This window comes from Balearica regulorum, chromosome W (genome assembly GCF_011004875.1).
Source record: "Balearica regulorum gibbericeps isolate bBalReg1 chromosome W, bBalReg1.pri, whole genome shotgun sequence".
Lineage (NCBI taxonomy): Eukaryota > Metazoa > Chordata > Aves > Gruiformes > Gruidae > Balearica > Balearica regulorum.
Genome location: NC_046219.1, coordinates 24,135,930 through 24,257,825, shown reverse-complemented (window position 1 = coordinate 24,257,825; position 121,896 = coordinate 24,135,930). Strand labels below are relative to the sequence as shown.

Sequence of the window (121,896 nt, the reverse complement as noted above, 5' to 3'; positions counted from 1 at the left end):
AAGAGTAGGGCATACCCTGCAGCCTGAAACCTGGGTGGCAGTGTGTTCCCACTGGCACTCTGTCTGGGAAGCTGCATCAGTCGTGGTGGGTGCAGAGATTAGAGAGGCCATGGCGATCATGCAATACAGCAATTTAATATTTTCTCTATTTGCTTTTTTGTGTCTTAGAATAGTTTGGTATCTGTCTCAAGGAATAGCAGAAGTTGGTGAAGAATGTCTACAATTCCTTGGTACCTTTCATGAGCTTTATCTCCAGTTTTAGTCTTGCCGTGACTTTTTTCCCCCTTTTCTGTCTCTACAAACATGGTATCCATTTGTATCTGTGACCATTCTAGGGGATATTCAAGAGCATAGTGAAGTAGCATTTTTTTAAGCCCCTTCAGCTGAATACAAAATTGTCATATGGTTAAGAACAACCATGTAGAAAATTGAGAGGGTGACTCTGGGCACAAGGTGGTGGGAAACAACTCCCCACCACTGTGTTTGTAACCTGGGGTTGGCAGTCCATATAGCAGGATCACTAGCTTGCACTGGAAGACCCTGTAAGCTGCATATGGGTCAAGGTCTATAGGCTAGCTGCCCCTGCTCTAGATAGTGCAATGTGGTACCTTTGTAGATATTTCTACATAGCTCAGTTTTAATCTGACTTTTCCCTTTTGACTAAATATTTCACTTTTTTTATTGCACATTGGAACAAATTATTTCCACAAACCTTTGCTCTTTAAGTACATAATTCCGACAGCATGTTTTGGTGACAGCAAAAGAAAATAGAGTTTCTAAATATACATAATATACCTATGCAAATAGTACAGGGACAACTTTTAGCCAAGATAAGAAGTGACAAGCACGCCAGCTTCTGGTAAAGTACCTGCCCTTGCAGACAGCCAGTTGTACCATTTGTTCCGGATGTCACGCCCCTCTTTCAGTCACATGGTCTTTTGTGAATGACTGGAAGCATCCATTACTTCATGGGCCGCGAGTGCAGGGGAGTGGGGTTTATTTTCACCTTTAGCCCTAGTGAGCATAGTGGACTGCACCGTGCTCTGAGCCTTGTTTCTCCTCGCTGCGTGTCGGAGTTCTGCTGCTCTGGACTGCTGGTAGGAGGTGGGGGTGGTGTCGGTTCGCTGAGTTGCTGAGGTTGCAGTTTGGTCTCCGCGGCGGACCCTGCCTGTGTTTGCTGGAGCGCGGGCGACGGGTGGTATCGGGGAGGGGAGGGCGGGCGTGGGAAGCTGGGCAGACCTTAGCGCACCGTGCAGCTGGCCAAGGTGCTGTGGGGGCCGGCGAGGGGCTGGCGGCAAAGGTGCTGTGCGGTGGGACCGAAGGCGACGGGCTGGTACTGTGAAGCGCCAGCGGGCGATGTTGTGGAGTAGCGGCAGTGGGGTGCCCAGCATTGTTCGCGAAGGTTGTGCGAAGGCTGCATCCCCCATGGGGCCCGCTGGGGCGGTACGATTAAATCACCCAGATGTGCTGTTTGGGGTGTGGGTGTGTGTTTTCTGGTTGTCGGGCCGCGGGCAGGCGGGTGCGCGTGTACTGGCTGGGCCACGGGCGCAGCATTAACTGCGGATTTCCTGTCGCGTCAGGGTGCAGAGCGCAGGCAGCTGGCGATCCGCTTAGCGCAGTGTTATGCTTCCGTGTGCGACAGTGGTGGGGGTGGGGTGTGCTCGCGCTTGGCGCTTCAGCAGGAGGTGGTAACGCTGCTGCCCCCTCGTAACGCAGCTGAGCTCCACGGCACGGCTGGCAGCTTCAGCCAGCTGCTCCCCGTCTTTAAAGTCGCTTCTCGAATAGACCCAGATAACTCCGGGGCCGCACCGTGAGACCAGGCAGTAGCGGGCAGGAGGTGTCTGAAATACGGTTATGTGGGGCAGGGGGTGCAGGGTAGGTAGCAGACACGTTCTTCATGTGGCTGAGCAGCTATCCTCTCACAGCTGCATGGTGCTTCTCGAGTTCTTGCAGCACCCGGTGCTCTTACGTAGATAGGATATTCCCCTGCAGCACGGAGATCCTGATGCATATATTTTAACTTTCCTGTTCTCTGAGTTCCTATATCTATACTTACTATTGTAGTGTCATCAGCAAGATAGGAATGAATTTGGTGAACTCTTTTCCTGCCACAGTGGAAGGGTCTGCAGGCCTGTTTTGCCCCATGTTCTCTCTCTTTCAGACCCACACTTTCTTCTCCTCCTATAAATGCTTTAAAATACACTGGAAATAAGAATTAGGCAGTGAAGAGCAGGGCAGTGAAGCTGTTCTGGCAAATCTAGGAGGAAAAAAGGTACCTTTTGTGCAGAAGCTTTGGGAATTGTTATGCAAATCCTTAAGCTTGATCAATCTAACTACATGTGTATTTTTTGCATCAGTTATTGTTAACAGTCTAAACTGGTGGGAAAGCCAGAATTAACATATGTTAGCACCTGTATCTGTTCATAACTGCTTAATTCTTTTAAGTTGCAACTTGCAACCAACAGCAGTCCCAATTATACCATTCTTAATACTCTTATACAAGTGCTAAACTTGACTATAACCTTACTATTCAGTCTAATAGTAGCAAGGTATACTAGTGCCCAGCTTTCTATGGGTAATTTTATATTGCACTGTAGTAAAAGATGGTGATTTTTGGTTTGGGGTTTTTTTTGTGTTTTGTGGGTTTAGTTGGTTTTTTTTGTTTTAGTGAAAGGTAAATGGAGGGTCAAAGCTCTATTTAAGCATTGGTTATATCAGCCATGATACTCACAGATTACATTTGTGCACTCGAGTGTAAATTAAAATGTTACTTTACAGAATATGAAGCTTGGCAGGTTTCTTTTTGCATATTAAGATACTGTGGGGGAGAGGTGCTTCTGAACAGTTAAAGTACTGATGTTTCAAGTGTCCTACAGCTATGTAGGAAAATATTCTCAGGTCTTTTTCTTGCCTAGTTATTATTTATATGCAATTTTATGTAGATTTTTAGCTGACATAAGTGAGAGTGTATATGTACCTATTGCACAGAAAATAGCAAATAATGTATATTAGTAGACATTTTCTGTGAACATGTCTTGGCTTGTTATGGTGTTTGTCTAGGGTGGTGCTGTACATCACTATACATACATGCTTGCATAGCTGCATGTAGAAATGAATTAATGTCAGAAAACTGCAGTTAAGCACATATCAGTAGGAATGATGGAGAAGGTCTGTGATAGGAGAATGGCTTGCTGCTTCTACCAGTAGTTGGCTGCCTTCTGACATTGCTCTGAATACAGTAGAATTTCTTGAAACATTCCCATAAAGAAGCACAAGGACAGACGTCATCTACCTGGACTTGTGCAAGGTATTTGACGCTGTCCCACACGACATCCTTGTCTCTAAATTGGGGAGACATGGATTTGATGGATGGACCACTCGGTGGATAAGGAATTGGCTGGATGGTCGCACTCAAAGAGTTGCAGTCGACGGCTCAATGTCCAAGTGGAGATCGGTGACGAGTGGCATTCCTCAGGGGTCGGTACTGGGACTGGCACTGTTCAACATCTTTGTCGGCGACATGGACAGTGGGATCAAGTGCACCCTCAGCAAGTTTGCCGATGACACCACGCTGTGTGGTGTGGTCGACACGCTGGAGGGAAGGGATGCCCTCCAGAGGGACCTTGACAGGCTGGAGAGGTGGGCCCGTGCGAACCGCCTAAAGTTCAACAAGGCCAAGTGCAAGGTCCTGCACGTGGGTCAGCGCAATCCCAAGCACAACTATAGGCTGGGCGAGGAATGGATTGAGAGCAGCCCCGAGGAGAAGGACTTGGGGGTATTGATTGATGAGAAGCTCAACATGAGCTGTCAGTGTGCGCTTGCAGCCCAGAAAGCCAACCATGTCCTGGGCTGCATCAAAAGAGGTGTGACCAGCAGGTCGAGGGAAGTGATCCTGCCCCTCTACTCTGGTGAGACCCCACCTGGAGTACTGCATCCAGCTCTGGGGGCCCCAGTACAAGAAGGACATGGAGCTGTTGGAGAGAGTCCAGAGGAGGGCCACAAAGCTGATCGGAGGGCTGGAGCACCTCTCCTATGAGGACAGGCTGAGAGAGTTGGGATTGTTCAGCCTGGAGAAAAGGCGGCTCCGGGGAGATCTAATTGTGGCCTTCCAGTACCTGAAGGGGGCCTCCAGGATATCTGGAGAGGGACTGTTTATCAGGGAATGTAGTGAGAGGACAAAGGGTAATGGGTTTAAGCTAAAAGAGGGTCGATTTAGATTAGATGTTAGAAAGAAATTCTTTACTGTGAGGGTGGTGATGCACTGGAACAGGTTGCCCAGAGAGGTTGTGGAGGCCCCCTCCCTGGAAGTGTTCAAGGCCAGGTTGGATGGGGCTTTGGGCAATGTGGTCTAGTGGAGGGTGTCCCTGCCCATGGCAGGGTGGGTTGGAACTAGATGATCTTTGAGGTCCCTTCCAACCCAAACCGTTCTATGATTCTATGACTAGCTCAGCTTTGGCAAGCAATGGGTCCATCTTGCAGCTGGCTGGAACTAGAATCATAGAATGGAACTAGATATTAAACAGCACAGGTCCCAGTACCAACCCCTGAGGAACACCTCTCGTCACTCAAGAATGTGCAGATAACTAGTGCCTGATTAAAAGAGAAAACCTGAGAGTAGAAGTACACTTTACAGAGGCCTTGACCACCACTGTTAATATGATTGTGTATGATGTATTTGTATTGGACAACATCTTGAAATAATCCACTGGAGACATCTGCTCTTTGACTCTATGTGAGGATGGACACCAAACAGCTTTCCTGTTTTTTTTTCAGCAGATCTCAATGCCATAAAAATATTTCTAGGCGTGTACCTGAGCGACTGGCTCCATAGGGCCCATGTTTCTCCAAGATCAGCGAGTGTGGTTGTGAATATGGATCTACATAACCGACCTTGAGAGCACTGGCTAGAATTTTCCTGGCCAATCAGAACCTCACAGTTTTTTGACTGTATGGCTATACCCCCCTCAAAAAAGCACTCTCTTTCCTGAAAGCATCATGTCCTTTTTAAAACACAACACTATGGATATTGCTTGCCACAGGAAGCAACTGTGGCATCCCCTCTCCACAGCCTGTGGATACCATTGTGTCTTTTTCCTACACCACTGTAACAACGGACTACCTTTTGAAGAGTTTTTAAAACTGTATTCTAACTATCATCTAGTACAAAATGACCAGATGGTTATGCCTTTTGTAAAATATGAGTATGGAGCTTTCCCTGTCACCAGAGCTACTGAAAAAATGTTTCAGGAGACCCAGGCCTGCATCTCTTGTAATGATTTTCATAAATGTGTTCTGTAAATAGAACTTACAACCCAATTGCAGGGCTTTGTGTTTGTGTGTATATTCTTTAACCATCCGATATGGTTGGGTGGTTAAACCTCCCAATATGTTTTTTTTTTTTTAAATAGACACTACAGGCAACAAAGTTTAAGGATTTTATGAATATTTATTTTCAACAGTAAATTTTACAGGATGAGCCACTGGGCTTGCTTTGGGTATCTTCTTAGGTCATGTGTATGGTGCTTCTTGGTCCTCCTCTGTCACTTTTAGTTGTTCCAAGAGATCCCGGTTTGCTGTATGAACCATGGCAGAAGACTGGGCATTCACTGCAGCCATGTCTTTCGTAAAACATTCCAGCATTTAGGTGTTCTCAGGCTAGAAGGGGCACAAGTCTGAAGGATGCCATGAACTAATTTGAGCAGGCTGGACCTCCTGATGACATCTCCTTTGTATACAAAAGCTTCCTCGGTCGCCCAAAGAAGAAATATGCTTGTGTTGCGCTAGTTTACCTAGGAGCATGTCATGACCTAAAGGGTTACCTGGCCTGCAGATATGTAGAGATTGCAACCATCAGTTCATAGGATTCCGTAATACACAAGGACACAGAGACTTTTATCCTCTAAATGTCACTATTTTATTACAGATTGTCACAAATACCGCACAAATCACCACTAGCAAGTTTACCTATGATTAATTAAGTGAATGTATATAATCAAGCTATTACAAATTACTATCAGCAATCAATAATATAGTATCAATCATTAGTATGGTAACAATCAATAATAGCAACCAATCATACAGCAGCAATCAATAACAGCAACAACCAAGAATATACTATTACAAGTTACTACAAACTTATCATTAGTGAAGCAACTTCTCAACAATATAACAGCAGATATACTTATGATAGATTATTTATATGAATATATAATACTGATATCAAGTGAATTTGATTTCAGAAGGCGCCAAATGATCTCAAAGGTGGAGGAGGACAAACCAAACCAACCCCAAAAGTGGGCCCAAGGAGGGACCAATAAGATAACAGACAGAGTCTCATTTCTGAGATGATCCACGTCACAGAGTCTGGAGTCATCCAGGCATCTGCAGTGAGAGTCCAAGACCTCATAGAATGTTTGTGCGGAATTCAACCTGTTTAGGAAAGGAAAAGTATGTCTGGCATGGGAAGTTCTCAGAGAGAGAAGCTCCATTTTGGATAAAAATTACAGATTCGCGGATTCACCGATTAGTAGACTTTGGAAGGGACCTCTGGAGATCATCTAGTCCAACCGCCCTGTTAAAGCAGGATCACCTAGAGCAGGTTGCACAGAATTGCATCCAGGCAGGTTTGGAATATCTCCAGAGAAGGAGACTCCACAACCTCTCTGGGCAGCCTGTTCCAGTGCTCGGTCACCCTCAAAGTGAAGACGTTTTTCCTCATATGCAGATGGAACTTCCTGTGTTCCAGTTTGTGCCCATTGCCCCTTGTCCTGTCACTGGGCACCAGTGAGAAGAGTCTGGCCCCTTCCTCTGGACATCCACCCTTTAGATATTTATAAGCATTGAGAAGATCCCCTCTCAGTCTTCTCTTCTCCAGGCTAAACAGACCCAGCTCTCTCAGCCTTTCCTCATACGAGAGATGCTCCAGTCCCCTAATCATCCTGGTAGCCCTTTGCTGGACTCTCTCCAGTAGGTCCCTGTCTTTCTTGAACTGGGGAGCCCAGAACCAGACACAATACTCCAGATGTGATCTCACCAGGGCAGAGTAGAGGGGGAGGATAACCTCCCTCGACCTGCTGGCCATACTCTTCTTAATGCACCCCAGGATACCATTGGCCTTCTTGGGAACATTGCTGGCTCATGGATAACTTCTTGTCCACCAGGACTCCCAGGTCCTTCTCTGCAGAGCTGCTTCCCAGCAGGACAACCCCTAAGCTGTACTGGTGTATGGGCTTATTCCTCCCTAGGTGCAGGACCCTACACTTGCCCTTGCTGAACTTCATGAGGTTCCTCTCTGCCCAGCTCTCTAGTGTGTCAAGATCTCACTGAATGGCAGCACAGCCTTCTGGTGTGTCAGCCACTCCTCCCAGTTTAGTATCGTCAGCAAATTTGCTGAGGGTACACTCTGTTCCCTTGTCCAGGTCATTGATGAATATGTTGAAGAAGACCAGACCAAGCACTGACCCCAGGGGCACACCGCTAGCTACAGACCTCCAACTAGACTCTGCGCCGCTTATCACAACCCTCTGGACTCTGCCATTCAGCCAGTTCTCTACCCACCTCACTGTCCACTCATCCAACCCACACTTCCTAAGCTTGCTAACAAGGATGTTATGAGAGACGGTGTCAAAAGCCTTGCTGAAGTCAAGGTAGACAACATCCACTGCTCTCCCTTCATCCACCCAGCTGGTCATGCCATCATAGAAGGCTATCAGATGGGTCAGGCATGATTTCCTCCTGGTGAATCCATGTTGACCACTCCTGATAACCACCTTCTCCTCCACATGCTTATTGATAACCCCCAGAATGAGCTGTTCCATCATCTTTCCAGGGATGGAGGTGAGGCTGGCTGGCCTGTAGTTTCCTGGGTCCTCCTTCTTGCCCTTTTTGAAGACCAGAGTGACATTGGCTTTCCTCCAGTCCTCAGGCACCTCTCCTGTTCTCCATGACCTTTCAAAGATGATGGAGAGTGGCTTAGCAATAACATCTGCCAGCTCCCTGAGCACTCATGGGTGCATCCCATCAGGGCCCATGGATTTCTGAGTGTCGAGTTTGCCTAGATGTTCTCTAACCTGATCCTCCTCGACCAAGGGAAGGTCTTCCTTTCTCCAGTCTTTCTCTCCTACCTCCAGGGTCTGGGTTTCCTGAGGGCTGGCCTTGGCAGTAAAGACTGAAGCAAAGAAGGCATTCAGTAACTCTGCCTTCTCTGTATCCTCCATCACTAAGGCACCCACCTCATTCAGCAGCAGGCCGACATTTTCCCTAGTCTTCCTTTTGCTGATGATGTACTTGAAGAAGCCCTTCTTGTTGTCCTTGACTTCCCCTGCCAGTTTTCATTCCAAGCGGGCCTTAGCCTTCCTTGTTGCATCTCTACATTCTCTGACTACATCCCTATATTCCTCCCAAGTGGCCAGTCCCTTTGTACACATTCTGTAAACTTCTTTCTTCCCTTTGAGTTTTCCCAGAACCTCCTTGTTCATCCATGCAGGTCTCCTTCCTCTTTTGCTTGTCTTCCTATTCTTCGGGATGCACCGATCTTGAGCTCAGAGGAAGTGGTGCTTGAATACTGACCAGCTCTCTTGGGCCCCCTTACCTTCTAGAACCTTAACCCATGGGATTCTCCCAAGCAGGTCTTTGGAAAGGCCTAAGCTAGCTCTCCTGAAGTCCAGGGTTGTAACCCTACTTTCTGCCCTGCTCCTTCTATGTGGAATCCGGAACTCCTCCATCTCATGGTCACTGCAGCCAAGACTGTCCCCAACCTTCACATCTTCAACCAATCATTCTTTGTTCGTTAGTACAAGGTCTAGCAGCACTCCTCTCCTCGTGGGCTCGTCTGCCACCTGTGTCAAAAAGTTATCATTAATGCTCTGCAGGAACCTCCTGGACTGTGTGTGCCTGGCTGTGTTGCCTTTTGTCCTGGGTTCGTCTAGGATGGAGTTAATTTTCACCAGAAGCTGGGATGGGACACAGCCAGGACAGGTGAACCAAACTAGTCAAAGGGGGTATTCCATACCATGTGACATCATGCTCAGCATAAAAGGGGTGCTAGTTGGGGAGGGATAGCGCGGCTCCAGGATGCGTGGTTCGGGGTTGGTCTGGCTTCGGGACGATTCTGAGCGTGCGGTCTGAATTTTACAGTTGTTGGGTGAGAAACTGCATTGTGTATCACCAGTTTTGTATATTCTGTTAAGTACTGGTTTTGGTTTTTTTTCCCCTCTCCCTTTGCTGTCCCAGTAAACTGTCCTTATACCAACCCATGCCTTTCTCTTCCCATTCTCCTCCCCATCCTACTGGGGCGGGGGAGGGGGTGAGCGAGCGGCCTAGTGCTGCTCAGCTGCTGGCTGGGGCCAAACCACGACACCTTGCCAGCAAATATCAGTGTGGTTGAAGTCCCCCATGAGGACCAGGGCCTGTGATCATGAGGCTACTTCCAGCTGTCTGTAGAAGGCCTCATCGACTTCCTCTTCCTGGTCAGGTGGCCTGTAGTAAACACCCACAACAGTGTCACCCATATTAGCCTGCCCCTTAATCCTTACCCATAAGCTCTCGACTCATTATTATTCACCCCTAGGTGGAGCTCATTACATTCCAGTTGCTCTCTCACATAAAGAGCAACTCCACCCCCTCCCATTGCTAGCCTGTCTTTCCTAAAAAGTACGTAGCCATTCATGACAGCATTCCAGTCATGCGAGCTACCCCACCATGTCTCTGTAATTGCAATGAGATCATGGCCCTGCGACCGCACACAGACCTCTAGTTCTTCCTGTTTATTCCCCATGGTGCATGCATTGGTGTACAATCATTTCAGAGAGGTAATCGAGTGTGGATGTTTCCCTGGAGGGGTGCAAGAGGGTCTGCCGTAGCCATACACATCCTTGAGGTGGTTGGCTTTCTGGTTCTCATCTTGGGAGGCAGTTACAGGACATTTGTTGCTGCTCTGGTTAACCTGGCTTATTCCCCAGCTGGATGCAATGGCATGGGCTTTGCCATTTTGGACCCCATCCCCTGAATCCTTCAGTTTAAAGCCCGCTTCACCAAGTTGGCCAGCCTGCTGCCAAAGATTCCCTTGCCTCTTCTAGACAGGTGGATCCCATCCCTTTCTAACAGGTTATAGTCATCAAAGAATGTCCCACTGTCATAAAAGCCAAACCCCTTGTGATGGCACCAGCTATGTAGCCAGGAGTTGATATACATTATATGTCTATTTCTGGCTGCCCCCTTCCCTCCAACTGGTAGAATGGAGGAAAAAATAATGTGGGCACCAATGTTTTTCACTTGCACCCCCAGGGCTTTATAGTCTTCCTCGATTCTACCCAGGTTCCAGCTTGTGGTGTCATTCATGCCCACATGAAAGAATAGCAGTGGATAGTAGTCTGTGCTCTTGACAAATTGTGGCACCCTCTTGGCAACATCTCGGATCTTGGCTCCTGGAAGACAGCATACCTCTCGTGACTCCCTGCCAGGTCAGCAGATGGGCACCTCAGTGCCCCTCTAACAGAGTCACCCACTACAAGCACTCATCGTTTCTTTTTATGGTATCCACTGTGTGCTGCTGATACAGTTTCTCCTTGCGGACCTTGCTTGTGGGTGTCTGTCTGGTTTTGGTTGTGAAGCTGGAGGGTGAAGACTGAAGCGGAGCCCTACTTTTGTGGGTCACCAGGGTCCAAAGTGCCTCATTCTCTGTGGTGTCCACTATAGGTACTTGGTTATGAAACCCCCTATCTATCTCTGTCTCAGCCCCCCTAATACTGTGCAGCCTTTTTACTGTTTCCTGCAACTCAGCCACCTGATGTAACAGATCATCAACTTGTGCACATCTTGTGCAGGTACTTACCTTTTCACCAGGAGAAGGGTCTGGGCACTCACTGAAACCTACCGCCTGTACTGAAGTCTCCTTCCTTACCGCTTCTGACTGGGTGAATGCGTCAGACATCTCAGGGCACATGTTCTCTGTAGGAACACTGTCTTTAGCTCTGAGGCGAGTCCCCACCATTTTGGCGGAGACCTAGAGCACTTCCCTGGGCTGTGGGCCTACAAGCAGATTACAGAGCCCTCCCTGTGCGCCCTTCCCTGCGTACTGCTGTGCCATGCCCTGGCTGACATGCCATACCCTGTTTGCAACGCTATGGGTTGCTAGCGCTCCCTAGGGCCATTTAAATCTCCCGCAGTTGCTCCTGGCAATGCTCAAGCCACGTCAGCCTCGCGCAGGCCACCTTGCTCCATAGAGCTGCCAACCCCTGGCGGGTCTCTCTGCTCTTCCTCGGGTTTTCTTGGCTCCGGGAACCCCCTATCCGCCTTAATCTAGTGCTCGGCCACAGGACTTACAGTTGCCGCTGCTGTGTTCCTCGCCAACTGAGTGCTGCCTTCGGTTACACCGTGTTTAAATCTCCTGTGGTTGCTCCTGGCAAATTAAGTCATTTTTGGATGATGTTTTCTGTTGTTTTGGACCAGTTTATTACTTTTTCCACCTTCTCAGATGATAAGTTGCTGTTATAGTTTCTTGGCTTTGTGCTTATTGATGATATCTCAGGATGTCTCTGGTTTCTAGGTACCGCAGCTATACTTCAAAGAGGCCAGCTGCACTTTGCAAGGATGTTTTTGGTTCCAAGGCTGGGTTCCTAGGCTCACAGCTCCTAGTCTGGCAGGTGTTTTCCTTTGTTCGGCAGTTTTTCCCTTCTGACTTGGGCGCCTTTCTGGCTGCTCACATCAGAGCACTTGTGCTCCTATATCATGGATGCACGTTATCGAACACTTCCTGGACAACAGGGTCAGGGTTCTCAGGAGTCCCAAAGGGCTTTTCTGCTTCTGCCTTGTTTTGTTCTGGAAAAAAGCTTTTCCCCCTCCTTTCCTGATCAGTCTCCTTCATGTATGCCAAGTACTTTTGAAGAGTGACTGTATACACTTTAGCTTTCTCGTACGCTGTCAAGACTGGTTTTTGGAGAATGTAATAGAATCATAGAATACCAGGTTGGAAGGGACCTCAAGGATCATCTGGTCCAGCCTATCTTGGCCAAAGCTTCGTCTAGACAAAAGCACCATCTAGACAAGATGGACCAGCACCCTGTCCAGCCGAATCTTAAAAGTGCCCAATGTTAGGGAATCCACCACTTCCTTGGGGAGATTATTCCAATGGCTGATTGTTCTCATTGTGAAAAATTTTCCTCTTGTGTCCAATCGGAATCTCCCCAGGAGTAACTTGCACCCATTACCCCTTGTTTTTTCCATGTGACTCCTTGTAAAAAGGGAGTCTCCATCTTCTTTGTAGCCACCCTTTAAGTACTGGAACATGGTGATGAGGTCTCCCCTAAGCCTTCTTTTCTCAAGGCTGAACGAACCCAATTCTTTCAGCCTTTCCTCCTATGGCAGACTTCCCAGGTCTTCCTGCAGGTGGCTCTCCCTTCCGAAGTGTCTACTTCCTCACTCAGTTTGGTATCATCCACAAACTTTATCAGGGTGCAATTGATCCCATCATCCAGATGGGATCACTTATGAAGATATTAAACAGCTTTGGGCCCAGTATTGATCCCTGGGGGACCCCACTTGTGACAGGTTGCCAGTTTGAAAAAGAGCTATTTACCACCACCTTCTGGGTGCAACCTGTCAGCCAGTTCCCCACCCACCGCATGGACCACTTGTCTAGACCATAACACATCAGTTTCCCTAGGAGGAGGCTGTAGGGAACCGTATCAAAAGCCTTGGAGAAATCCAGGTAGACAGTGTTCATTGCTTGCCCCATGTCAACTGAGCAGGTTACTTTGTTGTAGAATGTCCCTCATTTCAGCATCCAAAGAGTAGACTGCATGAGCCCTCATGTCTTCCCTGGGTAATAGTGGCATCCTTAGCTGCTCCAAACAGTTTGCAGGCACCAGATACATTTTTTTTTTTTTTGCATATTCTATCACTGCTTTACCAGAAGTCCCCCAATGAGCAGGAGAGCAAAACTTAGAAGATGACTGATAAAGCCACCAGCTTCATTCACAGTAGCTTCTTTCTTTTGAAGGACACACTTTTACTACTCGGGCTTTTAATGACTTTGTGCCCCTTTTTCAGAACGCGTATCTGGTGGGGTGTTAATGGAATGTTCCCTTCAAGGTATTCAGCACAATTTCAGAAATTACCTTTATCAGGTCATCAGAAGCAGAGCAGAGTATTGCTTCCTCTTCCAGGGGGAAAACTGGATCAACAGTTTTTTCCTCTTCACTTATTAAACTGTCTTTATCTCAACTCACAATTTTTTTCTCACTTTTTCTGTTCCGATTCTTTCCCCCATCCTGCTGTGGTGGAGACTGAGCAAGCAATTGGGTGGGGGCTTACCCTCCAGCTGGGGTCAACCCACCACAGGTGCCTTCACAGTATCTTCAAACACTTATAAAAAGAACCAGGCCTTGCCAGGGTAGATCTACCTGGATAGGGATACAACCTAGAGATTATCTTGGGAGTTCTTAAATAACACCATATATTTTGTGTTGAGGGTGATGGCACAGCTCTTTTTACCTTGGCAAAAAAATTCTGGACACTGTACAGTATGCTAAGATTCCCGTGATGCACATAGTTAATAAAAGCTTTCTCAATTTTGTTGCTCACATAAGCAGTTCATCAAATCATATATCACAACGGTATTTACTTCATTAGGGAGAAATAAATGTCTATCTGTAAGGCTTTCAGGGAAGTCCTCCACAAATTAGATAAAAGGATATTTCCTGATACAATGGTTGCCAATATCTGTAACACCACACAATTTTTTAGGCATAACAGAAAGTAAGCAGTCAACATTCTCCAAAATACATTTTACAAAATAACTTTTTGCACAGTTGCTAGGCCCTGATAGAAGAGCAGAAAAGGGATGCTTCCAGCACATGTCCATCATCAAAAATCATAGGGGAGGCTGTTAAAATTTTTAGTCAGTACTCTTGCTGTAGACCACCTTCTGCATGTTCTGGGGGTGCCTGGTTTCTGTTGTCCACTTCTGTTTGTTCCTGACGATAGAACGCTACTCTATCATGATCTTTTTAGGGTCATTACTGTCTGGATTTATCCCGTAATCCAACATGATATCCCTCAGGGCCTCAAAATTGATCTTTGCTCTGTTTGCTGCATTTAGAATGATGCCTTTAACCTTTAAACAACACTTTCCTTCAAACTGCATGTAGCTGTAGGATTCTGGGGCCTGATGACACAAACTCAGTAACGTTCTCATCTGGCAGCAACTTCCTTGTCAGCTTGCCTAAATAGTCCCTGAGCAGGTGGGTTTCAGTCCCATGGACGACTCAAGAATATCACAGTCTGTGTCATGATAAAGGAAATTGTCTTGCAGGGCATTGTGGTGGTTTAACCTTAGCTGGATGCTATGTGTCCACCAAGCTGCTCTATCACTCCCCTCCTCAGCAGGACAGGGAGGGGAGAAAAATAAAATGGAAGAAACCCAACCTCAAACTTGTGGGTCAAGATAAAGGCAGTTTAATACAGCAAAGCAAAACGCCACGCACGGAAACAAAGCAAAAGCAAGAGATTATTCTCTACTTGCTATCAGCAGGCAATGTCCAGCCACTTCCTGGGAAGTAGGGCTTCAGTACGCTGTGACAGCACTGCTCAGTAATAGCCAAAACACTGGTGTGTTATCAATGCCTTGCTGGCTACCAATACACAGCACAGCACTGCGAGGGCTGCTATGGGGAAAATTAACTCCATCTCAGCCAGACCCATTACAATCTCCACCCCTTGTTCCATACCATTTGCGTCATGCTCAAGTCCCACATACTTTAATACATGTGTGTATATATATATCTTATAACCATTCCATTGTATTTAATTCTCATTAACTACTATCCCCAGTCCTTTAACAGATAGATGTTACTCTCTCATTCCATGAGCTTCCTCCGCTCCTCCAGATGTTCATGAACAGGCTATGACTTGGGCCCAATCTGTCAGGATGGGTGTTCAGGACAGGAGTAGCAGTATGTCCGATTGTCGGACACCAGCACCGGCTTGCTTTGGGTTGCACTTGTCTGGCTCCTTGCGAAACTCATTCTTCATCGGTTCAGGTCATTCCTGCTACCTTACTTCCTACAACATTGTCCTGGTTCTGGCAAGGATAGAGTTAATTTCCCAAGGAGCCAGGACAGGTGAGCCAAGCTGGCCGGGGGCTATTCCATACCATGTGACATCATGCTCACCATAAAAGGGGGCTAGTCGGCAGGGGTGGGTTTGGCGTGTAGGCGTGGCTCTGGGACGGGTCGAACATCCGGTTGGTGGTGGCATCGGTAAATCGTTCTCTGTTATCACCCATTGTTACTATCTGTTATCAGCACTGCTGTTGATTGTTTTCCCTCTCCCTTGCTGTCCCAGTAAACTGCCCTTATCCCAACCCTCGAGGCTTTGCCATTGTTTTTCCGTTCTCCTCCACATCCCGCCGGGGGAGGGGTGAGCGAGCGGCGCGTGGCACTTAGCTACCGGCTGGGGCTAAACCACATCAAACATACAACTCACATTACAGATTATTTTTCCCCCAAGGTTAAATCTCCTTGAGGCACACACCAGGTCTCCGCATCCTTCCGCATTACCCACCAAGTACACCCAGGTCCTTGAGCAAAGACAATCCCAGGAATGGGTTTTCCTTTTCCCATGGGAGGGGCAATCCACACCACCTTCCCCAGCCACTTTCCCACGTGCACTACAGGGACCTTCTCTCCTCCCACACTATGTAGGGGTTCTGTTTGGGCAGGACCAGGACAGTTAGCAGATCCTCTGGTGTTAATCAGCCAAGTGGCTTCTGCTAAATTCCTATCCCAGTGCTTCCATGCCCCATTGCCACATAGTCTTTAGCAATTCATTATATCTCTCGAGCTTTCCAGAGGCTTGTGGGTGATAGGGGATGTGATACGCCCACTCAATGCCGTGTTTCTTTGCCCAGGAGCTTATGAGGTTATTTCGGAAATGAGTCCCATTGTCTGATTCAATCCTTTCTGGAGTACCATGTCGCCATAAAATTTCCATCCTGCCATTTTATTTCCAAGAACTGGATCTCCTGTGCAGGTCCCTTGACCTTGCTCTTCTTTATGACAAAACCAGCTTTCAGAAGAATCTGAATTACTCTTTTGCCCTTCTCAAATACTTCTTTCACCTTGCTGCCCCACACAATGTCATCGATGTATTGTAGATGTTCAGGGGCACCACCCTTTTCCAGTGCGGTTTGGATTAGTCCGTGACAAATGGTAGGACTGTGCTTCCACCCCCCGGGGCAGTCGATTCCAGGTGTATTGAACACTCCTCCACGTGAAAGCAAACTGTGGCCTGCATTCTGCTGCCAAAGGAATTGAGAACACCACATTGGCAATATCAGTTGTAGCATACCACTTGGCTGCTTTTGACTACAATTCATATTGGAGCTCTAACATGTCTGGTACAGCGGCACTCAGTGGTGGTGTCACTTCGTTCAGGCCACGATAGTCCACCGTTAACCTCCACTCTCCATCAGACTCTTGCACTGGCCATATGGGACTATTAAAAGGTGAATGAGTCTTGCTGATGACTCCTTGGTTCTCTAGTCAATGAATCAGCTCATGGATGGGAGCCAGGGAGTCTCAATTTGTGTGATATTGCCGCCGGTGCACTGTCCTGGTAGCAATTGGCACCTGTTGTTCTTCAACTTGCAGCAATCCCACAACAAAGGGATCTTCTGAGAGACCAGACAGGGTAGATGGCTGTTCGATCTTCTCTGCGTTCACAGTGGCTACACCAAAAGCCCATTGGTACCCCTTTGGGTCCTTGAAGTATCCTCTCCTGAGGTAATCTATGCCAAGGATACAAGGGGCCTCTGGGCCAGTCACAATGGGGTGCTTCTCCCACTTGTCCCCTGTTAAGCTCACCTCAGCCTCCAATACGGACAGTTCTTGGCATCCCCCTGTCACTCCAGAGATCCAGATGGGTTCTGTGCCCCTATACCCTGACGGTACCAGTGTACACTGTGCCTTATACTACCAAAGGCCTACTATACTACCAAGCCTTATACTTCTCTGGGTCTAACGTGCCAGGCCATCGAATCCACACAGTCCAGTATACCCGGTCATCCCTTTCCTCCTCCTGGCCAAAGGCAGGGACCCTCTATTCCTGTTCCCGGTCAGAGTATTCGCTGTCTGACCCTCGCAGTGCCAGACCAGAAGTCCCCTCACCAGGATCAAGGGAGGTGATTTTAGTTCTATGTCTGGAAGATTGCTGATTGCCGCCTTGTGTCTCCGCAGTAACTACGCTGACAGCCTTCTTGGGTGACGCCCTTCTTAACAGCTGTCTTCCCTCTCAGTTCATGTACACGGGCTTCCAGCTTAAAGGTGGGCTCACCATCCCACTCCCTCATGTCCTCCCCTTGGTCACACAGGAAGAACCAGAGTGCACCATGCAGCATACGCCTGGGGCTCCCTTTCCCTCTGACCGGAGCAGGAGAGGACTGATTTCTTGGGGTGCCCCTGACAGCTAACACGCTGGTCCATAGGGATGAGGAGGTACAGAGATTTTCTTCAAAGTTCTGGAGCCAAGAAGACACCTTCTCCACAGTTGGTGTGTCCATATCCAGGCAATACATCACTGCCAAGCTGTTAGACTTGGACGCTGGGGCACTTTGAATCACCTTCCTCCATGTGGCTCATGTGCATGGGACATCCTCTGGATCTTTGGAGACCTCATGATCATCTAGATCAATTTGGTATCTTAGCGTGCATTAAGAAGAGCGTGCCAGCAGGTTGAGGGAGGTTATTCTCCCCCTCTACTCTGCCCTGGTGAGATCACATCTGGAGTATTGTGTCTGGTTCTGGGCTCCCCAGTTCAAGAAAGACAGGGACCTACTGGAGAGAGTCCAGCAAAGGGCTACCAGGATGATTAGGGGACTGGAGCATCTCTCGTATGAGGAAAGGCTGAGAGAGCTGGGTCTGTTTAGCCTGGAGAAGAGAAGACTGAGAGGGGATCTTCTCAATGCTTATAAATATCTAAAGGGTGGATGTCCAGAGGAAGGGGCCAGACTCTTCTCACTGGTGCCCAGTGACAGGACAAGGGGCAATGGGCAGAAACTGGAACACAGGAAGTTCCATCTGCATATGAGGAAAAACTTCACTTTGAGGGTGACCGAGCACTGGAACAGGCTGCCCAGAGAGGTTGTGGAGTCTCCTTCTCTGGAGATGTTCCAAACCTGCCTGGACGCAATTCTGTGCAACCTGCTCTAGGTGATGCTGCTCTAGCAAGTGAGTTGGACTAGATGATCTCCAGAGGTCCCTTCCAACCCCTACCAATCTGTGAATCTGTGTGATTCTGTGTAATTTTCTCAGGTACTGGATGCCTTCATCTGCAGTGGTCCACTTTCCTGGGGAATTCACAGGATCTTCCTTGAATGGGTATCTTGCCCTCACACTTGAGAGGAGCCGTCTCCACAGACTGCAAATTGCTGCCTCTTTTCCAATTCCCCTCTCAATTCCTCAGTTTCTAGCAAGGGATCCCAGCTGTTGGGCTTCCCTGCCTTCCAGTTGCTGACTGTCAGCCCCATTATCCCAGCATCGAAGCAGCCAGGCAGCAATCCACTCACCTGGCTGGCAGCTGTAATCTTTCTGCATGTCTCGAAGTTCAGATGAGGTCAGGGACCAGGTAGTTTCTGCTTCCTGTCTGATTTCTCTCACTCCTTCCTCCCACTTCTTTGCTGAAGGACCGGCTTCCTGATCAAACCTTTCCTCCTCTTCTTCCTCTTCCCTTACTAATCGATGATATTGACCTCCTTGTCCACTGTTTCTTCTTTACTACTGGGGCAATTACTGTAGTTGTTGTTGTTTGTGTCCCTATCTCAACCAGGATGTCCTCAGATGCAGTTTGGGTCCCTGCCTCAACCACAGTCCTCTGAGAGTACTGCACTGTGGCTCGATAGGCACAGGCCAGGCCCCAGTACAGTGCTAGAAGCTGTTGGTTTTCATTGGGGTAGGCAAGGCACCCTTCTATCAGGTGGCGTGTCAGTTTGCTGGGATTGCTTGCCTGTTCAGATGTAAAGTCCCAGGCTATGGGAGATGATAACTGCCCTAGGAACCTGCCCAAATCCTTCCACACACCCTGCCACCCGGGGATCGACCGCCTCAGGGTGCATTTCAGTATTGCCTCACCCAAAAGTTGTCTTCTCTTAAACCAGGACGAGACCAAATTCCACAACACCCATAATATGCCAGCAGTATTAATTAGTAATATTAAACAGCTCACATAAGGGTGAACAAGGACCTTGGGAGCCTGCATAATAAAACCACCCACATCAATCCCGGGGAGAGAGAGAGAGATGTATTCCCTCATTGTCTCCACAAGATAGCTCCCCCAGCACAGTAAGATCATCAATGCCAGGGCCATGCACATAACCATTGTTTGTACTAGCATGCTCCCAAGTTCCTTCATCCTCCCCACAAAATAGCTCCCCCAGCACAGTAAGATCATCAACACCAGGGCAAAGCACAGAGCCATTGTTTGTATTAGCATGTTCCTAAGCTTAGAAAAATAGAGATAAGCAGTGCAGGTAACACACTCCGTGACCCGCACAGGAGCTTGCAACTTAATAACTACTATAGCTGTAGCACACTTAATACAAAACTGCCATTGTTGAGCCTCACGTTGGGCGCCAAAAAGGACTGTGGTGGTGTGGTGGGTTGACCCTGGCTGAGGGCCAGGTGCCCACCAGAGCCACTCTATCACTCCCCTCCTTCATTAGACAGGGGAGAAAAGGTACAATGAAAAAAAACTTACGGGTCAAGATAAGGACAGGGAGAGATCATTCTCTAATTATCATCACGAGCAAAACAGACCGAACTTAGAGAGGGAATTCATCTTATTTATTACTAAGCAAAACAGAGTAGAGGAATGAGAAATAAAACCAAATCTTAAAACACCTCCCCCCACCCCTCCCATCTTCCCGGGCTCAACTTCACTCCCGGCTTCAACCACCGCCCACCCTCAGCGGCACAGGGGGACGGGGAGTGGGGGTTACGGTCAGTTCATCACGCGGTGTTTCTGCTGCTTCTTCATCCTCAGGGGGAGGACCCATCGTTCCCCCGCTCCAGCGTGGGGTCCCTCTCACGGGAGACAGTCCTTCACGACCTTCTCCAACATGAGTCTCCTCCACGGGGTGCAGACCTTCAGGAGCAAACTGCTCCAGCGTGGGTCCCCCACGGGGTCACAAGTCCTGTCAGCAAACCTGCTCTGGCGTGGGCTCCTCTCTCCACAGATCCACAGGTCCTGCCAGGAGCTTGCTCCAGTGCGGGCTTCCCACAGGGCCACAGCCTCCTTCAGGTGTCTCCACCTGCTCCGGCGTGGGGTCCTCCACGGGCTGCAAGTGGAATCGCTACACCCCCTCATCCTTCCTCCATGGGCTGCTGCAGGGGGACAGCCTGCTTCACCATGGTCTTCACCACGGGCTGCAGGGGAATCTTGCTCCGGTGCCTGGAGCACCTCCTCCCCCTCCTTCTGCACTGACCTTGGTGTCTGCAGATGTTCTTACATCTTCTGACTCCTCTCTCCGGCTGCAAAAGCGCTCTCTAACTGTTTTTTGTCTTTCTTAAATATGTTATCACAGAGGCGCTGATTGGCTTGGCCTTGGCCAGCAGCGGGTCCGTCTTGGAGCTGGCTGGCATTGGCTCTATCAGACACAGGGGTAGCTTCTAGCAGCTTCTCACAGAAGCCACCCCTGTAGCCCCCCCTGCTACCAAAACCTTGCCATGCAAAACCAACACAGGTGGTTTAACCTTGGCTGGATGCCAGGTCTCTACCAAGCGGCTCTGTCACTCCCCTCCTCAGCAGGACAGGGAGGGGAGAAAAATAAGATGGAAAAAACCAACCTTGAACTCGTGGGTCAAGATAAAGCCAGTTTAATACAGCAAAGCAAAAGGCCACACACAGAAGCAAAGCAAAAGCAAAAGATTATTCTCTACTTCCCATCAGCAGGCGATGTCTGAACACTTCCCAGGAAGCAGGGCCTCAGTACGCATAGCGGTTGCTCCGGAAGACAAATGTAAGAAAATGAATGTCCCCACTTCCTCCCTCTGTCTCTCAGTTTCTTATTGCTGATCAGACATCATATGGTATGGAATATCCCTTTGGTCAGTTTGGGTCAGCTGTCCTGTCTTTGTCCCCTCCGAAGGTCTTGCCCACCCCCAGCCTACTGGTGAGAGGGGGAGAAATGTTGGAGAGACAGCCTTCATGCTGTGCCAGCACTGCTCACTAGTAGCCAAAACACTGGTGTGTTATCAACACCTTGCTAGCTACCAATACCCAGCACAGCACCATGAGGGCTGCTGTGGGGAAAATTAACTCCATCTCAGCCAGACCCAATACAGGCATCTAAGAAATTGTAAAGCTCTAAACACACATATGCTGTGATGAAGCAAGATATAAAAATGTTAGTGTTACGCTCCAGGGTCACGTGTCCTTTGGCATTCTTCCACAAGACAATGGCCATATCCTTGTCAGTAAAATTACAAGAAGACACATCATAAGCCAGAGAAAATAGGTAACCATATGTTTCATCTGGTTCTCTTACAATGGTGGTGTTGGGTAGGTTGGATCTCTGTCCAAATTTTCTCCACAGAGAAAAACAGCTTTGCAACTTGGCATTTGGGCAGGGTTTTTCTTAATATGTTCAGGTCACAAAATTACACCGTCTTTCTGCCTGTAATCTTCAACATGTCATCATTATCTGTGCTCCAGGCTGTGCTGCCTGAAGGTTCCTGCTTCTGGCCAAGCTGGAGTTTTATATAATCTGAGAAAAGGCTGCTGCCCCTCTTTTCAAAATGCCAAACTTCATAGATTTTGCAAACCCTGTAGCCCTTCTCCAGAGCCCTGTTCAGTTCTGGGGAACACCAGGTACCCACAAGGGCTCTTTCTTCATCATTGTGGGTGCAGAGGGTCTGACAGGTTTCAGCACAAGTGTGTTACAGGGGAAACAAATAGCTTCCTATTTACCCTCACGGGAAGCACAGGAAAAAAGAGCCTACAAGACGGGCACACCTTTACTTTGACCATCCCGAGGTAGGCTGTCAAGTTGTCAAAATTCTCAAAAATAACTTTGGAGTACCCAAGAGGATATTGTTTTATTTTGCTGATAAAGGGATAGAGACTAGTGAAATCATCGTAATGTATCTTTTCATTGGGGGCTTCTTCATAACACAGAAAAATGGCATTTGTCCTGCTGCCGAAAAGCACATCTCTGCGCAGCGTGGGTAGTTATAAAAGTCAGTTCTTCACCAGCCAAGGAGGGAGACAAGGACGCTTAGCATAAAATTACCAAGGGAAGTTATTCTCTTACTTTAGTTATGCGTATAGCAGTGCCCCAGCCTAGTGCGTGGAGGACCCCAATACAGTGGAAAGTAGGGTTTAAATATGTTACGATATAGTTGTGTAGACCAATCAAATTACTCATGTTAAGGGATGAGCTAATCAGTTATTATTGCTCACATAATCGATATGTACTTGTCCCATGCAGGATCAATAGGTGCTTGTCCTGTGGAGGTGATGCAGACATATGGTCAGTGATGTATTCATCTTCATTGTTCTAAACTGATGTCCCATGCAGGTGTGTGTGGGTTTATCCTGGATTCTGGTCGATTGCGGTTCTGGCCGTGGTTATATGCCTGGTTTTTTTGAAGGGTAAATCTTCTATTGTTTTATTGTCTCTATGGGGTGTTCTCAGATGGTAAGAGCTGGCTTAGGTTGGGTCTTCAGGTCACATCAACCCTGAGGTAAAAGCTCATAGTCTCAAGTAGTGTTCATTCTTCTAAGCAAGTCATATTACAGTTAGCATCTTGCCTTTCACACAGTTTGGTCCTGGCTAAGAACTCTGCAAGCTCCCCATCTGATTTTGTCATAGTGGCCCACTCCTGCTCCCATATAGATGTGATGCTAAAATCTCCTCTCTTTAGGTAGCCGCTCTATCACTCCCCCTTCTCAATTGGACAGGGGAGAGAAAATATAACAAAAAGCTTATGGGTCGAGATAAAGACAGGGAGAGATCACTCACTAATTACCGTCACAGGCAAAACAGACTCAACTTAAGAAAAATTCACCTAATTTATTACCAAGCAAAACAGAGTAGAGGAATGAGAAATAAATTCAAAACTTAAAACACCTCCCCCCACCCTTGCCTTCTTCCCGGGCTTAACTTTAGTGCCGAACTGTCTACCTACTCCCCCCGAGTGGCACAGGGGGACAGGAAATGGGGGTTGCAGTCAGTTCATCACATGTTGTCTCTGCCGCTTCTTCCTCCTCAGGGGGAGGAGTCCTCACACTCTTCCCCTGCTCCAGCGTTGGGGTCCCTCCCACAGGCGACAGTCCTTCACGAACTTCTCCAACGTGAGTCCTTCCCACGGGCTACAGTCCTTCACGAACTGCTCCAATGTGAGTCTCTCCCATGGGGTGCAGACCTTCAGGAGCGAACTGCTCCAATGTGAGTCTCTCCCATGGGGTGCAGACCTTCAGGAGCAAACTGCTCCAGCGTGGGTCCCCCATGGGGTCACAAGTCCTGTCAGCAAACCTGCTCTGGCGTGGGCTCTTCTCTCCACGGGGCCACAGGTCCTGCCAGGAGCTTGCTCCAGCGCGGGCTTCCCACAGGGCCACAGCCTCCTTCAGGTGCCTCCACCTGCTCTGGCATCAGGTCCTCCATGGGTTGCAGATGGAATCTCTGCTCCCCACCATCCTTCATGGGCTGCAGGGGGACAGCCTGCCTCACCATGGTCTTTACCACGGTCTGCAGGGGGATCTCTGCTCCTGCACCTGGAGCACCTCCCCCCCTTCCTTCTTCACTGACCTTGGTGTCTGCAAAGTTTCTCACATCTTCTCACTTCTCTGGCTGCAAAAGTTGCTGCTCCTTTTCCCCCCCCCCTTCTTAAATATGTTATCACAGAGGCGCTACCACTGTTGCCAATTGGCTTGGCCTTGGCCACCGGTGGGTTCGTCTTGGAGCCAGCTGGCATTGGCTGTGTCGGACCTAGAGGAAGCTTCTAACATCTTCTTGCAGAAGCCACCCCTGTAGGCCCCCACTACCAAAACCTTGCCACACAAACCCAAAACAACATTCTACAAGAAAGAGGACAATGAAAAGGTGAAGGTTTATCACCATATAGATCCATTTCAGTATACAACGCTGGCCTCTACTTGCATGTCCACATACCAGTTTATGTTCTTTAAACGTAACACAGTTGCAGTCCTCCCTCCAGATGGCTAGCACTGGAGGAAAAAGAGATATTCATCCCCCTCTATTCAATGGCTTAAGTATGCAACTGAAAATGAAAATATTCAAATCTATCATGCATTACAAGGTGGTGAGTATCAAGTAGGATCCTACTTATTGGGTGGCTATGCAGTGCCAACAGCTTTTGAATTTAATGGGTACTTTTTCCATGGCTCTGTCAAATGCTACCATGAAAATTACTAGAATCCTCTGACGTGAGCCATCTTCAGATATTTGTATTGCACCTGGCCTCCAGCCAGAGTCAACCCACCACAAATGTACAATGGATATTCACCATAATCTCATTCCTGTATGATCTGCAGGCCTCCTTCAGACTTTTTACAACTTGATGGCAATAGTAACTCAGATCTTGCAAGTCAAGTATGTGTCACCTTTAAACTCCCATTCTCCTTCAGTTTTCCTTTCTGCCCCTTCTTCTTCATCCCAAGGGGCATCCAGTGTAATTCCATGGCAAAAATGTAGTTTGGGACATGTGTTCTGGTTTCCTGCATACATTCCATGTCATAGAACACCATACCAAGCTGTGTGGCACGGTTGACACGCTGGAGGGAAGGGATGCCATCCAGAGGGACCTTGACAGGCTGGAGAGGTGGGCCTGTGTGAAATGCATGAAGTTCAACAAGGCCAAGTGCAAGGTCCTGCACGTGGGTCGGGGCAATCCCAAGCACAACTATAGGCTGGGCGCAGAATGGATTGAAAGCAGCCCCGAGGAGAAGGACTTGGGGGTATTGATTGATGAGAAGCTCAACATGAGCTGTCAGTGTGCGCTTGCAGCCCAGAAAGCCAACCGTGTCCTGGGCTGCATCAAGAGAGGTGTGACCAGCAGGTCGAGGGAGGTGATCCTGCCCCTCTGCTCTGGTGATACCCCACCTGGAGTACTGCATCCAGCTCTGGGGGCCCCAGTACAAGAAAGACATTGAGCTGTTGGAGAGAGTCCAGAGGAAGGCTGGAGCACCTCTCCTATGAGGACAGGCTGAGAAAGTTGGGGTTGTTCAGCCTGGAGAAGACGAGGCTCTGGGGAGACCTAATTGTGGCCTTCCAATACCTAAAGGGGGCCTACAGAGAAGATGGTGAGGGACTGTTTATCAGGGAGTGTAGTGATAGGGCATGGGGTAATGGGTTTAAACTAAAAGAGGGTAGATTTAGATTAGATGTTAGAAAGAAATTCTTTACTGTGAGGGTGGTGATGCACTGGAACAGATTGCCCAGAGAGGTTATGGAGGCCCCCTTCCTGGAAATTTTAAGGCCAGGTTGGATGAGGCTTTGGGCAACGTGGTCTAGTGGAAGGTGTCCCTGCCTGCAGCAGGGGGGTTGGAACTAGATGATCTTTGAGGTCCCTTCCAACCCAAACCATTCTATGATTCTATGATAGATAATACAGACCTGCCCTGCTTCTGGAGTTTTGATCACAGGCATGAAACACTGGTACTGGTTTACATTACAGATCTCTTCATAGCACATTCCGCACTTCCAGCCTTTACATACATATTATTTTTCTACGTAGGCCTTAACATTTTTAACAGAAAATAGTAGCCAAACAATCAATTTGTTTTTTAATAGCCAGTTGTCCTGGTTCTGGCAAGGATAGAGTTAATTTCCCAAGGAGCCAGGACAGGTGAGCCAAGCCAAACTCGACTGCATAATTTGTGGTAGTGGGGGACTGCGTTCGCGCTCTCCCCTGGATGGTGCTGTCTACTATCAAGCAGTGTTTGATAGATTGTGGCCAGGGCCCAGCACAGCGCAGTAAGTTGTGTCTCCTTAGAATCCCCACAGCATTTTCCTTTCAAATATTCTACCATTTTATCAGGGTCTTGCAGTTGTTCAGGAGTGAAGCTCCAAACCATTGGGGGTGAAAAGGTCTCTAGATACCCGCCCATACTCTCCCACATGCCATGCCAGCCCTGACCATTCAGCCTTGGGGAAGATCCATGGGTGGTACTCTTGAAAAGATTTTTGCTAACCCTGAACAGGAGTGGGAAAACATTCAGGAGACCTAGCAATAGGAATATACTGGCCTGAACATTCCAAGGGTATTCAAAAATACTCAAAAATTGTTGTAACCAACCAAAAGGGAAAAGAGGAGGTGAAAGAGTGGGAGAAGGTATCCCCCCCTGTCTTCCCCATAGATTGGATCCAATTATTAATCAATTCTGAAAGATACTGACCGAGGTACGGGCCTGACCTAAATGCTACATACACATACCAGCTCAGACTCATGACTGTCAATGATATCTTATCATAAGTCATTATCACACAGTACAACAACATGAGAACACGAACCCCTCTCCCAGAGGTGATAAACAGCACCGCAGGGATTGCATAGAGTAAACACGGGTTTACAAAACAGAGCCATGTGACCAAACAGAACATCATTATGACCAGCGACTGTTTCAGTAACATTATAAATGCTTATAACAACTTTGTTTTAACACACTTGGGTCAGACTTGTCGTTATCACAACCCCTCGGGCCCCACGTTGGGCGCCAAAAAGGACTGACGTGGTTTAGCCCCAGCCGGTAGCTAAGTGCCACGCGCCGCTCGCTCACTCCTCCCCCGGCGGGATGTGGAGGAGAACGGAAAAACAACGGCAAAGCCTCGAGGGTTGGGATAAGGGCAGTTTACTGGGACAGCAAGGGAGAGGGAAAACAATCAACAACAGTGCTGATAACAGATAGTAACAATGGTGATAACAGAGAACGATTTTACTGATCCGACGACCGACCGACCGACCGACCGGACGCTCGACCCGTCCCGGAGCCACGCTGACACGCCGAACTCGCCCCTGCCCGACTAGCCCCCTTTTATGGTGAGCATGATGTCACATGGTATGGAATAGCCCCCGGCCAGCTTGGCTCACCTGTCCTGGCTCCTTGGGAAATTAACTCTATCCTTGCCAGAACCAGGACACCAGTGCCTTGTTCCTTTGTAAACATTTCCCAGACCTGCACAACAGCCTGCAGCTGAGGCACCTTATCCTTGTCCGCAAGTTAACTGCATAGTTGCAAGACAAGCAGGGCTGGCAATAATATTGACAACTTTGGCCATGATTATACAGTGTATGACAAAGCTCACAAAAGTTTCTTGCCCTAAATACATTCCTGACATCCTTAACACCATAATAATGTTCATCATGTTAAAGGAGGAAACAGATCTTGGGATATCTAAGACTGTCATTTGGCTTTAAAATCCCCCAACCCTTTTTCCTGACTGAGGAGTCAGACTAGGATGCAAAGTATAGAATCAGAAGAGTAATTTTATTATTCATGTGCATGAGGTGTCCCATTCAAATGTGGGCACCCTAAATGTGGTTTTACACTTGGTTCTTATATCTTTCAAGCATTCAGGTACAACACAAATTGACTAATCGCTACTTAACACACATATACTACTGTTTAATAATCATAGTAAAACTTCACAAAGCAACTATATTTCTATGATGTCATCATCCACATGCTTCTCTATTGATCTAGACTTTACTGGAGTCAGTCTTGCTACAGTTACTTATCTATGATGCCAGACAAAGGGAGGGTTTCACAGAGGTGTTAGAGGGGCTAGGATGCTGGCATTATCTTGGTTGTCCAGGGGTAACTTTTATCCATCGTGAGCAGCTTTAAGACTCCAAGAATCAAAGTTCTTATCTCCGGGGCAGGGCAGTCCTTCTTCTCCTTGTGATGAGATGGGGTCCTTTAGTTTGCTTGCTTAAGCGTGGCTAGTCAGTATACAACATGAACTATATATATATATCTATCTATCTTAAGAATGTATCATGGTTTAACCCTAGCTGGTAACTAAGCACCACGTAGCTACTCACTCACCCCCTCCCCACCCAAGGGGATGAGGAGGAGAATGGAAAAAAAAAAATCGTGAGTTGAGATAAAGACAGTTGAAGAGGCTGTCAAAGGAAGAGAGTAATAGTAATAATAAAACAAGTGATGAACAAATGCAATTGCTCACAACATCCAAAAGGAAAAAAAACCCAACCCAATGCCCAGTCTGTTACCGAGCAGCTATTCTGCCTCCCAGCTAGATTCCCCAGTTATATTTGGAGCATGACGTTATATGGTAGGGAATATCCCTGTGGCCAGTCTGGGTCAGCTGTCCTGGCTATGCTCTCCAAGCTTCTTGTGCACCTGGCAGGGCGTGAGAAGCTGAAAAGTCCTTGACTCAGTGTAGACACAACAATTACCTAGCAACAACTAAATGCATCAGTGTGTTATCAATATTCTCATACTAAATCCAAAACACAGCACTATACCAACTACTAGAAAGAAAATTAACTCTATCTCAGCCAAAACCAGGACAGTATCCATCCCTTATTCCATACCATCTACGTCATGCCCAGGTCCTATACTTCCCAATACATTCCAATTAATCACCATTACTTTTCCTGTCTTTTGATATGTACACACAGATATCATTCCCTTAGTCTATGGGCTATGCCTCTAAAATGTCAGTTGAGTTCATTTAGTCCATGACTTTTGGGCTCCATCTGTCATAAGTCTCTCACAGCAGGAGAGATGGTGTGTGCTGCTGGATTGTTGCATGCTGCATCCGGAGCTCGTAGCTGATGTATCTGGCATGGTACATGCTCACCGTCTGCAGGTTGAAGATGTCAATCTCGAGGAAGTTGCTGAGCGCTCATTGCTGAATACAGTTCTGGTTTCTTTACCTCTGCACCTTGTACAGTTTCATCAAAGTTCATTCTTCATTAGACTGCGTGATTCTTACTGTAATACCATTGTTATGGCATATAACAAACATAGTAGAGATGACATGCAGTATTGTATAGCAATTAACATCATACAATTTAAATCATTGGCTCTTCTCACCCAAAATCAAATCCCCTTGAGGCACACATAGGACTTCCCCATCCTTAAGCATCACCCACCAAGTGCACCCAGGTCCTTGAGCAAAAGCAGTCCCGCAGATGGATTTGCCTTTGCCTGAGGCAGGAGTAACCCAGTTTCCCCCAAGCATATTCATGTGCACTACAGGAACTTTATCCCCTTCTACAGGCTGTGGAAGTTTTGATTGGGCAGGGCCAGCTTGATTGGTAGATCCCCTAGTGTTGACTAACCAGGTGGCCTTTGCTAAATGTGTCCCAATCTTTGAGGGTCCCACCACCCATTGTTCTCAGTGTAGTCTTTAACAGTCCATTGTATCGTTTGATTTTCCCAGAGGCTGGTGCATGGTAGGGGATGTGATACACCCACTCAATGCCATGCTCTTTGGCCCAGGTGTCTATGAGGCTGTTCCAAAAATGAGTCCCGTTGTCTGACTCAATTCTTTCTGGGGTGCCATGTTGCCACAGAACTTGCTTTTCAAGGCCCAGGAAAGTGTTCCTGGCAGTGGCATGGAGCATGGGATGTTTACCAGCCATCCGGTGGTTATTTCTACCATTGTAAGTACATAGCGCTTGCCTTGGTGGGTTTGTGGGAGCGTGATGTAGTCGATTTGCCATGCTTCCCCATATTTATATTTCAACCATCGGCCTCCATACCACAGAGCCTTTACCCGCTTGGCTTGCTTGATTACAGCGCATGTTTCACATTGATGGATGACCTGTGAGATGGCGTCCATGCTCAAGTCCACCCCTCGATCATGGGCCCATCTATATGTCGCATCTCTTCCTTGATGGCCTGAGGTGTCATGGGCCCACCGAGCTAGAAATAATTCACCCTTACACTGCCAGTCCAAATCCACCTGAGCCACTTCAATCTTGGCAGCCTGATCTACCTGCTGGATGTTCTGATGTTCCTCAGTGGCTCGACTCTTGGGTACGTGGGCATCTACATGACGTACCTTTGCAACCAGCTTCTCTAGCCGGGCAGCAATATCTTGCCGCAGTGGGGCAGCCCAGATGGGTTTGCCTCTGCGTTGCCAGTTGCTCTGCTTCCACTGCTGTAACCACCCCCACAGGGCATTGGCCACCATCCATGAGTCAGTGTAGAGGTACAGCGCTGGCCACTTTTCCCTTTCAGCAATATCTAAAGCCAGCTGGATGGCTTTCACCTCTGCAAACTGGCTCGATTCACCTTCTCCTTCAGCAGCTTCTGCAACTCGCCGTGTAGGACTCCATACAGTGGCCTTCCACCTCCAATGCTTTCCCACAATGTGACAGGACCCATCAGTGAACAGAGCATATTGCTTCTCATCTTCTGTTAGTTTATTATATGGTGCGGCTTCTTCAGCATGTGTCACCTCCTCTTCTCTCCATATTCTGAAATCTTTGCCTTCTTGCTACTCCATGATCAGTTCTCAGCTTCCTGGGTGATTGGGGTTTCCTATTCGAGTCCGCTGTGTGATCATTGCGACTCACTCCACATAGCATCAGTTGCATGATGTGTAGAGGGGACCCTTCATTTGAACATCCAGCTCAGTACTGGCAGTCAGGGTGCTAAGAGGAGCTGTGTTTCAGTACACACCACCTCTGAAGCAGCTTGAACCCCTTCATATGCTGTCAACTTCTCTTTTTCCGTTGAAGTGTAGCAGGCCTTGGATCCTCTGTATCCTTGACTCCAAAACCCCAGGGGTCGACCTCGAGTCTCCCCTGGTGCTTTCTGCCAGAGACTCCAGGTAGGGCCATTCTCCCTGGCTGTGGTGTAGAGCACATTTTTAACATCTAGTCCTGCCTGGACTGGCCCAAGGGCTGCTGCATGGACAATTTCCTGTTTAATTTATTCAAATGCTTGTCATTGCTCAGGGCCGCTTTTGAAATCCTTCTTATGGGTCACCTGAAAAAGAAAGCTTGTGTCTCCTTTTTGTTTGTTGGTGGAGACATAGCTGCTATTTTGCTGTTCACATCCATTGGGATCTGATGACTCCATCTTGCCATTTTATTCCTAAAAACTGCATCTTAAACTTACTTCGGTTTATGGTGAAATAAGCTTTCAGAATGATTTGATCTATTTTCTTCCCTTTCTCAAAAACTTCTGCTACTGTGTTTCCCCATACAATGATGTTGGCAATGTATTGCAGGTGTTCTGGAGCTTCACCTCGTTCAAGTGCAGTCTGGATCAGTCCATGGCAAATGGTGTGGTTGTGTTTCTACCCCTGGGGCAGTCAATTCCAGGTCTACTGGACTCCCCTCCAAGTGAAAGCAAACTGTGGCCTCCACTCTGCCACCAAAGGGATTGAGAAAAACGCATTAGTGATATCAGCTGTGGCATACCACTTGGCTGCCTTTGACTCCAGTTCATATTGAAGTTCTAGCATATCCGGGGTGGCAGCACTCAGTGGTGGCGGCGTGACTTCATTCAGTCCATGATAGTCTACTGTCAGTCTCCACCCTCCATTAGACTTTCACACTGGCCAAATGGGACTGTTAATGCAGGAGCAAGTTCTGCTGATCACTTCTTGGCTCTCCAGATGACGAATCAGCTTATGGATGGGAATCGGGGAGTCTCGGTCTTTGCTGTATTGCAGCCAGTGCACCATTGTGGTTGCGATTGGCACCTGTTGCTCTTCAACCTTCAGCAACCCCACAACAGAAGGGTCCTCCGAGAGACCAGACAAGGTACACAACTGTTCAGTTTCCTCTGTCTCCAAGGCAGCTGTTCCAGAAGCCCACTGGTACCTTTTTGGGTCCTTGAAATACCCTCTCCGGAGGTAGTCTATGCCAAGGATGCATGGAGTCTCTGGGTCAGTCACAATGGGGTGCTTTTTCCAGTTAGAATTACTTCAGCCTCCAATAGAGTCAACTGTTGGGATCCCCCTGTCACTCCAGAAATTTGTATAGATTCTACCCCTTCATGGCTTGATGGCATTAGGGTACACTGTGCACCGGTGTCCACTAGAGCCTTGTACTCTTATGGATCTGACGTGCCAGGCCATCGGATCCACACAGTCCAATAAACCCGGTTGTCCCTTTCCTCCACCTGGCTGGAGGCAGGGCCCCTCTAGTCCTGGTCATAGTATTCATCACCGACGAATGGATTCGTGTGGCGCATGTGAGTCCGAATCTCATCTTTGTTACTTCTTGGAAATACAAAAGCTCCTTCCGTAAGATCAGAAGTAAGATCAATCCTCCTACTCTGTCTGGGGAACTGACAATGTGCACTTACCCACAGATCCAGATGAAGTTCGATGTACACAAGCCATGTGGCGGAGGTTTGTACAGAGCATGCCACGAGCATATGCCAAATCATTGGCTGTACTGGCCTGGAAAGACCAAATGACCTCCAGAGGTCCCTTCCAACCTCAACCATTCTGTGATTCTGTGATTTAAATTTTAATTATTCATGCCATTAGCTCTTATTAAAGAATGTTTTAGTCATTTTGTACCTATACTTTTACTCATTTATATATATTTAATTTCACTATCTTTATAATTGTATATATATACACACACATATGTGGATACACGTATATAGAAAATAGTCTATCTATGTATAAATAAATAAAATATATATTTGATACATCTTTGTACAGTCCTTTATATATATTTATATATGTTTATATTCCATCTATTGTATATAAATGTGCACATTTTTTATATCTGAGCCCTTCCTAGTGCAAAGGAAGCAGGCAGCCAATCAGAGTGAGATCTGAGAATATGTGGGTATGACAGTGTCAAAAATGGCCGTCAGCCAATCAAAAAGCAGTGTGAAAACCCATGGGGAGTGATGTTGTCAAAAGTGAGGGCTTCCTTTTCTGTCATGCTTCTGGGTAAACTGGTAGGAGTGGCTGGTCCTGCCAGCCAATCACAACAGATGACATGACCAGAAGAGGGGAGTGACTTCCAGGGCAAATGGTAAATTTTTCTCCCTGGAGGGGCTTTGTGCCAGAAGCTGGGGGCAGGGTATCTCTCACTTCTTATCTTGGATATCTATTATTGTGTTGGTTTTGCGTGGCAAGGTTTTGGTAGCGGGGGGGCTACAGGGGTGGCTTCTGTGAGAAGCTGCTAGAAGCTTCCCCTGTGTCTGATAGAGCCAATGCCAGCCAGCTCCAAGATGGACCCACCACTGGCCAAGGCCAAGCCAATCAGTGCCTCAGTGATAACATATTTAAGAAGGAAAAAAAACAGTTAGAGAGCGCTTTTGCAGCCGGAGAGAGGAGTGAGAAGATGTAAGGAACTCTGCAGACACCAAGGTCAGTGCAGAAGGAGGGGGAGGAGGTGCTCCAGGCGCCGGAGCAGAGATTCCCCTGCAGCCCGTGGTGAAGACCATGGTGAAGCAGGCTGTCCCCCTGCAGCCCATGGAGGGAGGATGAGGGGGTGTAGAGATTCCACCTGCAGCCCATGGAGGACCCCACGCCGGAGCAGGTGGAGGCACCTGAAGGAGGCTGTGACCCCGTGGGAAGCCCACGCTGGAGCAAGCTCCTGGCAGGACCTGTGGCCCCGTGGAGAGAGGAGCCTACGCCAGGGCAGGTTTGCTGGCAGGACTTGTGACCCCATGGGGGACCCATGCTGGAGCAGTTTGCTCCTGAAGGACTGTAGCCCGTGGGAGAGACTCACGTTGGAGAAGGTCGTGAAGGACTGTCTCCCATGAGAGGGACCCTACGCTGGAGCAGGGGAACGATGAGAGGAGTCCTCCCCCTGAGGATGAAGAAGCGGCAGAAACAACGTGTGATGAACTGACCGTAACCCCCACTCCCCGTCCCCCTGTGCCGCTGAGGGGGGCGGAGGTTGAAGCCGGGAGTGAAGTTGAGCCCGGGAAGATGGGAGGGGTGGGGGGAGGTGTTTCTAAGATTTGGCTTTATTTCTCATTCCTCTACTCTGTTTTGCTTAGTAATAAATAAGATGAATTCCCTCTCTAAGTTCGGTCTGTTTTGCTTGTGATGATAATTAGAGAATGATCTCTCCCTGTCCTTATCTCGACCCACAAGCTTTCCGTTATACCTTTTCTCCCCTGTCTGGTGAACCAGGGGAGTGATAGAGTGGCTCTGGTGGGCACCTGGCCCCCAGCCAGGGTCAACCCACCACAATTATGTAATTTAAAAAAATAATAAAAAATATGTTAGCTTTATTTGTTGCAGTTCTCGTATATTTACATGTGTTGAGTGGGTGACTTTATTTCCTCTCTTCTTTCCTAATGTTTTACAGAGAAATATCATATGTTTTAAGTGACTTGTATATATTTAGAAGTAATAGAAGAACAGAGAAGGGGAAATGTCAATACTGGTCCTGCTTGATTTGCTGTTTCTAGTGAATGTTTTTGACCCTTTTGCAGAGTTGATGTGTGCTGACTATTGCTATCTTTCCATTCAGCCATCAGCTTTTTGCAATTAGACTATTTTATCAGTGAGAGAGATCTTTGTGGTTCTTAACAAGTGGTGCTACCTGCAGGATTGCTATCTAATGGATAAAAGCAGATAAATCTGTAAATAATAATAATAATAAATCAGTAGTTGGATATACAGAAATCTAATGCTCATAAAAACAAAGGCTTCTCAAATTAGTTCATCTAACATAATGTAACATTGTGTAATGCACTTCTGCTTCTCATTCATAACATAGTAATCTTTGAGTGGTATCTGCCACCTTTGTAAAATATTCAAAAATTGGAAAGTTTTTTTATGTGCAAGGTGTGTTTTTTTATTTTTGGTGGTTTTGCCCTCAGTGTTCTATCCCAAACATATTAATGTATTATTTAAGATAATACAATTATTTATCATTAACCTAGTCTTTGTATTCATTGTTCCTTTTCTCTGTGGTTTAGCCAACTTTTTTGATATTTAGCTGGAATGGATCAGATTAATTTATAATTTATATCAAAAGCCTGCTTTATAATTGAAAGAAAATAATGAAAATCTTGTAAAATCTTAATCAAGAGAACTGTATTCTGGAAGCACTTTTAATGTTTGTTGGTCAAATGAATCTTTTTCTTGTTAACTTCTGTTTTCAATTATTTCCTATTCTTTTTAAATGTGTGAAGAAACAGCAAAGAAAAGCATATGCTATCTTGTTCATATTCTTGTTTTGATTCTGTAGTAAGGATTTAATTATAAATTGTGTTAAACTGACACTGCTCTCATTCTCCTTGAGAAGCAAGAAGAAAGGGCAACTGCAATCTGAAGAAATAATGTTTTAAAATGGAAGTACTGGTTGCTGACTTGAAGAATTTTCTCATTATTTTCCTTTGTACTGTTCATCAATGACTTGGACAAGCGGACAGAGCGTACCCTCAGCAAATGTGCTGACAGTACTAAGCTGGGAGGAGTGGCTGATACACCAGAAGACTGTGCTGCCATTCAGTGAGATCTGAACAGGCTAGAGAGCTGGGCAGAGAGGAACCTCATGAAGTTCAACAAGGGCAAGTACAGGTTAGGGGTTGACCTGCTGGGAAGCAGCACTGTGGAGAAGGACCTGGGAGTCCTGGTAGACAACAAGCTCTCCATGAGCCAGCAATGTGCCCTTGTGGCCAAGAAGGCCAATGGTATCCTGGGGTGCATTAAGAAGATTGTGGCCTATAGGTTGAAGGAGGTTATCCCCCCCCTCTACTCTGTCCTGGTGAGACCACATCTGGAGTATTGTGTCTGGTTCTGGGCTCCCCAGTTCAAGAAAGACAGGGACCTACTGGAGAGAGTCCAGCAAAGAGCTACCAGGATGATTAGGGGACTGGAGCATCTCTCATATGAGGAAAGGCTGAGAGAGCTGGGTCTGTTTAGCCTGGAGAAGAGAAGACTGAGAGGGGATCTTCTCAATGCTTATAAATATCTAAAGGGTGGATGTCCAGAGGAAGGGGCCAGACTCTTCTCACTGGTCCCCAGTGACAGGACAAGGGGCAATGGGCACAAACTGGAACACAGGAAGTTCCATCTGCATATGAGGAAAAACGTCTTCACTTTGAGGGTGACCGAGCACTGGAACAGGCTGCCCAGAGAGGTTGTGGAGTCTCCTTCTCTGGAGATAGTCCAAACCTGCCTGGACGCAATTCTGTGCAACCTGCTCTAGGTGATCCTGCTTTAACAGGGCGGTTGGACTAGATGATCTCCAGAGGTCCCTTCCAACCCCTACCATTCGGTGATTCTGTGGTTCTTGACCAGTGAGGCGGTCATTGTTCCACTAAGACTTCTTGCCCCCTTCCCTCTTGCTTGTAGTTATTATCAAAAGTTGACCCACTGCTGTGGGTTGACCTTAGCTGGAAGCCAGGTACCCACCAAGCCACTCTATGACTCTCCTTCCTCAGCTGTACAGGGGGAGAAAAATAGGACAAAAGGCTCGTGAGTCAAAATAAGGACTTGGAGATCACTCGGCAATTACTGTCATGGGTAAAACAGACTTGACTCGAGGAAATTATTACCAATAAAATCAAAGTAGGATTATGAGAAATAAAACCAAATCTTAAAACACCTTCCCCTCACCCCTTTCTTCTTACTGGGCTCAACTTCACTCCTGATTTTCCCTACCTTCTCCTCCTGAGCAGCACAGGGGGATGGGGAATGGAGGTTGCATTCAGTTCATCACACGTTGTCTTTGCAGCTCCTTCCTCCTCACTCTTTTCATGAACTTCTCCAGCGTGGGTACCACCCATGCAGTGCAGTCCTTCAAGAATGGACTGCTCCAGCATGGGTCCCCCATGGGGTCACAGGTCCTGCCAGGAGCCTGCTCCAGCATGGGCTCTCCATGGGGGTCACAGCCTCCTTCGGGCACATTCAACTGCTCCACCATGGGGTCTTCCAAGACTGAAGAGTGGATATCTGCTCCACCATGGACCTCCATGGACTGCAGGGGGACAGCCTGCCTCACCATGATCTTCACCACAGGCTGCAGGGTAATCTCTGCTTGGGTGCCTGGTGCAACTCCTCCCCCTCCTTCTTCATTGACATTGGTGTCTGCAGAGTTGTTTCTCTCAGATATTCTCACTCCTCTTGTTGTCCAAAAAGCCGATTTGTTGCCCGGTGTGCAATAAGTCAATTCTCACACACAGAGGAGAGATATTGCTTTTTATTCAGGCCTGGGTGCTCAGTGGATTTCCACAAATCAAGCACACCTAACGCCAGTTCTCTTGTCATATTTATACACAGAAGTTACAAATTAGTACACTCCCATTTACAATGACTGGTTCATATTTCTTTGCCTAGTATGTAAACTAGAACGCATGCTCGGTTCTTTTCTCCGCCTTTATCTTTTGGGTAGGTGATATAATTTGGGTAGGGGGCTCATGGGTCAGTGGTCGCGGAGACCCTGGCCCAAATTACCTTTCCCCTAGTTTCTCAATACTTCTGGCACTCCCAAATGGTTCTTCAGGGTCTGTTGATCAGACTAATGATTTCTTCTACCTCTTGACAATCACATCTTAATTGATACATTGTTTGGGTGAATATTAACTAACATAATGGTAGACCTGTACAATAGCCATCCTTAGCAGTACCTAGCAACTCTTTGCAAAATTATCTGTGACATTCTTAACTACGGAATTATGAAGAACTGTCTGTAACTTCTTAGCTACAGAATCATGATTAACTCTCAACTTCGATGCCAGATATCACTCTCTTCTGGTTGCTGTTGCACAGCAGTTTTTTTTCCCCCTTCTTAAATATGTTATCACAGAGGCACTACCATCATTGCTGATTGGCTCAGCTTTGGCCAGCGGCAACTCTGTCTTGGAACTGACTGGCACTGGCTCTATCAGACATGAGGGAAGCTTCTGGCATCTTCTCACAGAAGCCACCCCTGTAGCCCTGCCCCCCACTACCAAAACCTTGCCATGCAAACCAAATACACATACCCATGTTTTGAACTAATGTAAATTAATTTTATAAACTGTATTTTGAGAAGAGCCTTTGTTTTTTTTCCCAGCTCTTAAAGCTTTTTTAACTTTGCATGCAGACATCCCTTCGTCCTTCCCTGCCCTTAGAGCATGTATCACTTCAGCAAGTGATATTTGGGGGGGGAGGTTTCCTGGTTTTTAATCCCATATGTCTCTAGGTAATGAGAATAATTTCTAACCTTGCTGTAAAACTCTATTTTATTTATACTTCTTCTAGTTTCGTTTCTGCTTTTTAACAAAAATGTTGAATCCTTCTAGAAGATTACTGGCAATATTTCTAAACTGGATAATAAAAGCTAGGAATTAAAAGAGCAGGAACAGTTAAATATTTGTTTCTTAGCTAAAAGTCCATGGTAGCCAAAAGTTTTAATGCAAATTCTTTTCTGTACTACGTTTCCAGTAACCTTGATTCTTGATGGTGCAGGAACTATAATTTCTATGTAAGGAATTTTCATTAGTATCTTTAACTCTATGTGCTGAAACCTCACTGTATTTATTATCTTGTTGTCTAGATGTGGTGCTAAAATAGGAAATGACATTCATTATATGCTATTTTGAAAGTTTGAATTGACTCCATAAATATATCTCAGAAAGCTAATTAAATATAACAAACAACATTACTGAGGTTTTTCTGTAGTTTTTTTCTTCACAGAAAAATGTCAGTGTTATGTTTAATATAGTATTTTCAATTTTTGTTTCATTTTTGCTACGTTATTGTCCTAGTTCTGGCTAGAATAGAGTTAATTTTCACAAGGAGCCAGGACAGGTGAGCCAAGCTGGCCAGGGGGCTATTCCATACCATGTGACGTCATGCTCACCATAAAAGGGGCTAGTCGGGGAGGGGCGGGATGGTTTGAGCGTGGGCTGAGCATCTGGTTGGTCAGTTGTCTGTCTGTCCATCGGATTGACAAATTGCTTCCTGTTATGTTGTTGTCTACCTCTCCCTTGCTGTCCCAGTAAACTGTCCTTATCCCAACCCATGAGGCTTTGCCTTTGTTTTTCCCATTCTCTTCCCCATCCCGCAGGGGGGAGGTGTGAGTGAGCGGCTGCATGGTGCTCAGCTGCTGGCTGGGGCTAAACCACATCAGTTATCTGTATTTTTTAATTTATTTTTTTTTTAAATGAGCTGGAATAAGTGTATCTACTTATATGTAAAAGCAATGCTGTACAAAACTGGTAATGAAGAATCCTAAGTAGACCACAGTTATAAAGAAAACTGGCAAAGGACATTAAAGACTAAAGAAACTTTAGTAATAATGTCTCCATAATATGTTTTTTGTCATTGACTGGCAAATAAAATCCTGTTTAGTAAAGCTATGAGAATTGTGTTTATTCCTATTTAATTAGAATGGGAGTGAAGCAGCAGGTTGATTTTGACTAAGCAGGGTAGTAGAGGTGGGAGTGTAACTTAAGCCGCTCCTTCACAATCCCTGAAAAGAAACTAAGTAGGCTTAAATTTTGCATTAGGATAGATTTTTTTTTTAATTTTCCTTTTTGCAAGTGAGATTTGCACGAAGCTTCCCCTCTTATTTTAAAACAATTGAATGGTGGTTAACCTTGATGGGGTATCCTGGTTTCAGCAGGGATAAAGTTAATTTTCTTTCTAGCAGTTGGTATAGTGCTGTGTTTTGGATTTAGGATGAAAATAATGTTGATAACACACTGATGTTTTTAGTTGTTGCCAAGCAGTCAAGGACTTTTCAGCTTCTCATACTGGCCTGCCAACGAGAAGGCGGGGGGCGCCCAAGAAGCTGGGAGGGGACACAGCCAGGACAGCTGACCCAAACTGACCAAAGGAATATTCTATACCCTATGACATCATGTTCCATATGTATATAACTAGGGGGTATGCTAGGAGGCAGGGCAGCTCGGAAACTATCTGAGCATGGGCTTTGGGTGGTGAGAAATTGTGCTGTTCATCACTTGTTTTGTATTATTCTTATTATCCTTTTTTGTCTTATTAAATTGTCTTTATCTCAACCCATGAGTTTTTAGGTTTTTTTCCTTTTCCATTTTCAATGCTATCCCCCATGCCACTGGGTGGTGGGGATTGAGCGAATGGCTGTGTGGTTGTTTTAGCTGCCTGCTGGGTTAAACCACTACATGGGGTTTTGTTTGTTTGTTTTAATCCTATTTTATATAGGGGGTGTCTAATTCCAAATGATTGAATAAAGTACTGAAAAGGAGGTGGTACATTTCCTCCCTTCTTGTTGCATCTTTGCTTCTCTGTCTGTGACCTCTCAAGCCTCAGGATGGGAGCAAGTAGCAGCTTTAAAAGTTTGCAAACTAGTAATGGCACCCTATAAAGGTAGTCACATTTTTGAAAGGTTACTAAACCATTAATGTGTCTTACAATTTCCTAAAATGAACTTTTTTTCTGCTGGACACTTATAGACTAACTTTTCTTTCTTCTTTGAGTCTCATTACCTTTAAACATTACAAAGCTATGTAGATTTTTTTTCCTGAAATCTATTTGATAGAGTCACTAGCTACTGTTTAGAGAAAAGGTGAGGCTGACAATGAAGGAAAGGTGAATTGGAAACAGATGTGACCTTTGCATTTTGTGTAATAGCCACACAGAGATACTGTAGATGACATTCAAAGCAGAATTCAAAGTGTTCTGGGATCCACTTGCATATAATTGCTGTGATATCAGCCTTATCTTTCCATGTTAAAGATGGTAATGGCTAGTGGTGAAAAGTTGTATCTGTAAAGGCACTGAACTGAAGATTTTGGAATAGCTGTGAGGGGAGAAAAGTCAGGGCAAAAAATAGTCTGTTTCCAAAAATAATAAATAAATAAAAAATCCATAGAAATATGAATATTGGTTATTCTTAAGATACTTCTAAGAATCTTATGGTATATTTATATTTCACTAGTATACTGTTTACTTTGTTATAAATACATTAACCAAAAATCCCACAGTGTTTTGGTAGCGGGAGGGGCTGCAGGGTTGGCTTCCGTGAGAAGACACCAGAAGCTGCCCCAATGTTGGACAGAGCCAGTTCCAGATGGCTCCAAAATGTACCTGCCGCTGGCCAAAGCTGAGCCAATCAGTGATGCTGGTGCTACATCTGTGATAACATATTGAAAAAAAGGTAAAAAATGCTGCACATACACTTCTGTGAGAGGAGTGAGAAAAATGTGAAACAGTCTGGCAGACACCAAGGTCAGTAAAGCATGAAGAGGAGGAGGTTGTGTTGGGTTTGTGTGGCAAGGTTTTGGTAGCAGGTGGGGCATGGGCTATAGGGGTGGCTCCTGTGAGGAGCTTCTAGAAGCTTCCACAGTGTCTGATAGAGCCAATGCCAGCCAGCCCCAAGATGGGCCCGCCCCTGGCCAAGGCCAAGCCAATCAGCACCTCTGTGATAACATATTTCAGAAGGGGGGAAGTTTTTTTTGGAGCTGGAGGGGGAAGTGTGAAGATGTAACATCAAGGTCAGTGCAGGAGGTGGAGGTGCTCCAGACACCGGAGCAGAGATCCCCCTGCAGCCCGTGGTGAAAACCATGGGGAAGCAGGCTGTTCCCCTGCAGCCCATGGAGGAAGGATGAGGGGGTGTAGAGATTCCACCTGCAGCCCGTGGAGAACCCTATGCTGGAGCAGGTGGAGGCACCCGAGGGAGGCTGTGGCCTGTGGGAAGCCCGGGCTGAAGCAAGTCCCTGGCCAGACCAGTAGACCTGTGGAGAGGGGAGCCCACGCCAGGGCAGGTTTTGGTGGCAGGACTTGTGACCCCGTGGGAGACCCACGCTGCAACAGTTTTCTCCTGAAGGTCTGCACCCCATGGAAGAGACCATGCCGGAGCAGTTTGGGAAGGACTGTAGCCCGTGGGAGAGACTCCATTTTGGAGCAGGGGAGCGATGAGAGGAGTCCTCCCCCCGAGGACAACGAAGCGGCAGAAACAACGTGCGCTGCACTGACCGCAACCCCCATCCCCCTCCCCCCATTCCCCCCCCGCCCCCCCGCCGCTGAGGGGGGAGGAGGTTTGAAGCAGGGAGTGAAGTTGAGCCCGGGAAGGTGGGAGGGGTGGGGGGAGGTGTTTTAAGGCTTGATGTTATTTGGTTTTTTTTTTCATTGCTCTATTCTGTTTAGTAATAAATTAGATGAATCCCTCTTTCTAAGTTCGGTTTGTTTTGCTCGTGATGATAATTAGTGATCTCTCCCTGTCCTTATCTCAACCCGAGCCTTTTGTTAACTTCTCCTCCCCATCATGCTGGGGAAGGAGTGAGTGAGCGGCCGCGTGGCGCTCAGCTGCCGGCTGGGCCTAAACCATGTCAGAGGTGCTCCAGGAGCCAGAGCAGAGATTCTCCTGCAATCTGTGGTGAAGACCATGGTGAGGCAGGTTGTCCCCCTGCAGCCCATGGAGGTCCATGGTGGAACAGATAGATATCCACCCTGCAACACGTGGAGGACCCCATGACAGAGCAGTTGGATGTGTCCTAAAGGAATCTGCAGCCACGCTAGAGCAGGCTCCTGGCAGGAACTGCTGCCCATGGAGAGGAGCCCATGCAGAAGGAGGTTTCTGGTGGTCCCTGTGGGGGACCCACACTGGGGCAGTCTGTTCCTGAACAACTGCACCCTGTGGAAAGGATCCATGCTGGAGTAGTTCTTGAAGAACTGCAGCCCATGGGAAGTACCCACATTGGAGAATGTCGTGAAGGACTATATCCCATGGGTGGGACTCCGAAGAGCGTGAGGAGGAACAAGCAGCAGAGACAATGTGTTATGAACTGACTGCAACCTCCATTCCCCATCCCCCTGAGCCTGGGGGGGAAGGAGGTATATAATTTGGGAGTGAAGTTGAGCCTGGGAAGAAGGGAGGGGTGGGAGGAAGGAGTTTTTAGATTTGATCTGATTTCTCATTATCCTACTCTTATTTTGACTTGCAATAAATTAAATTAATTTCCCTGAGTCGTCTGTTTTGCCCATGATGGTAATTGCTGAGTGATCTCCCTGTCCTTATCTTGACCCACTAGCTTTTTTTGTCCGATTTTTCTCCCCCATCCTTTTTGAGGAAGGGGAGTGATAGAGCAGCTTGGTGGGCACCTGGCAGCCAAGTAAGGTCAGCCCACCACAGGTAAAGATTGCAGTACTTGGTAGATCAGGATAGTCCATGGTTATGCCTGAGGCAGTAACTGTTAGATGCCTTTTTTTTTTTTTAATATATGTTTACTGATATTATTGTGAATGGTAAAAATATGCGGCTGAGTACAGGAGATGTTTCTGTGGATGTGCTAATGGATATAGATGGCCTCAAAGGAAAGAGGTTATAAGGGATCAAATAGACTAAAAGGATTAAAAAACAGAGTGGAAAGATACTTCATTTTTTTGTACAGTACTACTCAAGAATATGTTTTTAACATATTTAAGAATATCAAGAGTATATAATATTTGTTATTAAAAAGGGGACCACAATCATTTTAAAAGGCAGATGTTGGTGATAGTTTTGTTATGAGACACTCTGTAGAGTGTAAGACAAAACTGAATAGAGAAGTGGGTGATAAAATATCTGATTTCTGAGATCCTCTTTCAGCTCCTTTATTGGCTAAAGACTCTATTTGTGATCAATCTCTGTTTTATTTTTAGGAGAATAGCACTGTGCTTAAAATGGACATAAATGGAGAGTCCAGAACTACCATATCTACCCTCCCTGTACCTCTTGCAGAGGTCAGTTCTGCAGGCAAAACAGAAGCAGAGAAACCACGATGTTCCAGTACCCCCTGCTCACCAATGCGACGGACAATTTCAGGCTATCAGATCTTTCATATGGATTCTAACTACCTGGTTGGCTTCACGACTAGAGAGGAGCTGCTAAAATTAGCCCAAAAGTATACAGCAAATGAAGATAATAAAGGGGAATCCAGGCCTAACTTGCACTCTAAACAGCTTGATTCAGGGCTTGCATGTTCCTCTCGTTTGTACAAAACTAGAAGTAGGTACTATCAGCCATATGAGATCCCAGCAGTAAATGGGAGGAGGAGACGAATGCCCAGCTCAGAGGATAAATGCACTAAGGCTTTACCATATGAACCTTACAAGGCACTTCATGGTCCCCTGCCTCTTTGCCTTTTAAAAGGTAAAAGGGCTCCCTCTAAATCCCTGGACTACCTCAATTTAGACAAAATGAGCATTGAGGAACCTGCTGACACAGACATGCTACAATACCAGCTCCAACACCTTACCCTTAGAGGGGACCATATGTTTGCAAGAAATAACACATGAACTCTGAACTATAATCTAGAATTTAGAACCAGTTTCTGGTTATTTCTCTGTTGCTGCAAAAATCCACTGTCATACTGTGTGCATGACTGTCCACATTGTAGGTGGTATCAGCTAAATGTTATCAGAAAGTATTTTATTGGAATAGAATTTTGACAGACCATTGTGTTGCAAATACCTGGAGGGAAAAAATCATTCCAGAGCAAGCAGTTTCTAATGCAAATTTGACTGCAGCTGGTGGATATTTCTTTGGACATCTTTTAACAAAGAAAAGGCTTTTGTTTTTTGGATTTGGGTGGGAGTTTTTGTACAGTTATCTAGTATTTATGGTAATTTAATACTGAAAAAATGATGGTCTGCTTGGTTGTTGCTAATTTTGGCTTGATGTTACAAATTGTTCTTGGATAAGTACTCAAGTTATCTTTTTGTTTCTTACTGTATTCTACAATAAAATTTAAGTATTTTTTTTTATATCATGGGAAGGAATGTGAGCTTGGCTAAATTGGATCACTTGTTATTTTAAACCATCCCATTCGAACATTTTGAAACTGGGTTTGCACTGGTGGTGAGGGGGAAATTCACTCATAAAATAAACCTTTCTTCATTTGCTGCTTTAAACCTATTAAATTATTTTTTAGTTTCTGCATGGAAGTAATTGTTTTGGTTCCTCTGTTTTATAAAACTAGTTTGGAATAAGTATTTGGAATATTAAAAAATATTTTTAGAGTAAAGGGTTTGGGTTTTTTTTGTTAATATGACTTAGTTCATTGTCTTGACATGTAAATAAGGATTCACTTCAGATTCCAGTAAATACACTAGAATGTCTGTATCAGTATGTCAATAAAATTTTTTCATGTTAATTCATGATTTCTATATAGTATAGTAATGGAAGATGTCAAATAACTCTAGCATTGCATTGGAAATTTAGTTTATTTGAAGCACTGAACACTTTTATTACGATCTGGAAGGCAGATTTTTAGATGGAGTGCAAGTGAAGTGTTTCTATATCAGCCCTGAAGAGCTGATTATGGATTATTCAACAGAGTACATTGAACACACTGTCTTAATTTGTTGCTTAAGAATTTTTTGACCAAATATGACATCAAATGCAGTTTAGATAGCTATATTCTTAGATATATTTAAAACATGTTAGTAACTTATGTTTAAAAATTAAAAGAAGCTTTTAGACATTTTTAGGTGCAATATATTACTAAAGCAGTGTGCAACTTCATTTTGGTTTACCTATTTAGAAATTAAAATTAAGATCACGTTGTTTAGAAACATAACTTATTTGATCAGTTGTTTCTGGTACAATTCGGGGGGGGTGTTTCTCCTTCAGAATGAATAGCAAGCACTAGTCAGTGCATATGTTGTGGAAAACGAAGAGTTCTTTTCATTCTGCCACTTATTCCACAATTGTAACTGAAGGCAGTGAAGAGGAGCCCAGCAGACTATGTTTTACTGGTTTGGTTAATGTTTTCTGGCTTATTAGAATATTTACAACTGATGTATATTTTAAAGAGTTAACTGCATCTCTGTAATTTTAATGGATTGAACAATTATCTCTAAAGTAAACATTTCCTATGTAGTCTTTAGTTTGAAAAACAGACTATGGTGAGACGCCAAAGAGATGGAGGTTTTGTCTAGGGAATAAATGCCACTATTTATTGAAACACCCTATGAAAATGTATTTCTGGCTGAAAAATAAAAGGAGTGATACAAATACCTATTTTTGTGGAGTCTTTTGCTGTGTAGAAGAATGAGGACATTTAAAAATACAACTTTAGACCAGGAATCATTAAAACTTGAAAGCAGGAATCTTATACTTCTGTGAAATATTTAGACAGTTAGGATTCTTCTGTTGTTTCAGGAAATCATACATACAATTGTTAGTACATTTTGTGCATATTGTTACAGTAGTCCTGTACAGTAATTGTATAGCTACATCTATAGAGAGGCTGGTGGCTGTCTTGCCAAGTTCAAACATGAAACATTTGTTACTACTTTTTCTGTCTGGTGGCTTGCTTATGAAAGTGATTGCACCTCATAACATTGCTTAACTGTCTATTAGTGAGGGGCCCAAAACTGAACACAGCACTCAAGGTGTGGCCTCACTAGTGCCAAGTACAGGGGGACAATCACTTCCCTAGTCCTGCTGGCCACACTATTTGTGATACAAGCCAGGATGCTGTTGGCCGCCTTGGCCACCTGGGCACACTTTCAGCTCATATTCAGCTGGCTGTCGACCAACACCCCCAGGTCCTTTTCTGCCAGGCAGCTTTCCAGCCACTCTTCCCCAAGCCTATAGGGTTGCATGGGGTTGTTGTGATCCAACTGCAGGACCCGGCACTTAGCCTTGTTGAACCTCATACAATCGGCTTCGGCCCATTGATCCAGCCTGTCCAGATCCCTCTGCAGAGTCTTTCTACCCTCAAGCAGTTCAACACTCCAGCTCAACTTGGTGTCGTCTGCAAACTTACTGAGGGTGCACTCGATCCCCTCATCCAGATCATCGATAAAGATATTAAACAGAACTGGCCCCAATACTGAGCCCTGGGGAACACCACTTGTGACCAGCCTCCAACTGGATTTAACTCCATTCACCACCACTCTTTGAGCCTGGCCATCCAGCCAATTTTTTTTACCTGGTGAAGCATATGTTCGTCCAAGCCATGAGGAGCCAATTTTGCCAGGAGAATGCTATGGGAAATGGTGTCAAAGGCTTTAATAAAGTCTAGGTAGACAACATCCACAGCCTTTCCCTCATCCACTAAGATGGTCACCTTGTCATAGAAGGAGATCAGGTTAGTCAAGCAGGACCTACCTTTCATAAACCCATGCTGACTGAGCCTGATCACCTGGTTGTCCTGCATGTCCTGTGTGATGGATCTGCTCCATAACTTTCCCTGGCACTGAGGTCAGGCTGACAGGCCTGTAGTTCCTAGGATTGTCCTTCTGGCCCTTCTTGTAGATGGGTGTCACATTTGCTAACCTCCAGTTAACTGGGACCTGCCTGGTTAGCCAGGACTGATGATAAATGATGGAGAGTGGCTTGGTGAGCACTTCCACCAGCTCCCTCAGTACCCTTGTGTGGATCCCATCCAGCCCCATAGACATCTGTGTGTCTAAGTGGTGTACCAGGTCAGTATTTCCCCTTGGATTATGAGAGCTTCACTCTGCTTTCCCATCTGGAAAGAGTGTGGCCAGCAGGTCGAGGGAGGTTATCCTCCCCCTCTACTCTGCCCTGGTGAGACCACATCTGGAGTATTGTGTCTGGTTCTGGGCTCCCCAGTTCAAGAAAGACAGGGACCTACTGGAGAGAGTCCAGCAAAGGGCTACCAGGATGATTAGGGGACTGGAGCATCTCTTGTATGAGGAAAGGCTGAGAGAGCTGGGTCTGTTTAGCCTGGAGAAGAGAAGACTGAGAGGGGATCTTCTCAATGCTTATAAATATCTAAAGGGTGGATGTCCAGAGGAAGGGGCCAGACTCTTCTCACTGGTGCCCAGTGACAGGACAAGGGGCAATGGGCACAAACTGGAACACAGGAAGTTCCATCTGCATATGAGGAAAAACGTCTTCACTTTGAGGGTGACCGAGCACTGGAACAGGCTGCCCAGAGAGGTTGTGGAGTCTCCTTCTCTGGAGATAGTCCAAACCTGCCTGGACGCAATTCTGTGCAACCTGCTCTAGGTGATCCTGCTTTAACAGGGCGGTTGGACTAGATGATCTCCAGAGGTCCCTTCCAACCCCTACCAATCTGTGAATCTGTGAATCTCTGTCTTCCAGCTCAGAGGGCTGGGTACCCTGAGAATAACTGGTCTTCCTATTAAAGACTGAGGCAAGAAGGCATTAAGTATCTCAGCCTTTTCCTCAGCCTTTGTCACTATGTTACCCCCTGCATCCAATAAAGGATGGAGATTCCCCTTAGCCCTCCTTTTGTTATTAATGCATTCATAGGAACATTTTTTTATTGTCTTTTACCGCAGTAGCCAGATTAAGTTCTAGTTGGGCTTTGGCCCTTCGAATTGTCTCCCTGCATAACCTATCGACATCTTTGTAGTCCTCCTGAGTTGCCTGCCCCTTCTTCCAAAGATCATAAACTCTCCATTTTTTCATGATTTCCAGCCAAAGCTCTCTGTTCAGCCAGGTCTGTCTTCTTCCCCTTCCGCTCATCTTTTGGCACATGGGGATGCCCTGTTCCTGTGCCTTTAAGATTTCCTTCTTGAAGAATGTCCAGCCTTCCTGGACCCCTTTGCCCTTCAGGACTGCCTCCCAGGAGACTCTGCCAACCAGGTTCCTAAACAGGCCAAAGTCTGCCCTCTGGAAGTCCAAGGTAGCAGTTCTGCTAACCCCCCTCCTTTCTTCTCTGAGAATCGAAAACTCTATCATTTCATGATCACTATGGCCAAGACAGCCTCCAACCATCACATCACCCACAAGTCCTTCTCTGTTCGGAAACAACAGGTCTGGTGGGGCACCTTCCCTAGTTGGCTCACTCACCAGCTGTGTCAGGAAGTTATCTTCCACACACTCCAGGAACCTCCTAGACTGTTTCCTCTCTGCTGTATTGTATTTCCAGCAGACATCTGGTAAGTTGAAATCCCCCATGAGAACAAGGGCTTGTGATCACGAGACTTCTCCCAGCTGCTTATAGAATATTTCATCTGCCTCTTCATCCTGATTGGATGGTCTATAACAGACTCCCACCATGATATCTGCCTTGTTGGCCTTTCCCCTGATTCTTATCCATAAACATTCAACCCTTTCATCACCATCATCAAGCTCTAGACAGTCAAAACACTCCCTAACATACAGGACTACCCCACCACCTCTCCTTCCTTGCCTATCCCTTCTGAAGAGTTTGTAGTCATCCATTGCAGCAGCCCAGTTCTGCGAGTCATCCCACCATATTTCCGTGATGGCAACTATATCATAGTTTTCCTGCTGCACAATGGCTTCCAGCTCCTCCTGTTTGTTGCCCATGCTGCGTGCATTGTTGTAGATGTACTTCAATTGGGCTGTTGATCCTGCCACCTTTTTGCAGGGAGATGCCCTAATTCCTATGTGACTAGTTTCAGGCATTTCTGTGGTTTCTAATGCATTGACAACTTTTGTGTCTTTGCTGTTGCATGGATTTCCATCCCCTACCCCTACTGAGATAGCTAAGGTATTGCACACATTACTATAGGGACATTTCAAATATGCTCTAATGTACTTAGCACATAGTGAAGCAGACCGAAGGACCTTGCTAGAACACCGTCCCTCAAACACTGGCGTGCCACCCCCAGGGTTATCTCTAGCGAGCCTGGTTTTATCCCTTTCCTCCTTCAAATCTAGTTTAAGGCTCTTTCAATAAGCCCTGTTATCTCCCACACAAAGATCCTTTTCCCCCTTTGAAACAGCTGTATCCCATCTATTGCCAGCAGGCCTGGTGTTGTGTAGACTGACCCATGATCAAAAAACCCAAAATTCTGCCAGTGACACCAGTCACAGAACCAGGTATTGATCAGCTGGGTATCCTGGTTTCAGCTAGGATAGAGTTAATTTTCACAAGGAGCTGGGAGGGGACACAGCCAGGACGGGTGACTCAAACTAGCCATATGACATCATGCTCAGCATAAAAGGGGGCGAATCAGGGAGGGGCGACGCAGCTCTGAGTAGCTCCAGATGGTCTGAGTGTGGGTGAGTGTCCGGTTGGTCTCAGTCATTGGGTCAGTACATTGCATTGTGTATTATCTAAGTACTGTTGTTGTTATTTTCCTCTTCCTTTGCTGCCCTAGTAAACTGTCCTTATCCCAAACCATGAGGTTTACCTTTTTCTTCTGATTCTGCTCCCCATCCTGCCGGGGAGTAGGGGGGAGGAGTGAGCAAGCAGCCATGTGGTGCTCAGCTGCTAGCTGGGGCTAAACCACGATAGTCCTTTTTGGCACCCACCGTTGGGCCCGAAGGGTTGAGATAACAACAGATCTGACCAGAGCGTGTTAAAGTTGTGATAAGTATTTATTGTATTATTTAAACAGTCACTGGTCACAATGGTGTTTTGTTTGGTTACGTGGCTGTGGTACGTAAACCCTTACTTGATGTATGTATTCCCTGCGGCACTGTTTATCACCTCTAGGAGAGGGGTCAGGATTCTCATTTTGTTCTACTGTGTGATATCAACTTTTGGTATTATACCATCAATGGTCATGAGCTTAAGCTGGTATTCGTATAGGGCCTTGCTGTCATGTCCGTACCTCAGATGACATCTTTTTGAATTGGTTAATAATCACACCTAATCTATAGAAAAGACAGAGGGGGTTACTTTCTCCCACTCTTTCACCTCCCCTTTTCCCTTTTGGCTGGTTACAACAGCTTTTGAGAAGTTTGAATACCCTTGGAATGTTCAGGCCAGTATGTTCCTATTGCTAGGTCTCCTGAAAGTGTTTCAAGTCCTGTTCAGAGTTACCAGAAAAATTGTTTTAAGAATACCACCCAGAGATCTTCCTCAAGGCTGAATATTCAGGGCTGGCATGGCACGTGGAAGAATATGGGCAGGTATCTAGAGAACTTCTCACCTCCAATGGTTTGGGATTTCACTCCTGAACAACTGCAGGACCCTGGGAAAGTGATAGAATATTTGAAAGGAAAATGCTGTGGCTATTCCAAGGAGACACAACTTACCACATTGTGCTGGGCCCTGGCCAGTATCTACCAAACACTGCTTGATATTAGGCAGCACCCTCAGGGAGAAGGGATGTAAAACAGAGTGAGAGGTGCTATGGCTACCCCAACCCCACCAACAGGCACTGTGGCTACTCAAACCCCAGTGAAAGGCACTGCAGCTGAATTAAAAAAACAACCAGTGGCAGTATCAGTCACCCCTATACAGAAGAAGAAATACACAAAAAACCTCAGTTTGCTTAGTAAGGGATGACGATGAACCAGGACCATCACGAGAACAATAAGAAGAGCCAGAACCAGAGGTAATCACCCAGTCCCTGTCCCTGAGTGAGCTGCGACGTATGTGAAAAGATTTCAGCCGCCTTCCAGGGGAGCACATCATTACCTGGCTGCTCTGATGCTGGGCCAGTAGCCTGGAATTAGAGGGTAGGGAGGCCAAGCAGCTGGGATCCCTGTCCAGGGAAGGGGGCATTGACAAGGTGATTGGGAAAAAGACACAAGCCCTCAGCCTCTGGAGGCGACTTCTTTCAGGTATGAGGGAAAGGTATCCCTTCAGTGAAGATGATGTATGTCATCCAGGCAAGTGGACCACCATGGAGAGAGGTATCCAATATCTGAGGGAATTAGCTGTGCGGGAGATGGTTTATTATGACCCAGACAATGTGCAGCTACCCACAGATCCTGATGAAGTCCAATGAACCCGACCCATGTGGCAGAAGTTTGTGCGAAGCGCACCATCATCGTACGCCCACTCACTGGCAGTAATGGACTGGAAAGTTGAAGAGGCACCAACAATGGATGAAGTGGCTGGCTGACTCTGGCAATATGAAGAAAGTCTCTCTTGCTCTCTCGTCTCAGCTGTGGAGAAACTGTCCCGGAAGGTCTAGCAAATCAAAGAGAATATGTCCTATTCCCCACCTGTATGGACTTGGATCTCAGCTGGAGCAGGTGGAAGCACCTCAAGGAGGCTGTGGCCCCATGGGAAGCCCGCAATGGAGCAAGCTCCTGGCAGGACCTGTGGACCCATGGAGAGAGGAGCCCATGCCAGAGCAGGTTTGCTGGCAGGACTTGTGACCCCGTGGGGGACCCACACTGGAGCAGTCTGCTCCTGAGGGTCTGCACCCCATGGGAGAGACCCATGCTGGAGCAGTTCATGAAGGACTGTAGCCCGTGGGAGGGACCCCACGCTGGAGCAGGGGAGTGATGAGAGGAGTCCTCCCCCTGAGGATGAAGAAGCAGCAGAAACAACGTGTGATGAACTGACCCTAACCCCCATTCCCCGTCCCCCTGTGCCGCTGAGGGGGGCGTGGAGGTTGAAGCTGGGAGTGAAGTTGAGCCCGGAAAGATGGGAGGGGTGGGGGGAGGTGTTTTAAGATTTGGTTTTATTTCTCATTCCTCTACTCTGTTTTGCTTAGTAATAAATTAGATAAATTCCCTCTCTAAGTTCGGTCTGTTTTGCGGGTGACGATAATTAGTGAGTGATCTCTCCCTGTCCTTATCTCGACCCACAAGCTTTTCGTTATACTTCTTTCTCCCCTGTCTAGTGAAGGAGGGGAGTGATAGAGTGGCTCTGGTGGGCACCTGGCCCCTAGGCAGGGTCAACCCTCCACAGGCCCCCAGAGCTGGATGCAGTACTCCAGGTGGGGTCTCACAAGAGTGGAGTAGAGGGGCAGAATCACCTCCCTCGACCTGCTCGTCACACCTCTTTTGATGCACCCCAGGACACGGTTGGCTTTCTGGGCTGCAAGTGCACACTGCCGGCTCATGTTGAGCTTCTCATCAATCAACACCCCCAAGTCCTTCTCCTCAGGGCTGCTTTCAATCCATTCCTCGCCCTGCCTATAGTCGTGCTTGGGAGTGCGCCGACCCACGTGCAGGACCTTGCACTCGGCCTTGTTGAACTTCACGCGGTCCGCATGGGCCCTAATCTAATTGGAAATAAAAAAAAAATTGCATGATTTTTGAAATTAGATCATTCAAAAACTTAGATGTAATTTAAGGGGTGAGAAGGTGAAATACACAAAGAATGTCCTTCTGAACGTAAGAAAAGTATTTCCAGCATGCTACACACCACCTACAGAGCCAAACAAGCAATTCGTCATCTGCATTGCTTTTTGCCCCTTTCCATCCTTCAAAAGTTTAGAAAAGCAAGCCTGAACTATCTGCATATGTCCTTTAGAGATACAAAACCACATTCTACATCTTCCTTCCAACACATTCAGTTTGGTTCTAGTTCTTTGTTTAAGAAAGTGCTAACAATAAATTAACTTTATTGTCATTGGAATGACACTAAAAGAAAGAAGTTAACCACAGTAAAAAACAAACAAAAAAACCCAACCCAAATTCTTTTATTTTTGGACCTGGTTTTTGCTTCTTCATGTTCCTTCTCTTTATCTTAGGTATAGCTCTTACCTCCACTGCAGTACTATTAAAGCCAAAGAAACATAGTGTTGAATTAAGCCAAAGAAACACACTCAGTGAATTCCATGTATGCAACATGAGCACATACAAAGTCTTCAGAAAGACCAAAGGTAAAAGAAAGTGTATGCTAGATATAAAAATGAAATTCATACTGGTAGGAAGGCAAATCTATCTCTTTATTTATTACCAAAAGACAGTTGGTTTGCACTTAGCAAATGTACTATTTGATATAAAGGGCCAAACTTTCAAAATACAGTGAGGCTCAAGTGTATTTGATTCTTGTGATTAGCCTGTAAATGCTGTCAGTCAGATCACACAAATGCTAAAACAGCTATAAAGAGGATCAGATATTTAGAGCACCCAGAATACAGATTAATAGTAACCAGTTTAACGGAATATGAGATAGATAAGATCAAATCCCTCAAATGTTGTGTGGTTTTCTGAAGAAAAGAAGAATAAATGAATGACATAGCTGACCATTTCGGTTCTCAGATACATATCAAATACATGTTAAATCAGCAGTGTTTTAAAATTTCTTTTAAAGTTGCAGAATATGCTGGAAAAGCAATGGTCTTTTGTCGTCCCTTTTTACATACCGTCTTCACAGATTTCAATATGAATACTTGTGTTGGTTTTGTGTGGCAAGGTTTTGGTAGTGGGGGGGGTACAGGGGTGGCTTCTGTGAGAAGCTGCTAGAAGCTTCCCCTGTGTCTGATAGAGCCAATGCCAGCCGGCTCCAAGAGGGACCCGCCGCTGGCCAAGGCCAAGCCAAACAGCGCCTCTGTGATAACATATTTAAGAAAGAGAAAAACAGTCAGAGAGCGCTTTTGCAGCCAGAGAGAGGAGTGAGAAGATGTAAGAACATCTGCAGACACCAAGGTCAGTGAAGAAGGAGGGGGAGGAGGTGCTCCAGGCGCCGGAGCAAGATTCCCCTGCAGCCCGTGGTGAAGACCATGGTGAAGCAGGCTGTCCCCCTGCAGCAGCCCATGGAGGGAGGATGAGGGGGTGTAGCGATTCCACCTGCAGCCTGTGGAGGACCCCACGCCGGAGCAGGTGGAGACACCTGAAGGAGGCTGTGGCCCCGTGGGAAGCCCGCGCTGGAGCAAGCTCCTGGCAGGACCTGTGGACCCGTGGAGAGAGGAGCCCACGCCAGAGCAGGTTTGCTGACAGGACTTGTGACCCCGTGGGGAACCCACGCTGGAGCAGTTTGCTCCTGAAGGTCTGCACCCCGTGGAGGACACTCACGTTGGAGAAGGCCGTGAAGGACTGTCTCCCGTGAGAGGGACCCCACGCTGGAGCGGGGGAACAATGAGTCCTCCCCCTGAGGATGAAGAAGCGGCAGAAACACCGCGTGATGAACTGACCGTAACCCCCACTCCCCGTCCCCCTGTGCCGCTGGGGGGGGCGGAGGTTGAAGCCGGGAGTGAAGTTGGGCCCGGGAAGATGGGAGGGGTGGGGGGAGGTGTTTTTAAGATTTGGTTTTATTTCTCATTCCTCTGCTCTGTTTTGCTTAGTAATAAATAAGATGAATTCCCTCTCTAAGTTCGGTCTGTTTTGCTCGTGATGATAATTAGAGAATGATCTCTCCCTGTCCTTATCTCGACCCGTAAGTTTTCTTTCATTGTACCTTTTCTCCCCTGTTTAATGAATCAGGGGAGTGATAGAGCAGCTCTGGTGGGCACCTGGCCTTCAGCCAGGGTCAACCCACCACAATACTATATGCAGAAATGCAATGCAAGAAAAATGATACCTTAATTATTGATTTGATTCAAAAGATGAGAATAGAAGAATGTTGAGTTAAACTTAGACATCAAATTTTGATCTTACAATTTTCATAAAAGAAAATGATATTTAATCACTTCTTAAAAAACTTCAGGATATCATTATGAAACATATACTTAAGAGCATAGTCAGCTGTCAGCAGAAGAAATCCTAATATGCTACAAAGAAATAAGTTTCTCAGTAGTGCTAAGTGGAATGGGTTATGTTTGCAGGCACAGAAAATCCTTATCAACTTCCCTTGACTTCAGCTAAGCCAATTGCTTCTAAGAAAAATAATATTTGAAAGTGATAATGTCTTCAGCTGTCACATAATGAGATTTAGGAGGTGAAAACACAGAAGGTAGAAAGCACCAGAAGCCACAGAGGACCACAGATCCAGTACAAATATTCCTATTGTAAGAAATAGTAACATTTCAAATCATATTTATGAGGTAAATTTTCATACAAATCCGTGTCTCTAAACTCAGTCCATGAAATACAGGAATATCAAATATTCTGGAACCAAATAGGCTGTGGCAACAAGTCAGTTGGAATGTACTGAAAATAGATAGAAATTAGTACAGGACTGACATGGTTTAGCCCCAGCCCAGAAGCTGAGCACCACGCCGCCACTCGCTCACCCCTCCCCCGGCGGGATGGGGAGGAGAACGGAAAAACAAAGGCAAAGTCTCCTGGGTTGGGATAAGGGCAGTTTGCTGGGACGGCAAGGGAGAGGGAAACAATCAACAACAGTACTGATAACAGATATTCACAATGGGTGATAACAGAAAGCAATTTACCCATCCGAGGACCGACCACACGCTCAGCCTGTCCCAGAACCACACCGCACCCACCCCTTCCCCCACTAGCCCCCTTTTATGGTGAGCATGACGTCACATGGTATGGAATAGCCCCAGCCAGCTTGGCTCACCTGTCCTGGCTCCTTGTGAAATTAACTCTATCCTAGCCAGAAGCAGGATAAGGACTTCATGTACATTTTATATGCTTGTGTGGGGGGTTTGCGTGGCAAGGATTTGGTAGCAGGGGGGCTACAGGGGTGGCTTCTGTGAGAAGCTGCTAGAAGCTTCCCCTGTGTCTGATAGAGCCAATGCCAGCCGGCTCCAAGAGGGACCCGCCGCTGGCCAAGGCCAAGTCAATCAGCGCCTCTGTGATAAGGTATTTAAGAAAGAGGAAAAATAGTTAGAGAGCGCTTTTGCAGCCGGAGAGAGGAGTGAGAAGATGTAAGAAACTCTGCAGACACCAAGGTCAGTGCAGAAGGAGGGGGAAGAGGTGCTCCAGGCACCGGAGCAGAGATCCCCCTGCAGCCTGTGGTGAAGACCATGGTGAAGCAGGCTGTTCCCCTGCAGCTGTCCATGGAGGAAGGATGAGGGGGTGTAGAGATTCCACCTGCAGCCTGTGGAGGACCCCAGGCAGGAGCAGGTGGGGGCACCTGAAGGAGGCTGTGGCCCTGTGGGAAGCCCATGCTGGAGCAAGCTCCTGGCAGGACCTGTGGACCTGTGGAGAGAGGAGCCCACTCCAGAGCAGGTTTGCTGGCAGGACTTGTGACCCCGTGGGGGACCCACGCAGGAGCAGTTTGCTCCTGAAGGTCTGCACCCCATGGAAGAGACCACGCTGGAGCAGTTTGTGAAGGACTGTAGCCTGTGAGAGGGACTCCATGCTGGAGCAGGGGAGTGATGAGAGGAGTCCTCCCCCTGAGGATGAAGAAGCGGCAGAAACACCGTGTGATGAACTGACCGCAACCCCCACTCCCTGCCCCCCCTGTGCTGCTGAGTGGGGAGGAGGTTGAAGCTGGGAGTGAAGTTGAGCCCGGAAAGGTGGGAGGGGTGGGGGGAGGTGTTTTAAGATTTGTTTTTATTTCTCATTCCTCTACTCTGTTTTCCTTGGTAATAAATTAGATTAATTCCCTTTCTAAGTTCAGTCTGTTTTGCTCGTGACAATAATTAGTGAGTGATCTCTCCCTGTCCTTATCTCGACCCATAAGCTTTTCGTTGTACCTTTTCTCCCCTGTCTAGAGAAGGAGGGAGAGTGATAGAGCGGCTCTGGTGGGCACCTGGCCCCCAGCCAGGGTCACCCCACCACAGCTTGCAATTATGCAACCTACTAAATGCAATTGTTAATTTTTAATTTGGAAAATGCAGTGGTATTTGCATGTCCCAGCTTGCTTTGTTGTGTACATTTACTATTCAGAAAGCAAGGAGGGGAAATGAGCGAAGGAGAGAAAGAACAGCTGAACAGCACAATTTAAAGAGGGGATATGTGTGTGTGTTTATATATATATATACACACACCCTCTCAGCTGCTTTCAGTCAATTCTGTTATAGAATCATAGAATGGTTCGGGTTGGAAGGGACCTCAAAGATCATCTAGTTCCAACCCCCCTGCTGCAGGCAGGGACACCCTCCACTAGACCACGTTGCCCAAAGACTCATCCAACCTGGCCTTAAACACTTCCAGGGATATAGAAACACTTATATGTGTTATATAATAACTATAATAACCATGCATTCATTTTTAAGATACTACTCCCCATTCGAATGGAGAATGATGCTAGTAATAAAAAGAGAACAAGCTCTTCCTATAAAATTGAGTCCTGCAGCCTATGCAGAAGGCCAAACTCCAGTCAAGGTCAAAGATGTTATCCCTTATGCCTGCTCATAGCTTTCAGATTTCTTATTAATTATTAGTCTAACATTGAAATCTAATTAAAGTTCTTCTTCAATGTTCTGTAAAGCTTCTTCAAATACAGAACTACCATCTACCTTTACTAAGCCTGCACTCCCTAAGACAAATTAAAAAAAGTTATTTTCATCTGAAATTATATAATGCATTTCCAACATGTGGCATGTAAAAAAAAAAAAAAAAAAGACATGAATCTTAAACTACAAATAAACTTGATGTTTCTAACACCACACAGTATAAATATAAAAATAGATAGCACATCATAGATATTAATGGGTGTTTGTGTATTTACATAACAATTTGTGTTAAATTCATATAACACCAGATTAGAAAAAGAGAAATAAATTCAGAGTAGACAGATTGCACACAATGACAACTTAGATCAGAGACTCCCTGAAGCTACTTAAAAGAAAAGTAGAGAAATTAATTTTGGAAATCATTAGTATATCAAAACAAATTCCTAGCAGGCTATCTGAGGATGTTGGTGAATACAAATTACAAGGAAATTGGTCGGTTTCTTTACAATCCCGGTAGAAGAACAAATGTGAAAACAGTATCACTGCTCTGCTGTAAGGAATAAAAAGGAAGCAATAGCCAATGATAAAGTAGCACCAGCTGTACTCCTTGAGGCATTCCTTGCAGAAGGAGAATCAACTGTACTCACAAAGGCATTGTGGCAACTGTTTAATTTAAAAATCCAAATTTTAAATGGTTAAATACTGGAGTCGCTTTACCCTTATAAAAGAACTGATGGAACTATGACACAGACTAGCAAAATATAGCCTCTGTGGCTGCTGTTCTACCAAATTTTTGACCAAACATTTTTCTATAGTTTCTAGTCCCCAAAATATCACTTATGCAACTAAAAGCAGCATTATAGTCTTCAGAGACGAAGAAGGTATTAAGTACAAATGATTGAAAATCATAAGGTGGTTGGAGATAGACATCTCAAGCCTTTCCCTAACTAGGAGATGAAAAACATCATCTTCCATCATCAGAAGGCATATAATCAAATGGTCTATAAATTATCCAAAGGCCTGTCCTCAGTCTTGGAGAGCCTGTAGGAATTCCTGAGAACTCTACATCCTGGATACAGTGCCACAGAGCAGAGAAGTTAGTAAGCTTAAGTCTTATATAAAGCCATGAGGCATCAAACACCTTCTGCATGCAAAGCACAGAAGGCAAAGAATAATGTTTTTCACAAAACTACATGAAAGCCTTGTTGTCTTATATTTTCCAGAATGTTTCCCACATCCAGAGTTAAGACCAAATTTTCTAGTAGGTCATTAGAAATTGATCCACAAGTTCTTGTGGATATAGCTATCTACATGAATGAAACACTCTTCGTTTGTTCAAATGGGGAAGTTAGACTATTCTATCATTCATACATGTATATGCACATACACACACACCCCTAATTATAAAAATGCCAACTTAAAAGAATGATTGTAAAAGTCTGGTACTTAGTTTCATCATTAAAAAAATATTTTTTTGCATAGTATATTGTGTTGGTTTTGCGTGGCAAGGTTTTGGTAGCGGGGGGGCTACAGGGGTGGCTTCTGTGAGAAGCTGCTAGAAGCTTCCCCTGTGTCTGATAGAGCCAATGTCAGCCGGCTCCAAGACGGACCTGCCGCTGGCCAAGGCCAAGCCAATCAGCACCTCTGTGATAACATATTTAAGAAAGAGAAAAACAGTTAGGGAGCGCTTCTGCAGCCAGAGAGAGGAGTGAGAAGATGTAAGAACATCTGCAGACACCAAGGTCAGTGCAGAAGGAGGAGGGGGAGGAGGTGCTCCAGGCGCCGGAGCAGAGATTCCCCTGCAGCCCGTGGTGAAGACCATGGTGAAGCAGGCTGTCCCCCTGCAGCCCATGGAGGGAGGATGAGGGGGTGTAGAGATTCCACCTGCAGCCCGTGGAGGACCCCACGCCGGAGCAGGTGGAGACACCTGAAGGAGGCTGTGACCCCGTGGGAAGCCCGCGCTGGAGCAAGCTCCTGCCAGGACCTGTGGACCCGTGGAGAGAGGAGCCCATGCCAGAGCAGGTTTGCTGGCAGGACTTGTGACCCCGTGGGGGACCCACGCTGGAGCAGTTTGCTCCTGAAGGTCTGCACCCCGTGGAGGAGACTCACGTTGGAGAAGGTCGTGAAGGACTGTCTCCCGTGAGAGGGACCCCACGCTGGAGCAGGGGAACGATGAGAGGAGTCCTCCCCCTGAGGATGAAGAGGCGGCAGAAACACCGCGTGAGGAACTGACCGTAACCCCCACTCCCCGTCCCCCTGTGCCGCTGAGGGGGGCGGAGGTTGAAGCCGGGAGTGAAGTTGAGCCCGGGAAGATGGGAGGGGTGGGGGGAGGTGTTTTAAGATTTGGTTTTATTTCTCATTCCTCTACTCTGTTTTGCTTAGTAATAAATAAGATGAATTCCCTCTCTAAGTTCGGTCTGTTTTGCTCGTGATGATAATTAGAGAATGATCTCTCCCTGTCCTTATCTCGACCCGTAAGGTTTTTTTTTTTTAGTTATACCTTTTCTCCCCTGTCTAATGAAAGAGGGGAGTGATAGAGCGGCTCTGGTGGGCACCTGGCCCTCAGCCAGGGTCAACCCACCACATATATTTATTTAATTTTGGTATCTCTGTGAAAAATGAGTTTTTTGTGGTTATTGATATCTATGTATGTCAGTGCATGTAAAGAAAATTTCATGTTAATGTGTGCTGGTGGCTAAGTAGGCTCAAAATGCTTCCCTCAAAGACAGCATCTCAGGAAGAGATGTGTAACTGAGGCTCAGACTACTTATGGTCTTTGTGTACCATATTTTCCAATGTGTAGCATCAAAACCTGCACATTAAAATACACCTGAGTAATATACATCATAGTTACTATGACAGGGCACATGCAGGGAGGAACAACCATTTCATTAAACATATATGTGTTACTCAACACACTTATCAGGTTTGTCCATGCCTTTTTTAACCTCTGTCCCTCAGATCATTATAAAAACACTAGCCCAAATACTCTATGAGATAACAAAGAAAGGACACGATCACATAAACTAACATTAGGTTAAATTCTGCTTCCCCATATTTTCCTTCTGTTCTAAATCAGATACTGACGGTATTCTTTTTTTTGCTTTCTCTCTCCAAAGATATTCTGAGGCATTGCTCAATATTTTTAAATGCTACAGGCCAGACTTTCAGCTCTATCATTTGTCTCAAACAAATGGCTTAATCCCTGACAGCCTGTGGTGCCAAGGAGCCATTACAACACTCAGCAATTGCTGGGACATATGGAATTTCTTTTCATGTAGTTCTCCCTGTATGTATGTGCTTCAGGGACCCAAAGAAAGTGAGATGCTCCTAAAACTGCCATATAGGTGATCTGCTATAACTAGTGCACTAATCTTAGCAGTACTGGGATAGAAACATTAATCAGATTCCAGAGTTAGGAATGAATTTAGTTTTGCACTGAAGCAGCAATTCCAAGACTGTGTATGCAGAACATAGCACATCTTCCCACAAAATATCAGTACTTTTATACAGAACTAATTTTAGAATGCATCTTGTAAGAAACCTAGTGCTCTCTGTCATATTTTTCCCCATTTCAAATATCTCAGAAATAAAGTAACTTTAATTCTACAATATTCTTGTGGAAGCAAAATTCACTGAGGAGAACTATCTACATTTCAGTATTTTTATGTTGTTAATTTTAAATGATCGTTTTACAGTTCTTGATTTAGGATTTGGCTTTCTTCATTCATCACAAAAATTAATTTGTTCTACAGATCACTGCATGAAGAACTGCCATCTCTCAACACAGCTGCCATCAGCCACTGTTCCCAATGTGAGAGAAGCCTTAGTCTCTTCAGAGAAGATCAGCTTCATTACTACTGGGAAAACTAGAACCAATTAAAAAAGGATATATTCACTGAAGAAATTGGCAATATTTTTGCAAGGGAATAGGGGAAACAGAAGTTAAAGGAAGAAATACTGAATCTGAAGCTAGATAAAATGAGCTAATTTATTCATTCTGCCAAAGGAGTACACCTGTGACTCTAGACTTAAGAACGTATTTTTAAGGAAAGATAAACCTGATGTCCTGATAAACTTCTAACAGCCTCACTAAAATTTGCTCAGAACAAGGATGTATTTGAATGGACAACGCTAGGTATTGTCAGGCCAACCATTCAGTGACCTGACCATTAGATACAACCTCCTTCTATGTCCTAAGGGAGGCTGTTGGAAACAAGCATCTTCTACATTTATTTTCAATGCAAAAGGACTCAGATCCTTTCAGTCACTGTTCATTAGATGCTTGACCAATGTTAAAGGATTTTCTGTCCTGCCTTCTGTGCCTTATGCATTACAGTGCTGCTTTTCAGAGACAGTGGGCACCTGTAACTTTTCCTGGGTCAACATGTTCTGCAGATATAATCTATTAAAAAATCTACTGAATGGAACTAAAAGAAAATATTTATCAAATAAATACTCCTAAAGTTATAATTTAACAGATATGATGTCTCTAGATTTATTATAATCAGCATGCTTTTCTGTTGTATGGAATGTGTACTAAGCTTCACCGGTACAAGGTAATTTTCAAGCCTATACATGAAGCTACTGTATCCTGGACCAAAACTGACACATGATGAGATTTGTTGTTGCCTGATCCAAGGCCTATTAAAATAAACAGAAAAATTTCAGTAATTTTCAACAGCTTTTAGATCAGAATAAAAATATCACTTGAAGTTTATTTATTGATTTTCACCTGTTATTCAACAGACTTGCTTTCTGTGCTCTTAATCTTCATTTGTTTTTGCAGCATCAGTCTTAGCTGATGATTCAGCACGCTTAAGCAAAGGCAAGCTAGACTTTTGTTTCTTTTGGCATGGAGTCAACAGAAGAAGAAAGACAATGAGATAAACATGTACCACCACAGTGAAGGCAAAAGAATTACATAGATATAAACAATTTTGTCTGCAGAATACCCATTAGTGTTTGTGATGGGAAACTGTAAGGGATTTTAACTTCATATTTCTTAGGGAATGCAGGATTTTTTTCTGAAGAACTTTCCAATAAGATAATTAAAGCCCAATAAGCAGTGTTTATTAGAATCATGTGTTATGGAATTTATTTGCACAATAAATAAGTCAAGAAATGTATTTATTAACATCCAATTATGTTTCCTAGTACTGCCTGTTCCATTTCTTCAAGTTTTCAGGAGACAGGGAAAAGGAGAAAAGACTCTTCAGCAAGATATTTGGGCTTACATGTGTGATAATTTTCCATAATGTTAATGAAGACTGAAAATGTTTCATTCTGAATCCATCAGTATCACATGATTTTCCCACCACTTCAGAACAATCTAGGGACTGAGGGTGCTTTCTCCCTGGAGACCTGGAAAGTGATGGACTGAATTCTAAAAATGAACTCTGCTGTGACAACGACGGCTTAACCTTAACTTTGAAGTTTGCATGACTTTCCATAGGAGTTCTACTTGAGCATGAACTGACAGTCCAATTTATAAGTGTTTAGAAATCTCAATTCACATACAAAAAAATGAAGATTTCTATTGATTTCTGCCAAATATCAAAAATTTTCATTTTTCTGTATGAGTGAGAGCATCTGTATCAAGGGAAGAGGGAGAAGAGGTTTAGATTCAGTCCGGAAGAACACAGGTTGCTATTATTCAAGAAAGGCAATAGAAGGGCAGCGTTTATTTGCAGAAGGGATACCCTAAGTAGTCCAGCACCAAAGCAAAAGTATCCCAGTGGACATAGTCCTCCTACCCTGTGACAGCCATCTTTCAAGAAATACTAGGCTGTGACAGAATAGCCAAGAAAGGGGATTAAAGGCATCTTATTAGCAACCTTAGAGAATTTTGGTTTTAATCCTTTGTTTTGAATAATATAAGGAAGTGCCAGTAAAACTTCAGGAACTGTACATTTCAAAAGCATGTCTATCTCCAGCAGTACAGGAGAGAGACAGAGAGGTCTACTTTCTCAGTAAAAGTAGGAAAAAAATGCAGCTTTACCATGTGAACCATTATCAAAAAGTTTCTTAACTTCCACCTGATTATTAATGTAACAGCAAATTGCGTTAGGGAAATGTGGAATGGAACAATAAGTTGTCTAGAAACAGCAATTTTAATCATGTTGTATGCTGCTATTTTAATTATGTAAAATATCATGAAGTAACAAACTGTTTATGCATGAAGTGGGCAATTTATATGTTGTAAATTATTACGATAATCGGATGATACTATCTTCTTAGCTCTTTCCGCCTCCACCTCTTTGAAAGTGTATTTCTCAACTGGAACAGTAGTCAGAGAAATACCTGTTCTAGGCTGGGATAACAATGAGTTACATTTTTCCTACTGGTCTTCCAAACTGAATCAAGAATCACACAAGCTTAGAGAGTGAGTAATGAATATTTCATAATCTCCCAAGTGTGATGTTTTTAACAACATTGCAAGCATGACAACAATGAACCAAAAGGAGAATGCACAGATTTGGGTTTGTCACCATACTTGGCTCCAGCATCATTACTGTTGTTCATCTGGCTTTTTTCCTGGGAAAGGGAGGGAGGTGAAGGAAGCATTGTTTGTGTTTTTATCCTCTTTTCTGGAAATGATAATGTAGGCTAAGAATTATCATTTAAAACTACCTAGTTTAATTTGATTTTTATTATAGTCTTAACATTAAGTCACATTTAATAAATATAATAGCTTCTGAATAACAGGATAACTGATACACTAACTAATAATAATACATAATAACACTAATAACTAATAATACAGAATAACTAATAGACTGCAATAACTCAAAACCTATTTGAAGAAAGCATTTTAACATTTCCAATATTTCACAAAACTGCACAGCAGCCAAACAGTTACTTTTGTCTAAATACTGCAGTTATGCCGTTCTGGAGACTTTGGTCTGTCAAATGCAGAGCTGTTTCACAGAATATAAAAATGAATCTGTTTTGCTAATAGGTTTAGAATGCAAAGCTAAAAATATGTACAAAATAATGCGTGTGCCGTCAGGCAGCAGAACTCACCTGGCTGTGCTGCGGGAGGGAAGCTGGGGAGGCTGGCAGCCGCCCTCCCCGCAGCACAGGTTGCTCTGAGCCAGGCCCAGCCCAGCCAAGGGCGCCCCGGATAAAGTGCAACATGCGGAGCTGTCTGCGGTGCTGAAAAGGAGGCGGAGGACACACACCCCACCCCACCCCTTATATACTGAAGGTGCTCCTGTTCCTCTACTGCTTATAAACTAAAAACAAAAAAGAAAAGAAAAAAAAGAAGAAAACGAAAAAGGAAAAGATAAAAACCAAAGGCAAACACAAACAAAAAACATTTATCTCACATCCATATAATATTTTTTTTGAAGAATCCCTATAAGTCGTCTTAAATCTCCCTTCCAACTCCCTTAAAATAGGATGTTCAGCAGGTCTGGGACAAGCAAACTCACAGTTTGGTTTAACTGACAAGCTGAATGTTTTCAAAACAGAACACATAGGCAAGGTCATTTAAATGGACAGACTACAGTCACCTGCTATACTGTTAGGCACTACCATAGAGTTGCTTGCAGCATGGCTGTTCAGACTTCCTACCAAGAAATCAAGGGCACAGACTACTGAGAGAGAGAAAAAAAAAAAAAAAAAAGCAGCAGCAGCTGATTTTCATTAGCAGATATTTTATGTCACCAGGTGCTTCTAAATATTAAATCTGCAAGCACTACTAATTGCTAAACTTTCATCTTATTTCCCAACATATTTTAGTTCATGTTTTGCAGGAAAATCTACTTTTCTTTCAGGTAGGTTTGCTTCTATCAGACTACGAAACATACCACACTGCAAGCAAAATACATTGCCATTCTGTTCTGTACAACAAAATTTATTGTCTTGAAGAATTCCTGCAAATTTACATTATTCTTACTGATAAAGTCTAAATACCTTTCAGAGAAGAATAAGAAAAGAATGATCAAATTTGAACAAGATGAGCAAACAGCTGGTGCTCCAGGACACAGTCAACCATCTGTGGGCATGATTCTACAGACCTGATTCAAGAAATAGTCCACTGCATATAGCAGGATATTTGCCTGAATTAAAGGCCAGTATCCCTTCAGAAAACAGTCAGTTTTAAAGATTATTTAAAAATCGTTACATTATCAGGCTTATGCAGTATTTTCTTTCACTTGGAGTAGGTTCTGTACATTTCTAAGTGAAAGTATTTTAAAGATACTTCTTGTTTTCAGAGTTAAGGTGTAACATAATTTTAGCACCATAGATGGATGTAAATATTTTTTAAAAACTCAAGTGTGCGTATATAAACATACTGTGCCTAAATTAAAAATCTGTCACAGCAAAGGGTGGTACAATGGCCTTTCCTTCCAATAGTGTCCTTGAAAACAAAACTTCTTTTTCACTTTCAAGATGAATGACAGAGCCCCTTGGAGCTGCAGCTTACTCCAGGCTCTGACATGAGTACTGCAGCCTACAGTGTCTCTCAGACAAAAGCATAGAGTATTACTGTTTTAGAAACAAGTATGCTTGTATTCTATACTGTCAGGCAGTGTTGAAAACTACATTAACCTTGATTACATCACATGATTGCACAACTCCTTCCATGTAATCTCATACATGAAGGAGTTCTTTAAAATGATCAATTTAAAAAAAAAAAAACAGAAATACAACTGAAGTTTTTCAAAGGATTGATTTTTTTTCTGATCCATAACAAATCTCTGAAAGAATGAAAATGTGTATCTAATTAGCTGGGGAAAAAAATGCAAATGCTGGAGTAACTACCTACTGTAAACTTATGCATACAGAATCCTATGACTATTTGGTTATCTTGTGTATTGTTTTCTATTTAAAGTTTCTTGAAAATACATAGAATAATTCAAATACTTACAGAGCTTGTTTTTTTCAGCTTTGTTCTTAGTGCCTCAAGCGCCACTTATAGCAAGGTACACTGGAGAACAAGGCTCCCACATTGCAGCAGCTACATTTATTTATTTATAGACAAATAAAGAAACCTCTTCATCAGTATTCCAATAGTTTATAGTGTCACCAGACACTTGTTTATTGAGTACAGTAATGTTAAGCAGCTGCCCATCTTTGATATTAATGCAAAGAAACTGGGTTCTGAGCCAGAAATAGTGTTTTTCATATGCAAGGACTGCAGGACAGGATCCCATTTGGCAAAGAGTCTTCAGTAACGCAACACTTCTCTAACAGTAGTCTAAGTAGGAGACTATGGTGCCCTTTCATATTAGAACTACAGCATAGAAGAAGGGTACTATACAATTCTTAATTTCTCTTCTTTGTTAATTGGTACTGCTGAAAAAGACATCTTGGCCCTTGAAAACTGTCATTTCTGTCTGTAGCCCAAGGCATCTCTAATTAGACATAGCAAAAACACCAATGTATCTACAAATAAGGTATTTTTCACTTTAAAACTTTGAAAACTCTCTCTTATATGTTTCAATTTAACTGAAATGTCAAGTTGTAATTTCTTGATCAAAAAAAAAAGTGACAACTGAAATTAGAACTAAGTACCTGGGACAGGACATGTGACAGTATTTTTAGACTTACTCTATAGCTTTGATCATTAAATTCCCCCTACCTTTAGCCCTACCTGTCTTGACAGCTTTCCTCTGTCACATTTCCTAGTGGCTGTAATTTCTATGGCATTAAATAAAACAAATCCAACATAAGGTTTCCCCCTCTTTTTAAATATTCTTCTAGTGTATGCTAGTATCCGAAACAGCACAGTGAAGATTACATACCTAGAAGTTACTGATGCTTCTTTCCTAATAATTAGTCCTGCTATCCAGAGAAAATGCACAGCATGACCTTTAGTCACTGGGAAATAAGAGACTGTTGCCCTACATCTGCTATAGAAGACAGCAGGTATGTCATAGAGAAAATGTGCTATAACCTCAGAACTAAGTGATTCTACTAGCATAATCACAGGTAACAGTCCCTAACAGGCAATGCTTCCTAGCACAAATGTGTCCATGTAGTCTATCTTATTTCTCTCCAGGGATGAAATACATTCACTGAACTTCAGGAAGCACTAAGTGATTTTTTTTTTGTTTTCTGAACCAGCGGGAAGTGCAAAGTGCTTACCACAATAAAACCTTTAGAATAACTGACTCTGCAACCACAGACATGTAAACGCTCAGCAATTCATAAAGTGAAACATTACCTGAATTTCCCTTGCATGGTATACAATAATGAGCCCAAGCAGGATAATCGTGGAGAGGCTAATAAGGCATTTTAGAGTGAGGGAATACAGAGACTCCTGCAACAGAAAGACACCACTGTCTGTCAGAGACCCACATGCACGGGACCGTTCCCGCCCCGCCGGGCTCCCCAGCCCCACTGCGAGCAGCGGAGCCCGGACTGGGAGGGGAGAGAGGGTCGCCTCGCCTTACGGTGTCGGGGCCGGGGGGTGCCTCACGGCGGGGCCGGGGGAGGGGGACACCTCGCCTCATGGTTGCGGAACCGCAGGGAGAGCATCTCGTGTCAGGGCGGAGGACCAGTGGGCCCCATATGGCGGTGCCGGGGGGTCAGGGCACCTCTCCTCAGGGCGAGGGCCGCCTCACGGCAGGGCAGGGCGAGGGCCGAACAGTCCCGACGCACTAGGCTCTAAGAGAAAGTGACGGATGGCAGTCGCCTTTACGCAAGGATGGCGGCGCGGGGCGGCTAGACCGCATGGATTTGAACGACTTGACAGGAGAGTGCAGCTGGCTGCGGAGCCGCCTTCCCGCGAGCCGGACTCTCCTGCGGGCCGGGGCGGACACGAAGCCTGCGGCAGGGGAACGGGACGAGGGGGACAAGGGGCATGGGTCGGGCTGCGCCGACGGCACCGAGAGCAAGAGGAAGGCAGTCCAACGGCGTGGCAGGTACCTTCGTGTAGGCGCCCCAGGACAGCTCTGTCTCGATCACCATGACTACGATGCCGAACATGCCGAAGATGAGCGCGTAGTCGCTGAGACGCTTGCGCTTCTCGAAGAGCGCCCGGCGGTGCCCCAGCTTGTAGCCAATGTTCTGGTTCTTCTTCTTGCTGGACTTGCCCCCTCCGTTGTTCGTGCCGCCGGAGCCATAGAGCGCCAGGCTGTTGGAGTTGTGCTCGGGCTTGGAGACCACGATCTCCGGGGCAGCGGCTATGGGGCTGGCGAGCGGCGGCTGGAGCGGCTGAGACTCGGAGTCAAGCTCGTGCAGGTTCCCGCGGGATGAGCTCAGGTTGCTGAGCGGTCGCATGATGCTGCCGTTGTACCTGCAGCTGCTCATGGCTATTTCGGTGAAGGGATTGCTCTCCCGATGCTGCTGGTAGTGGTGATGGTGGGTGCTGCCGCTGCTGACACTGCTGCTGGGACTGGCTGCCTGCTGTTGCTGCAGGCTATGGCACTGGTGACACTGGGGGTACCGGTGGGGCTGCCTGGACGAGCCGGCGTGGCTGGAGGGGGTGAGCTCGATGACGTTCAACTGGCTGCCCTGCCGGGAGGAGGCGGAGATAGAGAGCGGCGAGGAGTGAGTCCTGAAGGCGCCCGAGAGGGGCGAAGAAGTGCGGAACAGCAAGGGCAGGTTATCCCCCGCTGCTACCGCAGCGGCCCCATAGTAGGTGCAGTTGTTGCACTGGACGCATGGGCTCCGCTGCTGCTGCTGCTGTGGCTGCTGGAGAAGGCTCTGCTTGTCCTGGCTGTGCTGCTGCTGCTGCTGCTCGGAGCAGAAGCCCGGCTGGAACTGCAATGATGTTTCCATGTCAGAGGCGTTAAAGCCGCAGGAGGACCAGGTGGTGGTGGTGATGCACCCTGCGCAATGCGTTATGGTCGGCAGGGGAGAATCCTGCTGCCGCCACGAGGGGCCCGTCCCGGCTTCCGTAGAATCCAGCCCCTGCGTCCGATTGGTCGGACGGACCAAAACAAGGAGCATCTCGTCGGGGGAGGCCGGCTGCGGCGTGAGGCGGTGGAGACATCTCCCATCCGCCCTGCCCCCTCCCGCGCGGGAATCCCGTCTCCCACCATTCCCGCAGGTAAGGGTTACCCTCGCTCCCCGCCCCGCCGCCGAGGTGCCCCACACCACAGAAACACGGAGGGTCCCGAGGTGGGCGGGGAGAGCGCTCGCTGAGCTCGCTTCCGGGATCGCCCTCTGCGAGGAAAGGGCCGCCACGGCGGGGTTTCCCGGCCCCGACGCCGCCGCACACATCTGCGCCGTCTCCAGAACAAGGGCACTGCGCTGCGCTCCGGAGCTGTCCAGCGACGCCCTGCCGCTTCCCGGAGACGTGCAAAACAGCAGCGCCCTCGCTCCGAGGCCCTCGCCGCGGCCCCGGGGAAGAGGTGGCTCTCGGCGCCTGGCGCGGCCGACGCCCAGCACAGAGAGGAGCAGGCCATCAGAGAGGTCACAGGAGATCTCTCCTCTCCTGAAACTCGGGAGAACCCAGGACCCACTGTCTTCCAGGGCCCGCAGGGCCCGGGGTGGCAGTGAGAGCTAATCGCTCAGGGGCTTTGGGATTTGGTTACATATAGTAATTTCTGATATTTTTCAGACCTATAATAAAGGGGAGGATTTCTTTTGGCCACTCTTTTTCTGAACTAAAAAAGGAAGAGACTAGGCACTGGAAGTTTCATAGGGTTTTAGGTCATCACCTGAGGGTGCAATACAAGGTGATTTATAGGTTAGGGACTTATTTTAATGGGTCACCAGAAACTTTAACAGTGAAACAGGATCATTTCCATTAAGCAACTGAGTTTTTATCTGGATCCATTTTCCTGAAACTCTGTTCCACAGCAATCTTTAAGTTTGTCACTTGCTACCATTTTGCCTCTTCACCTTCCTTTCTCTCCCAAACTCTCACTGAATAATTCATTATGGCAACTCCCTTAGAGCAATGTCTGAACCAGATAAAGTCTCTTTTCTGCATTTATTTAAGGAAAGATTCTTTAAGGAAAGAGTTGTGAAAAAAGTAACTGATTTACTTTATAGCTATGTCATTCTTGCTAACTATCTGAGATTATAAGAGAAGTTTCTTTTTTTTTCAATCAGGAGGCACTGTCTATGCAGATATTGCTGTAATATTGCACTTTAATAGCATGGAAGGTCTCATTACAACTTTAACTTCTCTCAGATATTAAAGAAAAAAGTCACTAAGCCTTTCTAGGATAAAAGCCTACATCTGTATAATTTCTAGAACTTGCATAGCATTTAGTTCAGTTTCCTTTGAAACTCTGCATACTTGAATGACTTGCATTTTAAGTAATTTGGATGAGGTACTGTGAATAGCTAAGTTTTTTTTATATGCTCTGCTACAAAATTTCATTTACTTAATTTTTTAACCAAAGCGTACCTTTTAAAGCAAGTGCATATTGCACATATGCAGTCAAACAACCCTCACTAATGTGGTTCTAAACATCATGGTTCTAAACTATAGGTAGATTATTCTGAGTGACCAAAATATTAAAATCTCTGAGTATGTTTATACAGCATAGATTATTTTAGAAAAAGCACCCAGAAATACGAGTGTATATGACATACAGCATCATGATTTTTAAATTATATTAAAGTATATTTGGATGCTCTCAGTTATGTGATAAAAGCTCATCCGCACACTCACAAAGGAGCTCAGAGACGGAATGGCAAGAGGGGGAACCCAAATAATACCCTGCCGGGCTACTCCCAGGCCCATCACAGGGGCCATCAGTCGATCAAAGGCCCATCTGCACAAGCCCAGAGGAGCACAGGGGCACAAAATACCAGATGGGAGCCCAAATCAAGGACTCCTGAGGAATGAACACCTTCTCCAGGCCCCTTCCAGGGCTGTCCCAGCAGAGCCATCAGCCCCATTGTCCAGACATGAAACCCATGGAGATGAGTTGTCATCAGGAGCAGCTCTCCAGATCACCTTTCTGACTAAGGGAGGTTGCTGCCTAGGGGTGGGACTTTTTATGAGATGCAGGGGAAAAGCAGTTCGGGATGGGATCACACAGGACTTACTATGGGATGTTTAGAGGAGGAACCAAAGGCAGGACAAGGGAGTGGTTTAGGTGATTTGGGGAGGAACAAGGTTGGACAAATAGAGGGGTAAGGGGATAAAAAGGGCCAGTTGCATGTAAATAGTTTGCTGGTCAGTACACTTGTCTTGCTATGCCCTGCGCCTGATCAGCGCAGTCTGTCCTATCTTCTTATTAAATTCCTTTCTAAGTCTTTCCTGGCTGAGGGGTCTCTATTCTGTGTGTATGTATGTATGTGTGCAGCAACTGGAGTCAGACCATGAATCGGAGGGCCTGTGTATCCATGGTGCCAGTGACTGGAGCAAGTGCAGGTGTGTGAGTGTGATCACTAGTGAAGATCAAGCTGGACTAGCTGGGGAGTAGGTGAAGTGGATTGAGAGCAAGTGGGTGAGTGAGTCTCTAAGGTCCATGTCTGGGTGTGAGAGTGCCTGTGTATCTCTAAGAGTGAGAGCATTGGGAAGGGTCAGCTATTGAGACCTGGGAAGTGCTGGCCAGCTCTGTGTGTGTGTGCGCGCGCGCGCAATGGTCTGTACCAGCAACTGGGGTGGGGCTGCAGCCTTGGGGGCTCATATATCCAGGTGCCAGCAGCTGGGGAGACTGGGATCTAGGGGCCAGCTATGAGTAGAATGAGGCTGTTGGTGCTGTCTCTGTTCATGTGAGTGCTCTGAGTGTCTGTCAGTGATCTGTGTGGCCGGCCATGTATGTATGTATATATGTGGTGTATATGTGTGCTCTGTGCGTGCCCCTGCCCCCGGGAATGCATTTTCAGCCTTGCTACTGTTTGGACCTAGGGACATGGAGCGGCAGCAGCCTCCTCTCTCTCAGGCTGTTGTGTCCAGCATGATATATTTTCTTCTAATACTCTATTGCAGTCAGTTCTCTTGAGCACCCAAGACCAAAAAGGGAAGCTTTTAGCTTTAAGAATGAACACGCTGTTTATCAGAGCTTCAGTTCTTCCAATGTTTGTTTGAAAAAAACATGGTGTCGTAATTGTTTCTCAGTGGTCCTACTTTGCCTGTGTTTTCAAGCACATCTGAATCGCATGGATCTTATAAAATGAAAATCTTAGGGAACCTATGTTCTTTTCACTGTGTAGATAGTGATAGTCCTGCACAAATGTACTGTGAGAATATATGTTTTGTGAAGTAATTAAAGATTTAGATATGCTTGGCTTTGATCCTTCCTTCTCTGTTCATGCCATGTCTTTAATATTTGCTTAAAGATACTTTTAAGTGTCCTCTTTAACAGAAGATAAAGTTCTCAGTATCTAGTTTACCCTGAAAGATTCTTAAGAAATTTTTAAATCTGCATGTTTTATTTAGAAGTCAACAATTTCATCTACTCTGGTCATGCAAGATTATTGATCTTTTTAAAATCTTGGCAAACTAAAATATGTGATTGTTGTGTTCTGTATGGGGAAATGATTGCATTTGTTTCATATATATATCTATATCAGTCACCAATCCCAATTTTAATACATCTACTGCTGATAGCCTATTTATTTGTAGAACTCGGCAAGGACACTGCTGTTCCTGTCTTTCACATATTTCATCTACTTGCTTAATAGTTTCATTATGCCAATAAACAAATGAATATTCCCATGTTTACCCCAAGAAGTCAGACGAATCATGCAGCATGTTCTAAAACTAATCAGAGGTTTTATTTAAGTGCCATTGAACAGTTGGGATATATTACCACAGTTTCAAGGTCTAAAATAGGAATCGGTAACAGTTTACTTCTTCATAGTGAGAGAGGTAAACCTTCCTCTCTATGACAGTGTGGTGGGTTGACCCTGGCTGGGGGCCAGGTGCCCACCAGAGCCGCTCTATCACTCCCCTCATTCACTAGACAGGGGAGAAAGAAGTACAACGAAAAGCTTGTGGGTTGAGATGAGGACAGGGAGAGATCACTCCTTATCGTCACGGGCAAAACAGACTGAACTTAGAGAGGAAATTCATCTAATTTATTACCAAGGAAATCAGAGTAGAGGAATGAGCAATAAAATCAAATCTTAAAACACCTCCCCCCACCCCTCCCATCTTCCCGGGCTCAACTTCACTCCCAGCTTCAACCTCCTCCCCACTCAGCAGCACAGGGGGGGCAGGGAATGGGGGTTAGGGTCAGTTCATCACACGTTGTTTCTGCTGCTTCTTCATCCTCAGGGGGAGGACTCCTCTCATCACTCCCCTGCTCCAGCATGGAGTCCCTCCCACGGGCTACAGTCCTTCACGAACTGCTCCAGCGTGGGTCTCTCCCACGGGGTGCAGACCTTCAGGAGCAGACTGCTCCAGCGTGGGGTCCCCCACGGGGTCACAAGTCCTGCCAGCAAACCTGCTCTGGCATGGGCTCCTCTCTCCACGGGTCCACAGGTCCTGCCAGGAGCTTGCTCCAGCATGGGCTTCCCACGGGGCCACAGCCTCCTTCAGGTGCCTCCACCTGCTCCTGCCTGGGGTCCTCCACAGGCTGCAGGTGGAATCGCTACACCCCCTCATCCTTCCTCCATGGGCTGCTGCAGGGGGACAGCCTGCCTCACCATGGTCTTCACCACAGGCTGCAGGGGGATCTCTGCTCCGGCACCTGGAGCACCTCCTCCCCCTCCTTCTTCACTGACCTTGGTGTCTGCAGAGTTTCTTACATCTTCTCACTCCTCTCCCCAGCTGCAAAAGCTCTCCCTAACTGGTTTTTTTTTTTTCCCTTCTTAAATATGTTATCACAGAGGCGCTGATTGGCTTGGCCTTGGCCAGCGGCAGGTCTGTCTTGGAGCCGGCTGGCATTGGCTCTATCAGACATAGGGGAAGCTTCTAGCAGCTTCTCGCAGAAGTCACCCCTGTAGCCCCCCCCCGCTACGAAAACCTTGCCATGCAAACCCAACACAGACAGGGATAAACAAACCAGAATGGAAAGATGCAATTTAATTTAACATCTCTCCTTTTTAAATATTTTTAAAGTTTATTTTTTAAAATGAGTCTATTAAATTTCAGAAATAAAATAAATTATTGATGTGAAGTGAATTGTTATATTCCTCCATATCACAAAGAAATTAGCATGGATAGCTCAGAACTGCTAAGACATTAAGACAAACATCTGTTTTGGTTTGGGCTGTGGTTTTTCTCTACCTTTTCATTAGACACTGGGTGGAACTACTCTTACTGATTGCCATAGGTCCTGCTGCTGCTTTGCTAAAGAGGCTGTTTTTACGTGTGTGTGTGTGTGTGTGTGTGTGTGTGTAAAGTGAGTGAGAGAGAATTACTGCAGCTCTCATTTGACAATGATTATTATTGGAATTATTATTATTGGAAAACAGATTTTTTTTTCTAAACCCACTAATTGCAAGAACAAGATAAATACTTAAGCAAACCTATACCAGTAGCGGGACAGGAAGCTCAGCAGACAGGAAAAATTAGATTTCTGAGAGCAAAAGAAACACTATAAAATATCTGAAGTGACAGCTAATGGGTAGTCATTTTAAAAGCTCACATAACAACATCCAATGAAGATACAATACCTACAGGCTACAATAAAAGGTATTAGAAAGCTGTTTTGGCTCTTAGCCTATTACGCCCTATTCATGCCAGACTCCTGTTAAAGTCACTGAGAATTCTGTGCTCATAAAAATGTCCAAAGATATAGATAGTTAGAAAAAGGAAACAAAAGAAATGGGGGAAAAAGCAAGGAAATTCCATTCTATAACAGTATTTTGGACTCAAAGCATATTCTGCACAAGATCTAGGAGTTTTCAGAAAGCACTAAAGGTCTTGACCAAGCAAGTATATATATGTGCTGAGTATGTACACAGAAAGATGCCATTCAGTGAAAGCAGAGTCGCAGTAAGAAAAATACATTTCCAAAATAGATTAAAAGAAAAATATTGTCTGTGAGCAAAAAAAGCAGCAATGGAACCACATTAAAAAGGGAGTAGTATTTAGCGTTTTGAATTATTTAAAAAAGGTGCAATTTGATTTTTGCTAAGAGCAAAGATGGTTAAGACCTTGCAGCAGTAGCTTGGCTGAGTGTTCAAATATGAATTTCCAAATGATGGTGTATGAAATCCTTTCCACAGTGTTGTACCTGCCAAAATCCTCACTTCCTTCAGGAAGTCCAGGATTTTCACTTGGCTTGTTTCCTTCTGTGCTCATCTCCAGGCATTCGGCTAGAAATAAAAAAAAGGAATAATTTCAGATTTTCTTCCTGCTTTCCCACTTGAGAATGGACTCTCATGTTCTGGGTGGCACCTGTGGCAAGCTGCTCATCAATAGTCAGTCTAAAATCTCGTAAACTGATGTCGTCCAGAGATCAAGGGTGAGGCCAGACTTTCCCTTGTGGGAAAGAGAGGATGAAAACCTTCAGTTACTCATCCATTGCTCCTGAATGAATAGAAAAATGCAAGGTGAAGTTATGGAAGTTTACAAACAAACAAACAAAAAAACTTTCTATAACAGAAGTGCTATGGTGTCTGTCATAGTATAGTAGAAGAAAGCAAGTGGAAAGCTCAGATAAAGCTGTTGTGTATCCAAAATGGGAAAATTCATTATCTGTGTTGAAGAATAGCCTCTATACTTCATTTAATAAGAATAAAAGGAATTGTGGGCTTTTCTTTCTAATTAAAGACATGCTCATGATACAGTGGATAAATGACTCAAACATCAAGGAAGGTGATCTTGAAAGTATGGAGGGAGTTAGATGAGAGAAAAAGTAAGTGACATAGTGGCATTCAGTCAGATATCTTCTGGTGGCTCGTCCAAATCCCACTGAAATAGGTGGTTTCTGTAGGTTTTTATATTTACCTTTTTAGTGGGTGAAATATTTTTAACCTAGGAAAAATGACTTTATAGATTATAGAAGCCAGCCCTCCACTGTAGACAGCCCCAGTTTCATAAAATGTAGGTAGTAGCTGCCTCTTGAAATCAGTTAAACTTCTTGTCATCACTGTTCCTATTGAGGGGCTTCTCTAGAAAATTATTCCTATAGTATTGAAGAAAGCAACCCACCCCCTGGGAAAGCTATTTTTATTAAATACAAAAGCAACCAACGTGTCTAGATATGAAGTAACTTGACTCCTCCATTTTTGTAATTAATCCAAACTAAAATCTTCAACTGAAATTTTCACAGACTCAAAAGTTCAATTTGGATGCAAGTTGATCACCTCTATTATTCAAATATAGAACTGATATTTACTGGTAATTTGGTTTAGAAAAGCTAGATGTTTGTTTAACCTGTCATTACGCTTTGCATAGACATATGAGTTATTTGAAGTGTCAAATATACACAGTACCTATCCAAAAAGTCTTTGATTATTTTTTACTTTTTTTCTGTTTTGTTTCCTTTTATGTGTAATGTGGTTGACACATAGGACATCAGGGACTTGCCGGGCTACTTGCATAAACTGCTGATAAGGTTTGAAATAACATTTTGTAATTGGTAGCTCTAACAACTAGCATCTTCTCTGGATAAGACACAGAAAGGAACCCCCTAACTTGCTAACCGGTGGGTTACACATTTCTTTTGGCCAAAGAAACCTCAATGTGTATACATGATGTATACCATAGCTCTTTCAGTTTAGGATTAAAATTAATCTCTTCCAGCTGTTTCATCAGGAATTGAACTGGAGGGTTGTACTAGGTCCGGCTGGGATGGAGTTAACTTTCTTCATAGCAGCCCGTATGGTGCTGTGTTTTGCATTTGTGGCTACAGCAGCGTTGGTAACACACCACTGTTTTGGCTGTTGCTGAACAATGCTTGCACATTGTCAAGGCTTTCACTCTCTTTGCGTGCCCCCCCCCCCCCCGGCAAGTAGGCTGGGGGTGGTCAAGAGGTTGGCAGGGGACATAGCCAAGACAACGGACCCCAACTGACCAATATGATGTCGCACTCAGCAATAAAAGCTCAGGGGAAAGAGGAGGATGGGGAGACGTTCGTGATTATGGCATTTGTCTTCCCAAGCAACCGTTAAGAGTGATGAGGGTCTGCTTTTTGGGAAGTGGCTGGACATCTGCCTGCCAATGTGTATTGGGTCTGGCTGAGATGGAGTTAATTCTCCCCACAGCAGCCCTCATGGTGCTGTGCTGTGTATTGGTAGCTAGCAAACTGTTGATAACACACCAGTGTTTTGGCTACTACTGAGCAGTGCCAGCACACATCAAGGCTTTCCAACATTTCTTTTTCCCCAGCAGCAGGCTGGGGTGGGCAAGATCTTGGGAGGGGACACAGCTAGGACAGCTGACCCAAACTGACCAAAGGGATAGTCCATACCATATGACGTCATGCTCAGCAGTAAGAAACTGAGAATAGGGGGAGGAACAGGGCGGGGGCATTCGTTGTTTTTTTTTTACAATGTTTGTCTTCCGGAGTAAGGGGCACGCTTACTGAAGCCCTACTTCCCAGGAAGTGGCCGGACATCGCCTGCTGATGGGAAGTAGAGAATAATCTTTGCTTTTTGCTTTGCTTCCGCACGCGGCTTTTTGCTTTAGCTACATTAGACTGCCTTTATCTCGACCCACGAGTTTGGGGTTGTTTTTCTCCATCTTCCTTTCTCCCCTCCCTGCCTTGCTGAGGAGGCGAGTGATAGAGCGGCTCTGGTGGGCACCTGGCCCCCAGCCAGGGTCAACCCATCACACAATGGGAAGTAGTGAATTAATTTCTCTTTGATTTGCTTGCATGAACAGTTTTTGCTTTCCTTATTCAACTGTCATTATCTCGATCCATGAGCAGTCTTGCCTTCTTTCTATTTTCCCCCCATCCCGCAGGAGTGAGCGAGAGGCAGGGTGGGTGTTTGGCTGCTGGCCAGGGTCAACCCACCACAGGGCTTCAGTGCTGAAAGTATGGACTACTATAGCTTGGAGTAAGGAGCTAAGGATTTTGTAGGAGGGGATCGGTGCAAATGTTCACTGTCTGCTTTATACCAATTGTGGATCTGGACCGCAGCACATTTCATTAAGATTTTTCCTAGTTGTACAGTTTGGAAATAACATGACTTTAGAGTGGCTGCTTTAATTGGTGAAAAGGCTGCCTCTGTACAATTCACTGTAACGAAGAGCCAAGTGTCAGTTGTGAACTGAACCTGCTCTATTATAAAGGAAAAGGGCTGTTTCCCTCTCTCCCTGCTTTCTTTCTCTCCTCACCCCCCACATCACCCCTTCCCCATCCCATATGATTTCCCTGTAAGACTGGGATCTGACTCTGAGGGATCTTCATTGTATAGTGGCAGGGCTGGGCAGCATGAATTGGGAGCCTGACATGCAGCTGACTCTGCTGGGACCTCCTGGCCCACTTCATCCTTATTCTAGCATGCCCTAATCAAACTGTCTCTCTCTGACAGTGCTTACATTAGAGATGAAAAACGAACCAGCCTGAGGTTCGTATATCATATGGGGATTCTGTTGTCCCTCCTTCTGCAGGTGGCAGGTGTGAGAACTGCTGTCAACTTCAGTGCCTCTGTGAAGCCCACACTGGCTGAGTCTCAATATTGCAAAAATTGAGCTTGATATCTGCTCCTAGGCACAAAACCAGTATGAACCCAGAAGCTGTGGTAGGAAGGCAATTTTGTTACCACTTGCTCCTTAAATTATTAAAAGGATACTCTTTCTGTTGTGTATATATTTCTGAGATAAACCAGTAGGCTGCGAGGGATAATGTGGATGAGAGAAAGGGACATCTTATGTGTCTTGACCTTGCTGTGAATGAGCTGATGTGCTCTGTCAGATGTGCTGTGAGGCACGGAGCATATTTGTGACTGCTACTTGCACAGAAAGTATGTGGCATAGCAGGGCCCTGAAGCTCAACTTCCTGATCACTCTAATTCTTAAACTTCTTTTTAAGAAGATGCCCTCCTCCGGCCTGCCCCGCTCCCTCACTGGAGGCAGTAGGGCAAGCCCTGGTTGGCGAGGCCCATGCCCTGCTGGCCTGGGGATTCCCCCTCTGTGACCCTCAGGGAGCTCTTGGCCCTCGCAGTGCCCTAAAATTACTGATCAGCCTCATCCAGACTTAATTTTGCTGTAGAACACTGGGTTTATGTGACAAGGTTGGGGAGGAGGGTGATGCAGGGGTGGCCTCTGTGAGAAGGCGGCCAGGGGCTGCCCCATGCCAGACACAGATGGTTCCAGCTGGCTTGGCAACGGACCAACCGCTGGCCAAAGCTGAGCCAATCAGCGAAGCTGGTGGTGCCTCTGTGAAAACATATTTAAGAAAGGGCAAAATGCTGCATGGCAATGTGAGGAGTGATGGGAAAAAATGTGAGAAACAGTCCTGCGAACACCAAGGTCAGTGAAGAAAGAGAGGGAGGAGGTGCTCCAGGCACTGGAGCAGAGATTCCCCTGCAGCCCATGGAAGAGACCATGGTGGAACATGTATTCCCTGCAGCCTGTGGAGGACCCCACGCCAGAGCAGGTGGATATTCCCTGAAGGAAACTGCAGCCTGTGGACAGGCCATGCTGGAGCAGGCTCTCGTGACAGGAACTGCGGCCCGTGGAGAGGGACCCACGTAGGAGCAAGTTCTTCTGGCAGGAATTGTGGCCTGTGGAGGACCCATGCTGGAGCAGGCTTATACTGAAGAACTGCAGCCCGTGGAGAGGGGCCCACACTGGAGCAGGGGAAAAGTGTGAGGAGGAAGGCATGGCAGAGAAGAACTGTTACAGGTTATGTTAGTAAGCTGTTCAGCTAATAGAAAGTTTGGACCAATCTCCAGGATTGGACCCTCTCTTGTATTAAAAATGAGTTTTAATTTGTTCAATATCTGTCTTTATTCATTGATTTTGATTGACATAAAAGCAGCAGCTAGTATTAATTAGGGCACATAACTCCACCTTGTGCTGCTAAAATGTAATCTAAGGCCAATCAGTTCTGATTAACTATTTGTGAAATAGATTTTTAAACCTGTCTGCAGGGCAGTAAGGGCATCAGCTGTAGCGTTGAGGGCCATCTTGACTTCGGCAGAGATGTGAACTATGTCTTCTTCTAATTCATTAACTCCTAGCCATGGTATAAAAGCTCAAACAAATTGGTGGAATTTAATACCTCTTTCTATTAAAGGATTTTCAATGGCTCGCCTGTCTCTTATATACCAATAATTATGTGCCACATCTTTATTGTAAAGCTGTGGATAATCCTGTCAGAGAACTTTCTTATTAGCTGAACGGCTTATTAATATAATCTGTAACTTAGAATATCTTTGAGAAAGGTAAACTGTATGCGGCTCAAGGGGTGGAATGTAATGATCGAGGAGTTGGTGATCCACATAACAGTTAACCTGGGTAGGCCCAAGCCTGTGCTGTGCTGTGCTATGCTGCACGTACAGCTTGGCTTTCAGACCTGTATTGTACTCACAGATTCCTTGGCTGCAGGATAAGCTTAGCCAGCTCATTGCAACAGAGGAGCCTGCAGGCAGCTCCCGCTTGATGCCAGTGATTATGCCACTTGTGTGGCATTGCCTTTATCAAAAGATGCAGCAAGAAGTTCTTATGCGAACATCCTTTCTGTTTGGCAGTAGAAATGATGAATAGAATTGTTTTATTGTAAGAAAATCATATAATAGTTTGAATGACGAAAAAGGAAGAACAACTCTCTACAGACAGTATCTGCACAGTGTGCCATGGGAAAATCCATTCAGGGTCTGTCCGATGCTGCACAAAAGCAGGGTTCCCAGCATCTGAAGGGACATAAGATTTACTTGTTATCTATATTCCTCTTTTTATTTTATCTTATAAACCAGCTATTTTATTATGCCATTTATTGTCAGGCCTTTCTTATTGAGATCCAGACAGAACCCTGCACTCTCTCTTTCTCACACACACCCACCCCCCCCTCCAGTGCGGAACATTCCCTTCCCTCAGCTACATACAGCTTGACTTTTGGGGCCTGCTCTCTGAGATGGAGTGTATGTCTGAGTCCCTCCAGGCTGGCAGAATGGAAAAAAAATCACATTTTCTTCCCTACTGTGTTTATGTGGAGAAGAAATATCCACACCTGTCTAGCTTTCTGTCACGCGACACTATGGGGACAGACAGGTTCTTTTGGGGATCCTGGACAGAATGATGGCAGCACTAAGTTGTAGTTATGATTAAAACTTTAAATTTTAACAGAATTTTATGATCAGCATAGCATAGAAATTTATGATCAGAGTAGCACAGGTTTTCTATAAGCAGAATCAGTGTAGCACAATTTTATAAGTAGCGTAGCACAGAATTTTATAGCATGCTTAGTTTATGGCTCCTAATCACCTGGACCCTCTGCAGATCGGGTCAAATCTTAATACTTGGCCTGCAGTATCGATATAACAATCATAATCTAGACTCAAGACACAAAAAAGAATATGAATCACTCAGTCCTCGTGTCGCGTGAAAGGGTACAAGTCTGATGTGTGGCTGAGGGAGGCCCTCCCGTTGAGTCACGAGGTTCAGAAAGGACCCCCTTGCTTTCTAAACTCCTTCTCAGAGAGGAGCCTGGGTGCGGCTAGGTCCAGTCTTAGTCCCAGACTTGGTCAACGGTTTACGTCTAAAGGATTATGTGTGTAGCCACTTATCAGAGTCAACGTTTGCCTGTCAGAGCCCCACCAAGGACTTTCACTGAAACAGTTTCGCAAAGTTGAAAAGAAAAATAGGTAATTTATTGAGGCGACAGATATAAAAGTTCGGAATTGCTGTTGATAAACGCACTAACTGCAACAATTTTGAGCTCAAGTTAATAGTTCAGCGCTTTTGTTAATGATAGTTTTCCCGGGGTAACATCCGACATAATCGGAGGCGCAAGTCTTACCAAAGAGGCGTCCCTGCTTGGGGAGGAGAGAGAAAAGAAAGAAAGAGAGAGAGAGAAAAGATATCACCACCCTTGGATCCAGCGATGTTCTCTGCTTGTAGTTGTAGTTCTCAGGTGGTGGGCGCACGCCAAAAGCTTGCGTTTCCCCTTTTTATAACCCAAAATGCTCCGCATAGGCGGGGGTCTGTCATCACTGAGCAGGCGCAGCATATGCTCAGGAATGTTCCAGAAATGAGTCGGTGGGTTGTGGGGGTCTTGGAGGTCTCACTGTCCCCCCCTCCACTTCGGGGTTGACTGAGTGATGGCCTTTCACGGGCATGCACACACAGGACACAGATGGTCTTTTGTCTACATGTTTCAGGAATAGGGGAAGGGGCTCACAAGACAGTGTCCTGCCTCCGCAGGTTCTGTCCTTGGCCGAGACGGATGTCTGTGCCGTTCCCTCGACATTCCCTCGTTATCAGTTTATCCCTGCTTGGGTCAAGATGGATGTTTGCGACATTCACTTGTTATCAGGGCCTTACACTAAGGGATCACAGGTTTTGCCATCCAGCAGCAGTTCTGGTCCAAGTACTTGTAATGCTAGATAGCGATAAGGGGACCCATTTTACTGGACAAGTAATGCAGAAATATTGTGCAGCCCTACAAATAGAACAAAAGTTCCATTGTGCCTATCATCCCCAATCCAGTGGGGCTGTAAAAAGGAAAAAAATTCTGATTGATTTGAAAATCAAATTGGCAAAGATTTGTGCCGAGACTGGCCTAAAATGGCTGGATGCGTTACCACTCGCCTTAATGTATATCAGGAGTACTGTAAATAAAAAGCATGGGCTGTCACCTCATTAAATCTTAATGTGTAGACCCATGTGACTGCCTCACACAACACCTTTAACTCTGGCACAGACAGATTTACATCTAACAGATGATACTCTCCTAAAATATTGTCAGACACTAATGAAATGCATAAGGACTTTCCACACACAGCTGAAAGAAGCCTTACCTGAACCCACCATTGCGGTTTGTCACTCCTTGAAACCAGGAGGCTGGGTCTACACTAAGGTATATCAGCGAAAACATGCCCTCCAGCCGAGCTGGAATGGACCTTATCAGGTACTGTTAATTACTAATACTGAGGTAAATTGCAAGGGCTTGCTCAACTGGATCCACGCTTCCCAGTGTAAAAGGGTCACACCACCTTCAGGCACAATGCGTGCCGGCTGCCACAGCAGAGCTGAATCATAGAATCATAGAATCATAGAATGGTTTGGGTTGGAAGGGACCTCAAAGATCATCTAGTTCCAACCCCCCTGCTGCGGGCAGGGACACCCTCCACTAGACCAGGTTGCCCAAAGCCTCATCCAACCTGGCCTTGAACACTTCCAGGGATGGGGCATCCACAACCTCTCTGGGCAACCTGTTCCAGTGCCTCACCACTCTCACAGTAAAGACTTTCTTTCTAACATCTAATCTAAATCGACCCTCCTTCAGCTTAAACCCATTACCCCTTGTCCTATCACTACACTCCCTGACAAACAGTCCCTCTCCAGCTTTCCTGTAGGCCCCCTTCAGGTACTGGAAGGCCACAATTAGATCTCCCCAGAGCCTTCTCTTCTCCAGGCTGAACAATCCCAACTCTCTCAGCCTGTCCTCATAGGCGAGGTGCTCCAGCCCTCTGATCAGCTTCGTGGCCCTCCGATCAGCTTCGTGGCCCTCCTCTGGACTCTAATGATCTGAATAAACTTCCTTTCACCAAATGTCAACAAAAAAAAAGTACAATCTACAGCCTCTCAAATAGGCTTTGATAATCTTATAGTTGTCACCTGAACTTGTTATTGTTTTATTCACTTTGGTTTTTGGAAATTGTAGCTTTTTTCACTCTGAGATATTGCATTTGAGTTTTTATTACTGATCGTATACTAACTTATAAGAATTATATAATAAAACCTTAGGGAACAAATGATACTAGCGCACGGGCAATAATAGAGAACTTAGAGGGACTTAGAAGCCCCTCAAGGGATTATCATACTTCTTGTTTGTATTTTCTTTTTGTATTAGTTATTTGGTAGCACCCTAAAATTTAATCATGCAGTGGAAAATATTTTGTTTTCTCCTCGCAATAGTACAAGTTGATAGTTGGAAAAACAATACAGTTATTTGATGGATGCAGGCTATCGCCACTGTTGGTAATGAGTCCAACTGCTGATACTGCATTCATGGTCCCCAGCAGGCAGAAGGCAGCTATAATTGGAAAGCTTTTTCCCTCGATGCTATATGGTTGCAAGAGAATACTACTGGCATTCAAGGCTGATTTAACATACCTGCCTATCAGGCACAAACTATCCTTGTTCACCAGCAAACCACAGTTGGACTGCATATCTATAAAATACCAGGTCCAAATTCAAATTCTGGGTCTCGATTTACAGGGAATCAAGCTAGCTGTAGTGCAACTATATATTACAAGTGTACTATAGGACAATATTTTTTTCCTTGATCAAAACCGCACAGGTCAACATAATGGCACTCAGGCCATTTTCCCACTCATGGGAAAAATTCCACCCAATCTGATGATACTCATTGGGAACTAGACATTGAAAATAAAACAGTAAAAACAGACATCCGAGGACAAGGAACTCCATCCCAGCCAGACCCAGTACAATCTCCATCCTTTATTCCATACCATCATGGTCAGGTCCCACATTGTCTGATACATCTAAGAATCATCTGACTGCCCCATTCAGATATTGTTTCATTCCCATACCCTACTCAAAACTTTCCACTTAACCCACATTGTATTACAATATTTGATCCTTCTATCCTGTACCTTTCTTTTCCCTTCCCATTCTATCTATTTCTGTGGTGGGTTGACCCTGGCTGGGGGCCAGGTGCCCACCAGAGCCACTCTATCACTCTCCCTCCTTAACTAGACAGGGGAGAAAAGGTATAACGAAAGGCTTGTGGGTCGAGATAAGGACAGAGAGAGATCACTCACTAATTATCGTCATGGGCAAACCAGACTCAACTTAGAGAGGAAATTAATCTAATTTATTACCAAGAAAAACAAAGTAGAGGAATGAGAAATAAAACCAAATCTTAAAACACCTCCCCCCACCCCTCCCATCTTCCCGGGCTTAACTTCACTCCCGGCTTCAACCTCCTCCCCCCTCAGCGGCACAGGGGGACGGGGAATGGGGGTTACGGTCAGTTCATCACACGTCGTTTCTGCTGCTTCTTCATCCTCAAGGGGGAGGACTCCTCTCATTGTTCCCCTGCTCCAGCATGGAGTCCCTCCCACAGGAGACAGTCCTTCACGAACTTCTCCAATGTGAGTCCTTCCTACGGGCTCCAGTTCTTCATGAACTGCTCCAACGTGCGCTCACTTGTTTTTTCTCCCTTCTTAAATATGTTATCACAGAGGCGCTGATTGGCTTGGCCTTGGCCAGCGGTGGGTCCATCTTGGAGCTGGCTGGCATTGGCTCTATCAGACACAGGGGAAGCTTCTAGCAGCTTCTCGCAGAAGCCAGCCCTGTAGCTCCCCCACCCCCACCCCCCCGCTACCAAAACCTTGCCACGCAAACCCAATATAACACCACAGAGAATGAGGCACCTTGGACCCTGGTGACTCTCAAAAGCAGGGCTCCGCTTCCATCTTCACCCTCCAGCTTCACAACCAAAACCAGATATGAAGCCTTAACAGCTGTAGACACCCACAGGCAAGGAGCGCAAGGAGAAATTATACCAGCAGCACACAGTGGATATCGCAAAAAGAAACGACGAGTGCTCGTAGTGGGTGACTCTGTTAGAGGGGCACCGAGGTGCCCATCTGCCGACCTGGCAGGGAGTCACGAGAGGTATGCTGCCTTCCGGGAGCCAAGATCCGAGATGTTGCCAAGAGGGTGCCACAATTTGTCAAGAGCACAGACTACTATCCACTGCTATTCTTTCATGTGGGCATGAATGACACCACAAGCTGGAACCTGGGTAGAATCGAGGAAGACTATAAAGCCCTGGGGGTGCAAGTGAAAAACATTGGTGCCCAAGTTATTTTTTCCTCCATTCTACCAGTTGGAGGGAAGGGGGCAGCCAGAAATAGACATATAATGTATATCAACTCCTGGCTACGTAGCTGGTGCCATCACGAGAGTTTTGGCTTTTACGACAACGGGATGTTCTTGGATGACGATAACCTGTTAGAGTGGGACGGGATCCACCTCTCTAGAAGAGGCGAGAGAATCTTTTGCAGCAGGCTGGCCAAGTTGGTGAAGCGGGCTTTAAACGGAAGGACTCAGGGGCTGGTGTCCAAAATGGCAAAGCCCATGCCATTGCATCCAGCTGGGGAATAAGCCAGGTTAACCATGTCCTGGTTCTGGCAAGGATACAGTTAATTTCACAAGGAGCCAGGACAGGTGAGCCGGGCTGGCCGGGGGCTATTCCATACCATGTGACGTCATGCTCACCATAAAAGGGGGCTAGTCGGGCAGGGGCGGGTTTGGCGTGGCTCCGGGATGTGGCTGAGCGTCCGGGCGGTCGGTCGTCGGATCGGTAAATTGCTTTCTGTTATCACCCATTGTGAATATCTGTTATCAGCACTGTTGTTGATTGTTTCCCTCTCCCTTGCTGTCCCAGTAAACTGCCCTTATCCCAACCCTCGAGACTTTGCCCTTGTTTTTCCGTTCTCCTCCCCATCCCGCCGGGGGAGGGGTGAGCGAGCGGCGCGTGGTGCTCAGCTGCCGGCTGGGCCTAAACCACGTCAGTCCTTTTTGGCGCCCAACGTGGGGCCCGAGGGGTTGTGATAACGACAAGTCTGACCCAAGTGTGTTAAAACAAAATTGTTATAAGCATTTATGATGTTATTGAAACAGTCGCTGGTCATAATGATGTTCTGTTTGGTCACATGGCTCTGTTTTGTAAACCCGTGTTTACTCTATGTAATCCCTGTGGTGCTGTTTATCACCTCTGGGAGAGGGGTTCCTGTTCTCATATTGTTGTATTGTGTGATATCGACTTATGATATCATCGACGGTCATGAGTCTGAGCTGGTACGTGTATGTAGCATTTCTGTCAGGCCCGTACCTCGGTCAATATCTTTCAGAATTGATTAATAATTGCACCCAATCTATGGGGGAGACGGGGGGGGGGATACCTTCTCCCACTCTTTCACCTCCTCTTTTCCCTTTTGGTGGGTTACAACAATTTTTGAGATTTTTGAATACCCTTGGAATGTTCAGGCCAGTATATTCCTATTGCTAGGTCTCCTGCATGGTTTCCAAGTCCTGTTCAGGGTTAAGCAAAAATTGTTTCAAGAATACCACCCAGGGATCTTCCCCAAGGCTGAATGGTCAGGGCTGGCATGGCATGTGGGAGAGTATGGGCGGGTATCTAGAGACCTTTTCACCCCCAATGGTTTGGAGCTTCACTCCCAAACAACTGCAAGACCCTGATAAAATGGTAGAATATTTGAAAGGAAAATGCTGTGGGGATTCTAAGGAGACACAACTTACTGCGCTGTGCTGGGCCCTGGCCACAATCTATCAAACACTGCTTGATAGTAGACAGCACCATCCAGAGGGAGAGAGCAGACCCTCAGGCACTGCAGCTACCCAAGCCCCCGCAACAGGCACTGTAGCCGAGCCAGAAGATCAACCCATACCAGTATCAGTCGCCCCTATACACAAGAAGAAATACACAAGGAAATCGGTTCGCTTAGTGAAAGATGATGATGAACGGGGACCATCACGAGAACAGGAAGAAGAGCCAGAACCAGAAGTGATCACCCGATCCCTGTCCCTGAGTGAGCTGCGAGATATGCAGAAAGATTTCAGCCGCCTTCCAGGGGAGCACATTATTACCTGGCTGCTCCACTGCTGGGATAACGGGGCCAGTAGCCTGGAACTGGAGGGCAGGGAGGCCAAGCAGCTAGGATCCTTGTCTAGGGAAGGGGGCATTGACAAGGCAATTGGGAAGAAGGCACAGGCCCTCAGCCTCTGGAGGCGACTCCTGTCAAGTGTGAGGGAAAGGTATCCTTTCAGCGAAGATGTCGTATGTCAGCCAGGCAAGTGGACCACCATGGAGAGAGGTATCCAATATCTGAGGGAATTAGCTGTGCGGGAGATGGTTTATTATGATCCGGACAACGCGCAGTTGCCCACAGACCCCGATGAAGTCCAATGTACCCGACCCATGTGGCGAAAATTTGTGCGAAGCGCACCATCATCGTACGCCAACTCACTGGCAGTACTCGACTGGAAAAGTGAAGAGGCACCCACAGTGGACGAAGTGGCTGGCCGACTCCGGCAATATGAAGAGAGCCTTTCTTCCTCCCTAGTCTCGGCTGTGGAGAAACTGTCTCAGGACGTCCGGCAACTCAAAGAGCATATATCTTCCTCCCCACCTGTACAGACCCGTATTTCAGCTGTTAGGAGTAAGCGTTTTTCTGCTCCAGAGAGGGGATATAGAGCATACACACCACGAGGTATCCTGTGGTTTTTATCTGCATGACCACGGAGAAGACATGAGGAAATGGGATGGGAAGCCCACCTCAACCCTGCGGGCATGAGTACATGAGCTACAAGGCAAGACAGCTGTAAAAAGGGACTCTTCCAGGAAGAATGCTGCTCCATTTTCCACCGGGCAGCCCCCCAGATCAAGTGGAAGGCCTGATCGCACTTCTGATCCTCTTGAAGGGACTTCTAAGTCCTTTTTGCAAGAGGTGAGTAGTGACTATGACGAGCAGGATTAGAGGGGCCCTGCCTCCAGCCAGGTGGAGGAAAGGGACAATAGAGTGTATTGGACTGTGTGGATCCGATGGCCTGGCACATCGAACCCACAGGAGTACAAAGCCCTAGTGGACACAGGTGCACAGTGCACGCTAATGCCATCGAGCTATGAAGGGGTGGAACCGATATCTATTTCTGGTGTGACGGGGGGATCCCAACAGTTGACTCTGTTGGAGGCTGAAGTAAGTCTAACTGGGAATGAGTGGCAAAAGCACCCCATTGTGACTGGGCCAGAGGCACAGTTGTGGTAGTGATTGGCACCTGTTGCTCTTCAACCCTCAGCAACCCTACAACAGAAGGGTCCTCCGAGAGACCGGGCAGAGTAGACAATGGTTCGATTTCCTCCGCTTCTAAGGCAGCTATTCCAAAAGCCCACCGGTAGCCTTTTGGGTCTTTGAAATACCCTTTCCGGAGGTAGTCTATGCCCAGGATGCACGGAGCCTCTGGCCCAGTCACAATTGGGTGCTTTTGCCACTCATTCCCAGTCAGACTTACTTCAGCCTCCAACAGAGTCAACTGTTGGGATCCCCCCGTCACACCAGAAATAGATATCGGTTCCACCCCTTCATAGCTCGATGGCATTAGCGTGCACTGTGCACCTGTGTCCACTAGGGCTTTGTACTCCTGTGGGTTCGATGTGCCAGGCCATCGGATCCACACAGTCCAATACACTCTATTGTCCCTTTCCTCCACCTGGCTGGAGGCAGGGCCCCTCTAATCCTGCTCGTCATAGTCACTACTCACCTCTTGCAAAAAGGACTTAGAAGTCCCTTCAAGAGGATCAGAAGTGCGATCAGGCCTTCCACTTGATCTGGGGGGCTGCCCGGTGGAAAATGGAGCAGCATTCTTCCTGGAAGAGTCCCTTTTTACAGCTGTCTTGCCTTGTAGCTCATGTACTCATGCCCGCAGGGTTGAGGTGGGCTTCCCATCCCATTTCCTCATGTCTTCTCCGTGGTCATGCAGATAAAAACCACAGGATACCTCGTGGTGTGTATGCTCTATATCCCCTCTCTGGAGCAGAAAAACGCTTACTCCTAACAGCTGAAATATGGGTCTGTACAGGTGGGGAGGAAGATATATGCTCTTTGAGTTGCCGGACGTCCTGAGACAGTTTCTCCACAGCCGAGACTAGGGAGGAAGAAAGGCTCTCTTCATATTGCCGGAGTCGGCCAGCCACTTCGTCCACTGTGGGTGCCTCTTCACTTTTCCAGTCGAGTACTGCCAGTGAGTTGGCGTACGATGATGGTGCGCTTCGCACAAATTTTCGCCACATGGGTCGGGTACATTGGACTTCATCGGGGTCTGTGGGCAACTGCGCGTTGTCCGGATCATAATAAACCATCTCCCGCACAGCTAATTCCCTCAGATATTGGATACCTCTCTCCATGGTGGTCCACTTGCCTGGCTGACATACGACATCTTCGCTGAAAGGATACCTTTCCCTCACACTTGACAGGAGTCGCCTCCAGAGGCTGAGGGCCTGTGCCTTCTTCCCAATTGCCTTGTCAATGCCCCCTTCCCTAGACAAGGATCCTAGCTGCTTGGCCTCCCTGCCCTCCAGTTCCAGGCTACTGGCCCCGTTATCCCAGCAGTGGAGCAGCCAGGTAATAATGTGCTCCCCTGGAAGGCGGCTGAAATCTTTCTGCATATCTCGCAGCTCACTCAGGGACAGGGATCGGGTGATCACTTCTGGTTCTGGCTCTTCTTCCTGTTCTCGTGATGGTCCCCGTTCATCATCATCTTTCACTAAGCGAACCGATTTCCTTGTGTATTTCTTCTTGTGTATAGGGGCGACTGATACTGGTATGGGTTGATCTTCTGGCTCGGCTACAGTGCCTGTTGCGGGGGCTTGGGTAGCTGCAGTGCCTGAGGGTCTGCTCTCTCCCTCTGGATGGTGCTGTCTACTATCAAGCAGTGTTTGATAGATTGTGGCCAGGGCCCAGCACAGCGCAGTAAGTTGTGTCTCCTTAGAATCCCCACAGCATTTTCCTTTCAAATATTCTACCATTTTATCAGGGTCTTGCAGTTGTTTGGGAGTGAAGCTCCAAACCATTGGGGGTGAAAAGGTCTCTAGATACCCGCCCATACTCTCCCACATGCCATGCCAGCCCTGACCATTCAGCCTTGGGGAAGATCCCTGGGTGGTATTCTTGAAACAATTTTTGCTTAACCCTGAACAGGACTTGGAAACCATGCAGGAGACCTAGCAATAGGAATATACTGGCCTGAACATTCCAAGGGTATTCAAAAATCTCAAAAATTGTTGTAACCCACCAAAAGGGAAAAGAGGAGGTGAAAGAGTGGGAGAAGGTATCCCCCCCCCCGTCTCCCCCATAGATTGGGTGCAATTATTAATCAATTCTGAAAGATATTGACCGAGGTACGGGCCTGACAGAAATGCTACATACACGTACCAGCTCAGACTCATGACCGTCGATGATATCATAAGTCGATATCACACAATACAACAATATGAGAACAGGAACCCCTCTCCCAGAGGTGATAAACAGCACCACAGGGATTACATAGAGTAAACACGGGTTTACAAAACAGAGCCATGTGACCAAACAGAACATCATTATGACCAGCGACTGTTTCAATAACATCATAAATGCTTATAACAATTTTGTTTTAACACACTTGGGTCAGACTTGTCGTTATCACAACCCCTCGGGCCCCACGTTGGGCGCCAAAAAGGACTGACGTGGTTTAGGCCCAGCCGGCAGCTGAGCACCACGCGCCGCTCGCTCACCCCTCCCCCGGCGGGATGGGGAGGAGAACGGAAAAACAAGGGCAAAGTCTCGAGGGTTGGGATAAGGGCAGTTTACTGGGACAGCAAGGGAGAGGGAAACAATCAACAACAGTGCTGATAACAGATATTCACAATGGGTGATAACAGAAAGCAATTTACCGATCCGACGACCGACCGCCCGGACGCTCAGCCACATCCCGGAGCCACGCCAAACCCGCCCCTGCCCGACTAGCCCCCTTTTATGGTGAGCATGACGTCACATGGTATGGAATAGCCCCCGGCCAGCCCGGCTCACCTGTCCTGGCTCCTTGTGAAATTAACTGTATCCTTGCCAGAACCAGGACATGGTTAACCTGGCTTATTCCCCAGCTGGATGCAATGGCATGGGCTTTGCCATTTTGGACACCAGCCCCTGAGTCCTTCCGTTTAAAGCCCGCTTCACCAACTTGGCCAGCCTGCTGCAAAAGATTCTCTCGCCTCTTCTAGAGAGGTGGATCCCGTCCCACTCTAACAGGTTATCGTCATCCAAGAACATCCCGTTGTCGTAAAAGCCAAAACTCTCGTGATGGCACCAGCTACGTAGCCAGGAGTTGATATACATTATATGTCTATTTCTGGCTGCCCCCTTCCCTCCAACTGGTAGAATGGAGGAAAAAATAACTTGGGCACCAATGTTTTTCACTTGCACCCCCAGGGCTTTATAGTCTTCCTCGATTCTACCCAGGTTCCAGCTTGTGGTGTCATTCATGCCCACATGAAAGAATAGCAGTGGATAGTAGTCTGTGCTCTTGACAAATTGTGGCACCCTCTTGGCAACATCTCGGATCTTGGCTCCCGGAAGGCAGCATACCTCTCGTGACTCCCTGCCAGGTCGGCAGATGGGCACCTCGGTGCCCCTCTAACAGAGTCACCCACTACGAGCACTCGTCGTTTCTTTTTGCGATATCCACTGTGTGCTGCTGGTATAATTTCTCCTTGCGCTCCTTGCCTGTGGGTGTCTACAGCTGTTAAGGCTTCATATCTGGTTTTGGTTGTGAAGCTGGAGGGTGAAGATGGAAGCGGAGCCCTGCTTTTGAGAGTCACCAGGGTCCAAGGTGCCTCATTCTCTGTGGTGTTATATTGGGTTTGCGTGGCAAGGTTTTGGTAGCGGGGGGGTGGGGGTGGGGGAGCTACAGGGCTGGCTTCTGCGAGAAGCTGCTAGAAGCTTCCCCTGTGTCTGATAGAGCCAATGCCAGCCAGCTCCAAGATGGACCCACCGCTGGCCAAGGCCAAGCCAATCAGCGCCTCTGTGATAACATATTTAAGAAGGGAGAAAAAACAAGTGAGCGCACGTTGGAGCAGTTCATGAAGAACTGGAGCCCGTAGGAAGGACTCACATTGGAGAAGTTCGTGAAGGACTGTCTCCTGTGGGAGGGACTCCATGCTGGAGCAGGGGAACAATGAGAGGAGTCCTCCCCCTTGAGGATGAAGAAGCAGCAGAAACGACGTGTGATGAACTGACCGTAACCCCCATTCCCCGTCCCCCTGTGCCGCTGAGGGGGGAGGAGGTTGAAGCCGGGAGTGAAGTTAAGCCCGGGAAGATGGGAGGGGTGGGGGGAGGTGTTTTAAGATTTGGTTTTATTTCTCATTCCTCTACTTTGTTTTTCTTGGTAATAAATTAGATTAATTTCCTCTCTAAGTTGAGTCTGGTTTGCCCATGACGATAATTAGTGAGTGATCTCTCTCTGTCCTTATCTCGACCCACAAGCCTTTCGTTATACCTTTTCTCCCCTGTCTAGTTAAGGAGGGAGAGTGATAGAGTGGCTCTGGTGGGCACCTGGCCCCCAGCCAGGGTCAACCCACCACAGAAATAGATAGAATGGGAAGGGAAAAGAAAGGTACAGGATAGAAGGATCAAATATTGTAATACAATGTGGGTTAAGTGGAAAGTTTTGAGTAGGGTATGGGAATGAAACAATATCTGAATGGGGCAGTCAGATGATTCTTAGATGTATCAGACAATGTGGGACCTGACCATGATGGTATGGAATAAAGGATGGAGATTGTACTGGGTCTGGCTGGGATGGAGTTCCTTGTCCTCGGATGTCTGTTTTTACTGTTTTATTTTCAATGTCTAGTTCCCAATGAGTATCATCAGATTGGGTGGAATTTTTCCCATGAGTGGGAAAATGGCCTGAGTGCCATTATGTTGACCTGTGCGGTTTTGATCAAGGAAAAAAATATTGTCCTATAGTACACTTGTAATATATAGTTGCACTACAGCTAGCTTGATTCCCTGTAAATCGAGACCCAGAATTTGAATTTGGACCTGGTATTTTATAGATATGCAGTCCAACTGTGGTTTGCTGGTGAACAAGGATAGTTTGTGCCTGATAGGCAGGTATGTTAAATCAGCCTTGAATGCCAGTAGTATTCTCTTGCAACCATATAGCATCGAGGGAAAAAGCTTTCCAATTATAGCTGCCTTCTGCCTGCTGGGGACCATGAATGCAGTATCAGCAGTTGGACTCATTACCAACAGTGGCGATAGCCTGCATCCATCAAATAACTGTATTGTTTTTCCAACTATCAACTTGTACTATTGCGAGGAGAAAACAAAATATTTTCCACTGCATGATTAAATTTTAGGGTGCTACCAAATAACTAATACAAAAAGAAAATACAAACAAGAAGTATGATAATCCCTTGAGGGGCTTCTAAGTCCCTCTAAGTTCTCTATTATTGCCCGTGCGCTAGTATCATTTGTTCCCTAAGGTTTTATTATATAATTCTTATAAGTTAGTATACGATCAGTAATAAAAACTCAAATGCAATATCTCAGAGTGAAAAAAGCTACAATTTCCAAAAAACCAAAGTGAATAAAACAATAACAAGTTCAGGTGACAACTATAAGATTATCAAAGCCTATTTGAGAGGCTGTAGATTGTACTTTTTTTTTTGTTGACATTTGGTGAAAGGAAGTTTATTCAGATCATTAGAGTCCAGAGGAGGGCCACGAAGCTGATCGGAGGGCCACGAAGCTGATCAGAGGGCTGGAGCACCTCGCCTATGAGGACAGGCTGAGAGAGTTGGGATTGTTCAGCCTGGAGAAGAGAAGGCTCTGGGGAGATCTAATTGTGGCCTTCCAGTACCTGAAGGGGGCCTACAGGAAAGCTGGAGAGGGACTGTTTGTCAGGGAGTGTAGTGATAGGACAAGGGGTAATGGGTTTAAGCTGAAGGAGGGTCGATTTAGATTAGATGTTAGAAAGAAAGTCTTTACTGTGAGAGTGGTGAGGCACTGGAACAGGTTGCCCAGAGAGGTTGTGGATGCCCCATCCCTGGAAGTGTTCAAGGCCAGGTTGGATGAGGCTTTGGGCAACCTGGTCTAGTGGAGGGTGTCCCTGCCCGCAGCAGGGGGGTTGGAACTAGATGATCTTTGAGGTCCCTTCCAACCCAAACCATTCTATGATTCTATGATTCTATGATTCAGCTCTGCTGTGGCAGCCGGCACGCATTGTGCCTGAAGGTGGTGTGACCCTTTTACACTGGGAAGCGTGGATCCAGTTGAGCAAGCCCTTGCAATTTACCTCAGTATTAGTAATTAACAGTACCTGATAAGGTCCATTCCAGCTCGGCTGGAGGGCATGTTTTCGCTGATATACCTTAGTGTAGACCCAGCCTCCTGGTTTCAAGGAGTGACAAACCGCAATGGTGGGTTCAGGTAAGGCTTCTTTCAGCTGTGTGTGGAAAGTCCTTATGCATTTCATTAGTGTCTGACAATATTTTAGGAGAGTATCATCTGTTAGATGTAAATCTGTCTGTGCCAGAGTTAAAGGTGTTGTGTGAGGCAGTCACATGGGTCTACACATTAAGATTTAATGAGGTGACAGCCCATGCTTTTTATTTACAGTACTCCTGATATACATTAAGGCGAGTGGTAACGCATCCAGCCATTTTAGGCCAGTCTCGGCACAAATCTTTGCCAATTTGATTTTCAAATCAATCAGAATTTTTTTCCTTTTTACAGCCCCACTGGATTGGGGATGATAGGCACAATGGAACTTTTGTTCTATTTGTAGGGCTGCACAATATTTCTGCATTACTTGTCCAGTAAAATGGGTCCCCTTATCGCTATCTAGCATTACAAGTACTTGGACCAGAACTGCTGCTGGATGGCAAAACCTGTGATCCCTTAGTGTAAGGCCCTGATAACAAGTGAATGTCGCAAACATCCATCTTGACCCAAGCAGGGATAAACTGATAACGAGGGAATGTCGAGGGAACGGCACAGACATCCGTCTCGGCCAAGGACAGAACCTGCGGAGGCAGGACACTGTCTTGTGAGCCCCTTCCCCTATTCCTGAAACATGTAGACAAAAGACCATCTGTGTCCTGTGTGTGCATGCCCGTGAAAGGCCATCACTCAGTCAACCCCGAAGTGGAGGGGGGGACAGTGAGACCTCCAAGACCCCCACAACCCACCGACTCATTTCTGGAACATTCCTGAGCATATGCTGCGCCTGCTCAGTGATGACAGACCCCCGCCTATGCGGAGCATTTTGGGTTATAAAAAGGGGAAACGCAAGCTTTTGGCGCGCGCCCACCACCTGAGAACTACAACTACAAGCAGAGAACATCGCTGGATCCAAGGGTGGTGATATCTTTTCTCTCTCTCTCTTTCTTTCTTTTCTCTCTCCTCCCCAAGCAGGGACGCCTCTTTGGTAAGACTTGCGCCTCCGATTATGTCGGATGTTACCCCGGGAAAACTATCATTAACAAAAGCGCTGAACTATTAACTTGAGCTCAAAATTGTTGCAGTTAGTGCGTTTATCAACAGCAATTCCGAACTTTTATATCTGTCGCCTCAATAAATTACCTATTTTTCTTTTCAACTTTGCGAAACTGTTTCAGTGAAAGTCCTTGGTGGGGCTCTGACAGGCAAACGTTGACTCTGATAAGTGGCTACACACATAATCCTTTAGACGTAAACCGTTGACCAAGTCTGGGACTAAGACTGGACCTAGCCGCACCCAGGCTCCTCTCTGAGAAGGAGTTTAGAAAGCAAGGGGGTCCTTTCTGAACCTCGTGACTCAACGGGAGGGCCTCCCTCAGCCACACATCAGACTTGTACCCTTTCACGCGACACGAGGACTGATTCATATTCTTTTTTGTGTCTTGAGTCTAGATTATGATTGTTATATCGATACTGCAGGCCAAGTATTAAGATTTGACCCGATCTGCAGAGGGTCCAGGTGATTAGGAGCCATAAACTAAGCATGCTATAAAATTCTGTGCTACGCTACTTATAAAATTGTGCTACACTGATTCTGCTTATAGAAAACCTGTGCTACTCTGATCATAAATTTCTATGCTATGCTGATCATAAAATTCTGTTAAAATTTAAAGTTTTAATCATAACTACAACTTAGTGCTGCCATCATTCTGTCCAGGATCCCCAAAAGAACCTGTCTGTCCCCATAGTGTCGCGTGACAGAAAGCTAGACAGGTGTGGATATTTCTTCTCCACATAAACACAGTAGGGAAGAAAATGTGATTTTTTTTCCATTCTGCCAGCCTGGAGGGACTCAGACATACACTCCATCTCAGAGAGCAGGCCCCAAAAGTCAAGCTGTATGTAGCTGAGGGAAGGGAATGTTCCGCACTGGAGGGGGGGGTGGGTGTGTGTGAGAAAGAGAGAGTGCAGGGTTCTGTCTGGATCTCAATAAGAAAGGCCTGACAATAAATGGCATAATAAAATAGCTGGTTTATAAGATAAAATAAAAAGAGGAATATAGATAACAAGTAAATCTTATGTCCCTTCAGATGCTGGGAACCCTGCTTTTGTGCAGCATCGGACAGACCCTGAATGGATTTTCCCATGGCACACTGTGCAGATACTGTCTGTAGAGAGTTGTTCTTCCTTTTTCGTCATTCAAACTATTATATGATTTTCTTACAATAAAACAATTCTATTCATCATTTCTACTGCCAAACAGAAAGGATGTTCGCATAAGAACTTCTTGCTGCATCTTTTGATAAAGGCAATGCCACACAAGTGGCATAATCACTGGCATCAAGCGGGAGCTGCCTGCAGGCTCCTCTGTTGCAATGAGCTGGCTAAGCTTATCCTGCAGCCAAGGAATCTGTGAGTACAATACAGGTCTGAAAGCCAAGCTGTACGTGCAGCATAGCACAGCACAGCACAGGCTTGGGCCTACCCAGGTTAACTGTTATGTGGATCACCAACTCCTCGATCATTACATTCCACCCCTTGAGCCGCATACAGTTTACCTTTCTCAAAGATATTCTAAGTTACAGATTATATTAATAAGCCGTTCAGCTAATAAGAAAGTTCTCTGACAGGATTATCCACAGCTTTACAATAAAGATGTGGCACATAATTATTGGTATATAAGAGACAGGCGAGCCATTGAAAATCCTTTAATAGAAAGAGGTATTAAATTCCACCAATTTGTTTGAGCTTTTATACCATGGCTAGGAGTTAATGAATTAGAAGAAGACATAGTTCACATCTCTGCCGAAGTCAAGATGGCCCTCAACGCTACAGCTGATGCCCTTACTGCCCTGCAGACAGGTTTAAAAATCTATTTCACAAATAGTTAATCAGAACTGATTGGCCTTAGATTACATTTTAACAGCACAAGGTGGAGTTATGTGCCCTAATTAATACTAGCTGCTGCTTTTATGTCAATCAAAATCAATGAATAAAGACAGATATTGAACAAATTAAAACTCATTTTTAATACAAGAGAGGGTCCAATCCTGGAGATTGGTCCAAACTTTCTATTAGCTGAACAGCTTACTAACATAACCTGTAACAGTTCTTCTCTGCCATGCCTTCCTCCTCACACTTTTCCCCTGCTCCAGTGTGGGCCCCTCTCCACGGGCTGCAGTTCTTCAGTATAAGCCTGCTCCAGCATGGGTCCTCCACAGGCCACAATTCCTGCCAGAAGAACTTGCTCCTACGTGGGTCCCTCTCCACGGGCCGCAGTTCCTGTCACGAGAGCCTGCTCCAGCATGGCCTGTCCACAGGCTGCAGTTTCCTTCAGGGAATATCCACCTGCTCTGGCGTGGGGTCCTCCACAGGCTGCAGGGAATACATGTTCCACCATGGTCTCTTCCATGGGCTGCAGGGGAATCTCTGCTCCAGTGCCTGGAGCACCTCCTCCCTCTCTTTCTTCACTGACCTTGGTGTTCGCAGGACTGTTTCTCACATTTTTTCCCATCACTCCTCACATTGCCATGCAGCATTTTGCCCTTTCTTAAATATGTTTTCACAGAGGCACCACCAGCTTCGCTGATTGGCTCAGCTTTGGCCAGCGGTTGGTCCGTTGCCAAGCCAGCTGGAACCATCTGTGTCTGGCATGGGGCAGCCCCTGGCCGCCTTCTCACAGAGGCCACCCCTGCATCACCCTCCTCCCCAACCTTGTCACATAAACCCAGTGTTCTACAGCAAAATTAAGTCTGGATGAGGCTGATCAGTAATTTTAGGGCACTGCGAGGGCCAAGAGCTCCCTGAGGGTCACAGAGGGGGAATCCCCAGGCCAGCAGGGCATGGGCCTCGCCAACCAGGGCTTGCCCTACTGCCTCCAGTGAGGGAGCGGGGCAGGCCGGAGGAGGGCATCTTCTTAAAAAGAAGTTTAAGAATTAGAGTGATCAGGAAGTTGAGCTTCAGGGCCCTGCTATGCCACATACTTTCTGTGCAAGTAGCAGTCACAAATATGCTCCGTGCCTCACAGCACATCTGACAGAGCACATCAGCTCATTCACAGCAAGGTCAAGACACATAAGATGTCCCTTTCTCTCATCCACATTATCCCTCGCAGCCTACTGGTTTATCTCAGAAATATATACACAACAGAAAGAGTATCCTTTTAATAATTTAAGGAGCAAGTGGTAACAAAATTGCCTTCCTACCACAGCTTCTGGGTTCATACTGGTTTTGTGCCTAGGAGCAGATATCAAGCTCAATTTTTGCAATATTGAGACTCAGCCAGTGTGGGCTTCACAGAGGCACTGAAGTTGACAGCAGTTCTCACACCTGCCACCTGCAGAAGGAGGGACAACAGAATCCCCATATGATATACGAACCTCAGGCTGGTTCGTTTTTCATCTCTAATGTAAGCACTGTCAGAGAGAGACAGTTTGATTAGGGCATGCTAGAATAAGGATGAAGTGGGCCAGGAGGTCCCAGCAGAGTCAGCTGCATGTCAGGCTCCCAATTCATGCTGCCCAGCCCTGCCACTATACAATGAAGATCCCTCAGAGTCAGATCCCAGTCTTACAGGGAAATCATATGGGATGGGGAAGGGGTGATGTGGGGGGTGAGGAGAGAAAGAAAGCAGGGAGAGAGGGAAACAGCCCTTTTCCTTTATAATAGAGCAGGTTCAGTTCACAACTGACACTTGGCTCTTCGTTACAGTGAATTGTACAGAGGCAGCCTTTTCACCAATTAAAGCAGCCACTCTAAAGTCATGTTATTTCCAAACTGTACAACTAGGAAAAATCTTAATGAAATGTGCTGCGGTCCAGATCCACAATTGGTATAAAGCAGACAGTGAACATTTGCACCGATCCCCTCCTACAAAATCCTTAGCTCCTTACTCCAAGCTATAGTAGTCCATACTTTCAGCACTGAAGCCCTGTGGTGGGTTGACCCTGGCCAGCAGCCAAACACCCACCCTGCCTCTCGCTCACTCCTGCGGGATGGGGGGAAAATAGAAAGAAGGCAAGACTGCTCATGGATCGAGATAATGACAGTTGAATAAGGAAAGCAAAAACTGTTCATGCAAGCAAATCAAAGAGAAATTAATTCACTACTTCCCATTGTGTGATGGGTTGACCCTGGCTGGGGGCCAGGTGCCCACCAGAGCCGCTCTATCACTCGCCTCCTCAGCAAGGCAGGGAGGGGAGAAAGGAAGATGGAGAAAAACAACCCCAAACTCGTGGGTCGAGATAAAGGCAGTCTAATGTAGCTAAAGCAAAAAGCCGCGTGCGGAAGCAAAGCAAAAAGCAAAGATTATTCTCTACTTCCCATCAGCAGGCGATGTCCGGCCACTTCCTGGGAAGTAGGGCTTCAGTAAGCGTGCCCCTTACTCCGGAAGACAAACATTGTAAAAAAAAAACAACGAATGCCCCCGCCCTGTTCCTCCCCCTATTCTCAGTTTCTTACTGCTGAGCATGACGTCATATGGTATGGACTATCCCTTTGGTCAGTTTGGGTCAGCTGTCCTAGCTGTGTCCCCTCCCAAGATCTTGCCCACCCCCAGCCTGCTGCTGGGGAAAAAGAAATGTTGGAAAGCCTTGATGTGTGCTGGCACTGCTCAGTAGTAGCCAAAACACTGGTGTGTTATCAACAGTTTGCTAGCTACCAATACACAGCACAGCACCATGAGGGCTGCTGTGGGGAGAATTAACTCCATCTCAGCCAGACCCAATACACATTGGCAGGCAGATGTCCAGCCACTTCCCAAAAAGCAGACCCTCATCACTCTTAACGGTTGCTTGGGAAGACAAATGCCATAATCACGAACGTCTCCCCATCCTCCTCTTTCCCCTGAGCTTTTATTGCTGAGTGCGACATCATATTGGTCAGTTGGGGTCCGTTGTCTTGGCTATGTCCCCTGCCAACCTCTTGACCACCCCCAGCCTACTTGCCGGGGGGGGGGGGGCACGCAAAGAGAGTGAAAGCCTTGACAATGTGCAAGCATTGTTCAGCAACAGCCAAAACAGTGGTGTGTTACCAACGCTGCTGTAGCCACAAATGCAAAACACAGCACCATACGGGCTGCTATGAAGAAAGTTAACTCCATCCCAGCCGGACCTAGTACAACCCTCCAGTTCAATTCCTGATGAAACAGCTGGAAGAGATTAATTTTAATCCTAAACTGAAAGAGCTATGGTATACATCATGTATACACATTGAGGTTTCTTTGGCCAAAAGAAATGTGTAACCCACCGGTTAGCAAGTTAGGGGGTTCCTTTCTGTGTCTTATCCAGAGAAGATGCTAGTTGTTAGAGCTACCAATTACAAAATGTTATTTCAAACCTTATCAGCAGTTTATGCAAGTAGCCCGGCAAGTCCCTGATGTCCTATGTGTCAACCACATTACACATAAAAGGAAACAAAACAGAAAAAAAGTAAAAAATAATCAAAGACTTTTTGGATAGGTACTGTGTATATTTGACACTTCAAATAACTCATATGTCTATGCAAAGCGTAATGACAGGTTAAACAAACATCTAGCTTTTCTAAACCAAATTACCAGTAAATATCAGTTCTATATTTGAATAATAGAGGTGATCAACTTGCATCCAAATTGAACTTTTGAGTCTGTGAAAATTTCAGTTGAAGATTTTAGTTTGGATTAATTACAAAAATGGAGGAGTCAAGTTACTTCATATCTAGACACGTTGGTTGCTTTTGTATTTAATAAAAATAGCTTTCCCAGGGGGTGGGTTGCTTTCTTCAATACTATAGGAATAATTTTCTAGAGAAGCCCCTCAATAGGAACAGTGATGACAAGAAGTTTAACTGATTTCAAGAGGCAGCTACTACCTACATTTTATGAAACTGGGGCTGTCTACAGTGGAGGGCTGGCTTCTATAATCTATAAAGTCATTTTTCCTAGGTTAAAAATATTTCACCCACTAAAAAGGTAAATATAAAAACCTACAGAAACCACCTATTTCAGTGGGATTTGGACGAGCCACCAGAAGATATCTGACTGAATGCCACTATGTCACTTACTTTTTCTCTCATCTAACTCCCTCCATACTTTCAAGATCACCTTCCTTGATGTTTGAGTCATTTATCCACTGTATCATGAGCATGTCTTTAATTAGAAAGAAAAGCCCACAATTCCTTTTATTCTTATTAAATGAAGTATAGAGGCTATTCTTCAACACAGATAATGAATTTTCCCATTTTGGATACACAACAGCTTTATCTGAGCTTTCCACTTGCTTTCTTCTACTATACTATGACAGACACCATAGCACTTCTGTTATAGAAAGTTTTTTGTTTGTTTGTTTGTAAACTTCCATAACTTCACCTTGCATTTTTCTATTCATTCAGGAGCAATGGATGAGTAACTGAAGGTTTTCATCCTCTCTTTCCCACAAGGGAAAGTCTGGCCTCACCCTTGATCTCTGGACGACATCAGTTTACGAGATTTTAGACTGACTATTGATGAGCAGCTTGCCACAGGTGCCACCCAGAACATGAGAGTCCATTCTCAAGTGGGAAAGCAGGAAGAAAATCTGAAATTATTCCTTTTTTTTATTTCTAGCCGAATGCCTGGAGATGAGCACAGAAGGAAACAAGCCAAGTGAAATCCTGGACTTCCTGAAGGAAGTGAGGATTTTGGCAGGTACAACACTGTGGAAAGGATTTCATACACCATCATTTGGAAATTCATATTTGAACACTCAGCCAAGCTACTGCTGCAAGGTCTTAACCATCTTTGCTCTTAGCAAAAATCAAATTGCACCTTTTTTAAATAATTCAAAACGCTAAATACTACTCCCTTTTTAATGTGGTTCCATTGCTGCTTTTTTTGCTCACAGACAATATTTTTCTTTTAATCTATTTTGGAAATGTATTTTTCTTACTGCGACTCTGCTTTCACTGAATGGCATCTTTCTGTGTACATACTCAGCACATATATATACTTGCTTGGTCAAGACCTTTAGTGCTTTCTGAAAACTCCTAGATCTTGTGCAGAATATGCTTTGAGTCCAAAATACTGTTATAGAATGGAATTTCCTTGCTTTTTCCCCCATTTCTTTTGTTTCCTTTTTCTAACTATCTATATCTTTGGACATTTTTATGAGCACAGAATTCTCAGTGACTTTAACAGGAGTCTGGCATGAATAGGGCGTAATAGGCTAAGAGCCAAAACAGCTTTCTAATACCTTTTATTGTAGCCTGTAGGTATTGTATCTTCATTGGATGTTGTTATGTGAGCTTTTAAAATGACTACCCATTAGCTGTCACTTCAGATATTTTATAGTGTTTCTTTTGCTCTCAGAAATCTAATTTTTCCTGTCTGCTGAGCTTCCTGTCCCGCTACTGGTATAGGTTTGCTTAAGTATTTATCTTGTTCTTGCAATTAGTGGGTTTAGAAAAAAAAATCTGTTTTCCAATAATAATAATTCCAATAATAATCATTGTCAAATGAGAGCTGCAGTAATTCTCTCTCACTCACTTTACACACACACACACACACACACACACACACGTAAAAACAGCCTCTTTAGCAAAGCAGCAGCAGGACCTATGGCAATCAGTAAGAGTAGTTCCACCCAGTGTCTAATGAAAAGGTAGAGAAAAACCACAGCCCAAACCAAAACAGATGTTTGTCTTAATGTCTTAGCAGTTCTGAGCTATCCATGCTAATTTCTTTGTGATATGGAGGAATATAACAATTCACTTCACATCAATAATTTATTTTATTTCTGAAATTTAATAGACTCATTTTAAAAAATAAACTTTAAAAATATTTAAAAAGGAGAGATGTTAAATTAAATTGCATCTTTCCATTCTGGTTTGTTTATCCCTGTCTGTGTTGGGTTTGCATGGCAAGGTTTTCGTAGCGGGGGGGGGCTACAGGGGTGACTTCTGCGAGAAGCTGCTAGAAGCTTCCCCTATGTCTGATAGAGCCAATGCCAGCCGGCTCCAAGACAGACCTGCCGCTGGCCAAGGCCAAGCCAATCAGCGCCTCTGTGATAACATATTTAAGAAGGGAAAAAAAAAAAAACCAGTTAGGGAGAGCTTTTGCAGCTGGGGAGAGGAGTGAGAAGATGTAAGAAACTCTGCAGACACCAAGGTCAGTGAAGAAGGAGGGGGAGGAGGTGCTCCAGGTGCCGGAGCAGAGATCCCCCTGCAGCCTGTGGTGAAGACCATGGTGAGGCAGGCTGTCCCCCTGCAGCAGCCCATGGAGGAAGGATGAGGGGGTGTAGCGATTCCACCTGCAGCCTGTGGAGGACCCCAGGCAGGAGCAGGTGGAGGCACCTGAAGGAGGCTGTGGCCCCGTGGGAAGCCCATGCTGGAGCAAGCTCCTGGCAGGACCTGTGGACCCGTGGAGAGAGGAGCCCATGCCAGAGCAGGTTTGCTGGCAGGACTTGTGACCCCGTGGGGGACCCCACGCTGGAGCAGTCTGCTCCTGAAGGTCTGCACCCCGTGGGAGAGACCCACGCTGGAGCAGTTCGTGAAGGACTGTAGCCCGTGGGAGGGACTCCATGCTGGAGCAGGGGAGTGATGAGAGGAGTCCTCCCCCTGAGGATGAAGAAGCAGCAGAAACAACGTGTGATGAACTGACCCTAACCCCCATTCCCTGCCCCCCCTGTGCTGCTGAGTGGGGAGGAGGTTGAAGCTGGGAGTGAAGTTGAGCCCGGGAAGATGGGAGGGGTGGGGGGAGGTGTTTTAAGATTTGATTTTATTGCTCATTCCTCTACTCTGATTTCCTTGGTAATAAATTAGATGAATTTCCTCTCTAAGTTCAGTCTGTTTTGCCCGTGACGATAAGGAGTGATCTCTCCCTGTCCTCATCTCAACCCACAAGCTTTTCGTTGTACTTCTTTCTCCCCTGTCTAGTGAATGAGGGGAGTGATAGAGCGGCTCTGGTGGGCACCTGGCCCCCAGCCAGGGTCAACCCACCACACTGTCATAGAGAGGAAGGTTTACCTCTCTCACTATGAAGAAGTAAACTGTTACCGATTCCTATTTTAGACCTTGAAACTGTGGTAATATATCCCAACTGTTCAATGGCACTTAAATAAAACCTCTGATTAGTTTTAGAACATGCTGCATGATTCGTCTGACTTCTTGGGGTAAACATGGGAATATTCATTTGTTTATTGGCATAATGAAACTATTAAGCAAGTAGATGAAATATGTGAAAGACAGGAACAGCAGTGTCCTTGCCGAGTTCTACAAATAAATAGGCTATCAGCAGTAGATGTATTAAAATTGGGATTGGTGACTGATATAGATATATATATGAAACAAATGCAATCATTTCCCCATACAGAACACAACAATCACATATTTTAGTTTGCCAAGATTTTAAAAAGATCAATAATCTTGCATGACCAGAGTAGATGAAATTGTTGACTTCTAAATAAAACATGCAGATTTAAAAATTTCTTAAGAATCTTTCAGGGTAAACTAGATACTGAGAACTTTATCTTCTGTTAAAGAGGACACTTAAAAGTATCTTTAAGCAAATATTAAAGACATGGCATGAACAGAGAAGGAAGGATCAAAGCCAAGCATATCTAAATCTTTAATTACTTCACAAAACATATATTCTCACAGTACATTTGTGCAGGACTATCACTATCTACACAGTGAAAAGAACATAGGTTCCCTAAGATTTTCATTTTATAAGATCCATGCGATTCAGATGTGCTTGAAAACACAGGCAAAGTAGGACCACTGAGAAACAATTACGACACCATGTTTTTTTCAAACAAACATTGGAAGAACTGAAGCTCTGATAAACAGCGTGTTCATTCTTAAAGCTAAAAGCTTCCCTTTTTGGTCTTGGGTGCTCAAGAGAACTGACTGCAATAGAGTATTAGAAGAAAATATATCATGCTGGACACAACAGCCTGAGAGAGAGGAGGCTGCTGCCGCTCCATGTCCCTAGGTCCAAACAGTAGCAAGGCTGAAAATGCATTCCCGGGGGCAGGGGCACGCACAGAGCACACATATACACCACATATATACATACATACATGGCCGGCCACACAGATCACTGACAGACACTCAGAGCACTCACATGAACAGAGACAGCACCAACAGCCTCATTCTACTCATAGCTGGCCCCTAGATCCCAGTCTCCCCAGCTGCTGGCACCTGGATATATGAGCCCCCAAGGCTGCAGCCCCACCCCAGTTGCTGGTACAGACCATTGCGCGCGCGCGCACACACACACAGAGCTGGCCAGCACTTCCCAGGTCTCAATAGCTGACCCTTCCCAATGCTCTCACTCTTAGAGATACACAGGCACTCTCACACCCAGACATGGACCTTAGAGACTCACTCACCCACTTGCTCTCAATCCACTTCACCTACTCCCCAGCTAGTCCAGCTTGATCTTCACTAGTGATCACACTCACACACCTGCACTTGCTCCAGTCACTGGCACCATGGATACACAGGCCCTCCGATTCATGGTCTGACTCCAGTTGCTGCACACATACATACATACACACAGAATAGAGACCCCTCAGCCAGGAAAGACTTAGAAAGGAATTTAATAAGAAGATAGGACAGACTGCGCTGATCAGGCGCAGGGCATAGCAAGACAAGTGTACTGACCAGCAAACTATTTACATGCAACTGGCCCTTTTTATCCCCTTACCCCTCTATTTGTCCAACCTTGTTCCTCCCCAAATCACCTAAACCACTCCCTTGTCCTGCCTTTGGTTCCTCCTCTAAACATCCCATAGTAAGTCCTGTGTGATCCCATCCCGAACTGCTTTTCCCCTGCATCTCATAAAAAGTCCCACCCCTAGGCAGCAACCTCCCTTAGTCAGAAAGGTGATCTGGAGAGCTGCTCCTGATGACAACTCATCTCCATGGGTTTCATGTCTGGACAATGGGGCTGATGGCTCTGCTGGGACAGCCCTGGAAGGGGCCTGGAGAAGGTGTTCATTCCTCAGGAGTCCTTGATTTGGGCTCCCATCTGGTATTTTGTGCCCCTGTGCTCCTCTGGGCTTGTGCAGATGGGCCTTTGATCGACTGATGGCCCCTGTGATGGGCCTGGGAGTAGCCCGGCAGGGTATTATTTGGGTTCCCCCTCTTGCCATTCCGTCTCTGAGCTCCTTTGTGAGTGTGCGGATGAGCTTTTATCACATAACTGAGAGCATCCAAATATACTTTAATATAATTTAAAAATCATGATGCTGTATGTCATATACACTCGTATTTCTGGGTGCTTTTTCTAAAATAATCTATGCTGTATAAACATACTCAGAGATTTTAATATTTTGGTCACTCAGAATAATCTACCTATAGTTTAGAACCATGATGTTTAGAACCACATTAGTGAGGGTTGTTTGACTGCATATGTGCAATATGCACTTGCTTTAAAAGGTACGCTTTGGTTAAAAAATTAAGTAAATGAAATTTTGTAGCAGAGCATATAAAAAAAACTTAGCTATTCACAGTACCTCATCCAAATTACTTAAAATGCAAGTCATTCAAGTATGCAGAGTTTCAAAGGAAACTGAACTAAATGCTATGCAAGTTCTAGAAATTATACAGATGTAGGCTTTTATCCTAGAAAGGCTTAGTGACTTTTTTCTTTAATATCTGAGAGAAGTTAAAGTTGTAATGAGACCTTCCATGCTATTAAAGTGCAATATTACAGCAATATCTGCATAGACAGTGCCTCCTGATTGAAAAAAAAGAAACTTCTCTTATAATCTCAGATAGTTAGCAAGAATGACATAGCTATAAAGTAAATCAGTTACTTTTTTCACAACTCTTTCCTTAAAGAATCTTTCCTTAAATAAATGCAGAAAAGAGACTTTATCTGGTTCAGACATTGCTCTAAGGGAGTTGCCATAATGAATTATTCAGTGAGAGTTTGGGAGAGAAAGGAAGGTGAAGAGGCAAAATGGTAGCAAGTGACAAACTTAAAGATTGCTGTGGAACAGAGTTTCAGGAAAATGGATCCAGATAAAAACTCAGTTGCTTAATGGAAATGATCCTGTTTCACTGTTAAAGTTTCTGGTGACCCATTAAAATAAGTCCCTAACCTATAAATCACCTTGTATTGCACCCTCAGGTGATGACCTAAAACCCTATGAAACTTCCAGTGCCTAGTCTCTTCCTTTTTTAGTTCAGAAAAAGAGTGGCCAAAAGAAATCCTCCCCTTTATTATAGGTCTGAAAAATATCAGAAATTACTATATGTAACCAAATCCCAAAGCCCCTGAGCGATTAGCTCTCACTGCCACCCCGGGCCCTGCGGGCCCTGGAAGACAGTGGGTCCTGGGTTCTCCCGAGTTTCAGGAGAGGAGAGATCTCCTGTGACCTCTCTGATGGCCTGCTCCTCTCTGTGCTGGGCGTCGGCCGCGCCAGGCGCCGAGAGCCACCTCTTCCCCGGGGCCGCGGCGAGGGCCTCGGAGCGAGGGCGCTGCTGTTTTGCACGTCTCCGGGAAGCGGCAGGGCGTCGCTGGACAGCTCCGGAGCGCAGCGCAGTGCCCTTGTTCTGGAGACGGCGCAGATGTGTGCGGCGGCGTCGGGGCCGGGAAACCCCGCCGTGGCGGCCCTTTCCTCGCAGAGGGCGATCCCGGAAGCGAGCTCAGCGAGCGCTCTCCCCGCCCACCTCGGGACCCTCCGTGTTTCTGTGGTGTGGGGCACCTCGGCGGCGGGGCGGGGAGCGAGGGTAACCCTTACCTGCGGGAATGGTGGGAGACGGGATTCCCGCGCGGGAGGGGGCAGGGCGGATGGGAGATGTCTCCACCGCCTCACGCCGCAGCCGGCCTCCCCCGACGAGATGCTCCTTGTTTTGGTCCGTCCGACCAATCGGACGCAGGGGCTGGATTCTACGGAAGCCGGGACGGGCCCCTCGTGGCGGCAGCAGGATTCTCCCCTGCCGACCATAACGCATTGCGCAGGGTGCATCACCACCACCACCTGGTCCTCCTGCGGCTTTAACGCCTCTGACATGGAAACATCATTGCAGTTCCAGCCGGGCTTCTGCTCCGAGCAGCAGCAGCAGCAGCACAGCCAGGACAAGCAGAGCCTTCTCCAGCAGCCACAGCAGCAGCAGCAGCGGAGCCCATGCGTCCAGTGCAACAACTGCACCTACTATGGGGCCGCTGCGGTAGCAGCGGGGGATAACCTGCCCTTGCTGTTCCGCACTTCTTCGCCCCTCTCGGGCGCCTTCAGGACTCACTCCTCGCCGCTCTCTATCTCCGCCTCCTCCCGGCAGGGCAGCCAGTTGAACGTCATCGAGCTCACCCCCTCCAGCCACGCCGGCTCGTCCAGGCAGCCCCACCGGTACCCCCAGTGTCACCAGTGCCATAGCCTGCAGCAACAGCAGGCAGCCAGTCCCAGCAGCAGTGTCAGCAGCGGCAGCACCCACCATCACCACTACCAGCAGCATCGGGAGAGCAATCCCTTCACCGAAATAGCCATGAGCAGCTGCAGGTACAACGGCAGCATCATGCGACCGCTCAGCAACCTGAGCTCATCCCGCGGGAACCTGCACGAGCTTGACTCCGAGTCTCAGCCGCTCCAGCCGCTGCTCGCCAGCCCCATAGCCGCTGCCCCGGAGATCGTGGTCTCCAAGCCCGAGCACAACTCCAACAGCCTGGCGCTCTATGGCTCCGGCGGCACGAACAACGGAGGGGGCAAGTCCAGCAAGAAGAAGAACCAGAACATTGGCTACAAGCTGGGGCACCGCCGGGCGCTCTTCGAGAAGCGCAAGCGTCTCAGCGACTACGCGCTCATCTTCGGCATGTTCGGCATCGTAGTCATGGTGATCGAGACAGAGCTGTCCTGGGGCGCCTACACGAAGGTACCTGCCACGCCGTTGGACTGCCTTCCTCTTGCTCTCGGTGCCGTCGGCGCAGCCCGACCCATGCCCCTTGTCCCCCTCGTCCCGTTCCCCTGCCGCAGGCTTCGTGTCCGCCCCGGCCCGCAGGAGAGTCCGGCTCGCGGGAAGGCGGCTCCGCAGCCAGCTGCACTCTCCTGTCAAGTCGTTCAAATCCATGCGGTCTAGCCGCCCCGCGCCGCCATCCTTGCGTAAAGGCGACTGCCATCCGTCACTTTCTCTTAGAGCCTAGTGCGTCGGGACTGTTCGGCCCTCGCCCTGCCCTGCCGTGAGGCGGCCCTCGCCCTGAGGAGAGGTGCCCTGACCCCCCGGCACCGCCATATGGGGCCCACTGGTCCTCCGCCCTGACACGAGATGCTCTCCCTGCGGTTCCGCAACCATGAGGCGAGGTGTCCCCCTCCCCCGGCCCCGCCGTGAGGCACCCCCCGGCCCCGACACCGTAAGGCGAGGCGACCCTCTCTCCCCTCCCAGTCCGGGCTCCGCTGCTCGCAGTGGGGCTGGGGAGCCCGGCGGGGCGGGAACGGTCCCGTGCATGTGGGTCTCTGACAGACAGTGGTGTCTTTCTGTTGCAGGAGTCTCTGTATTCCCTCACTCTAAAATGCCTTATTAGCCTCTCCACGATTATCCTGCTTGGGCTCATTATTGTATACCATGCAAGGGAAATTCAGGTAATGTTTCACTTTATGAATTGCTGAGCGTTTACATGTCTGTGGTTGCAGAGTCAGTTATTCTAAAGGTTTTATTGTGGTAAGCACTTTGCACTTCCCGCTGGTTCAGAAAACAAAAAAAAAATCACTTAGTGCTTCCTGAAGTTCAGTGAATGTATTTCATCCCTGGAGAGAAATAAGATAGACTACATGGACACATTTGTGCTAGGAAGCATTGCCTGTTAGGGACTGTTACCTGTGATTATGCTAGTAGAATCACTTAGTTCTGAGGTTATAGCACATTTTCTCTATGACATACCTGCTGTCTTCTATAGCAGATGTAGGGCAACAGTCTCTTATTTCCCAGTGACTAAAGGTCATGCTGTGCATTTTCTCTGGATAGCAGGACTAATTATTAGGAAAGAAGCATCAGTAACTTCTAGGTATGTAATCTTCACTGTGCTGTTTCGGATACTAGCATACACTAGAAGAATATTTAAAAAGAGGGGGAAACCTTATGTTGGATTTGTTTTATTTAATGCCATAGAAATTACAGCCACTAGGAAATGTGACAGAGGAAAGCTGTCAAGACAGGTAGGGCTAAAGGTAGGGGGAATTTAATGATCAAAGCTATAGAGTAAGTCTAAAAATACTGTCACATGTCCTGTCCCAGGTACTTAGTTCTAATTTCAGTTGTCACTTTTTTTTTTGATCAAGAAATTACAACTTGACATTTCAGTCAAATTGAAACATATAAGAGAGAGTTTTCAAAGTTTTAAAGTGAAAAATACCTTATTTGTAGATACATTGGTGTTTTTGCTATGTCTAATTAGAGATGCCTTGGGCTACAGACAGAAATGACAGTTTTCAAGGGCCAAGATGTCTTTTTCAGCAGTACCGATTAACAAAGAAGAGAAATTAAGAATTGTATAGTACCCTTCTTCTATGCTGTAGTTCTAATATGAAAGGGCACCATAGTCTCCTACTTAGACTACTGTTAGAGAAGTGTTGCGTTACTGAAGACTCTTTGCCAAATGGGATCCTGTCCTGCAGTCCTTGCATATGAAAAACACTATTTCTGGCTCAGAACCCAGTTTCTTTGCATTAATATCAAAGATGGGCAGCTGCTTAACATTACTGTACTCAATAAACAAGTGTCTGGTGACACTATAAACTATTGGAATACTGATGAAGAGGTTTCTTTATTTGTCTATAAATAAATAAATGTAGCTGCTGCAATGTGGGAGCCTTGTTCTCCAGTGTACCTTGCTATAAGTGGCGCTTGAGGCACTAAGAACAAAGCTGAAAAAAACAAGCTCTGTAAGTATTTGAATTATTCTATGTATTTTCAAGAAACTTTAAATAGAAAACAATACACAAGATAACCAAATAGTCATAGGATTCTGTATGCATAAGTTTACAGTAGGTAGTTACTCCAGCATTTGCATTTTTTTCCCCAGCTAATTAGATACACATTTTCATTCTTTCAGAGATTTGTTATGGATCAGAAAAAAAATCAATCCTTTGAAAAACTTCAGTTGTATTTCTGTTTTTTTTTTTTTAAATTGATCATTTTAAAGAACTCCTTCATGTATGAGATTACATGGAAGGAGTTGTGCAATCATGTGATGTAATCAAGGTTAATGTAGTTTTCAACACTGCCTGACAGTATAGAATACAAGCATACTTGTTTCTAAAACAGTAATACTCTATGCTTTTGTCTGAGAGACACTGTAGGCTGCAGTACTCATGTCAGAGCCTGGAGTAAGCTGCAGCTCCAAGGGGCTCTGTCATTCATCTTGAAAGTGAAAAAGAAGTTTTGTTTTCAAGGACACTATTGGAAGGAAAGGCCATTGTACCACCCTTTGCTGTGACAGATTTTTAATTTAGGCACAGTATGTTTATATACGCACACTTGAGTTTTTAAAAAATATTTACATCCATCTATGGTGCTAAAATTATGTTACACCTTAACTCTGAAAACAAGAAGTATCTTTAAAATACTTTCACTTAGAAATGTACAGAACCTACTCCAAGTGAAAGAAAATACTGCATAAGCCTGATAATGTAACGATTTTTAAATAATCTTTAAAACTGACTGTTTTCTGAAGGGATACTGGCCTTTAATTCAGGCAAATATCCTGCTATATGCAGTGGACTATTTCTTGAATCAGGTCTGTAGAATCATGCCCACAGATGGTTGACTGTGTCCTGGAGCACCAGCTGTTTGCTCATCTTGTTCAAATTTGATCATTCTTTTCTTATTCTTCTCTGAAAGGTATTTAGACTTTATCAGTAAGAATAATGTAAATTTGCAGGAATTCTTCAAGACAATAAATTTTGTTGTACAGAACAGAATGGCAATGTATTTTGCTTGCAGTGTGGTATGTTTCGTAGTCTGATAGAAGCAAACCTACCTGAAAGAAAAGTAGATTTTCCTGCAAAACATGAACTAAAATATGTTGGGAAATAAGATGAAAGTTTAGCAATTAGTAGTGCTTGCAGATTTAATATTTAGAAGCACCTGGTGACATAAAATATCTGCTAATGAAAATCAGCTGCTGCTGCTTTTTTTTTTTTTTTTTTTTATCTCTCTCAGTAGTCTGTGCCCTTGATTTCTTGGTAGGAAGTCTGAACAGCCATGCTGCAAGCAACTCTATGGTAGTGCCTAACAGTATAGCAGGTGACTGTAGTCTGTCCATTTAAATGACCTTGCCTATGTGTTCTGTTTTGAAAACATTCAGCTTGTCAGTTAAACCAAACTGTGAGTTTGCTTGTCCCAGACCTGCTGAACATCCTATTTTAAGGGAGTTGGAAGGGAGATTTAAGACGACTTATAGGGATTCTTCAAAAAAAATATTATATGGATGTGAGATAAATGTTTTTTGTTTGTGTTTGCCTTTGTTTTTTATCTTTTCCTTTTTCGTTTTCTTCTTTTTTTTCTTTTCTTTTTTGTTTTTAGTTTATAAGCAGTAGAGGAACAGGAGCACCTTCAGTATATAAGGGGTGGGGTGGGGTGTGTGTCCTCCGCCTCCTTTTCAGCACCGCAGACAGCTCCGCATGTTGCACTTTATCCGGGGCGCCCTTGGCTGGGCTGGGCCTGGCTCAGAGCAACCTGTGCTGCGGGGAGGGCGGCTGCCAGCCTCCCCAGCTTCCCTCCCGCAGCACAGCCAGGTGAGTTCTGCTGCCTGACGGCACACGCATTATTTTGTACATATTTTTAGCTTTGCATTCTAAACCTATTAGCAAAACAGATTCATTTTTATATTCTGTGAAACAGCTCTGCATTTGACAGACCAAAGTCTCCAGAACGGCATAACTGCAGTATTTAGACAAAAGTAACTGTTTGGCTGCTGTGCAGTTTTGTGAAATATTGGAAATGTTAAAATGCTTTCTTCAAATAGGTTTTGAGTTATTGCAGTCTATTAGTTATTCTGTATTATTAGTTATTAGTGTTATTATGTATTATTATTAGTTAGTGTATCAGTTATCCTGTTATTCAGAAGCTATTATATTTATTAAATGTGACTTAATGTTAAGACTATAATAAAAATCAAATTAAACTAGGTAGTTTTAAATGATAATTCTTAGCCTACATTATCATTTCCAGAAAAGAGGATAAAAACACAAACAATGCTTCCTTCACCTCCCTCCCTTTCCCAGGAAAAAAGCCAGATGAACAACAGTAATGATGCTGGAGCCAAGTATGGTGACAAACCCAAATCTGTGCATTCTCCTTTTGGTTCATTGTTGTCATGCTTGCAATGTTGTTAAAAACATCACACTTGGGAGATTATGAAATATTCATTACTCACTCTCTAAGCTTGTGTGATTCTTGATTCAGTTTGGAAGACCAGTAGGAAAAATGTAACTCATTGTTATCCCAGCCTAGAACAGGTATTTCTCTGACTACTGTTCCAGTTGAGAAATACACTTTCAAAGAGGTGGAGGCGGAAAGAGCTAAGAAGATAGTATCATCCGATTATCGTAATAATTTACAACATATAAATTGCCCACTTCATGCATAAACAGTTTGTTACTTCATGATATTTTACATAATTAAAATAGCAGCATACAACATGATTAAAATTGCTGTTTCTAGACAACTTATTGTTCCATTCCACATTTCCCTAACGCAATTTGCTGTTACATTAATAATCAGGTGGAAGTTAAGAAACTTTTTGATAATGGTTCACATGGTAAAGCTGCATTTTTTTCCTACTTTTACTGAGAAAGTAGACCTCTCTGTCTCTCTCCTGTACTGCTGGAGATAGACATGCTTTTGAAATGTACAGTTCCTGAAGTTTTACTGGCACTTCCTTATATTATTCAAAACAAAGGATTAAAACCAAAATTCTCTAAGGTTGCTAATAAGATGCCTTTAATCCCCTTTCTTGGCTATTCTGTCACAGCCTAGTATTTCTTGAAAGATGGCTGTCACAGGGTAGGAGGACTATGTCCACTGGGATACTTTTGCTTTGGTGCTGGACTACTTAGGGTATCCCTTCTGCAAATAAACGCTGCCCTTCTATTGCCTTTCTTGAATAATAGCAACCTGTGTTCTTCCGGACTGAATCTAAACCTCTTCTCCCTCTTCCCTTGATACAGATGCTCTCACTCATACAGAAAAATGAAAATTTTTGATATTTGGCAGAAATCAATAGAAATCTTCATTTTTTTGTATGTGAATTGAGATTTCTAAACACTTATAAATTGGACTGTCAGTTCATGCTCAAGTAGAACTCCTATGGAAAGTCATGCAAACTTCAAAGTTAAGGTTAAGCCGTCGTTGTCACAGCAGAGTTCATTTTTAGAATTCAGTCCATCACTTTCCAGGTCTCCAGGGAGAAAGCACCCTCAGTCCCTAGATTGTTCTGAAGTGGTGGGAAAATCATGTGATACTGATGGATTCAGAATGAAACATTTTCAGTCTTCATTAACATTATGGAAAATTATCACACATGTAAGCCCAAATATCTTGCTGAAGAGTCTTTTCTCCTTTTCCCTGTCTCCTGAAAACTTGAAGAAATGGAACAGGCAGTACTAGGAAACATAATTGGATGTTAATAAATACATTTCTTGACTTATTTATTGTGCAAATAAATTCCATAACACATGATTCTAATAAACACTGCTTATTGGGCTTTAATTATCTTATTGGAAAGTTCTTCAGAAAAAAATCCTGCATTCCCTAAGAAATATGAAGTTAAAATCCCTTACAGTTTCCCATCACAAACACTAATGGGTATTCTGCAGACAAAATTGTTTATATCTATGTAATTCTTTTGCCTTCACTGTGGTGGTACATGTTTATCTCATTGTCTTTCTTCTTCTGTTGACTCCATGCCAAAAGAAACAAAAGTCTAGCTTGCCTTTGCTTAAGCGTGCTGAATCATCAGCTAAGACTGATGCTGCAAAAACAAATGAAGATTAAGAGCACAGAAAGCAAGTCTGTTGAATAACAGGTGAAAATCAATAAATAAACTTCAAGTGATATTTTTATTCTGATCTAAAAGCTGTTGAAAATTACTGAAATTTTTCTGTTTATTTTAATAGGCCTTGGATCAGGCAACAACAAATCTCATCATGTGTCAGTTTTGGTCCAGGATACAGTAGCTTCATGTATAGGCTTGAAAATTACCTTGTACCGGTGAAGCTTAGTACACATTCCATACAACAGAAAAGCATGCTGATTATAATAAATCTAGAGACATCATATCTGTTAAATTATAACTTTAGGAGTATTTATTTGATAAATATTTTCTTTTAGTTCCATTCAGTAGATTTTTTAATAGATTATATCTGCAGAACATGTTGACCCAGGAAAAGTTACAGGTGCCCACTGTCTCTGAAAAGCAGCACTGTAATGCATAAGGCACAGAAGGCAGGACAGAAAATCCTTTAACATTGGTCAAGCATCTAATGAACAGTGACTGAAAGGATCTGAGTCCTTTTGCATTGAAAATAAATGTAGAAGATGCTTGTTTCCAACAGCCTCCCTTAGGACATAGAAGGAGGTTGTATCTAATGGTCAGGTCACTGAATGGTTGGCCTGACAATACCTAGCGTTGTCCATTCAAATACATCCTTGTTCTGAGCAAATTTTAGTGAGGCTGTTAGAAGTTTATCAGGACATCAGGTTTATCTTTCCTTAAAAATACGTTCTTAAGTCTAGAGTCACAGGTGTACTCCTTTGGCAGAATGAATAAATTAGCTCATTTTATCTAGCTTCAGATTCAGTATTTCTTCCTTTAACTTCTGTTTCCCCTATTCCCTTGCAAAAATATTGCCAATTTCTTCAGTGAATATATCCTTTTTTAATTGGTTCTAGTTTTCCCAGTAGTAATGAAGCTGATCTTCTCTGAAGAGACTAAGGCTTCTCTCACATTGGGAACAGTGGCTGATGGCAGCTGTGTTGAGAGATGGCAGTTCTTCATGCAGTGATCTGTAGAACAAATTAATTTTTGTGATGAATGAAGAAAGCCAAATCCTAAATCAAGAACTGTAAAACGATCATTTAAAATTAACAACATAAAAATACTGAAATGTAGATAGTTCTCCTCAGTGAATTTTGCTTCCACAAGAATATTGTAGAATTAAAGTTACTTTATTTCTGAGATATTTGAAATGGGGAAAAATATGACAGAGAGCACTAGGTTTCTTACAAGATGCATTCTAAAATTAGTTCTGTATAAAAGTACTGATATTTTGTGGGAAGATGTGCTATGTTCTGCATACACAGTCTTGGAATTGCTGCTTCAGTGCAAAACTAAATTCATTCCTAACTCTGGAATCTGATTAATGTTTCTATCCCAGTACTGCTAAGATTAGTGCACTAGTTATAGCAGATCACCTATATGGCAGTTTTAGGAGCATCTCACTTTCTTTGGGTCCCTGAAGCACATACATACAGGGAGAACTACATGAAAAGAAATTCCATATGTCCCAGCAATTGCTGAGTGTTGTAATGGCTCCTTGGCACCACAGGCTGTCAGGGATTAAGCCATTTGTTTGAGACAAATGATAGAGCTGAAAGTCTGGCCTGTAGCATTTAAAAATATTGAGCAATGCCTCAGAATATCTTTGGAGAGAGAAAGCAAAAAAAAGAATACCGTCAGTATCTGATTTAGAACAGAAGGAAAATATGGGGAAGCAGAATTTAACCTAATGTTAGTTTATGTGATCGTGTCCTTTCTTTGTTATCTCATAGAGTATTTGGGCTAGTGTTTTTATAATGATCTGAGGGACAGAGGTTAAAAAAGGCATGGACAAACCTGATAAGTGTGTTGAGTAACACATATATGTTTAATGAAATGGTTGTTCCTCCCTGCATGTGCCCTGTCATAGTAACTATGATGTATATTACTCAGGTGTATTTTAATGTGCAGGTTTTGATGCTACACATTGGAAAATATGGTACACAAAGACCATAAGTAGTCTGAGCCTCAGTTACACATCTCTTCCTGAGATGCTGTCTTTGAGGGAAGCATTTTGAGCCTACTTAGCCACCAGCACACATTAACATGAAATTTTCTTTACATGCACTGACATACATAGATATCAATAACCACAAAAAAACTCATTTTTCACAGAGATACCAAAATTAAATAAATATATGTGGTGGGTTGACCCTGGCTGAGGGCCAGGTGCCCACCAGAGCCGCTCTATCACTCCCCTCTTTCATTAGACAGGGGAGAAAAGGTATAACTAAAAAAAAAAAACCTTACGGGTCGAGATAAGGACAGGGAGAGATCATTCTCTAATTATCATCACGAGCAAAACAGACCGAACTTAGAGAGGGAATTCATCTTATTTATTACTAAGCAAAACAGAGTAGAGGAATGAGAAATAAAACCAAATCTTAAAACACCTCCCCCCACCCCTCCCATCTTCCCGGGCTCAACTTCACTCCCGGCTTCAACCTCCGCCCCCCTCAGCGGCACAGGGGGACGGGGAGTGGGGGTTACGGTCAGTTCCTCACGCGGTGTTTCTGCCGCCTCTTCATCCTCAGGGGGAGGACTCCTCTCATCGTTCCCCTGCTCCAGCGTGGGGTCCCTCTCACGGGAGACAGTCCTTCACGACCTTCTCCAACGTGAGTCTCCTCCACGGGGTGCAGACCTTCAGGAGCAAACTGCTCCAGCGTGGGTCCCCCACGGGGTCACAAGTCCTGCCAGCAAACCTGCTCTGGCATGGGCTCCTCTCTCCACGGGTCCACAGGTCCTGGCAGGAGCTTGCTCCAGCGCGGGCTTCCCACGGGGTCACAGCCTCCTTCAGGTGTCTCCACCTGCTCCGGCGTGGGGTCCTCCACGGGCTGCAGGTGGAATCTCTACACCCCCTCATCCTCCCTCCATGGGCTGCAGGGGGACAGCCTGCTTCACCATGGTCTTCACCACGGGCTGCAGGGGAATCTCTGCTCCGGCGCCTGGAGCACCTCCTCCCCCTCCTCCTTCTGCACTGACCTTGGTGTCTGCAGATGTTCTTACATCTTCTCACTCCTCTCTCTGGCTGCAGAAGCGCTCCCTAACTGTTTTTCTCTTTCTTAAATATGTTATCACAGAGGTGCTGATTGGCTTGGCCTTGGCCAGCGGCAGGTCCGTCTTGGAGCCGGCTGACATTGGCTCTATCAGACACAGGGGAAGCTTCTAGCAGCTTCTCACAGAAGCCACCCCTGTAGCCCCCCCGCTACCAAAACCTTGCCACGCAAAACCAACACAATATACTATGCAAAAAAATATTTTTTTAATGATGAAACTAAGTACCAGACTTTTACAATCATTCTTTTAAGTTGGCATTTTTATAATTAGGGGTGTGTGTGTATGTGCATATACATGTATGAATGATAGAATAGTCTAACTTCCCCATTTGAACAAACGAAGAGTGTTTCATTCATGTAGATAGCTATATCCACAAGAACTTGTGGATCAATTTCTAATGACCTACTAGAAAATTTGGTCTTAACTCTGGATGTGGGAAACATTCTGGAAAATATAAGACAACAAGGCTTTCATGTAGTTTTGTGAAAAACATTATTCTTTGCCTTCTGTGCTTTGCATGCAGAAGGTGTTTGATGCCTCATGGCTTTATATAAGACTTAAGCTTACTAACTTCTCTGCTCTGTGGCACTGTATCCAGGATGTAGAGTTCTCAGGAATTCCTACAGGCTCTCCAAGACTGAGGACAGGCCTTTGGATAATTTATAGACCATTTGATTATATGCCTTCTGATGATGGAAGATGATGTTTTTCATCTCCTAGTTAGGGAAAGGCTTGAGATGTCTATCTCCAACCACCTTATGATTTTCAATCATTTGTACTTAATACCTTCTTCGTCTCTGAAGACTATAATGCTGCTTTTAGTTGCATAAGTGATATTTTGGGGACTAGAAACTATAGAAAAATGTTTGGTCAAAAATTTGGTAGAACAGCAGCCACAGAGGCTATATTTTGCTAGTCTGTGTCATAGTTCCATCAGTTCTTTTATAAGGGTAAAGCGACTCCAGTATTTAACCATTTAAAATTTGGATTTTTAAATTAAACAGTTGCCACAATGCCTTTGTGAGTACAGTTGATTCTCCTTCTGCAAGGAATGCCTCAAGGAGTACAGCTGGTGCTACTTTATCATTGGCTATTGCTTCCTTTTTATTCCTTACAGCAGAGCAGTGATACTGTTTTCACATTTGTTCTTCTACCGGGATTGTAAAGAAACCGACCAATTTCCTTGTAATTTGTATTCACCAACATCCTCAGATAGCCTGCTAGGAATTTGTTTTGATATACTAATGATTTCCAAAATTAATTTCTCTACTTTTCTTTTAAGTAGCTTCAGGGAGTCTCTGATCTAAGTTGTCATTGTGTGCAATCTGTCTACTCTGAATTTATTTCTCTTTTTCTAATCTGGTGTTATATGAATTTAACACAAATTGTTATGTAAATACACAAACACCCATTAATATCTATGATGTGCTATCTATTTTTATATTTATACTGTGTGGTGTTAGAAACATCAAGTTTATTTGTAGTTTAAGATTCATGTCTTTTTTTTTTTTTTTTTACATGCCACATGTTGGAAATGCATTATATAATTTCAGATGAAAATAACTTTTTTTAATTTGTCTTAGGGAGTGCAGGCTTAGTAAAGGTAGATGGTAGTTCTGTATTTGAAGAAGCTTTACAGAACATTGAAGAAGAACTTTAATTAGATTTCAATGTTAGACTAATAATTAATAAGAAATCTGAAAGCTATGAGCAGGCATAAGGGATAACATCTTTGACCTTGACTGGAGTTTGGCCTTCTGCATAGGCTGCAGGACTCAATTTTATAGGAAGAGCTTGTTCTCTTTTTATTACTAGCATCATTCTCCATTCGAATGGGGAGTAGTATCTTAAAAATGAATGCATGGTTATTATAGTTATTATATAACACATATAAGTGTTTCTATATCCCTGGAAGTGTTTAAGGCCAGGTTGGATGAGTCTTTGGGCAACGTGGTCTAGTGGAGGGTGTCCCTGCCTGCAGCAGGGGGGTTGGAACTAGATGATCTTTGAGGTCCCTTCCAACCCGAACCATTCTATGATTCTATAACAGAATTGACTGAAAGCAGCTGAGAGGGTGTGTGTATATATATATATAAACACACACACATATCCCCTCTTTAAATTGTGCTGTTCAGCTGTTCTTTCTCTCCTT

At 45.5% G+C, this 121,896-nt stretch overlaps 3 protein-coding genes and 1 long non-coding RNA gene across 5 annotated transcripts in view; 2 read left to right on the top strand and 2 right to left on the bottom strand.

Annotated features, from left to right (window-relative positions):
* The first annotated feature begins 927 nt into the window (after positions 1 to 927).
* LOC104631438 (macrophage immunometabolism regulator) lies at positions 928 to 45,897 on the top strand. Its single transcript, XM_075739102.1, has 2 exons — positions 928 to 1,097; positions 43,538 to 45,897. Exons 1-2 carry the CDS (start codon positions 945 to 947, stop codon positions 44,171 to 44,173), a joined length of 789 nt encoding a protein of 262 aa, XP_075595217.1. The 5' UTR covers positions 928 to 944; the 3' UTR covers positions 44,174 to 45,897.
* Positions 45,898 to 60,346: 14,449 nt separating this feature from the next.
* LOC142599180 (small conductance calcium-activated potassium channel protein 2-like) lies at positions 60,347 to 69,640 on the bottom strand. The gene is made up of 4 exons (XM_075739048.1): positions 68,615 to 69,640; positions 67,911 to 68,006; positions 62,469 to 62,580; positions 60,347 to 62,377 (listed from the first exon to the last, which is right to left on the bottom strand). Exons 1-3 carry the CDS (start codon positions 69,638 to 69,640, stop codon positions 62,500 to 62,502), a joined length of 1,203 nt encoding a protein of 400 aa, XP_075595163.1. The 3' UTR covers positions 60,347 to 62,377; positions 62,469 to 62,499.
* A 37,600-nt stretch (positions 69,641 to 107,240) lies between these two features.
* The window catches only part of LOC142599158 (small conductance calcium-activated potassium channel protein 2-like), a 162,252-nt gene continuing 147,596 nt past the window's right edge, over positions 107,241 to 121,896 (top strand). Inside the window, exons 1-2 of one of the 2 annotated variants that reach the window (XM_075738900.1) lie at positions 107,241 to 110,527; positions 111,136 to 111,231. In XM_075738900.1, the coding sequence (XP_075595015.1) occupies positions 109,229 to 110,527; positions 111,136 to 111,231 (1,395 nt within the window). In that variant the 5' untranslated portion in view covers positions 107,241 to 109,228. Of the gene's footprint in view, positions 110,528 to 111,135; positions 111,237 to 121,896 lie in introns of both variants that reach the window. The other variant, XM_075738901.1, reaches the window with a different exon arrangement.
* The window catches only part of LOC142599226 (uncharacterized), a 1,086,559-nt gene continuing 1,083,791 nt past the window's right edge, over positions 119,129 to 121,896 (bottom strand). Inside the window, exon 4 of the long non-coding RNA XR_012832848.1 lies at positions 119,129 to 119,283. This is a non-coding gene — a long non-coding RNA (uncharacterized LOC142599226). The remainder of the gene's footprint in view (positions 119,284 to 121,896) is intronic.

Excerpts from the sequence above, each read along its gene's own strand:
- LOC104631438 (XM_075739102.1), top strand. The coding sequence starts at position 945 with ATGACTGGAAGCATCCATTACTTCATGGGCCGCGAGTGCAGGGGAGTG. Across the intron at positions 1,098-43,537 it reads TCTGCTGCTCTGGACTGCTG|GAGAATAGCACTGTGCTTAA; the intron begins GTAGGAGGTGGG and ends TTTTATTTTTAG.
- LOC142599180 (XM_075739048.1), bottom strand. The coding sequence starts at position 69,640 with ATGCTCCTTGTTTTGGTCCGTCCGACCAATCGGACGCAGGGGCTGGAT. Across the intron at positions 68,007-68,614 it reads CCTGGGGCGCCTACACGAAG|GAGTCTCTGTATTCCCTCAC; the intron begins GTACCTGCCACG and ends TTTCTGTTGCAG. Across the intron at positions 62,581-67,910 it reads ACCATGCAAGGGAAATTCAG|AAACAAAAGTCTAGCTTGCC; the intron begins GTAATGTTTCAC and ends CCATGCCAAAAG.